At 52.4% G+C, this 142,725-nt stretch overlaps 2 protein-coding genes and 1 long non-coding RNA gene across 22 annotated transcripts in view; 1 reads left to right on the top strand and 2 right to left on the bottom strand.

Annotated features, from left to right (window-relative positions):
* Positions 1 to 14,131: 14,131 nt before the first annotated feature.
* On the bottom strand, positions 14,132 to 97,588 carry MBNL1 (muscleblind like splicing regulator 1). Of its 20 annotated transcripts, none has more exons than XM_035566495.2 (10): positions 87,337 to 87,493; positions 71,383 to 72,230; positions 42,085 to 42,255; positions 31,144 to 31,401; positions 30,204 to 30,257; positions 29,017 to 29,170; positions 23,415 to 23,450; positions 22,624 to 22,718; positions 19,140 to 19,214; positions 14,132 to 17,524 (listed from the first exon to the last, which is right to left on the bottom strand). In XM_035566495.2, the coding sequence occupies exons 2-9, from the start codon at positions 71,554 to 71,556 to the stop codon at positions 19,158 to 19,160; spliced, it is 999 nt and encodes a 332-aa protein (XP_035422388.1). In that variant the 5' UTR covers positions 71,557 to 72,230; positions 87,337 to 87,493; the 3' UTR covers positions 14,132 to 17,524; positions 19,140 to 19,157. The 20 variants fall into 20 exon arrangements, with proteins under 20 accessions (XP_035422388.1, XP_035422393.1, XP_050568529.1 ...); XM_035566500.2 differs by lacking the exon at positions 71,383 to 72,230 and adding an exon at positions 37,378 to 37,578 and having other exon boundaries at positions 87,337 to 87,490; XM_050712572.1 differs by lacking the exon at positions 87,337 to 87,493 and adding an exon at positions 37,378 to 37,578 and having other exon boundaries at positions 71,383 to 71,838.
* On the top strand, positions 86,276 to 96,122 carry LOC118258005 (uncharacterized). The gene is made up of 3 exons (XR_004781760.2): positions 86,276 to 86,377; positions 94,107 to 94,239; positions 94,333 to 96,122. It is a non-coding gene; the product is annotated as an uncharacterized LOC118258005 (long non-coding RNA).
* Positions 97,589 to 138,996: 41,408 nt separating the features above from the next.
* SUCNR1 (succinate receptor 1) overlaps positions 138,997 to 142,725 on the bottom strand; it is a 4,719-nt gene continuing 990 nt past the window's right edge. Inside the window, exon 2 of the mRNA XM_050712556.1 lies at positions 138,997 to 141,689. Coding sequence (XP_050568513.1) covers positions 140,742 to 141,689 — 948 coding nt within the window. The 3' untranslated portion in view covers positions 138,997 to 140,741. The remainder of the gene's footprint in view (positions 141,690 to 142,725) is intronic.

Raw genomic sequence — 142,725 nt, forward strand, 5'->3', positions numbered from 1 at the left:
CGGTGCATTGCTGCTTGCTGTAGCGAGGTGCATTAGGTATCTAATAGTTTTTCTAGATACCAAGGTGCAGAGAAAATGCTAAGCATTACATAAAGGAAGAAACTTGATAGACTTTCGTGCATGCATTACAGTTGCGAGTCAGCTATTGATTGTGGCGAAAAAGCCTGCTAGTCCTCTGCAGCCAGTGTGGTGAGTGCTGCACCGCTCGGCTCTGCACACTCACTCGCTGCGGGACTGTGCGGGGCAGGGGCCAGCACAGCACTGGGGCTGCTCACCCCGGGCCCGGGTGGGTTTTTGTTATTCGTTATTTGTGCAGTTTGCCAGCTGCAGGATGCTGAGAGGATCGAGGTTTCTTTTGCATCAGGGCCTGCGCCTCCTGCAGGGGAGGCTTCTTCTGAAAAATAAGCCTTCCAATCTTGATTCATGAATTTTTTAGAATGGTTCATTTAAAAGGAGAACTATTCCAGTGTGGTTGGCCATGCAGGGCTTTTCTAATAGAAACATGGAGGCAGGGTAGCTGGAGGGAGGGCAGGAGGCAGCTGAAGGGCAGGCCAGCGCTCTCCTCTGGCCATGACCCGCTTTGACATGGCACAAGGAACGTCACTTGCCCCGCTTCGGTAAACGGGGACAATCAGAATTAGCTGTCCTTGCAGAACACAGAGATGTAGAAATGAGAAAGGCTGTAAAAGAGCTAGACCTCTTGTAGAGGGCCACTTCAACATTCAATATTTGTTCTATTACACAAGAATTAAGAGCTGCAAACAAAGAACAAGGTCCGTCAGCGGGGTGCACCGAGGAAAGCCGCAGCACCACGTGCCAGGGGCTCGAGCAGGGCGCAGCGCTCCCAGCTCCCAGCCCCTCAGCGGGGCAGCGACTCGAGGAGGAGGAGGAGGAGAACCTGGGAGGCCACTCTGAGGGCACGCAAGCAGTGTTAGAGCTCATTCAAATCATCCTTGGCTGTCCTTCAAGTTACGTGTAGCCAAATTCTTTGTTATTTTTTTTCTCTGGAAACTGTGCTTGGACATCAGGCGCCTCTGCTGCCAGCTCCGGAGAGGGCCGGAGGGCCCGGCCAGCAGCACAGGCTGCGGTGCGGCTCTCCCACGAGTCGTTCTGGAGAGCAAGAGAACCCCCTTCCTCCCTGCAGCACCCGGAGCACTCGAGCTGCCACGCGGGGCAGGGCCGTAGCAGGCAGGAAGCAGCTTTACACCGCGTGTGGAGGCCTCTGTGACTGCTGTGGCCCGACCACAACTGGCTTACAGCTATTTTCTCCTCACTTACACGGAAGAGCCTGACATCCAGGGCAGCCAGCCTGGTCCGGATGGCAGCACCATGGGGTTTCTGAACCTGATTAATGAGGTCAGTTTCAGAGACAAACACGGTGTTTAACTGGTGAGGCAAATAGGCATTATTTCGTGTGTCTGAGGAGCCTTTTGCATCTCTGCTCTCATCACCCTTCTCAGCACCTCCAGGACCTGCAGCATTCATCTGCTGAGCCTACCAGTCCTGACAATGCATTATTAATGCCGGAAACTGCTTTGTGCTACGCGCCTGAAACCAATCTGACCTGTGATTACAGCCGGTGGAAAAACAGCCAGCTCTCGCTGCAGGAGAGACAACTCCCTCCTGTAACGTGAAGTCACAGGGCGAGCCGAGCAGCAAGGCAAAGCAACCTGGCAGGAAAGAGGGCCTTTGTCCTTTGCTGCTCTTTGATCTCCCTGCAATCCAGGTGAAGGAATTTGCTTACATCCATATAGGGCTTTTTATTTATTTTATAGCAGACCATTTTTGTTATTTAAACAATAACCAAAGGCTTTACTCTCTGCATGGCTGGCAACCACACCTGCATGTGCCCATCCTCGCAGTGATGTAAGAAATGCCGTTTGGGCTGTACGCTTGTGGTTCCAACAGTCCAAAACCACATTTCAGAGTCATTTCCCTCCCTGCCACAACCCCTTGGTTTTTGCTCTGCTGAGGGCTTGGCAGGGCCCCAGGCCCCAGGCTGGGAGCTGCAGGCGCTGCCGCTGTGCACACCTCCTGCGTTGTGCTGGGTGGGAGGCACCAGGAGCAGGGAGCTGAGCTGCGCACGCACGGTGACCCCTGAGGTTTCACGGGCAGACAAAGCTGGTTTTACTCTAGAAAAAAATCTAAGTTGGTTCTCAGAGGCTGAGAAAAGCAGTCCATAAAAGTTCCTGTTTTATCTGAACTTTTGGCCATTCACACCAGAGCCTTTGTTTACATTTAATAACCTTTTTATTTATAAATGCTCTTTCCTCCACAGTTTGCCGCTCTGGAGAAACAGATGCTCTGCACAAATAGCTTTGCAAACAGTGCCATATCTGCTTGGCTAAGTTATCTCCCTGACCCCGGACACGTCTGCTCAATAATTGATGACTCTTTCTCCTCCTGGAATGCTGCTCAGATTCCTCCGGTGCACTGAAGGCAGGAAAGCGGCCGGCGCTCTGAATTTTAGTTGGAGCTGATAGATAAGGAAACCAGAGGGAGCGCGAGGGCGAGGTCCAGCAGGAAGCACTCCTCTGTGCTGCTCACTGGTGCTTTCTCTGCAGCCGCCCAGGGTTGGACGGGGCCCTCGCAGCGCTGCTGCTCCTTGCTCAGGTGCAGTCATGCCAGGGCTGCAGCCCTGCCCTCGCTGCCACTGCTCCCTTCAGCCCTGCCCTCGGTGCCGCTGCTCCCCGGGGACCTGCAGGGAGGCGTGGGGAAAATCCCGACCGCCTGCTGCAGGCCCGTGGCAGCTCCGCCTGAGACCTGTTACATTTGATGATTAAAATCAGAGCTGGTCAAAAACTCGGTATTTCTGTTCCCTGGGAAATTGTGACATATTTTGAAATGAGCTGTGAATTTCCAGCATTCATATTTGCTATTCAGTAGGTTGAGTCAAAATATTAATTTTTTCACATTGAATGGTGTTAAAACAAAAAATGCTAGAACATGGCAGCATTTCAAGATGTTGACAGCATTTCATGCCAAAATGTTCCTGTAAATAGGGAAGACTAGACAAAGTATGCCATATTACTCCATAAAAGTAACCTAGGATCATCAGCAAAACCAACAGGAAATAAAGCCCTCCCATCCACCACTTCATTCTACACTGCAAGTCTTATCTCCGAAATTTTCCTTATTTAACCCTCTTTTAAAGGACTGAAAATGGTTATGACTTCTTCTTTTCCAAAAAAAAGATCTGTACAGTTTCGCAGAGTGATCTTCCAGTATTTTTCCTATCAAATGGTGTTTACTCCCATGCTAGCTGTGGTCCCTGACAAGAGATGGCAAGCCTGGGATTCAGCCTAGCTGGGAAAAAAAAAAAAAAAAACAAAAAAAAAACCAACACAACATAATCGGAGCAGCTCCTTCCCAGGCCAGGTTTAATACTACTGGCCCAGGCGGTTTGGCCATTACCATGCCGAAGTTAAGATGTCCTTCAAGCAGCTAGGAGAGCACCAGCCTCTTGGGCAGAGCGAGTAGGGTGGTCTCTTCTTCCCTGAAAAATGCATCACATTTTTTATTTTTATTTTTATTTTTATTTTGTATTTTATCACATTGATTCTGCATGCATTTAACGTCTAACATGTTACAGGAGTGTAGCTCTGACTGAGATCTGGCATTTACTGTGCAGTTCTGCACAACGAAGAAGAGCAAACCACGTTCTTGCTGCTGCTGCCGGATGGCACTTATGGCACCCCGGGGTCCGGAGGGTGCTGAGAAGAGCTGGGGACCTGGCCGTCACCTCAGGGGGGCTGCCCCGTGCTTGGGCAGCCTGGGGCTGCTCGTGCTGTGTGTTACATTCCTGACACCCACAGTGAACGAAGCTCGTGTGCCCCTGCACCCCGCGCCACCCCAGCTCTGCCCAGGCCCAGCACCCCACAGCCACCCCATCGGCAGGTGCTGCCCGTCCTCCTCCAGCGGGGGAAGCTCACAGGCTAATTAAAACATAAACTCGGCTCCTGCAGCCTCTGTGACCCGGCACACATCTGACAAAGCAACAATTAATTAAAGCAAATCCCCACATGATTTGCAAACAATCTTTTTTTTTTTTTTTTTTTTTTAATTACAGAGTCGCCCACCAGAGTAGTGTGTTTAAAGGATTGTACGACACCGGGGCCGTTCCCCACCGGCCAGGGACCCTCGGGAGCCCACCATAGTTGCCACAAATCCTTTCTAACCTTGCAGACACGTTCCCAGACCAAGCCCGTCAGGACAATTGAGCACCTGCACACAGTGGCGATGCCTGCGGGGGCTCAGGCGCCGCAGGGCCTGCGGTGCCCGCAGGATCCGGCCCTGCACTGCGGGAGCACGGCACCGCCGCAGCCGAGCCGGCTCCATGCCCATGGTGGGGCCACCTCCACGCTCCTCTTGCTGCTGGTTACACGTGGACAGCGAACACCAGCAGCTTCCCGGTGAGAGGTGTTTGAGCAGCGTGGGGGGTCGCAGGGCCACCGGTGGGACGTCCAGCGTGGTTCTAATGCTCATCTTCCCCTCTCCTTCTGGAGAGAGGTGTGAACACAGCCAAACTTTAGCCCTAATTAAACCCATCCCAACATATGCACTGCCACCAAGTGACCTGTGAGACGTTGGGCGCGCTCCTGGTATGCGTCGTTCTCTCGGGAACAATGCGATTAATTACGAAGTGAGAAGCTGTCACGCGTGGAGGCTGCGCAGAGGCCCCGTGCCTCGCGGGGAGACAGCTGGGCCCCGCCTCGGCGCTGGGAGCGGGCGCGTGACCAAGCGCCCGCAGTGCTGACCACGGCGCAGGGGACACACGGCACAGGGACCCCGGCGGTGGCTCCGGGGGCTCTTTTGGTCCTGTGGGCCCGTGGGTGAGGGCAGCGGGCACGGGGTGTGCAGAGCACAGGGCGCGAGATGTTCCTGCGTGCTGCGCGGAGACGTGCTTGGCAGGCGCTGCGCCTCGCAGAAATACATTACCAATTTGGCAAGGTACGTTGCTTTTCAGACATGAAGAGACACGAAATTGTTGACACATTTCTTCCTGTTCCCATTCAAAACTGAACTGCAAGTGGTGCTGCTAGAAAATCATGTGCCTTGTTTAACAGATTTCTTTCCAGAATGAGTACTCATCTCAGAAGGGTAAGACATCAGGGACTAAAAATTAATAAATATTCTGTTTTGCTGGGAGGACTGTCACAGCATGCTTGAAACAAGGTGCCAAATTCTTCACTGATTCCTGCCCTTTAGTGGCCTGAATTGATGCCACTTGAAAAGCAAGAGGCTTAAGTATCACCTCGGTTTGTGCCATTATTGGTATCTAAGCTACGGGGGATGAATTTACAAATGAAAAACAAGAAAGCACAACCATCCACCCTTGGTGGATACCTTCAAACCGCAGCACTACACATCATTGTCGGGGCTGGAAATAAAAAGAGGAGAAAAGAGAAAGGTGGGTGGGGGATGTGTCCGGCGGTGGCAGCTGGGGAGTGGGGTCTGTGGGCAGGGGGCACGGGCAGTGCCGGGGCCGGGGGGGCGGGAGCCGGCACCAGGAGCAGGGCACCCAGAGGGGCAGCTCAGGCAGCTGCTGAAACAGGGCGAAATGCAAAGTGCCAGAAAATAAATCGGGAACTAGCCAGGCCTGCATCCTAGCGCTGAATACGAAATTATGCATAAGAGGCATGTGAAAAGCAGAGTGAGGCTCTGTCGTTCTCTGATGTTCAGTGCTGCCCATGGGACATCGCCCGCGTGTTGGGGCACCTCCAGGCACGGCACCAGCCCTGTCCTGCCCCGGCCCGCCGGGGGAAGAGGCAGCGCTGGCCCCGCGGCAGCGCCCAGCAGCCCCCACTGAGCTCGCTCTGAGCCCTGGGGGCTGGTGGGGGTCACGAGGCCGCCCCGGCTGCCGAAGGGCCGTGGGGAGCAGGTCTCCTGCCGGTCTGTCAATGGCAAGCCATCGGCTGCCGGTGACCAAGTGCTGCCCGCATCTGTTGGGCAGGGAGATGCGTGCGTGTGCGGACTGGCAGCTGGGTTAGGTTTGGCTTCCCTGAAAGCAGAGCAAAGACTGAATTCCTGAGAAGGAAAACAGATTGGGAAATAGGAGATTGCCCAATATACCCACCGGTGAGTCACAGGGCTCGCCAGCAGCAAGTGTTTTGTTCGACTCGTGCATGCGAGGGGGGCTGGTTGCTGCCCGGGTAGTGACCGGGACAAAGCCGAGCCGTGGCTTTGCCGGTGGGCACAGGCACACCAGGCCCCTTGCACACCGAGCTGTGCCTCTGGCCCCGCGCAGTGGCCCTGGGACACGGCAGGAGGCAGGGTGACAGCGAGGGAGGTGAGCGGGTGCATGGGTGCCGTGTTTGCCCAGGCTGCTCCAGCACTTACACTAACCAACCAGAGACTCACGGCGGTCACTTCGTTACTGTCATTAAGGCGTTTATTGCCGAGTGTCAGCGCGCAGAAGGCTCCCTCACACAGCTGGCCAATATCCACGTTTGCCAACAGCCGGTCCTTTCACCTACCCGAGGTCCCTCCAAAGCAAAACAACCCGGGTCAATCTGAGCGTGCTGGGTGTTAAAGTTCAGCCGCCGAGGTAGCTCTGAGCACAAACGCACGGAGCCTGCGCCGTGGCACGAGCCACAAGGGAAGCGCAGGCTGCAGAGCCCCGGGCAGCCGCGGAGCCGAGGCAGCACGTGGGCCAGCACCCGCGCACAGCTCGGGCGTGCTGAAGGGCGCTCAGCAGCCAGCACCCCGCGCAGCCCCTCTGGGCGGCCCTGCGGGAGGTGCCTGGCACTGGCTCTCGGAGGGAAGGGCAGGCAGGTCGGGCGGCAGGGCCCCGTGGCTGCTCCTCGGCAGGAGGATGCGAGGCCCCGTGGCTTCCCCGCCGCACACCGGCAGTGCCAAGCCCCGGGGAAACGAGCAGCGGCTTGGCACGGAGGGCTTGTGCCCCAGTTTCTCCCCATGATAAACAAAGCGGCACTTCTTACACCCACTCTGCAAATACTTTTTTTTTTTTTTTTCTGTTTCTGACTGCCAAGGCATTTGGCAGCTGAGAGCCATTTCCTGGAGCCTGCCGGGTGCCCGGTGGCTGGTGGCAGGGGCTGTTGTGTGTGGAAGGGGAGCAGATGCCGGCCACAGACAACAACGGGAGTGTGCTTGGGTGCTGCTGCAGGTCTGTGCCCACAGGGCATGGGGATGGACCTGCAGCCAAACCGGAGTGCTCAGTGTTAGCCATGGAAAGAGAAAGGGAATGATTTAAGGCTCCAGAAAAATAAAAATAAAAATAATAATAATAATAATAATAATAATAATAAAGGCGAGAATGAGTGGTTTTCATTTACAGCTCAAAATGCTTCATGCTTCTTCTCTGGAAAAAAGGCCAATAAAGTGTGGGAGGCCAGAGAAGAGCGGGAGAAGGCTGAAAGACAGCGGGGAGCCTGAGCAGGGGAAGGCCAAAGGGGAGAGGGAGGCCAGAAAGGTGGTGGGTAATGAAGGGGAGGAGGGGGCTCATTGAGGGGGGAGGCCAAAAGAAGTGAAGACCAAGAAAATGGAAGGATGAAAAAAAAAAAAAAAAAAGCAAGGCCAAAAAAGACTGGGAGGCTGAAAAAGAGTGGGACACTGGAAAAAAGTGGGGGATGAAGAAGACAGCTGGAGGCCGAAAGAAAAAGTGGAGGCCAACAGGCAGTGCTGAAGAGCAGGACGGGGGGAGGCAGTGCCCAGAGGCCTCTCAGCGCCGCCACCAGCGCTGGGGCCAGCCCAAAGCCGGGGTGCTGCGGGCTGCCGGGCGCTGGGGAGGCTGCTGGGCGCCCGCAGATAAGCAGACGGGGGCACATCGCCGGCTGGAGCGCAGGAAGCTGCGCTGGGGAGGGAGGGGATGGCTGAGCTCTGCAAGGCCTGCCGGCCGCGTGAGCAGCCCTGCGGACAGGGACGGGGCCAGGCAGCCAGGCACAGTGCGGGCTTAACCCCAGAGCTGGGGAGGGGAGGGCGCAGAGGTGCCCAGAGCCACCCGAGCCCCTTGCACCGCACCGCACAGCACCGCACCGCACCGCACAGCACCGCACCGCACCGCACCGCACAGCACCGCACCGCACCGCACAGCACCACATCACACGCCGGCAGCCCGGGCCGTGCCCACCTGCAGCTGCAGGCGGATCCGTGCTCCTTGTGCTCCAGCCCCTGCCACCTCTGCCAAGGCCAGGGAAGCCGTGCCCTGTTTCTGGGATACTTCAGAAAAATGATGAAGCTGCTTGATCTGCAAGTCCCCCGCTCAGTTATTTAACTCAAGGACAGAGCTGTAGGTGCAATTAAAAGCTGTTCAGTTTTAGGCTGTATTAGATTTTCTGTGTTCAGAAATCCTAGGAAGCGCGTGCCCTTAGCAAGAATATAATAGGTAAACGACAACAAACATTTTCTCAATTGGTTTTGGCAAATTCCCTAATGTATGCACTTACTCTCGCCTATCTACTTAAGTGATAAATTCCTAATTCTGGCTTTTCTCCAAGCAGTTTAAGCTGGCATGTTTAAGTCGAGCTCCAGAATTTTCTTTATAAATAGTAAAGACCAAAGCAATTCTCTACAACATGCGCCGAGTGTTAGCTGCATCTCCAGGAGGTTTTCCATGCGTTGGCTGAGCGGGAATGCTGAAGAGCCTCCCTGTGGCAGCACGCCTCCCAGTTTCAACTTATGGAAAATGAGAACAGGGTAATGCTGTAAGTTACAGACTTTATGGATAATATGCACTGAAAATCAAAACAAAAAAATACAACAAAACAAAACAAAACAAAAAAAGCAGCGGGATGGCGGCAGGACAGTGGCAGGATGGTGGCAGGATGGTGGCAGCCCCTGCAGAGCCCCTGGTGCCCCAGGCAGGGCAGGCGTGGCTCCAGGAGCACCAGCGTCACCGGGTGCATTGCATCCCCATACAAACTCCTCACCTTGCCTCAGTGGGGTCTTCCAGCCACCAGAGAGGCTTGCTCATTAAGGAATACGTGTAAATATTTCTCTTGTCACTTGCATCTAGACATTTTGTCAGTAAAGTGAGAGTGTCAGGACAGACAGCATCACTGCTGCCGCTGCAGTGTCCCGGTGCGCTGCCCACCTCCAGCTGGTTCATCTCCATCTGCACACCCACCGCGGTGCCATCGGAGAGCCTGCAGTTGGCTCAAGCCCCGGCGCTCGCTAATGACTGACTCATCGGCACCATCGCCGCCTGACTCACCAGCCCATGGCACTCAGCTGCCGGGTCCCTGCGCTCGCGGTGCCGCCTCGAGGTGCTGCTGCCCCTCCGAGTGCTGCTGGGGCAGGGGCACCCCGCAGCCCCGAAGGCCCCCAGGCAGCTATCGCAGCCCACCAGGAGCAAGTTCTGCCTGCAGCAGCACAGAGCTCCCCCGGGCTGTGTGCTCCCAGCCCCGGTGCTGCACGAGTGGCCGCGCGTCCCCAGGAGGGGGTCACCTTCCCCACGCAGCCGCACCGTGCAGCTGCTTCTCTGCCTGTGGGCAATCTGTGGGTTCCTGGGAAGCACGGCTCCTAAAGGAGCCTCTTTGGCACAAGCAGGGTTTGGGGTGGAAGCGCCCGAGGACAGCACTGCCAAAGAGCCAAGAGCTGCCAGCCCCAGCACGTGGCTGCCTGCGGGCTGCGGGCACCCGGCGAGGGCTGCCGAAGTGCCGGCAGCCGCGGTTTGGCAGCTCCTGCCTCCGCTCCCCGAACAGCGCCACTCAGGAGCCCTCCCCCGGGTGCAGGCAGCCTGGTGGCCCCGGGCACCTCGCTGGCACCACCAGGCTGGCACCCACATGAGCTTTGTCACCACTTTGGCACCACACGAGCTTCATACCACCGTTGCACCTGCGTGCAGTGCCTGCCACCCGCTGCTGCAGCACATTTGTGCTTCCTCCTCTGCTCACTGTCCAGTCTCGAGACTAAACCCAAACAGACGGCTTCTGAGTCGGCCCTATAAAATGTCATTAAGGCACAGGCTGCAGGGAAAGCACGGAGCTCTTGAAACAGGCCGCTCCAAGCTGCAACCAAAAGACGAATAGCAATAATTTCATTGAAGACTAAATGGAAATTCCACTGCAGCAGCTACTAGAAAACCAGCACCAACTGAAGAGGAGCGCTATGGCCAGGCACGTTACCGTCCTGGCACGTTACATCCTCTGTAATTTCCTTGTAGCCTGTAGGCCTCTTGGTTTTTAGTGTGCCAGTCCTGCTGGAAAGCAAGGGGCCGTCCTGCCTCAGCAGCGTGCGTGCACGCACCCGCACCGGGCGAGCTGCTGCAGCCCCCGCGGCGGCTGGCGAGGCGCGGGGCTCCTGCCGGCGGGCGTCCCACGCGCACGGCGCTTCGGTTCCACCCGGCCACGGCCCACGCGGTCCTGGCAGCATCCGCAGAGCCGCTGCACAGGGCTTGTCTGAACGGGATCTTGTGAGCGAGCCACGGCTCACCGGTGTGCAGGGCGGTGCCAGTCGGTGTCGCTCCGCTCTCACCGCAGGCAGCCGGTGCCCGTGGTGCTGCTGGCTGCGGAGCTCGCAGCGATCGCTTGGCAAAGCCATTCGGAGTTCAGGACAGCACAGGTAGAAGTGAAACACAGCCCCAGGGCTTGCCCCACGCTTTAATGATGCATGTTCACCAAACAGCACAAGGTTGTTTTATCACATGGATACAGCTAAAGAGATTAACATACCTAAAGAGATTAATATACCTGGTTTTAGGAGAAATTAATGGAGCAATTAATTGTCTAACTGACCTGAGGAGGGATGCTGAGAGGAGCAAAGCAGCTCCCATAGCCAGCTTTATCAGGCAGGGTAGATTCAGATTAGTTCCCCCAAACTCCCCTCCATGCTCCTTTCTGTTCTGTATCTGCAGCTCTATTTTCGGAGGAAAGTTTCAACCCAGCACAGATGTTCAGAACCGGGTTTCATGCAGCAACAATCTTTTCACATCATTCTGCTTTTTGCACTCCAGATTACTAATGCAGGAAGAGCTGCAGCCAGAACTGGCTGTCAGTGGCTGGAATGACACACCGAATACATTTTCCCCATTGGATGAGTGCTGCGGGTGCCGGCAGGCCCACGATACACTCAGAGCCACCTTCACAAGCACCTCCTGCATCCCTCTTCAACCAGACCACCTTTGGAGTGGTGTGACACAAGGAGGCCACCACCAGACACACTGGGCTGGGCTCCGGCAGCGCCCGGTGCCCCCCTGGCCCAGCAGCGAGTCCCTTCTCCATCCACTTCTGCGGCAGTGAGCGGGTGCTGGGCTGGGGGCGCAGGGACACCCAACCCCGCGGTGCTGCCCCATCCTCGCCCAAGTGCTTCAAGGAGCAGCCCGAGGTAGCACTACACACCGATGGCGGGTGCACACACCACACCGGGGTGCCGTGGTACCTGCAGGCACCACTCCGCCCCGACCCGCTCTGCTGCGGCCCCAGGAGCGAGCACTGGGCTCGTGTGTGTGCACGGCGCAGAAAATGCATCGGTGGCAGCTTGCAGAGACCCCTCTGCAGGTTCAAGGAGCTGCCCGAGTGCAGAAGTGAGAATGTATCGCTGTGCTCCCAAGAACACTCCCTTTTTTGCACTACCATCCATTTTGCAGCCTTGCTAAGAAACAAGCGAGGTGTGGGTGGTCAGGATCACACGCGACAGCCTGCGATAGCACTGCAGGATGGGGCCTGGGCCTCGGGGCCGGGAGCAGCCTGCAGCTGGGGAAGTTACCGAGGAGCTGGCTTCAGGGCAACAAACCTGGGAGAGAACCAAGGGAAGCCCTGGGAGAGAGATGCTTTCCTAACCCAGGAGAGACCCTGGCCAGTTCCCAGGTGCTCGGCACCGCTGCCTGCACGGGGCTGGATGGTGCTGCCCGTGCCGGCTCGCGGCATCGTGCCCTGCGCGGCCAGCCCGGCAGGTCGGGAGCGCAGCGGCTCTCAGTGGCTGACTCCGGTTTTTATCCTCCGCTAACGAGAGCGCACTGACTGAGGGAGCTGGGTACTGAGCCAGGCCTCTCCTCACGCTCCCTTTAATGATTTCAACACTTCTCGCACTTGCACTGAGGTGAATTCAGCAGCCACGGAAGGCGGGAGCAAGCTGGAAGCCTGCAGGCCCAGGAGCCCGGCACAGCTCCGGCCCGCCCGGGCTCAGCGCGCTCTTTGCACGCTGCCAGCGCCTCTCGGCGCTGCTGCATGGCACTGGGGCGCTGGTGGCCCTCGGCGCACCCTGTGCAGAAGAAAATCTCCTCCTGGCGCTTGTCTTTCTTCTGCACAGGGATGGCACCAAGCTGGCAGGACACAGAGGCCTATCTGTGACCTTACCAAGCCGACCAGCTCGGCTGGGACCCACCCCTCAGCACAGGTCAGCTGGTTGCAGCATGAGTTCCCCCTGGCTCTGCACGCTATTAGTACTAACAATAAGGTACACAGCTCATTTAGTATAAAGCTTTTAAAAGCCAGCAGTACCTGAGAGGAAGGTAGAAAATGCTAACTTCCTTTTCCTGGACTAGAGGTATGCATTTAGAAGAGAAAAATGAGAAGTGGGCGGACAGGGCAATTAGCAACGCTGCTCTACAGAAGGGTTGGCTTGGTTTTGTTTTGTTTTTCTTAAGCTGAGTTTTGCAATCCCCCCGTGCAGAGTGCCAAGGCCACGAGGCAGGCCGGGCTGCTCGCGGGGCTACGCGCCTGCAGGAGGAGCAGCCCCACAGCCCTGCGGCCAGGACGCGCCCGGGCTGGGCAGCCAGCGCCGCCGGGGCACTGCGGCCTAGGGCCGATAGCTGCACCGAGGGGGGAGCAAAGGGAAAGTCGTTCTGTTCTAACGAGGTGCTTTTTCTCGTGCAGATGCTGCCCTCCAGCACCAGCATCCCACCTCCCTCCTGGCCCAGCACCCCTGGCCATCTCCCAAACGCCCCGCATCCGGCCCTTGCGCTTCCCTGCCCCCAGCCCCAGGGGCGCCCTCCTGAGCACTCAGCTCCTTTGGGAAGTGCCACAGGTGCCTCCCAGCGCTGCCCCAACTTGTACTTGAATGCATGTGGAAGCAGTCAAAGTGGTTTTGATCTCTCCGTCCCCGAACCTGACGGACAGTCTGCTCCTTGCCCACGGCACCCCCATCCAAGCCCTCGCAGGGCCCTGCAAGGGAGAGCCCCCCCCCCCCCCCCCCGTCACCCCAAGGGGCATCGAACATGCAGCGCTCTGCCACGAGCCGTGTGCTCCCAGAAGAGCTTCACCTGTCTTTTCCCACCCCATAATTGTCACGCTTCCCCTTATCTATCTGAAGGCGGCCGTTCCCTGTCAGCGGCAGACAATTTCCCATTCGTGCCACAAGCAGCCTGCTAAGCCCCCGCGACGGGTGAACGCCTCCCAGGAGGGGGCTGCTCCGTGGGACTGAGAGCACAGCGAGGAATGCTTCCCCGTGCCCCGGGGCTCTTAGGGATGGCTGTACCTTTTTCTTCGGTGCGTTCCCGAAACGTCACTGTGCTTGGTTTCCTCCTCTGGCTTTAGCAGACCTCACACCTGGCCCCCCGCAGCCCCGGGCTGAGCGGGGTGCTCGGCCCTAAGACCGAGGGGTCTGGGCGTTGAGCCGAGGAGCGAACGAGGTCGGCAGCAGATCTCCGAATGCCTTTTCCGCGAGCTGCTCCCTGGCTCTGCAAACACCGAACACCGGAGACGGGGCAGCCTTTGTGAGAAACAGCTCTTCTGGTGTGCCAGAGGTCAAGACACGCACCCAAGGTTAGCTTTTTGAATTAAGCCTGTGATTTTTTCAGTCGCAACTCCGATGAGAGGAGTTATTTATCAGAACGAGCGCAAGGAAGCGGAGTAATGGGGCTCCCTCTAACGTCGGGCCCGGCTGCGCGGCTCCGATGCCGCCCGCTGCGCCAGGGCCGGGCGCGTGGCGAGGGCACCGTGTGCTGCTCCCCGCCTGGGACGTGCAGCCCGGAGGTTGGTCTGATCTACGCCATCCCCTTTCTCTACATTTATCCTCTATATTTAACATGATAACGCCCTCTATACTTACCATTCTCAACATGCACTCTGTGTATTTAACACAGTATGTGTTGCAAAAGAAAAAAACCCAATACCAGCACGTAGGCTTTTTTCCCCACAAATAATGTCCCTGCAGTCACACAAATACACAGATAAAGTTAAAAGGTGTACAAAAGGAGGTGATGGGGTTTTTAACTTGATATAGAAAAACGTAATTAAGAAAGAGAACTTTTATTAGGGCAATTTCACTTTATTTTTCCATACAGCAAGGTCAACTATAGCAGTAATAATAAAATAAGCATAAAAACAAATTGCAGCCCAGGACAGAGTACATAATTTGGAGCAACTACAAGCAAAAAGTAAGTCTGTGATTACATAATAGTAAAACCAAGCACATCTGTCCTTTCAGCAGATGAAAGTTGCGGGGTTGCAAATAAGTGCAACTTATTCATTATTCAGTATGAGTACTGGAGAGATCAGATAAAGGAATGGCCCGATCACTTTTTCTTTCCAGCTTTGGCATAAATAATGACAAGGCTTCTTGAATGCTTTCCATTAAAACTGTAAAATTTCATAGTTGTTTTTTTTTCACCTGCTAAAAGAACAGGACCACTACAGCAATAAAAAATAATCACATAACAACTACAGCTACGGTGTGCTGTTTGGTTTGCCTGTTCATGATTTAACTTTTTTGTGAAAGTCAGTATTTGTTTTGAAGAATCTTTTTTGTGAACAATAAACCACTGAAATTGTCAGAAACTGGTTTGAATAGTATATACCTTTAATATATTTTTGATACTTTAAACATGCAGTAGTTTTTGAATAATGTACGGAATATTTGATCCATGATTTCACCTTGATGGTTTGAAGTACCTGCTTTTTTTTGCCTTTTTTTTCTTTTTTTTTTCTTTTTTTTTTTTTATTAATGATTTTCAGGCAGATTTGAACCAGTGGAGCTTTTGTCAGTCATGAGATCTTGGAAGGATGGCATATCTTTCCAGCTGAAAAAATCCTGGCAAACTACAAGCTGTCCACATAAAGCAAAGCAACTTTTTTGAAGGGGTATGGAGTGCTAACTCTGTGCCACTTTTGCAAGCAATTTTGTTCAGCCTGTCATTTTATTAGCCTTAACAAAACTCCTTGTAATTATAGACATTTTTATTCAAAATAAGATCTTACTATTATACAGGTTTCTCTCTTTTTTGACTATATACAGAAGTGCAAAAAGTCAACCTTCTCTCTATACGTTCCCACATGCTAAACTGCAGCATAATCAACCCTCAAGAGTTTGCACACACACACTATAATTCTTGTTACGTAAACTTTGAATATTTGGATTATCCACAAAACGTCCCTTGATCTATTGATTATGCAGCTTATTTATAACAAGGCCTGATATTCAGGGATTTCAAAAAATATTTAAACAATATTTTAACATTTGAAATGGATACAGTAGAAAATAAATTTTATTCTAATATCTAGGAACTAGATTTTCTCATAATAACTAATTACAAACAAAATAAATCATCAAAATATTACTCAATTGTCTGCCAGGATTGTTGCGATAGCAACAACTTAACTTCTTACTTAGCAATGATTATATAATTATAAGATATCCATATAAAAGATCTTTGTTCTTTTAATGAAAACTAGACAAGAACTAACAATGACTGACATTCTTACATTGTAATATTAAATCAGTAAAATATAAATCATTTAGTCAACAATAATACGAATATTCATATGACACTACATGTAAATTCAAAACTGAGTATGTTATGAAGAAAACTACTTTTTTTTTGTATTTTGAAAAATTCATCAGTAAACTCTAATAAAACAAAATTCTATAAACTGAAATGGTATTCAACTGGTAATAGAAAATGAAAACAATCTAATAAATGTAAGAAATAAAAACTACACTTTTAACAAGAAAAAAATAAGTAATATTCTATAATGTTAAGTAACTACAATAACATGTGAAGTCACCTATACTTTCTTAACACGATTGAAATTACATTGGTATGGGTTTTAACCCGTAATGTAATAATCTAAGGCTTTAATAGATGTACAGTACAATCAGTAAAATCAACACATCATTCTTATACTATAAAGCATCTCTCTCAAGCATAAAAACTTGCAGTAAACTTGGAAGTATGGAGAGTTCTACAACCGAACTCGCGCTTCTTCCACTCCACGCTATGCTACCAGTGACCTGGCCCCCACTTCAGCACTTTGCTGAACAGAGCAAAAATATCCTTTACTAGCTGCAACATCCAAACCACAAAAAGGAATTCCTTTGGATGAATCCATTCTTAGAACTTGAATGCACATCTATTTTTTGTTTTTATTTTGTAAAGGCTTTCTAAGGCTATAAGCAGTTAATCTGAACAAAAAAAGTCACATATAAAACTCACCCGAGTATTTAACCCACCCAATTTCTATGCTAATTAACATCTCCATTTTTTCATGTTTTGGTTTGTCATGCATCTGATGTCAGTGCTTCTTTCGTCTTTGTTTAGAGTCACTATTTAATGCGTGACTTTGATGAAGTAAAAGTGAAACCCATCTCTGCAAAGCATTTATAGTCCTTTTGACTTTCGACAGAGGCTATAAATAGAAGCAAAATAAGTTCCTCAAACATGTGTTACTGTGTCTCAGAAATGGCTTTTCCCTTTCATATATCATGTTATACAGTAAAATACGCATAAATATTACACTATAATGCCTTAAAATAGTTTATATATATGTCCAGTATGGGTTAATTTGTACGGCTAGAATATCTCTCTTGTGCTGTCTAACGTTACTGTAAGGAGTAATTGGCCATTTCTGAGACAGCTTTGGTTTTGAAACAGAATGGTGCCCTTTGACTGATTAGTAGTAGTAAAGTAAGTGAAAATGTGGTTCTGAAAATAACACTGCAGAAATAATACTCTAATCTGATGTACAGTCTATGGCACTTCATGAGAATCCTTAACAACATGGTACTTAAAGCCATTGATGTGCTTTAAAATATACACAGTTGTGGTTTTGCTTGGCACATTCATCTCTGTCAGATACCTCTCTTACCACTTCTTACAATCTATTACATTAAAAATATTACTCTTAAACAAAAATTACTGTGCATGCACGCTCTCATCTATAATGGCAATTTTAAATACAAGGTGCACCTTTGTTATTTGTAAACCTTGAAAGAAATAAACTTACTTTAAAAAATTATATCTTGGTCTACAGACGTACCAATACATAATAGATTTATGGTTACACCATAGTCTGTCTTTTCAAGGTGACATACATGATTATGTAGGAAATAGACTACATATGCATATTCAAATACATATGCATACTTCTGTGCTAGAAAAGATAGACGATGTTGTAGTTTTTAGACAATAAGATCACCTCAGCACAAATATCAATTAAATGTACAAAGTATATAGGCAACAGTGTGCAGTGGATTTCCAAGTTCTTGTTTCATCTCGTTAACATGCAATGTGTGGATGTCTTACTGCTGAGGGAGTTTCCGAGTGTTGCTTGACGGTATATACATTATGGCTAATGAACTTGTCCTTTTCTCAACCCAAACACACTGTCCTTTTCTCCTTAGTTATGATCTGGAAAGGAAAAAAGATAAATCATTTTCAACACTTTCAGAATTTTTTTTAGCACCACATGAGCCCAAACTTTGTATTTGCAATGAAAGGGAAATCTGCCACTCGATACTGGGGAAGTTTGCATCCAAAAACCTTCAGGATTTGCCTTCAATATGCTCTTGTTGCAAAAGTTCACTTTACACACAAAATATGCATTGATAAAAGCACACAATAAACTGGCCTCCTGGTGTTCCCGAGCCTACAGCCACTGGATCAGAATTTGGGGGGAGTTTCATAGACTCCAAAGCCCAGATCCTGGAAAGCAGAGATCCCCACAAAAAATGCTGCGTGAGCACTGCCCATGCAGCCAGGTGCTCCTCTCTCTCCCCAGGTCCTGTTGCCTCTGCCCCTATAAAATATGGGAGCCCAACCTCTACTTGAGAGGCACCTAAACTTCTTCGGAAATCTGGGCCCTCCTTACTTAACTGCCCATCTGGGGTAGCTATTTCTCTGGTCTCTGTTGACTACTGCATGGGAGACACCTCTAGAGAGGAATTCCTCCTGCACTGCAGGATGGGCTCTAAAGTAGGAGCTCTTTTATTCCCAGCTGTCTGCAGAGGGAAGTTTGATAACAAGCATACACTGCAGAGGAGAGGCATCCCACCTGATCACTTAAGCAGTTAAAAAATGTTTATGCTTGGCTGAAAGGAATAATGATCATCATAAACCCACTGTGGCAAATCGGTTAATATTCACCTTAAGTAACAATTCCATTACGGTCAAGCCATTCAATGAAAAACACAGCAGAAATGGAGTACAGGAGAGAGAAGGATAATACAAATCACAGGGTATCCTAGAGGAGGAGATGTGTTGCTGATGGTCTTAATTACAACATGCAAATTAGTGAGAGTTTGGGAACTACAATTTACTCACAAGAAGATACAGGGGAAAAAAATCTCTCAAGCTTAGGCACACTGACCTTCAAGCTTTGCAGGAAGAAAGGCTACAGTACCAACGCTGACGTGCCCTGCCTGCAGTCACAGCTCAGCCCACGTCAATGCAAGCACAACCTGAGCGTTCTGTGACCTTCCTTTGCCATGTAACCTACGCCAGAAACATACTATACATAACGCATCATTTTCTGACAATCTGTGTTCAAAAGAAATCAGGCTTCAGCTTGCTGACTAACCCTGTAGTTTCACAGATGCTGGCTTCCCAAATTTGGAGATTTAAAATTAGTTCTTTCTAGAGTGAGCTTAGCATAACCACCTCTCACCTAGACCTGCCAGCCCTTGGCTCACTTTAGTGGCTGGAGCCATCACCCTTTGTAAACAAGAAGTAAGGCTCTAATTAGAGAGCCTCGGTATTCAGAAGTAGATCCGTACGTGTAACATGTTCTTTCTGCACATACAAACAAATACCGACACCTGGTCCAAAAGGCTAGCTAACGTGGTCGCTGCTAACTACGGGATCTCCTTTCAGAGAAATTTGTGCCAGTGGGAGCTCAGCCTCTTTCCCCACCCATATCTCATCAGCCTTCTTTAAAGAAAATAAAAACATGCTCTCCCTGAAAAAGACAAATTATGCACACAAAGTAAGTATGAAAACTGCAAGCAACGACATGTCGGAAACTTACTGTTTGATGACAAAATGTCTACATCTGTGTAACATACTTGTGGCTAGTCAGATGTTCGGCAGATATTATGGGTATCTATAGGCAAAAAATTTAAACAATGAATAACGTGCAATGAGCCAACCCAGACACAGCAGTTTGCTACAGAACATAACAGTTTGGAGAAGTGAGGTTCAGCTGTGAGTTGGTGGATTTTATATTGTAACTATAAGTTAAAAGTCAACTGAAGTGCTACAATAGCAACTTAAAACTGGAAGACATTGTGTTAAATACTACTGACAAATACAAATATTATTGGTTGTTCAGGAAATAAGAGAAGTTAAAATCTATAAAAGTCATGCAGTGCAGTAATTGAAAATAGCCCTTTTTGTTGGCCTACACAAAATTCTGTGCTTTCAGCGTATCATTTAAAATGACAAATTCTACAACAGCCTGGTTTCAGTCTGATTTTGTGAAGTGTTCACTGCTTTCCTTGTCTTGTTTTTTGAGTGCCAACCCTAAGATGCCCTGAGCTGGATGTTCACGGCTGGTGAAAATCCACCGCAGGGAAGGGCTGTGTGCTCACTGCACAGCCGCCTGGGGCATCGCGGCTCATCAGCTGAGAAGCTAGGACTGCCCGAAGCAGTGGAACACTTCTCAAAATCTTAGTCTGCATAAACAGAATTCACTACATGGCTCTCTGGAAGTGTCTCATCAACTCATTTTCCTTTTTTTTTTCTTTTAATGTAAATCACAGTAGATTACAAGCAGTACAAATAACAGAACATATATTCTGCACCTCATTTCTGGGTCCCAGTCTTGCACCCCTCTGGCGTGTGGTACACAGACTAATGTCAGTGCGAGGGAGCCTAAGCAGACCTTGCAGGTCAGGCCCTTAACAAGGGAAAACAACAATGCACACAAATACCAGGAGAGCTGTGTATGATCTTGCAATGCAAACAGGACAAGGAAGTCCAGCTGGAGGGAGCAAGTAGATGCGTTCATGTACAGGAAGACATGCTCGGGCATATGACACAGAACTGCTTTGTATGATCACAAACAGCTGCTGCACTTGAACAGCCTTTTTTTCCTAATGGGTACTAGCTGATCTCTTAATCCACACAGGAAGAGGCGTGAAGCGGCTTACTCTCAACTACACCACCTGCAGGTCTTGGTCTTGTTTCCTCCACCCTTTGTGCCCTCTCCTCCCCTGCCAACTTCACACAACCCTGCCACATTGCCAACTTGTACAGAAACGTGCTTCAAGTGGAATGAAGCTTCTCATACCATTTTTGTCTACTGCTGCAGGACAGGCTGTTGCACCCAACTGTGTAGAAGCATCAGGGGTAGTGCTGTCGAGACATACCAAGGACCTTCAACACCAGTCAATGAAGATGAAGGGCCAGATCTTAAGACTTTCGGCATGCATGCACATTGCGTCGTGTGGCATTAAGTAACTTCAGCATTGCTCACATGGTATATACATATATTAGCTATATATGTATATATTGAGGTTTGGCTGCAGTACTTTACTACGTGTGTTATGAGGCTCCAGGAAGGATATGCGTGAAATGATCTGATTCCACAACAGAAAGTTTCCCTGTGATCTATTTGGGAAAGTGCATGGTAATTTGGACAAAGAAGATTTGAAAAAAAATAATGATGGTTTTCTGTGGCTTGGCTCGTTCTTGCTACTCTGTGGATTTATGGAGAATGTAACGATAAATACTTAAATTAACTGTGCAGTGCAGCAAATTACAGTACTACGATACTTTGGGCATACAAGTGCTTGTTTGCTAAGGTGACGCGTATGCAGAGGTAGTCATACCTATAAGCTACCTTTCCAAAACACGAAGTAATTCTTACACTGGTTTACATCCAGGAGTGATGGGGCCAGTCGGCAAACATTTTCCACAAGCAGAAAGCGCTACGTGGTAAGCAGATTGAACTGAGGTGTGTTTGGAACTGTAAAACATCCAGGCCACTTCTGAGACTTGGGATGTGCACACCCATGTATCACTGCAGTAACGGAATTTTTGGAGTAATATTTTTGAGAGATCAGTAAGCAGACAGGTTAACGGAGAACGTACAGCTGGGCGTAGCACAAAATGGTCGTGCCCAACAGGCGAGGGTGGAAAGGCTCGAACTCAACGGCTCTGGAGTCAGCCCAGCGGGAGCCTGCGGCACGAGGAACCCCAGCGGCACGCCGCAGGAGCAGCCTCGGCCGCTCTCGGGGCTGCGAGCACCCCCAGGCACAGAGGCACGGTGCAGCAGGACACAGGCACGCACTCACTGCTTAACCTCGGGTGCAGCCCTGACGGCTGCACCATGGGAGCTCAAAACTGCTCGAGGGGGCAGCCCTCACGGCTTCAGTCGGAGCTGTGTCTATCTCAGGCGAGCCTACCTTGAAATCGGACCTTTATCGCCAGGATTAATTACAAATACAGAGCCACACTTGCAAAATGCTAAAGGTAGTGTTTAGTTCCCTCTTCTAAAAGGCACGTGTGGTTCCCACTGAGCTGGGAGTAAAACCTGCATCTCAGACCAGAACTGATGCATTAATGATAGAAGGCACTTCTCAATTTCTAGTAAAACTCACAAAATCATTTGTTTTTCTAAAAGAAACAAGATGGTCTTTTACAAGTTTTTGTTGTTGCCCTTTTAGCCAGATGTACTACAGGAATCTGCACATTTGACAACCTAGCTAGATAAAAACACGAGGCTGCTTCCCGTTCTCAGGAGCAGCTTCAGCTGGCAGGTGTGGGAACTGCGGCTGCTCTGGCCCCGGTGCTTATCTTTAGAGCAGAGTTTGTGGCTTCTCTTGGAGGACTTCTGAATACTTATTTAGTAAAGCACTATTTTTTTCCCCCCTAAAATACGTCCAAACATGGAAATAATCGGGGTAGCTAGTTAGAAATAAAACCAGATTTTAACGGGCATTTTGTTAACTGTGGTTTGTCTACTGCAAAAAGCACCGAGCTCTCTCCTAGTAGAATCACAAGTGGAAACAAAGGCTTAAAACATGCTTCTGTGTGGCCCACGCTCAAATGTTTTTGTTTTGCTTTTGGAAGAGCTGAGGAGAGTCAGAACATGTTCAGACTGCTAAATTCAGACTGTTAAAATTCTGATCCTGCCATCCCTCCGCACAAAAGTTTTACTGGTTTTGATTGGACTTCTGCATGAAAAGGAACCATAGGCTTATGGACAGAAATAGAAATAAATAATGGGTTCCGCATATTATCCCTTTTCTCTTTACATCTCTGAGAGCAGAAATAAGCAGCACAGCCCATAAATGTTAAGACTGAGTCAGAAACTCTATTATCAATTATTTTTAGCATCAGAAATGGAACTGCAGCACCTTTTGAGCATGGATAGAGGCTTATTAAGCTGTGCTGCAGATCTTAGAGAGAATGTGTAGGCCAACAAGAGGTAAAATCAAAACCCCCATGCTCATTAAAAGCACCAATTTCAAGTTGTCTGTAAGGAACAAAGCTGTAAATTAGCAAACCTGGTTGGCTGTGGCTGTTGCAGCGAAGGGAACACTTGTGGCAGATGTTGTTGCTGCAGACACAGTGGCTGGCGTAGCACCGTGCACCATGGGAACTTTCGGAAGGAAAATCATATAAGCAAACATACAGAAGAGTGTAGCAGTATGGGAACCAGAGCGACAAGTGGTAGGATAATTGAGCATGGTATTTATCACAGCAAAAAGCCCGAGACATCATTGCCAGCGCGTGACATGCAATCACAGTGCAAAGCAGGACAACATTCCAGGGAGAAAGAGGGGAGGGATATGAAAGAGAAAAAAAAAGGGGAAAATGCTTGTTACCATCAAATCAAGAAAATCGACACAAACAAGCTTAATCATTTCAATACCAAAATCAACAGAAGAATTTTAAAATGCCCTTATATTTACAGTTCTTTGACTTTAAAAAATTCAAACCAGATATTTACTGCAAACAAAAATTAATCTTGTTGAAGGACAGTATACTTCTACGTCGCTATAGCAAGATACAGTCTTTACTTAACACGAGATAGTTTCTAAACACTGGAACTCATAGTCCAATCAAAATCCACCAAGGAACAATGTGCAATTCAAACAACTGCCGTACAAAATTAACATCTATGTACCCATGTCAATTAAATAAAACAATTGCATTTAATTGACAGGTGTTAGTGCAGGAGGCTAAGGGAGATGGATTGGCACGAGAGCTGTAAGTTAAATCTAGCAGTGGATTTTGAGGGTCCGTGAGCTGCACCACAGGTTTAAGATAATCAAGAAACAAAGCTGGCACCTACCAACACTTGTAGCGGGTGTCATGCACAATATTGAGCCTGCCCATCATGCATTGCAACAGGAAGGTGGATTTGGAAAGGGAAAAGAATTAAAACAACCCATCACACGTGTCATTAGAAAATTTCATTTGAACAAAGAAGAAAAATTGTTATTATGGGAACAGTGGCACGTAACCGTCAGCACAATCAAACCATACAATAGCACAGTGATCCGTCAGAACTAGTCTCCAGTGAAGGGAAAGCGGGCCGAGCTGGGTGCTGGTGCATTGTTTGCCTCTGGGACTGAAATCTGAGCGTGGCCAGGAGAGCTCCTGTGGCTTTACTTCACAACGCTTTGTGTCTTGTATGTCTTTGCCTTTTGGCACAAGCTTTGTAACGGTTGTTAGAAGGGGTCCCTCGGACATGGCAGACTCAGAAGTGCAGCCGCCTGCAGGGCCCCGACGCCGAGCAGCCGGAGCGGGGCCCGAGCGCCGCTTTGGCCATCGCTGCCCAAAGGTGCCCCGAGAGGCAGCACGAGGCTGCTGGCGGCCGCAGAGCGACGAGGGGCCGGGATACGCCCCCTGCGCTGCCGAGGACAGCGACAGCTCTGCCCAGGGAGCCGCTCTGCCCCGCGCACCGCCCCGGCTGCGGCCGCCGCACCGCACGGCACGGGAAGGCCGCGCCGAGCTGGTCTGCCCCCGAGCAGTGACACGATTGTACTGATCCGTTACCTGCCATCTGGCGGCCCAACGTTCAGGTAATAGATAGGGGAAAAAAAGGAAAGGAAAAGGAAAAGAAGTGACTTCGGCATACAGTATTTTTGTCTTATCTGGGTGACCCCTGTGAGCTGTCAGTGGAGTAGGAATGATTCTGCCTGTCTCCCTGTCTGTTAGCTTAACATGCACGTCAGAGGAGTGACTGGAAAGCTAAATCGCCCCTGCAGCGCATGGCAATGCCCAGGAGTACTCGTTCGGCTTTTTTTCTACATTATGGGACAGATTTCAAGCTGCCAGAGTTTGTGCTCTTAACCTGCAACCCTCCTTACGCTATACAAAAGTACTGAAGGGACAGCATCTTGGGAATCCTTCCCTTCAACTACAGAGCCAACAGAAGTACGGTGTTTTATAGACATCAAGGTATCCGTTTTAAAATGTCAATAAGCTGGTGTTTGTTCACCTTACATAGCAAAATGCCTTCCGCCAGGCCAAACTCAGATTTTTCTATTTTTGATTCTATTTCGGTTTGAATAGTGATGTTTCAGAACAACCCTTTTTAATAAAAGATATACTTTCTATTTAATAAATATCATTTATTAACAATGCTGTGCCCGATGCAGCAGAAACTAAAATAAGCCCTGAAATCTGGAGCGAAGAGTGAACTGGACGTGGGAACGGAGCCTAGCAGACTGCCCGCGCGAGCTGCTGCGGCGCCGCTTCCCTGCCGTTCCGTGACGGCACCAAGGGGGCCGGGGAGCTGGTTTCGCTGGAGCCAAGTACTGTAGTGGCATGAGCAACAACCTCAGGAGCATGTAACTAAGGAGGGAAAGAGTCAGTCAATAGAACTATCGCTGGGGACAAGGTTATTCTCTGCCATCACTGTGTCTGTAAGGCTACAAAGAAAAGGGAATAATTCTATTTCTAATTACTGTTCTATTTCTGTGTCATAGGGAAGACTGGGGATATTCACAAAGAAAGGTTAAAAGACGGGTAGCTCTCCTGACTTCCCACTATGTGAATCATTGCTGAAGTCAACTGACCACTTAGAAGATTAAAGACTGGAGCAAAATTTGGCTATGAATTACAGTGAGTAAAATTCAGTCCTGCTTATGACACTTAGGGTGCTAATGAGGTCATACAGAAGAACCTTTGAGTTCTGCCTCTCCACAGAAGTGCCCTATTTACCAGGTAGCACAAACTTCATTGTATCTGGAATATTGTGTCATTCCACGCATAATTAGGTCTACACAGTAAAAACAAGTTAGATTTTTGTAATGATTCTTTGAAATACCCCTGTAAAGCTTTTCAGCTCAAACCTGTAGCCTGAGTTATCATCATTAGCATTATAACCAGTGCCCAAAGTCATTAACAGGAACTGCAGCAAATGAACATAAGCCAGAAATGAAGATCCTAGCTAGGGTGCAATAACTTGCAAATACGAAGACATCCTGCGGTATGGCCCTCTTACCAGCCATAACAAGCTTTTTGCTATGACCTTAATATTCATCTTGACTTCAAAAGCTTTGACTGACTAATAGGAAAGCATGAATAATAAATGCCCAGTTTCAAACATTCCCTAGTTTTTCAGCACAGGGCAGAATTTTAATTCAGGGATGCGCTCAGTTAACTCACGATAGCCTCACTTACAGATTATTTCAGCAGTGGAATAAAGCTGGTTTGATAAATACTCTAAGTTTACTGGTGTTTTAAGCAGTTTCTCCTCTTCTCCCTCTCATACCGTTTCGTTCAGTCTGTTCTGCTCAGTCCACAATACCCTAGTGAAAAGTATCACAGCAGAGCACAAGCACTCCTGGCTGGGAGAACAATCGGAGACGGTGCCCGCTCCTTCCCTCCCTAGCATTCTGGGGTCTCTGCCTCTGCCACCCACCCAAAGCCCCGAGGAGGGAAGTGCCTGAGCAGACAGCTCTCTGGGGAAGTACCTGGTGCACCTGGAGCCCAGGGCTCCTGGGAGCATCCCGTAAAGCAGGTGCCTCTCTGCGGGAGGGCTGCTCTTCTCCACGGCCCTTCAGGCACCCGGTGGCTCGCAGAAGCCAGGACCGGCTGTATCGGCACAACTGAGGAGACAGCCGCCTGCGGCACTGGCTGGGAACGAGCACCGGGGCGGGATTTCATCCAGCTGCGCATACGAGGTCTATGCCTCGGCCAGCTCACCGTGACCGCGGGACAGAGCACGTACAGAAGCAGGGAACACAAAGCAACCGGTGCTCACGGCCGCAGGGCCAAACGTCCACCTGCGTGGCTGCCGGGGCACCAGGAGTCGGCAGCCAGGAGCGAAGTACGAAGCAAGCCGTGAACAGCTGTTAAGCTGTGCGGGGCCTGCACTTCCAGCAGGCTAACTCGGCCTGTTTCCATTAGCCAGCGCTCTCGGCACTCCCAGGTCTTTCTCGCAATGCCTCTCAGACATTGCTGGGCCTGGGGAAGCTTCCAGCAGCCAGGGCTCCTGGGAGACCTCAGCGGGGCGAAGAGGGAGCGTGCTTGAGAGCAGCGGGACGAGCGTCTGAGCGCATTGCATCACTGGAGTTTGTAGCACTAGAGGGATGTTGGTCAGGTTAATTCAGAGTTTCAAATGCACTTGGTAACTACAGTCTAAACACTACTTGGCTCAGCACTGTGGCATACACGCAGTTTCTTGGAGCATTTGAAAGTGTAATGCGGTACATTCTAAAAGTGCACCAGTAGCAGAACACACACAACCAATTATTACTATTTTTTTTAATTTACTGGTAGTTCCAGGAAAAAAAAAAAAAGCAAATGATTTTTAGGGAAAATCTTCAGAGTTATTTAGGGCAAAATTCTGTCATGTTTGGTCAGTCAAAAGGCCAAAAAAGTGTTTATTCAATTCTATTTTTAAATTAACAATATTGGATGCTCATCTTCATGTATATCAACATAAAACTTTGCGTTATTTGTTCTAGCTACTTAAGACTGATGTAAATTGACCATGTTTTGGCCAACCTGAAACTACTTTTTTCATCAAAGCATTCAAATTAAACCTTCCTCAAGAGCCCTGCTGGGTTCAGAAATGGGAATAGAATCTCAGCTCCATTTTTCAAATTTCTCCTTAACTAAGAACGCGAGCGAAGCAGCACCCCGTAGCATCGTTTCCTACACAGCTGCAGCTAGCCTTTCCCACACAGGTCCACATGCCCCAGGGAAAACACCTCCTGGCACCTAGAGAACAGGTCCCCTCAAGGGGTGCAATGGCACGGACAATTCCTTACTGCTCTGACCCTCACCCTTCTTGTTGTACATACACTAAACTTCAGTGGTCAAGAAAGTTCAAGTCAGGCATCAAGAACTACGAAGCAAGTTCCTGTAGGTTTCAGAACAGATTTGCTAGAGTCGGAACTGAGGCAGGTTGTACAGGTGAGGTCTGATGTACACGAACTACCACCCGAGCTTCTAAGTTTGAAGGACATGATTCAAAGCAGTTCGACTACTTCCAGAAATGATCCAACCCTCACTGATTTAATGGAAGCTGGAAAACTCTGCCGCTTACTAACTACATCAGTTAAGCATTGCCAACAAACCTGTGAAACTGCTTAATACCAACAGAATGATCGCATATGCATTTCAGTACGTATTCTGGTATACGGGCTAGTATACGGACCTGACCTAAACCTCCTCAGTCCTTCTATCGACTCCAACAAGCTTTGCAAACAGCTTTTACTAATATACTTCAGTGGCTGCAATGAATTTTTGGAACCTAAAAAGTTATTACCACCTACTACATCAAGCAAAGCAACTGATTTTTGTGCCATTTAAATTATTCTATGCTGGACTGTACTGTTAAGAAAGAATCACAGACTCACCGAATGGTTTGGGTTGGAAGGGGCCTTAAAGCCCCTCTAATTCCAACCCCTCTGCCATGGGCAGGCAGACCTTCCACTAGACCAGGTTGGTAAAAAGCATTACACCAATTTCCTGCAAATGCACATGCTAAAAATGTTTAGGATACAACATTTACATTTTATTGGTAAAGTTTTCTATCCTCCCCTCAGCTAGTCTGCATTACAAAGGGCTGTCCTCATAGATTCCTTCAAATTCTTTGGGTACAGATCTGCGTATGTTCTCTGCTTTTCATCATTTACCTCCTAGAATGATAGCGCTGTTTTAACGTGGGGTTCATATGTAAGAAACTAACTCACCTGTGTTAATACAGGCATAAATTCATCTCACATTTAAACTATCCTTTCGCATGAAGTGCTCTTTGCAGAACCAAAGCACATATTTAAACTTTAAGTCCCACTTACTCCAAAGGGAATTCTGCTTATGTGCGTAGCGCAGGCATCAGTTCTTCAGCAACTACATTAGGACAAGTGTAAATTTGGTCATTCTGGAACAACATTAAGCACACCTCAGTTCCTCTTAGTCTGAAATCAGCTCTGGGGCTTTAGTGGTAGAAGCCTGAATCTTGATTTCTTGTGTAGGTTCATGGTTAGTTACCTGTGAGACTGCCTGTCTGTGCCTTTTATGATCACTGCACCATAACTAAAATCAAAGCCTTCAAGTACCTGGCTCACAACTGCCTCTAAGCACACGAAGGCAGAGGGGTCTTACCGCAAACAGAAACAGATACGAGAGCTTAAGAGATGTGTAACGGAGAAAAGTTAATCGAGGGAAAGAGGAAGGAGAGAAGAGATTTCCAGTCCTGATTTGGGATGACAGAGCACGATGCTGATTTTTATGTTAGAGTGGAAAACACCCGCCCAGCCTCCGAGACAAGCACAGAGAAGCCAGCCTCCCTGCACCAGCGCCTCCTCCGCCCGGCACCGCCTGCCTCCGCCCGGCATGGAGCTGCGGCCGGGACGGACACGCGGCTGCTGTCCTGTGTGCTGGTTCCAGGACACCCCTCCTCCCGCCCCGAGAGGCGAACAAGCAGCACTTACCTGGTGGGAGAAAGGCTGTATGCTGCTGCAACTGCATGTTGGCAAGAGCTTGCTGGTATTGGAAAATACCAGTATTAAACACTGCGGTGGCACCATTGGTTTTTTCAAGCGCAGGCCTCTTTGGTAATGGGGGAAGTACAGCTTGAGGAATTCCCTGAATGGTGGATGGGCAAAAAAATAAAGTCCAGTAAAAAAAAAAAAAAAAAAAGGGTGGGGGTGTGGGGTATGGAGAAGGATGGGAGGGAGACAAAAAGGAAAGAGAGAAAAGAGAAAAGAAAAATCAGTAGAAGGTTAAAAAAATACAGGCAGCACCATGTTTAACCATGAGCAAGCAAGCAGCATAGCAGACTTAACTACCAAATAAAAGGCGAGGTAAAAGCTTTACGAGGGAGCACTACTTTAGCCTACCATTACAGCGATACAGGTAGACGTGCCGGAGCCGCACGTTATAGGAACTGGCGTAACTATTACGCTACGGTAAAGCTTTGGGGTTTGGGTAAGGAGCAAGGCTATCGGGGAGGGGAAGCAGCACTGCTAGCTCCATGAGGATCAACACGTAGAAGCGATGTTAATAGTCATCGTCCGGCGCGGGCGAGGCGCCGCCCCGCTCCCCCAGCCCCAGCGCCTGCCTGGCATGCAGAGCGCGCCGCATGCCGGCTCCCCCGGCCGCCTCCGCGCCGCAGCGCCGCCAAGCCATGCCAACGCGCCCTGCGCCCGCCGTGCGCAACGGGGCCCTCGCGGCTCCCGGGGACGGGGATGGGAAGGGAGGGAAGGGACGGGAGGAGAGGGGTTGGGAGGGGAGGGGAGGGAGGGGAAAGGAGTGGATGGGACGGAACAGGACGGGACGGGACGGGACGGGATGGGGATGGGACGGGATGGGAGAGGAGTGGACGGGACAGGATGGGATGGGACGGGATGGGATGGGGATGGGGATGGGACGGGATGGGAGAGGAGAGGAGTGGATGGGATGGGACGGGACGGGATGGGAGGGCAGGGCAGGGCAGGGGGCGGCAGGGCCTGTGCCAGCCAGGGGCTGCTCTGGGGCCCGGCCCTGCCACCCCCGCGCCCGCCGGGCAGGGAGGGAGGGAGGGAGGGACACCGGGAGTGTTCCAGTTCTGCACATTAACCCCCAACTCGACTCTACGATACAGCTACATGCCAAGCTAAAAGGTGAAAGGTCATAGTACCAGGTCAAAGGTTGCCTCGAGGGGTCGCTTCAGTGATTTGACAGCCGACTGAGTCTTAATTAGCAGGCAGCGAGCACATGATGGCAATGGCCAGTGGGGTCAAGCGCATTAACATAAACAGCAAGCAGAGGTGCATCATGGGGGCAGCAGTGCATTTGGGTAGGTGAGAAAAAACAAATAAAAACAAATCACCGGATGCCGTGTACAACGGTAACAAGACTAGGCATGCACAGTACGGCCCGCGGCGCGGGGCCGCGGCGGGACGCAGGCGGGACGGGGCGGCCCCCCGGGCCAGCCTCCCCGCGCCTCCCCGCGGCCTCGGGGCGGCCCGCGCCCCCCGCGCCGCGCCCCAGCTCCCAGCCGCGCTCACCGCACCCTCGCGGCCTCGCCGCACGCGGGACGGAGCGCGGCTGGCACCTCCTGAACGGCTCGCCAGAACCGGCCCCGCCGCCCCGCGGGTGTGCGGGCGCTGCCCCGAGCACCGCCGGCGCCACAGGCAGCGGGCACGTGGAAGGCGGGCGGCCGTCGGCTGCGGCTGCCGCGCGCGCGCCGAGGTCGGTCGCAAACTACGGCTCTACGCACACGGGCTCGCGGTGGCCCGTACGTACGGGCTCATCTCTCTGTGCAACTAGATAGAGCCGCGTCTACCCACACACGAACACACGACACACTGTACGTACATATGTGCACGCACACACACGCACACGTATGCACACATATATGTACATATAGGTACTCCGTACACCAACAGGCAAGATTAGTGAAACACCGTCACGGCCTGAAACTACTTCAGCGCGGACCTGGCACCACATGCTGGGAAAGCTCGCTGCGCCGCGTACCGACCGGGCCCCCGCACACACGCTGTCAGCGACACCAGCTAACACATCGCTTACTCTCTCGCCGACGTACTCGTACCCTCGGATGCGATTCCCAAACTCACCATGGCAGCTGCCGTCGCTGCTGCCTGGGCAGCTGCAGCCTGGTTAACCTGGTACTGGGCGGCCTTGATCTTGGCTTGCAGATGTGCCGGAGGGTGGAAATATTTGCACTTTTCCCGTGAGCATCTCCCTTTGATGTAATCCATGCAGACCGTAACGGTGTTATCGTTGGTATCGATCATGGCGCTGTCGGCGGGGTGGGCGAACCGGCAGTCGTTCTCCCCCCGGTTGCAGTTCCCACGCTGGTACTCCCGACACACCTGCAACACCGGGAGAAGACAGCCGCTCAGTGCGGGCCCTGCGCCGCGGGGCCTCCTCACGGAGCGCGGCCGTGGGGGCGGCGGGCTCGCTGCCCGCCCGCGAGGGTGCTTTGATGCCGAGGGACGCCAGCAGCGCCGGCACAAAGAACCGCGCACACGGGAGGCTTCGTTGTGGCCGCAGCTCGGCCGCCCGCAGGGCTGCTGGCTGCTTCCTGAAGAAACGTGCTCGTGACTGATTCCCAGAGACCGCCCAAGGCAGGGCAGGCAGTGCTCGGCAGCGCTCGCCCGCCGCCGTGGCCCGGCCGTCCCCGAGCCCTGGAGCCCGAGGTCCCGTCGCGCTGCCCAGCCGCGCGGTGCCCTGAGGCCCGCGATCCAGGCGGCTGCCGCGAGAGGGCAACCCGAAACGCGGCGGGAGAAGGGCGGAGGGCGCAGGCAGGCCTGCCACCCCTGGCACGGCCACGCTGCGGGACACGGACGCTGCGCGGGAGGAACCTGCGTGGCCTCGGGGCGCTACCTGCGGCATCGCCGCTGCCACCGCGCGGGCTCCAGCCCGGCGGCACAGCGCCAGGTCCCTCTGCACGCCTTGAAAAAGCGCCGTTCGAGAAAATGACGCACGTTCTTTTCTCGGGCACAAACCACGAACAAAACGCGTTTGTCACTTTAGATTTCAGAAGGCTATAGGAAACAGAAAGGGCCAAAACCAAGCAAGTCTGTACAAAAATAAAGCCGCTTCAGCGGATGGAATTTCCTTTTAAAGGTGGGTGCCCATGAGCCTGGCTCATCAGCACTTCCTCAAGAACCTTGGCTCTGATCCCTACAACAAACCAAACTCGGTTGTTATTTGGTTTCCATCTGTGCTAGCGCTTTAGCTGCTTTTTAACCCCTGTGCCACTCTAAGTGCCAGCTGCCCGTTGTCCACAGCTTGTGAAAGACACCCCCGAAGGACAAGAGCAATGCCGTTTGTGAACCTGCCTGCAGGAAGCACTCCTTTCTTCGTGGCCTTTCCAGCACGGCCCTATTTATAGTCTTTTTCCATGCGGTGACAAAGACTGGATGTATATTTGGCAGCAAACGTACTGGCCAAATAAGCCGGTTGAGGCACCTCCCTTCCTCTTTTTATCCCCACGGCCCTGCTGCTCACGGCTTGGTGCTTGTGGAGCTGTTCTCACGGCACACACGAAGCAGACTGCTCAAAGAACCATCTTCTTGCTGGGAACTTTTCAGGCAGACCAGTTCCTGGCCCAGTCCCTGCGCAGTGACACGCGCCGCTCTGCCACGACGCAGGCAGGGGCTGGGCCAGGACGTGGCCTCTGTTTGAGCCACCACAAAACACAAGTTTGCTCCTTGTAGCAGCCGCGTGCTAGCATCATCCCTGCTCACTCCTGGCCCCTGGTCTCCCTGCCTCCTTACTCCCAGGCATACGCCAAACGGAGCTGGCATGTCACTGCTTCTCCAAACGTGAGCGGGGATGGCCTGGTCACCCCTACACTACAACTTGTTCTCTTTTATTGCTACAGGTACTCTCTGGGCAATAGATCATTGTCTCCTACCCAAACACAGACCTCCTGAATAGCTAAGAATGGATAATTTCATTTGACCATTTGTTCTCAGCAAACTGAAGCCTTTTGCTCTGAAGACAAAGAAAAGGATGCAACTAGCACGAGCTGACTGTCTTTGCTCGTTACCTCTCACTGGTGATCCGCAAAACTGAGGCCTCAGAACAACTCTACATGTAAGCAAGAACTCCTCAATTAACAAACCAAAGATGATATAAATAAATTAGTATCTGCAGATATACACACACACAAAGAGAGACGGAGAAAGAAAATGCATGCGGAGGTAAGGTAATTTTATCCCCGTTAAAAGCCAAGGAAACTGACCAGAGAACCGAAATAGTTCGGCAGATAAACTCTGGCACACATTGAGCACATTTTCACAGAGCTGTCATGCGGCGCTGAGTAAGGCAATGAATGGCTCTCTCATAGAGGTCCCGAGCAGATCTCTGAGTGATGGTTCGCAGCAGTCAGACACAAACCATAAAACCGCTAGTCCTTTTAATCAGCATGACCTGCGACGGCTTTTGAAGCACTGTGATGCTAGCCAAGAGTGTTTCCAATTCTTGTTTACTTACAAGCAAGCGCTGAAAATGGTGTTACTTCTTGCCACAGGCACGCAGCAATATATCATTCATCTGCTTGAGCAAAGAGAGGCACAGAAGCACGATATGTGGTCTAGCCTTTCAGATCTGGAGTGTGTTTGTTTGTTTGTTTATTAGTAGCCCTGTAATTAGCATCACAATTTTCCACTTGGTAAGCGAAGAAGCATAACAGAAGCTAAGAAGCATACGCTGAACTTAAGAAGCTGGAACGACCCGCATGATTCCAGGCTGTCGGCAAAACTGCTGAGGTAGGGAATGGAACCAGTACTGCAATATCAGCCAGTCATCACCGTGAACTTCACTTGTTCTAATTTGGGGCCGAGTTTATTTCGATCGCCCTGCTGGGATTCCAGCTGCCCACCCTGGCGGAGAGACAACTGCCCCGAAACCTCAGCCGTGGCTGAGCTGCTCGCCCAGAGCTGGACGAGGCTCGGCCGCGGGACATCCCTGGCCCTTCCCGAGCGAGTTACACCTTTTGCCTCCTTCTTTGCATTGAATTTATCAAAACGAGTATATTGTTATCCAGTACATTTTGCCTTCTGGCAAAAACATGGCACATACGAAACACGCAGGAAACAGCAGCTTGATTGCAGCAGTCTTGATTCTCGAACACTTGTAACAGAAACCGATGGCATTCAAAGGGAAACACGTGCTTTTAAAAAAACTGAACAGGCAACTCCTTTCTCTCTCACTTCCTCGTCCTTTGCGGGTTCTCCTCTAGTTCACTAGAAGAGCCGTATTTTTGTTCACGGTATTTCTGGCAGGAGAGGAACGTGAAGAAAGCTGCAGGAAAAGTCTGAACCCTCAACATCTCCACCCTGAGACCCAGATTCCGTAGGGGAGCGTCTGAACGCACCGAACACCCACGCACCGGCGCGCTATCTGCACAGGCGGCACGGTCCAAGTACTTCTGAAATCCATCCTGCTGCTCGTAACAGCGACCAGCCGTCCTGCGAATATTCGGAGTTGTTCAGGAGACCAGGTTCAGCGCCTGGCGGGTCTGTGCTGCCCGCCTGCCTTCCTTAAAGCCCTGGTACATGCATGGCGAGACGTTAGCTGTGTGTCGGTCTGCCTCAGGAGCCCAGAACACGCGTGCTAATTTAATTAACGACCGGGTACATTATTCTTGAAAATAAGCATTTAAAATTCTAAACAGAACAAATCATATTCCAAGATTAGATACTAACATCACAGCAGTTATTTTTTTTCAGGGGACAGTTCATTCCAAGGGAGGGAGAGCTAAGCCATATAAAGCTCTGCAATCATGTAATAACAAACAGCAACAGCAACAGCAGCGAGCGCTCTTAAAGAGCAGGTAGATAGGTGGCAGTCAGAACATGGCACCTTCTCTGAGAGGTACGGAACAGTCCACGTAAAATCCTTCAAATCAGTTTTGCATTTTTGTAATCAAAAAAATACACAAAGGATTTGTTGTTCGTAAGAATGATGTCCTCATTAGATATTTGTATGCTAAATCTAGGTATCTCTGATTAAATGACCACACACTGGGGAGCACTGGCCAGGTATCTTCTCACCTACATATTGAACTACTTAAACTGCATTTGCTGAGGGGAAAACAGGAGGCGGAGGAGACACCCCCTGCCCGCAACAGGCACTATTTTCGTACGAGCGGTTCAGTGTGGAATCGCAGAGCTGCTGGGTAAACTGCAATATGCTCCCGATCCCAGCCAAAATAAACAGCAAAACTGAACAGCCGAAAGGGGGGAAGAAGCTGGATGTTTTAAAGTGACCTGCGTAGCTCGGGCAGAGTCAAGGGAAGGCCCTGTCAGAACGGCAGGGCTGAAGACGGAGCGGGCTGGGACGGCCCTCCTTCAGGGACACGGCCATCTCCGAAGAGCAGGGCCCACGGAGATAAATGCGAGTGCAGCGGGGAGGGCCGCAACCCACGGGGCCTTCCTCCAAGCCTCCGAGCTCGTTTGCGGGGCTGCACCTCGGCCACCATCCCTCCTTCCGTTCGAGTTCAAAGGAAAAGCACTTGGCCTTTCTTTTCGATCACACCGATTTCAGATGGTTTTGCGGGCTTGTTCCAATCGTTAGAAACGCTTTTCACTGCAGACTTCGCCTCAGTGTTCTGTGAGAGAAACACTCACAGCTCCCGCGCGCAGAGGAGCCTGGCTCAGCAGTTGAGCATTTCTCCGAGCAGCTACACAGGGACAGCACAAAGCCTCCGGAGGACCAAATCCTGCGCGTGAAGGTTCCCCTGCTGCAGTCCAACTTTCGTTAGCTCCCTGCGCGCCGCGGTCGCGGCCTGCCGGCCAGCACAGCCTCGGCTCCGCAGGCGGCACGCTGCCGCCACGCTTCCCCGCCCTGGGCAGAGCCGGTGCTGGGGGCCTTGGGGCCTGCCCCGCGCCTGGCGAGGAACAGAAGGGTTCGAGCCCACACAGCCCGAGCACCGCCGACCCACGCCGTGCCTCTGCGGCTGGAAGCGCAGCCGAACACTGCGGCCGACCTCGGTGCGTCCACCCGACGGGCTCCCACCGCCAGCATCCTCCTCTCCAGGCCTCGTTTCTGAACGCAGCGTGATTTATTTATAAATTTATCTAATTGTGTTTTGGTTTCAATCCCTCTCTGCCAAGTCTCCACTGTGAAATAAAAAGCCACAGGAGGTAAAGCACCCCTCGGTGAGCCCAGCGAGGCCGCCTGCTCGGGGAGGCTGTGCCTCCTGTAACCTGAACATGCTTCGGGGAACTCTTTCCTCGGAGAAAACAACTCTAAAAGGGGAAGTGATGTGATCCCGCGGAAGGGGAACCTGCGCTGATGTAAGCTCCGAGAATAGTGGCAGCGGTGCTGGCCCTGCCCCACGCTCCTCCTTGCCTGCAGCCTGTTGCCGCAGCTTGTCAGCCAGGGATGAAACCACTGAGAAAAAGGAATTAATTTTCCTTGTAAGCAGACACATACCCTATTACTGCAGATGCCTAGGCAAGCAGAAGAGCACTGCAATTACGACTGGCTGCATTTTAAAGCAGATCCCTGTCGCTCCTCCCACCGTGCTCCCTGCGTGCTCGGGGACCATCTCCAAAAGCCCGACCTCACGCCGCACCCCCAGGCTCCGGTGCTGTCCCAGCACGGACGAGAGCTCGCGGGGCCGAGGTCCATGAGAGCGGCCGGGCCCTGACCCCACGCCGGGACCGACGGCACAGCGCGCACAGAGCAGGGACGGCGTCGCCCGGGCTGCCCGGCGCCCGGCTCGCGGCGCTCCCAAGCGCGTGGCACCGCGCTGGCTCCGAGCCCACGCTGCCGCAGCGCTGATACGGTGCCGAAAACACGGTCAGGCCTTCAGATAAGAAAGATTCAGGGCAAGGGAGAGTAACAGCTAGCAAGGACTAGCGTTTGTCAGGGCTGTAGCGAAGGATGATAAACAAGGCGCGGGAGGCCGCGGGGGGAGTGCCAGCAGCATGTGTCCAGAGCAAAAACATGCCAGAGGCTGGAAGCGAGCTCCCCCCCGGGCGGCTGCAGCACGGCCCTTGCACCAGCTCCCGGCGCTCGTTACCCACGCCCGCTCGCCCCGCTCGTTAGCAGCTGCTGGACACGCAGTAATGCGGTCTCGGGGCGCTCTCGCTGCTACCACAGCCATCCCTCAGTATTCCCGCTCCCTTCTGAGATGCAGGGCCAGGAGCAGAGCTGCAAGCATGAGCCGTGATGGCACACCCCCTCCTCGGCCTTAGCCACTACCAAGGTAGGACGTTATCGGCTCCAGTGAAACTCGCAGTTTTCTTTCACACGAAAAATATCGTCTGTCCAGGAGACACAATAAAGGAGATAACTTGTGAGGGTAAGTTGTGCCTGTCGGCTCCTACCTCCAGCCTGTCTGTCCTCATTAGCTTCTGGGCGGCAGCGGCAGCAGCGGCAGGAACCGGGACGCCGGGGTTGCCCGCCACCAGCATGGGGGCGGTGGGCAGGATCTCCGCTGGGACCAGCCCCGGGGACACGGGCCCCAGGTAGGGGTTAAAGGCGGCCGAGGCGTTGGTGGCTAAGCTGGGCGCGACTGAGAACATCGGCTGCAATCAGAGAAAAGGAGAAAGACACTTAAACATCGATACCCGCCGTGCCGTCAGCATCATAGCCTTTTGGCTATCATCCTAAGCACAACGGCCACTATGTGCGTTAGTAAAGGAAAAGAAGCACCTGCGGTGCTTGTGGGCCGTGAGGAGCCCCCGCGGGAACCCCCCACCCGAGCCAGCCCACGAGGAGAGACCACCGCCAGGTGCTGCTCACGCCTCGTCCCGCGCAACTACAGCTCTTGGAGCACACCCGTCTGGCCCGCGCCTTAGCAGTGCCGGGAGCCAGCGCGGCACCGGGGCACAGGAGGGAGCCTGAGGGTCTCGGAGGAGCACGTCCGAAACGCGCAGGCGGCCACTCAGTGCACAAGCGACCTGCACGAGAGCTCCAACGCACACCGCCGAGCCACGCTCGCCTCCGCGGACACAGGTAAGGGCACTTCCCACCCTGACGCCAAGCTGCACTGGTTCGCAGACTGCAGAGGTTCCACACAGGACCAAGACCAGAAGGTTGTAACCACTTGTTTTTATAAAATTAGGCAGACGCTCAGAAAGAAACGTCGGGGTATGCTTTACTTAGACTAAATCGCTGAGCCAAAGAGAGGCCATGCAAATACCGTGGGGTTTTTTTGTTTGTTTGTTTGTTTGTTTTAAAAAAAGAAACAGCCAGATGCCCTTGCAGGCTGTCACATGTTGTGAAGATAATTAGATGGAGAAGACCAAATAATGCTGCAAGCCCAAGTGCAGTGCTGCTTCCACCGCGGTAACGATTAAATAACGCTTCTGCCCCACTGAATCCAGAGGCGCTGTGCTAGCAGTATAATCGCCAAACAAAACTTCGTCTGGAGTGTTTATCTTTAGTATCTAAATAAAGTAGTTACTCAAGGCATTTAGATTTTTCTTCCAAAGTAATTTTTAGAGTGAAAAACAACAACGAAGTTAATGCAGATCTCTTGCTCTGTTTCCTATCTCTTTCAGCCAGACAGCACACAGCACCGCATGTTTTTGTGTTTCTGAGGAAATGACCGAATTGTTTGGAAGCAGGGAGCAAGTCCATTTGAAACACTGGACAAAAACACATGCAAAGGTTACTGGAGAAAAAAAAGCCTGAAATGTGTGTAAATGGGAGTAGTTTCTTTAACGCGTCTGCCTCTTCATCCATGCGAACAACAAAAAAGGGAAATTTTACAGGAAATAAAATAGTATTATTAGCTACACTGTCAGTTAACCATACTTTTCGTTATTGTGTTATCATCTGTGCAATAACGAACATTCAAAATAAAACTATGAGACTGTTAGTGTGTAACCTGAGATTTGATTTCCATTTGACTTCAGCCCAATGAACCCAGCCAATACAGCACCCAAAAGGCCATCCTGGTTATTTGCTACCAAGATCACTTTACGTTTATATAAATACCCTACAGCCTTTAGACCACTACAACGCAACACCGGTTTTCTCACAGCGATTCGTACTGTGCCGAAGCTCGCAGGTGTCTTGCAGCCAGCTGTACGCTCGTAAGGCAGGAGATAAAAAAAAGGTCCTAGGGCCGCACGCCCCGCCTTCGAGGCTGGCTGCTGGCAGCACCAGGACGCGAGGACACCAACCTCGGGCAGCGCGGAGCGCTTCGAGCAGCGGAGCACCCTCCGAGGCTCAGGGCCACGCGGGCACCGCTGCCCCGGGAACGTTTCTGGAGAGCCGGGGGCAGCGAGCGGCCGCCCCACGCCCCCCGGTGCCGCGCGGGGCAGGGGGAGCGCAGCAGAGGAGCGGCAGAGGCCGGGCCCCTGCTGCCTCGCGGGTGGCCGGCAGCGCTCCTGCCGCCCCAGTGCCTGCCCAGGGGACAGGCGGGGCCCCCGGAGCCGGGTGAGGACAGCCAGGAGCACCCCGCAGACACCGCTTGCGGCTAAGCTCGTGAAAGCATTCGTCGGGCAGAAACAGGAGAGGATCCTCCCGCCCCTCTCACGGAGTTGGAGCCCCTCATTGCGGCAGGTCACTTTACAGTCACGAGAGCACAACCGGCTTCGGTTTTCGTAACACGAAGCACAAAGTGACCGGCGCAGCACCAGGTGGGACGGTGTAAGCCACCTCCTGTTACACCCCGACACAACATCCGCTCCAACGATGCTAAAACGTAAAGCTGAGTTATCAGGATGACATCCACCTGGAAGCAAGCTTGTTGGGACAGCCGAAGGGCCTCACCATCCGTCCTCGTGCTGAAGGAGGCTGAATTCGGAACCCACAGGTTCTGCAGCGCTTGAGCCCAGGTGACTGTTTGGAGATTTGTGCTGTGCTTCAAACCGCGCTGACTCAGGTTGCTCCTTGTACAGTCAGGGTGAGTGCAACACGAAGCAGAACTTCGATTTAACCATTATCCTCACGCCAGCCTCTCTTTATAGTAAAAAGGAATGCTGCTCCGAAGCACTGCACTAAGTATTTTTCCATGTTTACCTAAATATTGGTGTCTATCTACACACTGCTTTGTATAGAACCAAGGGAGATGTACCAGGTTATCATTTATGAAACCGGCAGACCAAAAAGTTAATAGAAAAGAACAGGTTAATGGGGAAGAATACTTGAAGTAGTGACTTTTACTGTCTGCAGCATCTTGACTGTTAAGCTTTTTCATGGCCCCAGATGTGAGTTTGCTGGCACCAGCGCTGTGTCGCTGTACTCAAACCAGGAAATAAAATAAAATCACAGCGTGTGTACACGTCTGTTTAGAAATTGAAAAATTCTGAGGTTGCTCTGAAGTTAAGGCACGTAAAGCATAGCCTGCGTTGAGCTGCCTGGCTGCACACACACTGCACTTGGTTTCTGATCAGAAAGCAGCGAGCAGCGGGCACCAGCCCCGGCAGCCCCAGGGAGCCCCGGCAGCCCCAGGGAGCCCCAGCCCCGGCAGCCCCAGCCCTCCGGCGATGGGAGGACGGCCGAGGCTGCGCCCCAGCGTTTCGGGCCCCTGCAGCGGCGCGGTGCCACCGCACTCGGTGCTCACGCGCTGACGCCGCCTTAGCTCACTTCCTTCCTTCGGTGATGCATGCAATTTTGTTTAACAAAAAGATGGCCAAAATGAGAAAATAACACGCCCTGTCTTCTCACGCTGTGGTATCTGATGCCAGCAATTCACTGTGAAGATCCCTCCAAAACATTTCTGCTTTTCTCCCCCACGTACACTTTTTCTTGAAACAGACGAGGCATAAAGCCCTGCGGAAGAGTAACAGCTTGCATTAACCAAATCAGATAGGCTACAGGGTGTTCACTGGAATTTTGTAGACCCCCAAAACATGGGGCCAAAATCACTACTTAGCACAAGTACGAGAGCCCTTTCTGCTCTGCTGATTTTTCCTAAGCATTTATTCCGAGGAGTACAACCTGTCACAAATGAAAGCAGTGCTGAAGACCTCACCTAACAGCATGTTTCCTCCTGGAAGGTATCTGCAGGTAGATGCAACTCGCTGAGTTCTAACTTCTCCAGTAAGAAAGGAGCCAAAGAACTGTCAGGGAAGTGCTAACGCAGATATATATACAGAACACCTATTTCCCAACTCACTTTTCCCGTGCTGCCATTTTACCCGTCAGAAGCCAGAGCTTCAGCCGGGGAAGCACTGTTTGCCCTTTACGTAGAACACGCCAGCCTCCCTCGTGCGTTATTCGGTACCCCGTAATGTCTGAGCTACAGGTTTGTATCCAAAGCTTCCTGGGCCGCCTTTATCCATAGGTTAGCTCCATCGACCTCTCTGGACTGCGTTAGAGAGAACTAGCACAGGGCGTTCCGCTCCGCAGCGCGTGTCTGGCTGGCGGGTGCCCACCACGTTCCTGCGTGCTGACACCACGGGTCACCGCAGAACGAAACCCATCCCTGGGCTGGCGTGAAACCCTGCACTGCGCACACGTACTGAAGAGAAGCACACGTCGTGCGGTATGTGATTACATTTCACTGTGGCCAGACGAGAGATTTCTGGTAGTCCCCTCTTCCCCTCCTTCGTCTCTTCTAGGCAGCGTGGCTATCGGCACGCGCTGCTCCTCCTGCCCAGCCTGACCTGCCGGTGGCACACAGCAGCCCGGCACACGCCCCGCAGCTCTCGGGGCAAGCTTTGCACGCTGCTTACAATGGGCGGTGAAAACCCAAGTCCAGTCCAGCAAGTAACACTGAGAAGGTTCCCCTGAATGAATGGAAAGCATCCAGTGGGAATCTCCTCAAACCCAGGAATTTCCTCGAGCACACGAAATTGCAAAGGAAACGTCTATTTACTAAAAGCCCACACAGATCACTCACTTTCTCAAAATTTAGGAAGATGTTACAAAGATGAATTAATTCAGCAAAACATGAAGCGATGTTGATTCGGGCAAGGAAGAACGAAGCAGTACAAAGACAGACCAGCCATTTGCTGTTCGATTTCTCCTCCACCAGTTACCAACTTTTGTGGGCTCTTACAGCTGTCCACACCCGCTAACTCCCCTCAGCCTACAACAGATCGTCGGCACCGATCCAAGCCCAAAAGCGCACGTACCACAGGCTGCAAGGGGGCACCAGGCATCATGGCGTTGGCAAGCTGCATCTGCTGGGCCAGCATGGCCATGTTCTTCTGCTGAATCAGGTTATTGCGTCCATTTATCTCCAGCTGCGTTTTTAAGTGTGGTGGTGGGTGAAGGTATTTGCAGTTTTCCCTTGAACATCGACCCTGAGGAAGAGAATGAACATAATTGGCTTAGGCAGTTAAAGGCAAATCTTTTTCGTTACGTCTCTGGCTCAACCGAACCCAGCAAACACTGCAGGGCCAGGGAGAGGCGCCAGCCGCCTCCTGAAATGATCACGTACCGACGGGAGCAACTTCACAACTCTGGTATCAGCTCCTTGCTTTACATTTCCAACCTACACATTTCTGCAATACAACCCTAAAAAACCAAGGAGGCCACGGAGCCAGAAGCGCCCCCACCAGCAGCACCGGCGGGGCAGGGGCACGACCCAACGAGTCGTGGGCTGGGAGCACCCCGCTCCTTCCTGGGGAAGCTTTGTGCACTAACTGGTCTTCAGAAGTGTAGCACTGGAGCCCCAACTCTCGCCAAAGGGACGGTAACCATAAAAATATAAAAATAAAAAGGAGAATAGAATCCTTTTCTGGAAAAAAGAGGTCCCTTAAATTACAATCCTTTCCCTTTATTCATTCATCTCTGAAATAAATCCGACCAGGAGCAATGACAACGCAAAAGACTGCTTTACTTTCAGAAAGAAACCATCTTTATCGGGAAACAAACTAATTCAATACAGTTTGACCTTATACTGCAGCTCTGCTCAGGAAGTTGAAATGTATTCTCGTTGCAAGGTCCCCAGCAATCTGATTTGTACGCCCGTCTCTGTCTCCCCTGGTGGGCAGGACAGACGGCTCCGCGCTGCCCGCCTCCCCACTCGTCTCTTCGTTGGCAGCCCAAGTTTCTGAGAGCTCACCTCCACAGTCAGCCAGCTGACACCGGAGCGATCCTTGCACAGGGAGACAAACCCGGTTAAAGACAAACACGCACAGCTCTGCCGGTATTTTCAGGCCAGGCAGCCAGGCGACAAAGCCCCGGCGTACGGAGAGCGCCGCCGTACAGGCAGAGCAGAGCGCTGCTTTGTTCATGTCAATTCTTCCTCTGATACTAAAACCTGTGCTAATTGTTGGTACCGCTAACGAACGTGGGGCCAAACTATAATTTACTGGCTGCCTGGAAGATGATTATCTTACATTAGCATAGCGTAGAAATCAGCTTTAATTACCGCTAAGTGAGCCACAAGGAGCTACAACATGTGCTCCTCGAACCAGAGGAGCAGTTCCCCGGCCTGACTCAGACATGCAATTGCATTCAGTTTTCTTACTTTAGCGGTGGGCTTTAGGCTGCTCCGTGCCGCCCCAGACTCATCCTGGAGCCTGGCATCGTGTTTTGTACACCAGGGCCTTCTAATGGGCTTCGTAAGCTCCAACGCTGTCAGGCCAGAAGGGACCACTGCCAGGATCTAATGCGATGTCCGCTGGCTCCCGGCAGACCAGGAGCCTCCCTCTGCCGTTTCCTGGTCAAACCCACCGCTATTTGCTCAGCAGCTGGTCTTAAGGAGGACCATTTACTTTAAGGCAAAAGCTACGAGCGTACGCCGCGGCCCTGGGTAAGCCGTGCTCACGCCCAGCTCTCATGAGCTGCTGCCGCAAAGCCTGCATCCTTTTCCCGGCTGCTTTGGAACCTGCTGCAGCTGTCTGCCTCCAACCATTCTGCATTTTCAGGTCCGAACAAGCTTTCCAGAAGAAGTGCAGGCCTCTCTGCTTGGGAACAGGCTTTCTTTTCTAGTTTGCATTCCACGGACCTTCAGAAACGGTCCGCAGAGTGCCCAGGAGTCAGGAACCGCAGGCTGAAAGCCACTGTCAAAAACCCTGCCCCAGAACAAGGACTGCATTAATCTCTTCTGTACCGCGAGCAAGTCATTTCTTAATTACCGTCTCATTAAGCCCAGTTAACTTCAGACAACAAAGTTTAAAGCAGATTTTCACCCTCTCACCCCTTGAATCTTTTTTGCGGACCTTTTCTGAACCCTTTTCTGCTCTTTCAAGCGTAAAAGCATCAATACGGCAAGCAAACAAATTCTGAGGCGCAGAAGCTGGGCACAGTGGCACAGCATTTGTAACACCGTGCCAGCACTCTGGTAGCGTTTTACCTGAACCCTACAGGATTACAACAGATTCTATTAGAAACACGTACGCTCCCGATACGTGCAACGCTCTTTATCGGAGACCCCACCTGGTAAACCAGCAGCCACGGGAGACGAACGCGCCTGCGCCCGCCTCCCTCGTATAAAGCGGCAGTAGGAAAGCGCTGGGCGCACAGCACGACGGCAAGGGTGGAAGGAACACCAGAACCCGGTTTTGACACCCGGGGCAAAACTTTGTTGTCATAATTTTGCTTTTACGTCTGCCCTGGAGACTTCCTCACAAGTGCAGCGGGTGGGTGCCCGTAGCTCCGGCGGCGCGCGGGCGGCAGCCGGGCAGGCAGGCGGGCGGTGCCGCGGGCAGGCGGAGGTGTGCCCGGCAGGACCAGGCCGCTGCCGCCCGCTCCCGGCACGCTGCTCTTACTGGGCCCCCACGCTATCGCACTGCAGCTGCGGTAGCGATTCTGCGGGGCACGGGAAAGGTCTGGATGCTCCGGGCAACAGGCGGGCGACAGAAGCAGCGAGTGCGCGTGGCGCGGCGCGGAGCGGAGGGCGGCGTCCCTCACGGCACAGCCTCAACAGCAGCCAGGGCCAGCAGCGAGCGGCCGGGCTGCTCCCCACGCTGCTGCCCTCTGACACCGCGTTAAGGGCAGGGGCACGCAGGGCGGGGGCACGTAGGGCAGGGGCACGCAGGGCAGGGGGCGGCAGGGCGGGGGGCGGCAGGGCGGGGGCACGCAGGGCAGGGGCACGCAGGGCGGGGGCACGCAGGGCGGGGGCACGCAGGGCAGGGGCACGCAGGGCAGGGGGCGGCAGGGCAGGGGCACGCAGGGCAGGGGCACGTAGGGCAGGGGCACGCAGGGCAGGGGCACGCAGGGCAGGGGGCGGCAGGGCAGGGGCACGCAGGGCAGGGGCACGCAGGGCAGGGGCACGCAGGGCAGGGGCACGCAGGGCAGGGGGCGGCAGGGCAGGGGCACGCAGGGCAGGGGGCGGCAGGGCAGGGGCACGCAGGGCAGGGGGCGGCAGGGCAGGGGCACGCAGGGCAGGGGCACGCAGGGCGGGGGGCGGCAGGGCAGGGGCACGCAGGGCAGGGGGCGGCAGGGCAGGGGCACGCAGGGCAGGGGCACGCAGGGCAGGGGGCGGCAGGGCAGGGGCACGCAGGGCGGGGGGCGGCAGGGCAGGGGCACGCAGGGCAGGGGCACGCAGGGCAGGGGCACGCAGGGCAGGGGCACGCAGGGCAGGGGCACGCAGGGCGGGGGCACGCAGGGCGGGGGCACGCAGGGCAGGGGCACGCAGGGCAGGGGGGCGGCAGGGCAGGGGCACGCAGGGCGGGGGCACGCAGGGCAGGGGCACGCAGGGCAGGGGCACGCAGGGCAGGGGGCGGCAGGGCAGGGGCACGCAGGGCGGGGGGCGGCAGGGCGGGGGGCGGCAGGGCAGGGGCACGCAGGGCAGGGGCACGTAGGGCAGGGGGCGGCAGGGCGGGGGGCGGCAGGGCAGGGGCACGCAGGGCAGGGGCACGTAGGGCAGGGGGCGGCAGGGCAGGGGCACGCAGGGCGGGGGGTGGCAGGGCAGGGGGCGGCAGGGCAGGGGGCACGCAGGGCAGGGGCACGCAGGGCAGGGGCACGCAGGGCGGGGGGTGGCAGGGCAGGGGGCGGCAGGGCAGGGGCACGCAGGGCAGGGGCACGCAGGGCAGGGGGTGGCAGGGCAGGGGCACGCAGGGCAGGGGGCGGCAGGGCAGGGGGCGGCAGGGCAGGGGGCACGCAGGGCAGGGGCACGCAGGGCAGGGGGCGGCAGGGCAGGGGCACGCAGGGCAGGGGCACACAGGGCAGGGGCACGCAGGGCAGGGGCACGCAGGGCAGGGGGCGGCAGGGCAGGGGCACGCAGGGCAGGGGGCGGCAGGGCAGGGGGCGGCAGGGCAGCACCAGCCCTGGGGCTGCAGGAAGGCGAGCGCGGGGCGGGGAGTGCAGGCTGCCATCACATGCTGTTTGTCTCTGGCTATCGTATCAACAAGCCTCGGGCAGGAAGCCCAGGAAGAAGGGAACAAGCAGCCCGGCCGTCATTAAATCAGGGCAGCGTGATGCCTGCGGTACTTCAAGCCGCCCAGCCTTGGCTGTGGTGGGGACAGCGGGGGGCGGTGGCAGGGGCCACAGGTGGGTCCCAGCACGACCTCCCGGGCCCTGACTTGCCCCCGACACTTGCAGCTCCCCCCTGCGAGCGTGCGGGTGGGCCCGGCCCCTGCACAGCTCCCTGAACAATACAGCCCAAGAGATGCAAGAGCAGAACGCCTCACAAACTGCTTACCGCTAGTTTCAAGTTTTTGCTGCGAACCGTGCTCCAAACCCTGAGGCCTAGCTAGTTTCATACAGACCTCTGCCCTTCCTCAAAAACCACTAGTCGAATTACTGTGCGGAGGAGTTCTTAGTTGGAAACAGGAATTAATAACGTGTATTAATAAAAACGTATCTACGGGAAAATAACGTATTTGCTTTGCTTATTCATTTGTTGAAAGAGAACACCCGTCCCCACTGAGCTCCCTCCTGCCCCGGGGGCAGGAACGCAGCCCCCAGCCGCACGCCGCCCCGCGGGCAGCCGGGGGCAGAGGAGCCTTTGTGCCCCGCGCTGCTGCCGCCCGCCGGAGGGACGACGGGCGTCTCCCTCCCGCAGCGCAGGGCAGAAAGGATTTCGGCCAGGCAGCGTGCGCTCTCGGCCCCGCGCACCCCGTGTGGCACCAACCGCTTGCTTGGGCCGCGCCGAGCGCTGCGATGCCACGGGACTTTCCCTCTGGTCTGCCAGAACCGGGTAACGCCGGTGGCCCTCCGCATACCCGAGGTACCCACATCTGCACGGACAAGCTCCAGAAACGCAGCTGCTCCGAGAAGGTCGTGAAGCGACGCCGCGGCAGCCCGCTGGGTCTGTTTGTTTATGCTATTTTTACAGCGCTGCAGCAGCACGGCCCGGGTTACAGAGCACTTGCCATGCCGCTCTGCCGCTGTTTATACAAGGACTACCGCTCACGGAAAGCAGACTGGAAGGCTGCTTGTTTGTCAGGAGTCCGCTGGCCCCGTACCGTGAAAGCCCCCCTGCAGGCTCCTGCTCCGGCCCTGCCACTGCCGGCGGCGCCGACACCACGGCGGGGCTGCGGGCACGGGGACGCCCGCACCGGGAGCTCCACGGGGCCTCCACGTGCTCTCGCCGTGGGGATTTGTACCACGCGCTGCTGCTCAGCCGGGGCCCGGAGCCAAATTAATTCTCCGATTAAGGACTGTCGCTTAGCAGCACCGCGCAGGATGCCGCGACGGCCGGCGGGCAGCGCCGGTGCAAGGAGCCCCCGTGCCCCGGGGGAGCCCCGGCCCCGCTCCCTCCCCACGCCGAAGCAGCGCCAGCAGCCCTGGAGCCCAGCCGCACCCAAGAGGCCGGCCACCTCCCAAAACGCTGGGAGGGCTTCCTGCGGCCGCCAGACCCTGCTGGGAGCGCTGCGCCGCTCGGCTGCGCCACGCCAGCCCTCGCTGGCACCGAGCAGTGGTGAACGGGGGCTGTCATTACACCGGTCACCTCGGCACACCCAGCCACGCCGCGATACTGAACGGCAACGAATGCGGGTGTTCCGCCGAGATTTTCCTGGACTTTGGTGGTAACGACACCTGAATTCCCGCAGGACCACCCCGGCTGCAGCCAGCACCTGCACTGCTCCCCGCGGCCCTGCACCGAAGCGCTCGGCGTTTGCAGGAGCAGCGTGGGGACACGTGTGAGGGCACAACTACGTGACGCGTGGGCCAGCACGGGCGAGCAAAGCCCGTGCCATGCTGTAGCCCCCTCCCCGCAGCGGCGGGTCCCCGTCCCCTGTCCCCGTCCCCATGCTGGCGGTGCCCGGCCGAGCCGGGACGGCTCCGCGCTGCCCCGGAGCCCCGGCAGGAGCCGAGCGCGGGCTCCGCACCCCAACAGCCCCCGCACCCAGCCAGGGCTGCGGCGCTGCTCAGGCTTTTAACGCCCGAACCCAGCGAGCAGCAGCAATCCTGCCGCAGAGCTGTCGCAGGTTAAGGGTTTGTGACTCGAAACAAGCACGTCTCTCTCTGAGGGAGCATCAGTTCCTCCTGCCAGCAGAGCTCACCCACCAAACCCCAAGCAGAAGGGCGGTCGTTACGAAAAGCCCAGCCCCTGCCTGTAAGTGATGAAACTGCTTGCACTGATGCACACGAGTCGCGCAGGAAAACGCTCGGACATAGGCTAGGGTTTGCCTTTTAAACTACACTGCCTCACGCTTGCTTTGTGGCAGCAGCTGTGCCCTGGCCCACCGAGCACACATTCAGAGAAGTCTCTGAAGTACTAAACAAGGAGTTACTGGGAGGGCTTTACCGACTTGACCCGACGGATACAAACTCCAGCCCCGGTGAGCCAACAGGCTGTGCCTACCCTGAACCGGGCAGCTACCCGACGGCCACACCACTCTAGCCGAAGCCTTCCAAACCATTTACACCCCTGCCCGGCGCAGCCCGCGCTCTCCCCACAGCGTCCCCGTGCTGTGGCCAAACGCCGGGTCACTGCCAGAGCCACCAGCGACGTGCCGAGGGACGTCAGCCCTCGCAGCTCCGTCCCGTCCCACGCCGCAGCCAGACCCAGGCTCGCAGCTGACGAGGAGGCGGCACGGCCTCGGGTGTTCCCACACAACTCCCGGGCACAACCGGGACGTGCTGGTGACGGACGCTTCTGATTCCACACGGCACAAACCGTCCCGAGGATCCCTCCGTAAAAGCACGAGCACGCTCTGAAACGGCAGCTCCCCAGCCGGGCAGCCCAGCCACCGCCCGGGGACCTCGACGCAAGCCGGCAGACTCGCCAGCAGCACGGGGCCTGCGCTGCTCTGCCAGCCCGAGGTGGACGGGGGACGTGTGGGGCCTGCAGCCCGCAGCCTGACTCAGCACCCCAGACCAGGCCCGCGCCCAGCCCCGCTGCTCCACCCCTGTGCACAGCGGTGCTTTCACTGCGCGCGGATCACCGGCGACGTTACTGCCCTCGGCCGGCCCTGCAGTCACTCGAACAGGGCGTTTGTTACCCTGCCTGCTCCTCGGGGGCGCGGGCACACGCCAGGGACGCCGAGCAGCTCCAGGGCCTCAGCAGACGGCAAACGCCAAGATGGGGCGGTCAGTGCCTCGTGCCCTGCTAACAAAGATGAAACTCGTCTGCACAGCTCTGTTTCTGCAAGCGATTTCGATGTCCAAACTGCCAAAAACCAGGACGACACAGCAGCCGCTCCTGCGTGCGACCATCCTGCTCCCGAGCCCATCCGCGCGCAGGCGGCCCGGCCAGGACGGACCGGGGGAGGAAGCCGCACGGCCGCCTTCTGCGCCCCTCCGTCCATCCCAGGACACCGCGGCTGCTCTCTCAGCCCCTCCCGTGGGACGCCCCGGCCCAGCAGAGCCGCGGGACCGGCAGGAGCCGGCGGTTCTGGGGGCAGCGGGCGCAGGGCGGGCGCCTTCCTCCCCGCGGCACAGCCGGCAGCGGTGCGCGTGCCGTGCTGCGGGGAGAGGAACCGCGGCGAGCTCGGCTGAGGCACTCGGCTGAGTCCAGTCGCCGGTGGCCAGCAGGGCTATTGCCGAGCACCTCTCGCCGACCGATTTCTGTGCCGCGTATTTCTTTCTGCAGCTTTACGGCTGCTATTGCAGAAAGGAAAAGGAGGAGGAAGAGGCCTTTTTGTGTTGCTCCTGGTCCCTCTGGGAGGTCTGTGCCAAAATCAGCGCTACAGGACCAGGAACGACACGAGTCTCTCCAAACCCGGCGCCACAGGGCACCGAGTGCGCTGCGACTCCGTCACGGAACCGCGCTCTGCAGTGCCCCCGCTGAGCACCCGCGGCAGCAAACCAAAACCCGCGGGTCCCCCTGCGGCGTGCTTCACGGCGATGCCACCCGACCCCATAAACGCCGTCTCTGCTCTCGGGTGCTGCAGGAAGAGCCCCAGCCGACGGCACTACCCGTTTGGTGACTCGTTCGGTACGACGTTCTGTCTCGCCTTGTTTTGGCAGGATGTGATCTCGGTTACAATAATTAAGTGGATTCAGCTGACAAGTTTTATATTTTTCAATTGACCTCTGCGCATCTTCTCATACCCGGCACAGCCATAAAACACACTGAGGCGGCCACGTAATGACAGCCTCAGTGTGCGCACCTCATGGGTAAAAATCTGAAATCCTCCTAACTTATCAACCGTGCTTATCGCCTTTGTACGGGAAGACAGGCCAAGGATCGGTCTTATTGCCCTGAAACTCAGCAGCTTTAAAAAAGCCGAGGAGTGAGCTCGCCCCAGCCCCGGGAGAGGGCCGCCTGCAGTGTCCCTGCGCAGCGCGGGGCGGCCCCGGCCCCCACGTCCCCCGGCCTCGCCGCACCCCGGGCGCCCGGCCCCGCAGCAGCGAGCGCGTTAGGGCAGGGGGGCACCGAACGCTGCTGGGCAGGATTCGGAAACCCTCTCTCTAAACTCCTAAAGCCATCAAATCCTTTTACAGCAGTCTCTGGTAATCCGCATGATCCTTACTCAAGCATGTAATGACCGACGCTTCAGGAGTAAAAGGAGTGACTTTATGCCAGGAGCAAGCGAAACAGACAGGAGGTGTAATCTGCCCAGCGCCGCAGCCGCACGCAGCGCCAAGCGGCCGCGCACAACACGGAGCTGCAGCCTCGGCAGCTGCAGGTACGCAGGAGTACGTCCGCCAGCATCTCTGTTCACAGCTTCTCGTTGCCCTGCCAATGCCTCAGCCCAAAAAGCAGCCTCGCGGCCACCCAGCCGCTCTCCGCAAGAGCCGGGTAGTTCCCAGGTAAGCGACTAAAATCAGCAGTAAGCTGGAGGCCTGGCAGGTCCCACTGACACGGCTCAGGGATGTACTGCAGCACAATCAGTATTTAGCAATATTCCAATCTGTTCTGGTGTTACACGACAGGAAGCAGGCGAGCTGCCAGGCCCCACATCCCAACGGAGAGGACGCAGCCCTTGCTCAGCACAGCTTCGGAAACGGCTCAGGTTATCTCAGCTGGCCTTGAGAAGGGAATGCCACAAGAGGGACGACACAACGAACGTTATCACACACTCTTTGAAGAGGTGGTATACTTAAAAATTGCCTTCTGCCTTGGGAGAGGAGGGCGTGAAGCCCTCAGCAGGTGATGAGCAACTACGTCCCAGCTCACTGCGTGGTCTGTGCAGGGCAGGTCCTGCCCCGACAGCTCCAGCGGGATCGGCGCTGCTGCAGCGGGATCGGTGCTGCTGCCCGTGCGCCTCGCGTTCCCTCGGACTTGTGGGTATGTTCCACATCAGAAAGCAACCCAAGCTTTTAAGGTAATTAATTAAAGTAACAAATGAATATGTAGGACTAAAAAAAAACCAGATGCAACTGTTTCCATTTGTTTTTGCAGTACTCTGATATTTTAAAAGGCTCCTCTACCTGGTGAAAGCCAGGAGGTGGCTGGATGGTGATCTAAACGGGATAATTAGCGTCCTCTCCCCCGAGGAAACACGCAGGAGCAATCTCCATTACAGATGCTATATTTAAAGCCGAGTTGCTGGTGTTTAAAAATAAAGCCTTGCTTTCGTGATTTTAAGAGCGCGCAGCGGCAGCCAGGGGAGGTCTCCTGTGCAGAGAGCAGCCCGCGGCCCCGCGGCAGGAGCCCGCCCCGCTGCTCACGGTGCTCGCCCCTGGGGCCAAGCTGCACCACCACAATGCGGACCTGGAACACGTGTGGCGGCACGGCGCCCTCGCTGGTGCCGGTCCAGCTGCACGGCGCGGTCCTCAAGCCAAACCGCTCACATTGCCAGCTCGCCCTCCTTCGAGCTCTGCCGAGGCTGCGTGGCAGCGACACGCCAGTCACGTGGCATCACGCCTGAGGCGCCACTAACACCAACGGGCTGCAGCTGCAAACCGCCAGGCTTCTTCCTAAACGGGAGCGACTTGGTGACCAGCTCACAATACATCCACTGCAAAACCAAAAACATGCTTTACAGACATCTAAAATATTTTCGGAACGCTTCACTTTAATTACGCAAGCGCTCGATCTCCCCCTTCGAGCTCTGCATCTCATTCGCAGCACGTCGCTCCGGCGGCTCTCCGCCACGCGGTAGCTGCGCTCGCAGCTGTGCCGCCTGCACTCCCACTTCTGCAAAGCGCCTGGCTTTTAATCATAGCAATTCGAAGGCGGTTCTTCAGATAATTCTGTGCGATTGTCCAAATCCTAACTTCCTGGCGCTGGAAGACGTCGAGAGCGGCCCCGTGCCGCGGCGCAGCTTCGCCAGCCGGCCCCAGGAGCTGCGGTCTCAGAGCAAACGCCGCGAGCCCTGACCGACACCTGCCCGCGCCCTCAGCAACACCCGGCTGCCGCGAGGCTGCTGGCCTGACCGTGGGGCTCCCCCCGGCTGCGTGGTACTGAGGCACCCGCAGGGACCAGCACCTCCTCTCCTCCCACCTCGCCGCCCGAGTCGTCCCTGCTGCGACTCCGGTGCTCTGCTGCTGTCCGCGGCGGGGAAGAGGAGTGGAAAGCAGCTGTTACAGGTCGGGATGCAAACACCTGAAGCAGTGGAAGAGTTAAGTTTCGTAAAAGCATTTTTCAACGGGCAAAATTAATGCGGGAAACTGAGCAGAAGCCGTCGAATTGTCAGTAACAGAACAGTATCCGGAGCTACGCTGCGTTATGCCTTGCCACGACTGCTGAAACACGTACTCATTTTTCAAGGCACAAACCTGCAGAGCACTGTGGAGCTGAGAGACCGATTTACAAAGCAAAGACAGACCCCACGAGCTGGGAGCAGGCTGTTACAACACCCAAACGAGACGCGGCGCGGAGCTGCGTCTGGGAAGGGACGCGTGAACGCGGGTGCCTGGGGACCAGGCAGGAAGATGCTGAAAGGGGAGCTGGAAGGAGCAGGCTCTCGTTTGGCCTCCACACGGCGTGGTTGGCGTTTGTGACGTACATCTGAGCAACACGGCAGTGAGAGCAGAAGGGCTTTCCCTGCTCTCCCCCCCGCAGGTATTCCCCGCAGCATTGTGCTGTGTGTGCCTGAGATCCGCCAGGGCTCGTCCCCTCCATCGCCTGTGAGGCTCGTTCTGCATCTGCTCCCCCTGGGAAAAGCGACCCCTGGGAACCCTGACGCAGCGCTACCGCTACAACGCGCGGCGCGTTAGGCGTTGGCAGCGGCAGCGTTTCATCTCTCCCGCACACGCTGGGCCCTGGCGGGGCGAGCCTGGAGCATGCCGGGGGCAGCCGGCAGCCCCCGAGCCCCCAGCCGCCGGCTGCCGAAGGCCCGGAGACAGGAGGCCGCGGACTGCAGTGCTCCGCTCTGCCTGGCGGGCAGTCAGGGCAGAGCAGCCTGCCGGCACCGCACGGCATCCTCTGTCATTTACGGGTAAGGTCACTGCTGAGTAACGACAGAATTAACGTCACGTCAAAAAACCGGGCTCCGTGCTCGAACAGCGCTCCGGCAGCCCCGCGTTACACCCGGAGGTCAGGGACCGGCAGGAGTTCTGCCCGGTTTGTACTGCAGAGGCTGATGTCAGCGCAGGGTGAGACCCGCGGCCGCGTGCCCCACGTCGCGGCAGCGCTGGAAATCACTGCTGGAAGCACGGCCTGAGGACGCCACCGCACCCACAGGGCCTCACGGACGTGGTCTGCGCAACAATCGTACGATCCTCTTCTTTTGCCCCGCAGATTGAGTATTTTAAGCCTCGCTATCCCGTTTGTAGTGTTTTTCCTTTCTCTTATCAGCACAGTATCCAGACAGATTGTTTTAAATACAAATGGAATAAGTTCGTCAAGCAAGCAGTTTACTGATTGAAAAATAATGAATTTGGGTTGACCTGAAACCATTCCTAAGTTATATTCAAAATTACCTACCAGTATCGGTGAGGGAAACAGCTGTCAATAGAGCGTTTCACTGAACTAAAATTGAATGGCAAATGCCACCTGAAATATGGAAAATGACTAATTTCCAGATATCAGTTAGCTTTGCAATTCAGCTCTGCACAAGTGAGACGAAAATTCCCAGGTTCGCATTTTGGGCACGAAGTGAAGAGCCCAGTCACGGCTTTCCCCTGCGACCTGCCCCATGCCCCAGCCACGGGCGGTGGCGGTGCCGCTGCGGTGCCACCCCACCACTCCGTCCCCGGCACCACCTGTGTCGCAGCCCCGCTCCTGCGCCTCTGGACCTTCAGTTGCTGCTCCCAGCAAAATCTCTTTCAAGCAAATTCAGGTGTAGGAAGGTGCCGGGCCGGCTCCACGTCCGCATCGGCGCCGGCCGCCCTGTCGCTGCGCGCCCCTGCTCCGAGCTGGCCAAGTTGGAGGCGGGCGGCTGGAGGCTGGACGTGCCCGACCCGTGCCTCCTGAGCTCTCGCTGCATTTGGGCACAGGACCTGCTCTAACACCACTTTCAGACAAGGGAGGCCACTGACCTTGGACCGATCAAAGGAGAGCTGGGTTCTGTGGGTGCAACCAGCCCCAGATCTGGCCAGGGACTGGCGAAGATGCAGGCCTTCAGAGCCTTGTAGGCGATACTCAATGCTTGGCGAGACTTATCTGCATCAGTCCTGCTGGACTCCCTCATCTGGAAAGGATCCCACTGGGTACAGGCTGCTTCCAGCTGATTTTGGCACCTGGCAGCTCCGCTGAAAAACTGTCTGATGTTCCAGTCAAATATTGAAAACCTGTACTCAGGATCTGAAGACCTCTCCCACTCAAACGGCCATTTCCACCGCTAAAAAGGCAGATGACGTCCCTGCTGGGAGGACCAACCGCTCTCCTTGTGCGCAGGAGATGATTTAGCACGCACCGCCAGAGGAGCCGGCGGGCACGTTAACCTGCGCGTTACAGCAGGGCTCTGGCTGCAGCACTGCGGTGCCGGCGCTGCGAGGCGGACCGGCCTTACGTTAGCTCTCGCTGTACGGCAGCGCCACGGCTTGCTCTTCCTAACCCTGCTCGCCACGTCCTCGTCCCTCTGAGGTCAGAGGCAGCTCCGTCACCACCTTCACTGCGGGCGGGACACAACCCCAATTTCCGTGAGGGCCTGGGACGCGCCTGGCCGCCGCAGCCCGTTTGGTGATGGCCGAGCTCCTTTGGCGCTATCTCTTCTCAACATCACTGAAATCCCTTGTTAGGAAAAAATGTGACTTATCTGAATTCATCGCTGACGAAAAATGCAGAACCACCAGACCTCCCCGAAGCCCTGTCCCGGTCGGGTCTTCCCAGGCAGCCACCAGCACGCTGCCTCGCCTCTGCCCTGGTCGATGCGGGGCGAGAGGACGGGTTTCTGGGGAAGGACACAATGTGAAACCTGCCGGGGCCTGAGCTACTCGGCATCAATACGAAAATTATTTTCAGGTACATAAAACATTTCCCTGAACTCAAGGTCAGTCACTCAAATGTGAGCTGTTCTGTGACTCGATACCAAAGCCCAGGGAAGTTATTTTAAATGTCTCCCACTGAGCCGTGCTTTGAGATGCTGCTTTCGCTCGGATGTGAAAAGCAGAACGGGAACCTGCACCCAGCAAAGGCAAGGCAGGGGCTCTGCTGGACCTCGTACAAGCAACCGAGAGCGGGCTGGTGGCACCGCAGGAAGCAACTGGGAAAGTGAGCAGTTACGTTCTGTCAGACTGCTTTGGCCACAAAATCACTCACACGCTAAAATCCTCATAAAACGCCCGAAACGAAAAAAATCGCCGCCGGTGCAATCCAAGCCACCTTCCTCTGTCCCTCACAGCGCGGGTAGCCAGGCACGGGGTGGGGTCCCTGGTCTGCAGAAATCCCGCCTGCATCTCCCAGGCAAGACAGGCACTGGGACTCGCGGAGGCAGGCTCACCGCTGCGAGCCCTCCGATAGCTTTGGATTACGGCACCAACAGCCGCCTCCTGTCCCCTTCAGCCGCCCGGCACCGCGGTCGCTGCTCGCTGCAGCGTCCCGGAGCTGGCCAGCGCCCGCAGCCCCTCGCCTCCGCCTAACAGTGAAACCGTCCTCCCAGAGCTCCACTGCTCACTAGAGACCGCACACACGAAGGAGTTCTAGGCAAAGCAGCAGTGAGCGCACTTCAAGAAAAAGCAAGGAAGGGCTGGCTGTGAGGGCTGTGAGACACACACCTCTCACAGAAGCTTCTCAGACTAAAAATAAATGAAGTTACCGCCTACCGCAGTGTAAGGCAGGTGGTGTAAGGCACCCTTCCGCTGCTCTTCACGGAATAGACATTTAAATACACCTGTGCAAGCCTCTCCGCCTGCTGCATCGCTGGAGTGCCACGAGCTCCTGTGCCGCCAGCAGCACGTACCTGGGGAAGGCGCTCCGGGCCCGGCTCTGGCGCACAGGGCGAGCGCAGGCGACGCCGCAGACCGCACGCAGGGGCCAACGTCCTTCATCGTGCTCGGGGAGCTAAGGCGCAGCGCAGGGCCACCAGCCAGCCGCAGCACAAAGCCAGCCGGAGTTTCTCGCCCGCTCTCCTTGCTGGGCTATTGTGCATGAAAGGGAGGGAGGTGTTTGGACACCGGAGGGCTTGCTGGAAAAAAGAGATTCCACGTGAAATTTGAAACACAAGGGACGTGCGTTAAGTCGTGCTGTTGGGAGACCTGGAGCCCAGCCCTACGAAACGCCCCGGGAACGCGCCCGGAGAAAGAGGCGCCCTCGCGACAGGAACGGGGAGAGCGACCGCGAACCGACGGCAGAGCTCTGGTCAAACCCCCCGGCATTACGGAAAGGGGGCAAGGAATGAAAAAGGAAACAGAAACGGCTGATTTAGATAGCTAGGACAAGACAGCAAGGAGAAAAAGCACCGCGGGGAGCACACCACTGAGGAACGCAAATGAGAAGGAAGGGAGAGGGACTCATGAGGAAGACAGAAGGCTTTGAAGACGAAGGCGAGGACAGGAGGGCGCGTGGGGCTCAGGCTCTGCCCCCGCAGTGGCAGGGCCACCAACTCCGCTCCTGCAGCCCTCCAACGTGGGCAGGAACCCAGACGGCAGCGGTGGTTAACGGGGATCACTCCGCGTGCCTCTGCCACGGCCACAGCCACGGCCCCGCCGGACTCCCTGGGCCAGCCCCGTCCTGCCCCGGCGCCACATCCCGGAGAGGCGCCAGGGAACCTCTGCCAGGGCTTCTCCCTCCTCCCTCCCCCCGCCCAGCACCTACACAGAAGGGAGCCGGGCCCCGTCTTCCCCCCGCACGGCTCACCGCCACCGAAAGGCGCCCGAAGCCCTGACCGCCCCCGCAGGCGGCGAGGCACACACAGCCAAGCACGGCCCCGGCAGCCCCCCGCCTCTCTCGTTCCCTGCAACCCGCACCGCGATGCCCCGCGGATGCGGATCGTAAGTGGTGGGACTGGGACGTGGAAACGCGGCGTTTACGCGCGGAAGGCGATGCCGGGATGCTCTGGAGGGCAGCGGGACAAGAGCTGCTGGGAAGGGACGCAGGAGAGGTGCAGCAGCAGCTCCCGTGCCAGCCCCGAGAGCACACCGCAAGCGGGACGGAGAACAGGGCACGGCTGGCGGGAACCAGGAGCTTTACAGCAGGCGCCCTGCAACGCCCGCGGCCTGCCCAGCCCCGCTCTCAGGGCCGGCCGCCCCCAGGGAGCTGCGCAGGGCTCACGCTGCCCCACCGCCCCCGCAACCGGCCCCGAGCAGCGCTCGTCAAATCCTCGCCTCCAGCACCCGTTCGCACCCCGGTCCTTACCTCCGGCAGAGAGCAGACGCCTTCCTCTTGCTCTGGCACAGACGCAGGAGACAGGCACGGTTCGGGTCCGCCCGTTTGCCACGCGGGGAGCTGCGAAGGGGGCCGCAGCGCCCGCACGAGCCGGGCCAGGCGGGCGGCAGCCCCTCCAGCGCCAGCCAAAGCAGCGCTGCCAGCTGCCCGGGGCAGCTCCCGGCGTGGCCGCGGGCGACAAGGGGGCTCGCACGGACACCCCCCGGCACGAAGCAGCGCTTCCCTCCGGACCCGCAGCTGCTCAGCCCCCCGCTCGGCCCCACCAGCCGCGGTAGCTGCGTGCACCCGCAGGAACCCGAGCGCTCGGCAACGGACGTGGCGCGGAGGGGCCCTTCTCCAGCCACGGCAACCTCACGTGCAGCGCAAATGGTTTATCTGTGCACGTGAAACGGGGTGAAGTTAAGCTAAAATACGGGCCTGGTACAGGCAGCTGTGGCTCCCTGGAAGCCTTGCCATCTCTTGTAAACGAGAATCTCTGGAACGGGACAGGGAGAAAGTCTACAGGAAGCGAGGAGTGCCTTGGTTTGTGGCATTGCTCATTGCCACAAACACTCTGGAACTTACAAGGGAAGGAACGCATCCCGAGTTAACGTGTTACTAACATGCAGAATTCAGCACACCCAAATAAAACCTTGCCCCTGCTCGGTCAGGCCTCCTGGACTCTGCAGGCCACATTTTTTAATCCTGGGTGAGAGGAACTATTTTACGTTCTGCTACTTCCGCGCCCGGTTCCTGCTGGGCACTGCTCGCTACCGGCTCTGCCCCCGCTCACTTTCGGGAGAGGTCTCCCCGCAGAGAGGCGCAGCGCTGCCCTGCCCCAGCAGCTCGCACCCCGCAGCGCGCTGCCCGCCGGGGCAGGCTCCTGCCCTGCCGTGTGACGGGGCCGGCGGCACCGCGAGCAGTACCCAAATTCACGTTTGCTAACCAGGCCGTGCGGCAGGAGGCAGCCGGCCCCGCACCTCGGCACCCGACGGCCTGTGGCCCCGCCGGGCCCCCATCGTTGTGCACACCGGGGGCACGGGGCGAGCCCCAAGTGGCCGAGCACAGCGAGGCCCTGAGTCACCGACGTGTGGTCACCCCCCCAGACAAAAATAGCTTGTTTACGGCTCCTCCGTGTTATTTTTACGCGCGGGCAGCGCCGGGTGCCCGCGGTGGCTCGGTGCCGCCGCCCTGCTCGCGGTGGCTCCCTGCAGAGCCCCCGGCCCCGCTCCCCACACCCGCCCCGACCCGCCTTGCTCTGAACGCGCGCGCAGCGCCCGAGCCGCCCCGTGGATCTCCGGGGAGGCACCTGCGAGTCAGAGCTGCTTCTGGACTTTGTAACGACCGTAAAGGGGCTCCCTAAAGAGCAGAGCTGGCGTCGTGTGAAAAGCGCCGACCATCAGTACCACAGGGACGGGCGAGAAGGCACCGGCACACCACCTCCTGACCAGCAGGGACACTGCCGGAGTCCCACATGCAGGGCAAAGCCCCTCGCTCCCCCAGGACGGGGCTACGTGAGCAATACCCAGCAGAGAACGGCCCGCCCGGCCAGCCCTGCAGCAGCACCGGGACAATGGCACCGGCTGCAGGCGCGCCCAACGCTGCCGCCTCAGACGGGGAGCTACAGCCCGACGCCCCCTCCCGCAGGCCGAAAGGTGATTTCTTCCTAGGCACTCCCGCAGTTCACAGATGCGCTCATGAAGTAACTGGTAACGCTCTCCTGAGCTTGACTGGTCTCTGTAAGCGCGGGTTTTGGCGGGTCTGAGCTCAGCAGAGCGCACAGGAACGCCCGCACAGCCTGCTAGCGGCGAGGGCAGGAGGGAGGCGGTGGGGCAACGGCCGAGGAAGCTGCTGGCCAGGGAATGTTGCTCAACAAGAGACGGGTATTGGGGAAACCCTGACAGCGTGGAATAACAGGAAGCTTAGTCACTTCTGGGCGCCCAGAGCCAGCCCGCGCCGGGGCCCGCGGGAGCCGGCCGAGCCCCGCGGGGCAGCGCAGCGCCGGCCTTGGCGGCCGAGGCAGAGCCGCGAGCGGGCAGAGCCCTGAGCGCCTCCCGCTGTGCCACGGGTACCCCGCGGTGCTCCGGGACAGAGCGAACCGCAGGCAAGGAGCGGCTCGGGGCAGGCAGGCGGCGGGCCCGAGCGCCCGAGCGTAACCGTGGGACTTCACCCAGGCCGCAGACCGTCCTGCTGCTGTACTAGTAACACATTTCCGAGGGCTCCGAGCAGCACGCGGGTCACGCTGGAAGGGTATCTTGCAGAAGCTTCGGAAGAGGGGGAAAAGACCGAAGAGAGGAGTAGGTTACCCTGCCGGTGATCTCCCACACCAAAAGTACTCGTTACGACACTGAAAGTACGGTCTGCAGGGCTCTGCGACGAGGGGACAACAGCACCAGGCGTTAGCGAGGGACAACGCCAGAGAAGTGCACGTTCGGTATTCTGCTACAGAACGTAGAGGGGCCTGCACGCACAGCGGAAAGGAAGGTTTAAAATAATTAGACAACAGATAAAGAAGGCAGCCAGACCAAGCCAGAAGGAAGACAAGCTATATGAATAGTTTTTTATGGCATAGGCAAATAAGGGAAGAAAAAGACATAACGAGCACATGGTTAAAAGCAGAGAGAAGACCTAACCAAGCTCACAGTTTAAAAGTTACCGCACCGATCTGCCTGCCTGTGATTCAGATTTCAGTGGCAGGCCAAGAGAAGCAGTGACAGTGCTATACTGATAACGCGAGGAACGGGGGAGTTACAAGTCCTTAAGAAAAGAAACCCTTTGCGCAAGCAAGGGTAGCAAACGAGCAGTGTGGTGGGCAAATACAGGCTGACACGTCGGGATTATTTTAACCAGCAAACGTGTCCGAAAGCTTCTACGCAACCGGGGACCTTCCGGCCCCTGCAGCGAACCAGGCTGTGGCAAAGCCAAGCAGCGGGTGCAGCGCCGGGCTCCGGGCAGGTACGAAAAGTCTTACCACACGGCTGGCAGGAAAGTCTTTAAAACGGAACTCTTCCAAGGGACGTACCGGGGGGAAAAAGGCACTGAGAGCTCAAAAAAGCTTATGAAATACACGACAATTATGTAAGAGGAGCAGAAGAGAGACGTAAACAGCAAAAGGTGCTTTTCGGTATGGGTAAGGTCTTACAGCCTATCTGGGCTTTGAAAGAACACAGACGTGAGGCTGAACGTGTCCTCGCTGCTCTGCGCGGGCTGTTAACAGCCACCGTCAATGGCTACGCATCGGTGGAAAATGCAGACGGCAAGATTTATTTTTCTGAAGTTAGAGTCACAAAATCTGCCAAAATAGTGCTGTGCGGTCAGAAGTCCCTCTAACCGCTTACTTTAACAGGGGCACTGCCAGTGGAACCGTCCCGGTCCCGCAGCGGCACAGCCGAGGTTCCAGCCCGGGCGCCCCCAGCGTGCCGCGGCTGGCAGGGCGCCGAGCCTGGCCGGCAGGGCGAGGGGCAGCGGCCGGACAGGAGGGACACGGCCTTCAGGAGCACAGCCAGCCCAGGTGCCCTTCGAAATAACTGCTGCAGACCGAAGGGGGGTTCCAGACACCTGCAAGGAAACACAACCTGGCTCTGCGCTCTGCAACGAAGCAGCTGACGACGCTCACCAGGCACTCGGAGATCCCCAACACGAGCAGGCAACTCCGAAAGGCAGAGCCGGCGGCAGAGGAGCCAGCCTGCCCCACGGGCACGGCGCGAGGAGGCGTCCGGGTGCCGCTGCGGCGGCTCCGTGCAGCCCCGAGCCCCCGGCCCCCGGCAGGGCGGTGTGAAGGACCGGGCGCTGCCAGCAGCTCCGCTCCCAGCACCCCGCTGCTCCGGCTCGGCTGCGCGCGTTTCACGCTGGCAATCTCTCCGGAGGAAGTGGCATTTGCTAATGGCAGTTTAAGTTCGTTATTAAGACATTTCAGCAGTTCCATTACCTCTCCCTTATGCACGAGAGAGCAAACAAGCTGAGCAGATAACATCTGCAGAGCACAAACACACGTCTCCGACCTGGAGGCTCGAGCTGCTCTCACTTGAAGCGAGAGCCACATAGCTGGTGGGGAAATTAAAATTTTTCCATGTGTGGGAGCCTTCTGAAGTAAAGAAACAAACAGAACATTCAGAAGGACGGCCAGCGCATCGTCTCCTGTGAGGAGCCGATTTTCCCCAAGTTCAGCACGAGCGAGGCCATAGCACAGTCACGGAGGTGAAAGCATCGGCCTCCTCCTCCTCCTCCTCCTCCCCCCCGTCCCTCCAGGGACGCGAGTGAGACCAGGGAGCGAGGCGGTGACCGCAGGCGCCCTGCCGTGCTCCTGCCGTGCTCCTGGGCGCTGTCAGCAGCCCTGGCCCTGCGGCAGGCCCCAGAGACCTGCCGGCCCTGCCCGGGGCTCAGCACCCTGCGCCGCTGCCTGCCCCGATTTCTGCCGGGCACTTCCCGGCTCCTGGGGGCTAAGAACGCTTTTCAGCGAAGTTAAGGGAAAGGTGAACGGAATAATTCCTCAGATGATCCAAACAAAACGTCGGTAGTCACTTGGTAACATTTAATTAACGGTCACTTAAATGGGGCAGAGAGAAGAGTCTGAACAACCAGCAGCTCAGCAGCAGCAGGACGGCGCTGGACGGCTGCCCTTTAGCTGTGCTCCAGGCACCAGGGACATCCAGCAGCGCTTACCAAGGCTCACAGATTAAACGCGGGGGTATTTTTAGCAACTGATACTTTCTCAATTTGGATAAGCACAAAGCAGAGTTTCTCAATTCACAAAAGGCCCTTCCAGCCGCTGGAATGACCCTGCAGGCTCCTTTTTACACGCAGGCCCAAAGGCACGGCAAGGAACACAGCGGTCTGACCAGACCTGCAGAAGCCACCGGCAGCAGTGGCTGCAGTTGCTGGAATCATCCACAGCGAGGCAAGGACTCAAAAGGCAGGGGACAAAATCCTCGGTTTGATGGGTGATACTGGCGGCAGGGGTACGGCTGGGCCGGATGATCCTGGAGGTCTCCTCCAACCTCAGTGACTCTACGAGCGCTGCTGCTGCCCGGCGGGAGACGCTCCCGGCGCCTGGGGGCTGCAGGCAGGCTCACCGCGCACCCTGCCGGCCGGGGGGACCTCACGGGAGGCAGTGGCAGCACCAAAATGATGAAAACATTCTTTTTGTTTTTGAATCTTAAAAACAAACCATCGACACCCTGCCAAACACGTGCAGCAGCAGTACCTGCCCGTACGTACAATCCAAGGAAAGCCGCCGCAAACAACGGCTTCGCTGGAACACATCCGCACGCAGGCAGCAAAAAAAGCCAGGAAAGGAACGTTTCGGTTCTAGAAAGTTTCTGGAATCAGCGGTGGATAAAGTAGGAAATTGAGAAAGTCATTTTGACAGCATAATTTACATTATAAAGATTAATTTTTAAAAACTGTCATGTGAAATAAATTAGATTAATGGCAAGTTAGCTATTTTTCAAACCGCTGCACTTCATAAGGGAGAGGAACACAAAAAAAATCAAAACTAAATTACTTGCAGGGGTGTTTTCCCCCCCGCGCTCCCCTTGGACACCAGCACGTACACGAACGCACCTCAGAACAGCCTGATAACCGCTCTGCTCACATGGCGTCATCCTTTCAAGTCAGTGGCAACCAACGCCACCGGCTCTGCGTCGCTTCCACACGCATGTATAAAATACTCAGCGTGTATGCCGTGCACCTGTACGGCCATAGCGTGCGGATAACAGGAACAGGATACAGTGCGTATCACACGTTTACACGTCTAGTGCAGGGTAAAACACTTAGGCTAGAGCTTTATAGCAAACAACTTCAGCATACACTGCAGTCGTTTTTTCATTGCCTCATCACTGAGGCAACACCACCTAACACCATCAGAAACACGTAAGGGATACGTGTGTGATAACTGTAAAAGGCATTACGAGAATCTTCAGGCAATGGCCTGAAATATGGAAAGGCAGTCCCTGCTTCCCCTTGGATTTTCAGTGCCGTACTTAGCTAAGCCAAATGGGAAGCGTCCAGCAAGGCGAAACCAGTTGCGCTTTCCTGCACGCCAGTACCCAACAATCCATCAGTGTGTGTTAGCTCTCTCCTCACACAGGTGAGGCCACAGCAGTAACCCTGCTTGCCCCCAGCTACAAACGCGGTCTTGCAAAGAGCTGGCAGGAGCCGAGAACAAACGCACGTCCTCACGCCGTTTAAGAGCCCTTCTGTGCTGCATCGGACAGCGAACTCCCTGAACGTTCCCTTCTCGGTCTCGGTTTACTCTTCCTTTCCCTCCCCGTCTGCCTGCTCACCCCGTTCAGCCGCTTCTCCTCCAGCGTCTGCCAGGCTGTGCAGCAGCATCGGGTTTCCTCTGAGCTCGTGCCTTTACTCTTTATGTCTCCCTCGCCCTCCCTTTAATTCCCTTTTTTGCTTTGCCCTTTTTTCCAGCTGGAGATTTAAGCACCTTTTAACCCACTTTCCTCCTGCCGGTGCAAGCACCGCCACGGCCACCACGTTGCACGGTGCAGCTGCTCCGACGCCCCTTTCCCCCCTGCTCAGCGCAGCCAGCACAGCGGATGCAGGCACGCAGCCCTGCTGCCACCACGCTCGCCCTTTGCCTCGGCTCCGCGCGCTCCCGCTGCACAAGGAGCTCCCAGCAAAGCCAGAGGTCCCCCGAGCCCCCCTGGGCTGCCCTGCCCTGTCCTGCAGCCACTTCACCGACGCAAGGAGGGAACTCAGGGGTGTTGTACGGCCACACAGGCAGCCGGCTGTGCGAGATGAGGGTGCTCCAGCTCCCCACCCGAGGCACCGTATACTACACGCGGCTGGAAACCTGCCAGGCTCCTGCGACGCGGAAACCTCCCCGTTTAACCTTCAAAAATTTCCTCCGGGAAACCTTCAAAATTTCCTCTGGGAAGGCGGGCACCGGGGCCTCCCGCCAGCCCCTGCCCCGCGGAGGTGCCGCCCCGCGCCCCGTCCCGCAGCGCCCTCGGCACGTCGCCGCAGCCGCCTTACGGGTACGCGCAGGTCAGTCCGGGCACGGTCCCCTCCGCCTCGGTGGAGTCACGCCGACAAGAGGCAAATGGCTCTGCTCCCCCGAGAACTGCCCCGTTCCACGCGGCGCCCTCTTCCCTCAGCCTCTTCACGGCACCCCACGGGCCGGAGGCACTCCCGAGGCGCGGACGGGGCGCCAGCCCCGCTGCTACGGCAGCCGCGCTCCTCAGCAGCCCTCGGGCAGGCTTCCTTCCCATCGCCGGGGCTTCCCCAGCGGAGCAGCACGGGTGCGCCCAGCATCCCCGCTCTGAACGGTGAGACAACTTCTCAGATCTCCAGTGCCGAGAGCAGTCGAGCGTATGAGCGTACAGCAGGCTGCTTACCTCGGCCCCGCTATCAGTCCGGAAGTTTGTGCAGTGACTGTGACACGAAAAATGCCAGCTGAGAGACTCCGTTCATCGCACCGCTATGCCCGGTACATCCAGGTGTGCCCCTACCTGCCTTGCACGTGGCTTGCGCGGCTGCGAGAGCTGGCACCGGCTGCCGCCGTGCCCCCCCCGGGCAGATTCACCTGCACAAGTCTGGCCTCTCGCTCCCACGGCTGCCAGCACGCACGCCAGGTAGCCCCGCTGGCACCGCGGAGACGCGGCCTGGTGCTCCACGCCCTCTGGCAGCTCGGAAGGCCTCCCTCTGCTTTGCTCCAAGCAGCGCGGCACGACGCCCGGCACGGCACGGCGCACGAGAAAACCAGGCGAGGATTACAGAGGTGTCTCACTAACCGTCCCCAGAACAACGCCGTCTTTTTCTCTGAACGGGGTTTTTGGCACTGGCAAGACCGGGCAGCAGGGCAGCGGGTGAGCCGCCTTGCTTCTGGCCCGTCCTGCAGAGCAGAAGCCTCAGGCTGCAGACGCTGCTCCTCGCCCTGAAGCGGCGCACAGATTTCTAAGAAACACGCGGGTACTATTTCCTAAACGGCATCCAGTTGGGCTAATAACACCACGCAGTCCCAGCGAACAAACATCAGCTTCTCCAAAGTCAAAACCCAGATGTGATCATTCAGTCCTGAATGTAATTTGTTGCTTCCAACAAATTTAAGAGCGAGCCTTGGCAACAAGGCATCTGTATTTAGAAAAACCGAGAAACAGAGACTTGGGGTCATCCCAAAAAGGACAGAGGCCTCGCAGACGGCTTCTGATTGCTCAGCTGAAGACTTAGGACAAATGACCGAATATTTTCTGACATGAGGTTTCTTATTTTATGCCACTGTTTTCCCTGTTTTCTTATTTTATGCCTAAGTTTTCCCTGCAACTTAGTTCAGAAATTTACTCCTCATTTTGAGTGCACATAGCAGAATTCCCGGCCATACACAACAGAGACCCGCTCTGGTGCCCGGTACGCAGCCTCTAACAGTTGCAAGTGTTGCAATGCGATGTTTTAATTTTTTTTTAATTTTTTTTTAATTTCTTCCTGCAGGCGTAGAGCTTAAGCTGTAATTTGAGCTCTGAACACCTTAGCGAGGCGTAACTCTTTTGTTTGAGTACCTGATAAGATTTCGAAATGCCATTTCTGTGCCCACAGAGGAACACGCGTGGTTTCGACTGTTTGTTTTCTAATGGGCTATTTGCCACTCAGCCTCACAACCGCACCACTTCCCCAACCCGTTTGCCACTTTGCTTCCTCTGCTGGAGCCCAGCCTACCGGCAGGCGTGCACAGGCTGGAGAGGAGAAAAGCCCATCCAGCTACAGCCGACATGGCACACCAGATACGAGTGAGGAACCCGAAGATTGCTTACATCGCGTTCCCTTTTCTTTTCCACGGGTTACTTTAGGAGCTCCCTCGGAACCGCGCGCGTTCCCCCCGCCTCCCACCCGAGCCCAGTCTCACCCCCGCAGGCTGGGTGCTGTTGCTGCCTCGTACTCGAGTGATGCAGCACGCCACAAAGCCCGATAACGTTACTACAGTCCCCTGCTAGAACGTTCTCTTACTAATTTTCCGGGTTTTTTTGCTTGCTTAATTAAAGGTGAAGTAGAGCCAACGATCTGACGTTACCAACGATTCTAATATTATTAGAGAAATACGTTCGGTGATTTTCTTTTCTTTGCATTGAAATAAATAAGTAGGGTCCTTTATCCTTGTGCAACTATAACAAAACAGTCAGTGACAGGTGAAAAAATCATTCTTGTTTTCTGAAGCAGTGACAAAGGAGAGAGATTTAAACGATTAATAACAACATCCCTGAGGCAGCAGTAAGGCACTCACCAGGTTCAGCTGTAGTAATAACACGTTTATATATGTTTAAGGCTTCTCGATAAGAAGTGAAGTGGCGCTACTAAAGAGTTGAAGAGTTTCATTTTTGAAAAATAACTCCTCCTACAACAGACGATAAAACACCAACGCACTAACACGTACCAGCGGAATAGGTACGAGGCACCAGAGCTTCGCGCTGCCCTGCTCAGTAAGCGGACCCGAACTTGGTTGGGGCTTTTTCTCAGTTTCAAACGCTCAGAGAAACGCGGGTGTTCAGGACTTCTCCTCTGCCGAAGGAAGAGGAGGAACAGGCTTTTGCACTCCAATGGCACATCCAACCTAACACGAAGCAGCAGCCCTAGCGGCAGCGCGAGCCCGAGGGAACGACAAGGTACCCAGGCGTCAGCGCGCAGAGCACACGCCAGCTCCGAGGCGGGGAGGGGTGGCTCGGGCCAGGCCCGGCGGAGCTCTCCGGGGCCACTGGAACCGCGCGGAGGTCCGTCAGCACGACCCGCCGTGCTCCGCGTCCTGGCAGCGCGCGCCCCGCAGGAAGCCCGCTGCGTGCACGGGGGAAGCGCCTGCCAGCAGCGACAAAACAGTCTGAACCCAGACCCCTCCTTCTCCCTCCTCTTTCCCCAGTGCTTTTGTGATTTCAAAGACGTACGGCTAGAGAAGGCAGCGTGGCAACCAAAGGACGTGGCATGCAGAGCAACTGCATTCTGCTCGCCTGGGCGTCCTCGGCGCACCCGCAGCCTCCCACAAGCTCTGCCTTTGCCGTCCAGCTCCCCTTTGTCGAGGCATCTGCCCCTCGGTGCTCAGGAAGCGACAGGTGACTCCGCTGTCGGAACATCTGACGAAGTTAACGCAGTTTCAGAAATGAATCCTACTTAGGCATTTTTTTCCAAGAAAAAAAAAAAAAGACCAACGTTTCAGTATTATGCTTAAAAGATAACTTCTGTTGCAAACCGGTTTCCTGACTTAGGAACTCAACAGCCTGCTTTTGCTGTAGACAGTTTGACAGACCTCTAGGCATCCAAATTTAGGAAGAAAATCTGATGGAATTTAAACAATGCAGAGCCAGAGCTACGGCTGACCCAGCTTTAGCTGACAATTTGAACATACTGCATAATCATTTTGGTCTTCAAATCCCCCTAAAATTATCCGCAGGTGAGGTTATCGCGCACACGCTGACGCTGGTTAGCGCAGCGCCCCGAGGAGCCCCGCGGTGTCCCCAGGCCTGACCCGAGGCGAGGACTCACCGCAGGAGGGACGGAGGCTGCTCGGACCGAGGCGGCCCCGACCTCCGCCCTGTACCCGCCCGCCGGTGCCGCGGCCAGGCCTGTGCCCTCCCGTCAGCGTTTAGCTGCCCGTCCGTCACAGCGAGCCCGCAGCGCACGCAGGCGCCGTGGGTGCTAACAAGCGGCGCGCTGCAGAGACCAGCGGCCCTCCCGCGCGGGCACCGCAGCCCTAGCGGCTGCGGACGAGGTGCCCCCCTCGTTCACGGCCTAGGCTGGCATTTGCAACCCTGGCTTATTTTTCTCTTTTCTTTCTTCCCCGCGAAATGGAAACAGAACGTCCCCAGGCTGAGCGCTCCGCGGGTGCACCAGGCCGTTCCCCGGGGTGCCGCGGGCCGGGCCCCGCTGTGCCTGCTGCCACCTAAAAATAGCGGGGCACCACCTCCAGCTCACGAGCAGGGGCTCGCGCTCGGGCGCAGCTCCCGGGCGGCAGCGACGTGACAGCAGCTGCGGGCACTGCGCTCCCCGGGCGCTGCTGCGGGGGCCCGGCGGGCCAAGGGCTTGTAAGGAAAATCGCGGCGACTGAATTACCTGTCCTGTGCCCAGGCACCAGGCAGGAGCAGCCACTCAGTGCCAACACTGGTATCGGGCACATCCACAAGAAATCAGTTCGGTGTAATGTCAGCTTGTGGGTGCACGGCTGCCTTAGCAAAGGTTTGCCTCTACGCGGAAGCACGAACAGAACAAACTGCCTTCACGCGTCCTCATCAGAAACCTTCTAGCTTTTGGTAAACGACTCATTGACCTTTCAGAGTGGAGATAAATCTGGTACAACGCTTCCCTAAGTTGTTTTTGCATAACATCTAATGTTTGTGATAGCGCTAGTTACTTTGTTATGCTTTCCCCGCTCGTTTAGCTTAGCGCACACAAAAACCTGCAACATAAACAAAACAAGGACCGCCTGGCCAGGACAGGCAGCCTGCGCTGAGACACGTTCCGTTTTGTCCTTATCAAAGGCACTCTCACACAGCAGCCGAGCTCCTTAACTAAAAGGGTAGCAGCAGGCAGGAAGGAAGGAGGGCGGCAGGCGCTCAGCACCCTGCCCCGGCCGCGCTCCTCCCGGCTCCCGCCCGCTCCCCCGCAGGGACCCGCGGCACAGGGCACGGGAGGAAGCCCCCGAGCCCAGCGCACGCCCCGGCGTTACCACAAGCACACGTACCTGCTGAGCGCTGTACTTGTTCAGTGTGGACCTGGCCGGGACTCGCTCCCGGCTCAGTTAGCTGCGCTGGCTTCTCGTGGTGACAGAGCCCTCTTCCACAGGGCGTTCTGAAGCCGTGCAACAACGCTGACTATTTCCTACAGCTGTTAGCCACAGGCCTCGCAGCTCCTTACAGAGGTGATAATTACCTCCTTCCTTAATAGGATGGAAACGGAAGAACCACGCTGATGGGAAGGGCTCCTCCACACCCTAGGCGCTGGTTTCTGACTGCCTCGGTAACTCCGGGACGCTGCCTTTCGGTGAAGCCAGGCGGTGTCCTGCTGCCGGCGGGATGCCCACGGCCATAACGCCGGTGCCTCGGTGTCGGCTGAATCTCCCTTGTGCAGAGCAGCAGCACGGCAGGGCCGGGCTGCACCCCGTGCCCGCAGCTGCCGGCTGCTCTCGTGCCCCCCACGCTGCGCCCGCGCCCAGCACCACCAGCGGCCGGCGCGATGCCGCCAGCTCTGCCACAGGCAGCGCCCGCGCCGTGCCCTCCGCTAACTCCTAGCGCACACCAACACCGCATCTCCAGGCTTTCAAATGCTTTTTTTTCCTCCTGTGCATTACAATGGCTGTCATTTTAAAAATAATAATAAAAAAAAGTACATTAACGAAAGCATTTCACCTGCCACGCGCTGACACAGGCCGGGCGGTGGGGCTGGGTACCTGAGGACGCTCTGAGGGTTCGCCTTCCATCCAGATCTGAGTAGCACGCATTTCCGAAGGCAGAGCGCTGCAGGATCTCTACAAAACCCCTACAGCCCACTTCCTGCCTGCACCAGCAACCTGCAGAGCTCGCTACAGCGCGCAGCTCCCCCTCAGCGCGCTCAGCAATCCCCCGCTCTGTGGCTGGCTCCGCTTCCCAGGACTCGGTCCCAAGAAGAGAAAATCGTGCTGCAGGACGACACAGACACGTTCTTGTTTCCCAACTTTTCATTTCAGTGATCCTACTGAATTAAGGTACTGTGTGGGATGGGTATTTTAAACGCTAGCGTAACTTAAGTTGTAAAAGCCAAAGAGAAGGAGCTGGAAACCCACACGTTCAGCACCTATCACTGAAACCGCAGCTACAGCGAAACAACAGCCCCACACGGAGAGGGCCCAGCTCAGACGCAGCTCCAAAAAGCACAGCGAGGCTGCCAGCTCCCCGTGCCCATCCTGCTCGCCTGTCCAGAGGCACCTTGCCTCCTGCGGGGCGCTCTCCCTCCCTGAAACCCGCGCGTTTGCAAAAAGGAAAGGATAACCACAGAGTCCTCAGCACAGAAACAGAACCACAGCGTTCAGGGGCACCCAAATAACGCGAGATGGAAAACACTTCTCTAAGGTTCACTCCCCCTGTGCGGGGACACCACCAACCCACTTGCAGTTACAGGGTGGAAACTAATCATCATATTGCTTACGTGGTCTGTGCTATTAAAAACAAAGAATCCTCAGAGTGACTTAGCTGTTTCTACGTGAAATGCCCTTTATTCTATCTACACACCGGGAATAATTTGGAGCCAAAGGACCAGTAGCTGTAGCCACGCCAGACGATTCCAACCCTGCAAGGCTTATTTTCTCGTTATTCCCCCCCCTTCCCCTGAGGAAAAGAGCAAAACAAACCAGCAAGCATCAATAAAAATAACAGCAGCAGCAGACCTGGCTGCCGGCAGACAGCAGCGTCTCCCTTTCGGGCTCCAGGGTTTCTCTGGCTGCAACTGCCTCTTTCGTTAACCGTACGTCCTCGGAAATAAAGTAATAGTTACTCACTTTCAATGAATCAAAGCAGGCGATTACGCGTCCGTTCTCAACTTGGCAGCTTTTCGATGGGTGTGCAAATTTACATTCCGTGTCTGGCCGTGAGCAAGTCCCTCTTTGGAACTCCCTACACACTTCCAGCGTTAGCCATTTTGTGTCCCGAATCGGCGTGACGCTCACAGCCATCTTTAGGTTTTACAGGTAGTTAAACTTTCCGACACACCGAACAGACAAGCGGCTGAACCGAGGGCCCGGGAGCGATGACAGCGCCACCTCCGGAGCGCCGCTTCCCCGCTCCCTATTTGAAAGTACGTGCGGGAGCTGCGCGGTCCGACGGGCTCCGGGACGCGCTCCGGGACGCGCTCCGCCAGCGGTTCGCAGCACGGAGCCGGTCGCGGACAGCGGCCCCCGCTCGGCGGGGCGCTGGGTGCCGGCGGGGCGCTGGGTGCCGGCGGGGCGCGGGCCGAGCTGCGTGCCTGGGGCCGGCCCGGGGCTCTCAGTCACCCATGGGCGCGGGCGGGCGGCAGGCCCGGGGCACCCGCGTGCCGAGGCGCTGTGTGCGGGGCGGACGTGTGCGGGGCAGCCTCCAGGCCGGTGCCGGCGGCCGGGCGCGGGCGGACGCAGCGGCTCGGGGCTCTCTCTCTGTCCGCCGCCGGGGCCGGGCGGCAGCGGGGGGCTCTCGGCAGCGCGCCCGCGGCCCGGCTACGAGGAGGCCGGGGGTGCCGGGGCTAGAGGCGGCGGGCGGCCGTGCTGTCGTCGCGGTGCAGCTGGCAGCAAGCAAGGCAAAAAGCGGCAGCGGCGGCTGCTCTAGCGGCGGTCCCAAGCAGCGGCAGAGCCGTCGGGGGCAGCCCGGTACCGACCTGCGGAGAGAAGAGACACGTTACACAGCGCCCCGCCGAGCGCGCCGCCCCGCCCGGCCAATCGCCGGCGGCGTTGCAGCGGGACGCCGGGCGGCGAGCCAATGGCGCGGGCCGTCTTATGCAAGGTCGCGCCTGTCAGACGCTCGCCGCCGCACGGCGCTGCCTGAGGCGGCCCGGCCCGGGGGGGGGGCCCGGCCCGGGGCAGGCCGGGGGGCACCGCCCCGCCCGCAGCCGCCCCCGGAGCGGCCCCGGGCCGCCAGCAGGCCCCGCCCGGCCCCGGGCCGTGCCCCCCCAGCCTCCCGGTGCGGCCGGGGCCCGGCCGTGCCCGCAGCCCCCCCGCCCCGCGCCGCCACCTGGGGCTGCCCGTCACGGCCCCGGCACCGCGCCCGCCCCCTGTGTCCCGCCCCGCCCCGCCCCGCCCGGGGCTCCCGTCCCGGGGCTCCGCCGAGGAGCTGCCCCCGGCCGGGCTGTGCTGCCCGAGGCGGCTGCGAACCGGCTGGGAGCGCCCCCCCCCCCCTCAGCCCCCGGCACGGCGGCAGGCGGCCCGCACCGCACCGCGCCGCACCGCGCCGACAGAGCCAGAGCAGCCCCGGGACGTGCCGAGAGCCGCCCCCGAGGGGCCGCCGGGCACGTGAGGTAACTTCAGCCTCGGCAACAGGAGCAGTCAGCCCTGAGGAAGGAGAAAGATACGCACGAGGAGAAGGAACAGCTTAGGGAAAGCGGAAATAGGTGAAAGCTACGTCTTGCGAACAGAGCCCACCCTGCTAGAGCTCAGGGAACAGCACTCCTTATTCCCAGGCTTGGGCGAGCTTTCTGTCCGGAGCTGGACTAGGCACTAGTGCAGGTGCAGAAATCCCGATCCCGTCGAGGTCAGTGACACCTCTGTACCCGCACGGACACGGCTGAATCTCACCCTCCCTTCCTCAGGCTGCCGGCTACGCACTGAAAAGCATTACTCCACGGAGCTGCGATGCCTCAGAGGCAACTCTTCCCAACGCGAAGGAATGCCAGGTGCACAGTTTGTCAGTAAAGCTTCTTGAAGAAAAGTTGTTTTGTTGAAATTTATCTGCCTGAAAACATACCCAGGAATGTCAGCTTTAAACATAGTCTTCTAGCAGAAACAAAGACCCACGTTAGGCCAGAGGTGATCGATGTCTCCACTGAACAAACTAGAGGACAACATTAGTACAGGATCATAACTTCTGATCCGCATAAACTTTTTTCCAAGCCAATAAAGGAGTCCCCAGTGAGCCTCAAATGCTATCAGGATACCACGGTCTGCATAAAACCAGCAGGTACAGCTGATGTCTTTCCTGGGGTATCTCCGAGCAGCTAGGAGACACCGCAACAAATCCAGAGGGAGGAACTGTCTGTGAAAGGGGCTGAATAGTTTTTGGTTTGTTTTTTAATTTATTTGCAGTTTATTTGGGGGCTGGCAGTTTCCAGAGTCTACCTACCAAGCCATTCCATTCCATACTAAAGGTTGCAACTAAATGCTGCAACGTATATTTGGCCACAGCGTAACTTTGTATTCACTGATTGTTGGGAATCCAAAAGGACGCAGAAATAAATACAAGTGAGGAAAACAAGGTTAGAAATGCTGAAAGTGAATTAAAGAATGATTCTCAGAAAAGACAAAGCAGATGTAGAAAGAAATAGCACTGAGCAGTCATTCCTTAAGAGGGTAACAGAGGTGACCTAGCTGTCTGCTGAGCAGGGTCACTGAAAATGATTAAGAAACAGCTTCACAAATTAATGAAAATGTTACTTGAAAACACCTGAGAAAGTGAAACTAACAGGACAAGGACCACATGATTGTGGTGCCCGAGTTCTGATTAAATATGCTCAGTTTTTATTACTTCCCGCTATCGCCACAAAGAAATGTTGTGCAGCTAGGTTAATGGTGTGTTCTTCCTCCTCGTTACAGTCCTTGACACAGAAACAAGGCATCTGAGCGCTGCACTGGAAATTGCTCCAGAAGAGCCATTGTTTCTACTCTTCCTGCAACTGGGTTTGCTGGACGTTCCTGTCTTCTCTATCTCAATTCACACACGTCTCCTACAGCAAGATGTATAAAGCTGGACAATCAGAGAGCACAACAATAAAGAAGAACACGGCAGTGAAGAACGCTATTTTTATGCTCACAGAAAGTGGAAGCTGCAAACGCCAGTCTCAATGACATGGGAACTGTCAGCAAGAACAGATAATTACACAACATGAATCCACCCTCATGACAATGACTCTAATGAGATAGGAAATGGAATAAAATCAATATTCTATTTACACTGACAGTACAATCTCAAAGCTTGAAATTGCCAAATAGCTGTCTTTTAAATAAAGAAATACAGAAATTACCGACTGCCTTAGAGTATTTTCAAAACACCTCTGCCAAATGTAAAGTTTACCAATAACACATCTCAACATAAAATTTGGAAAAGATACAGCAATTACTCCACGGCAGAACTGAGAGACGTAATTATAGCGCTGTCACAAAATTAAGCTGAAACAATGAAGCTAATTAACATCTTGGCCCGTAACAGTGAAGGAAAGGTTAAAGAGAAATAGTCTCTCGTAAACTCTGCTGCTGAGCAAACCAGATCTGCCTGGCGCTCTCATCTGTAGGAGCTGCGCTGGCTGTTCCGTGTGAGGGAAGCAGAAAGACCCTCCCTCGGTCCGGGGCTGTACGCCCCCGGGCAAAGCGGCGTGCGAGGGCGGCGGCACGGAGCGGGCGCGGAGCGGCCACTGAGCGCGGTGCCCTGGTCCGGGGCTACCCCGAGGTACTTCCCAGCTCCCTCCCTGCCCAGCACTTTGTGACAGAGCTTCGTAAGCCTACAAGCACGCGTTAGCACTAAACTACAAAGCAAGCCCCACACCAGATTTGTGAAAAATCTGCCAACATTACTTCTATGACCCAGATATTTTGCATAATACACATAGTTTTAGTAGTAGTAGTACCAGCAGCGTTTAAAGGCTATTTCTGTACTGTTTCGGCTCTGACGGAGTAGCTGGGGAAGGCAGTGCCACCTCCCACTGACTTCAGTGGGCTTCTCAGGCAGCTCCTCGTCAGGCGCGCGTCTGTCTCAAGCACACCGCACAGTTTCTGAACCCATTTTGGCAGAAACACCTAAGTGTGACGTTACATTTGAACTGAAGGCATCCAAGCACACTCGGTCCATACAGTTTAGATAAATAATAAGGAAATGGCAACATCATGAAGTGTGCGCCCTAAGTGCACGTGCACTACCACCTTGGGCAGAAACAAGACACTTCCTTGAAATCAGTTCTCCAAGCTTTACGTCCCTACCCAAACCGAAGCGACTCCCAGCAACAGTCAGGTCATTCCAGCACGGACGTACAAATCCCATAGCCCCATCCTTTGTTGCTTTAGATCAGAGTAATGCTATTTTCGAGTCAGAAAGTTATACTGCAAATTCCGTAAACTCCCTTTTCCTTAAAGAAAATATGGTTACGAATTAGCCGCTATTACTACAACTAAAAGACTTCAAAATAAAGAAACTTGCCTATTGAATTTTTTCTTTTTTTCCTGCTGTTTTTGTGATCTATTGTATGTATCAATCTCCTCCTCAAAACTGGCAGTACTTCACATCATCTGAGAGCATTAAGTGGATGGGTATTAATACCTGAGAATAGGCGAAGGTCAGTGTCTGCCTCTAGACCAGCAAGATGTGCACATTAGCTACTGCCCTGCTCTCTCAGCTTGTCAGCCACAGACACAAAATGGCAGGAAGGACTACTCCGCATTAATCCATTTTGCTATTGATTTATGTACTACGGCGCATTCACGCACCCGTCCACAGCATTAAAATTGCAACTATTGTTCCTGGTAGTAAAACCATACCCATATTATAATTCTTTTACCATAACATTTACATAATATATGGTACAAATAGGCAGTCACGTATTTTCCTGGGAATTACAGGGGAGATTAAACCACGGAATAAGGGCCATTTCCCAAGCCAGTCTAAAAGGAAGCTTGTATCTTTGAAAGCAAAAGTAATCCAGTGATTCACCTTAAAGCTCTGAGAAGTATTTTTCAATTGAAATAACTAAAAGCTCTTTTATTAACCAGAAACGGAACAACCAAAAGTTGTAAGAACCGAAAGCTCTTTCTGTTGCCACAACAACAAAAAACCCGATGCACTTTCCAGAAGTAAAAAAGTTACTTATTAATCAGCCTCTTGCACACTGAAGACGTTCTGTTTGATTAGCTGCAAACGGCCACACGCCAAGGGCTGTGGGGACCAGCGGGATGCCCTACGCGGACGGAGCGGGGGCTCCTGCACGCCTGGGGGCTGCCCTGGGGCAGAAGGGTGACGGGCACGGCTGCCCCGTTTTAAGTGAAAAAAGGTTTCTTCTCTCTCCCCTAGCTCACGCAAGTGCTTGACTTTTTAAACACTTGTTATTCCTCCTGCTTGCTTCAGTGGGACGGGGACGGAGGTGCCTGCCGGTTACACAACCGGTGTTGACAAGAAGGTGCAGCAAGCAGCATTTTGGGGCGTTCTCCTCAAGAGCATGGCCGCGTCACAAGCCTCGGGACAGAACTCCCGCAGCTGAGGCTCAGAACCGGGAGGTATTTGTAACAGTGGTGAAAAGCGTGATCACACACCGCTGAGAAACCCTTCCACACCGGCAGGGACCTGCAACAACACAGGGGTACACACACGCGTTTCGTACGAGACACACGTAAATACGGGACGTGCTTACTAACGTCACCCCCAGTAACTCCTGCAGAAATAAAGCCGTGTCCGTGACTCAGCAGGGGAAGCGGCCGCTGCCTCTAACACCCGACTCAGCCGGTGCCGGTGCTCTCAGGGAGGACAAGCGACCTGGAGGCGTTCTCGCTGCGAGATGCGGCAGGCACCCGGCCTCGAGGCCTCTCTAGCTACTTCAGTGCAAAGGAGAACGTGTTGGCACCTCACTGCGGCCACGGTTCTAACCCAAAGCTGCACGTTACCCCGGGAAGGCTCCCAGTCCCAGCACCAAACACGCACCGTTCGTCACCGCCCTTCCCACGGCTGCGCAGGGCAGCTTCCTCCCGCCGCAGGACGGCCGCCTGCCAGCACCGGGCACGGCGGGGCCGCCGGCCCGGTGAGCGCCCGGGGGACACGGCGCACAGGCTGAGTGCTGCCGTGGCCGTTTTACCGCTAGGAGCCTTGCCTTCAGCCGGCGAGCCTCCCTGCTCAGCCCTGCTCCCCTGCCCACCCTTCCCTCGCGGTGCCTGCCGGTCACCGACGCCAGGTGTCACACGCCCTGCCCCTGTGCACCGTCATCGCTTTGTCACGGGACTAGCGACGAATTCGGAGCCTGGATGCAACCTTCAAACCCTTGCACACGCCAGATTAATTAGCGAGATCAAATCTGAACTCAATTACCAGGCATGGAGAATGCCGCTCGTGCCACCTCCCCGCAGCGCCGTGCCGCTGCTCCCCGCTCCAGGTCGCACCGCGGCTCCGCCTGCGCCCCGCGGAGAACGGGGCACGGCCGAGAGCTCCGCACGCCCGTCCCACCAGCCGAGTGCCTGCCGCGTGCCCGTCCGTGCGCCCCCCCAGGGCGTCCAAGGGCCCCAGCGCCATGCCCGGCCTCGCCGCGCGTCCGGCTCGAGGGCAAACAGAGCGGGACGTGCGTACAGATAACGAGGAACGCGCCACAGGCGGTTCTGCTTTCGGCAGCGACCTACGCTCCGATCCCGACAGCCTGGGCACTTTTACCGAGCAGCGGGGAGCGGCCGCGGGGCTGTGACAGCCGCGTGCCTCCGCCACAACACGGGATGACGACAGGGGGGCCGCGACGGCCCGGCCGCTGCTCTGGCGCAGGCCGAACGCGGGCAGCGCTGGCCAGGGCGGCGCGCAGCCTGTGCGGGGGCGCCCTCCGGGAGGCCCCAGCACCCCAAGGGACGCGGCCCCAGCCCCGGCCCCGGCCCAGCCCCTCCACGCGCCCGGAGGCAGGGCAGCCTGCAGCAGCCCGCGCGGTGCGAGCGCGGCTCGCAGGGTGGCGGCGGTGCTGGGGCTGCTCCCGCGCCCGCTGCGAGGTCAGAGGGGGCGCCGGCAGCGCTCCAGCTCACAGCTGTCCCTGTCCCGAAGAAACCCCGACCAAAAAGCAGAAAGTACTCTATTTTGAGTACGGTCTGGCCTTACATTTAATTCGTAGCGGGCATACTCTTCTAGCATAGCAAAAACTTACACAACTTACCAGAAAATACAGTGAAACTCAAATAACGTGTGTGTGTTACCTACCTAAACATCTAAATGCTACGCTTCGCCACCACCCGGGGTACCTGTGATAATTCTCGTGTGTTAATGCGAGAGCAAAATGGATTTGTGTACACAGCAAAACCAAGTTTGGCAGAAACTTTCCTTGACTGAGCAAAAGATCCCTACGAACACCGTGCCCAGGAGCACAGAACGCTCGTTGATGAGATCCATTGCAACACGTGAGCAATCTCAGGCAAGCTAAATAAACGTGCGCCTTCAGATACCAAGTTAAAGCTCCGAATTAGTCAACGGCAGCCAAAAGGAATAATAAGAACTGTGTGACTACGCTTCGTTCTGGGAAAGAAGTGCAATGTCTCTAAGGCCACCTGCTTGAAGACGGCCAAGTCCTGCGCCAAGCGCTCACCGCCCCCGGAGCTCGGCCCGTCCCCTCCCCGCAGGGGTCGCTGCGGCCAGGGGCACGCGGCGTGGCGCAGGGCCCGCTGCCCCCGCGGCTGGCACGGCGCTGAGCGAGCCCTCGGCCTGCGGGGGAGAAAACACCCGGTGATCCCTCACTGAAGCCCGCGAGCCCTCCGGCCACGTTCCAACTGATGTTCTTCGCGCTGCGTGGCGATTTTAGAGGCTTGCATAATACCCCGAACATCCATCGTAACTGTCTGCCTCCACTATTTTTATCAGCTTTCCCCTCGTATTTCCCACGTGGAAGATTCCTCTCTGCCCTCTGCTCAACGTCTCAGTTTACCTCCTCTTTCAGTAACACCTGTGCAAGCTACCGAAATCGAACAACGCGGTGAGGCGCCTTTAAAAAAGCTCAAAAAGATTACTGTTTTCCTCCGATTCTCACTCTTACCTCTAAAAACTCATTTAAAAATAGTGAGTACGAAAGTTAAAAATCCTAGTCGTAAAAAAGACAGAATATTTGAAGAGAGCTTCTGAAAAGATTTAAGGAAAACAAAGTAATTTCTACACTTACTGTGACAAAAGACAGAATGCTTACAAGCTGTAGAAAACAAAACAAAAAAACCCAAAGCAATAATTCTGTCAGTCATGCAGAAAAATGAGTGAAAAAAGTGCAAATTATGGCACTGGAGATGCCACCATTAGCTGCATTTAATTAGAAGAAAGGAGCAGAGCTGTGCCTACTTTCCACAAAAAAACACATCATAAAAATTAATTTATGGAATATATTGGCACAAATAAATACAGGGGCTCAATAAAATGCTGATAAGCAGCAAGATATTTTTCCAGGGTCGTTCTTCTAAGCAGTTGGCACAGCTAAGCCATAAAAGCAGGTGTCTGCACCCCCAGAAGAACATTTTTAACTGCTACACATCACAAGCTGAGGAGCACATAATTGCATTATTAATGTCACTGATTCACTACCTTTTCTTTTTCACTGCTTGGGAACAAGTCTCAAAGTCATTTTAAGTTCTGCCTACGTACCGAGTACTGAAGGGTTCCCACATAAAACCGCATATAGAAAGGATTGCACTTAAAAACAAAGGCAAATACCCAAGACAAAAACGCCGTTCAGGCACTAACGAAGCTTCCAAACACGGGAAGAAGCATTTTTTTGTTTGGATTTTTTTTGTCCAGTTTCTGAGAGTCACAGAAAAAAGCCTACCGGTTTATTTCTCCTAAGCGAGCCAGGCCGTGTTTATCGGCCCGTGGGGCTGGCAGGACCTCCCCTCCACAGAACGCAGACGGCACAGCAGCGCCGCAGCAGCGAGCGCGTCTCGTCGGGGCGCAGCACGGAAGGAAGGGCACGCGCTGCTGGGGGCCGCCTCTGTGCGGGCGAAACCGGGCAAACGCCTGAATCCCAGCTCTCGGGCACGTGCGCTCACACGCACAGACGCGTGGTGCATTTGGGGGGTACGATGCTTGTTTGGTCGGGTTTCTTTGGTTTTGGTTTGTTTTCTTTTTCTCCAGTGAATCCAGGCCTAACCACGGCTGCCTTCAGCTTGGCAACCTGCTTGGAAAACCTGACAAATGCGCCCGGTCCGTCGAGCTTCCACAGCCTGACAGACTCCTCGGTACGCACGGGTAAAGAGGGACTTACGGGCTCGAGACCTCGGATATACCTACACCCCATTACCGCAGCAAGCGCTGTTTTCCCCGCCAGCAACTGCCCCCGGCGGCGGAAGCCCACCTCGGGCGAGGAGCCCTGCTCCCAGGCACTGCCCCGGGCCCACCGCGGGTCTGGGCTGCGGGCTTCCAGGGTGCGAGGGCGAGCTGCGGCCGCCCTGCCTTTTTTAGAAGGAACGATTCCCATTAACTTCTCTGGAAGGAGGACTGGGCCCGGAGCCCAAAGCTGGACTGGGTTCCCAAGCCCTTACTCAGCCTCCCGAGCCAGGCCGGCTCTGGCGGCAGGCAGCAGCAGCACAGCGCGGCGCGGAGACACAGCGCAGCCCCAGCCACCAGACGTGCAGACGGGGCTGCAGCGGCCCCGGCCCCGCTCCTGCCGCTGCCGCTGGCCCTGCCGGCACGGCACAGCACGGCACGGCACGGCACGGCATGGCACGGCACAGCATGGCACGGCACAGCACGGCACGCTGACGGGGGCTGCGCAGGGAGCGGCGCCGTGCTTCACGCGTGCGGTGCCCAACAGCGGGCACGCGCTGCTCGAGCGCTGCTGTGCCTCAGCGTGCGGTGGATGCAGAGCGAACGCACGTGCCATCGCGCTCCTCAGGCAAGCGTGAGCTTCCACCCCAGTCAGGAAGTGTTATTTACAGTGTCTGCAACATTTTATTTCTCCTTCCAAAAAATACCTGCTCTAAGTTCAACCTCAAGGCCTGTTTTGCTTTGCCAGATGATCCGTGACTGTCTCATGACTTATTACATTGTTATCATCACTAAGCTTAATAAACAGCGCTGCTAAGTCTGTTAATCTTCTAAAACACCAAGTCTGAAACCGTAGAAACAAAACATCTTACTACGAGATACATAAAATGTGGTACAGTGAGATAAGGGAAAATTCAGTGTGCGCTCTTCTTTTTTTTACGCAACTGCAAGCAGGACGGAGGCACTTTCTGTAAGAACCAGCCCCGAATGTAATATTAATGACAACTGTTTAAGTGGAAAAAAAAATTCCTTTTATGACAAGTACGTAACTGAAAAAAAACTTCCTTTTACAACAAAAGCCTCTCCCGGAGGCAGGCAGTAAGGTGTGCTTCCAGCAGAAAAACCCAGACTATATTCTGAAATTTCATCTGCCACCTGTAAATTCAAAGAACCGATAAAGCGAGGCAAACCCAGCTGGGCTGGCTGCGGGAAATCTCACTCCTCAAAACGCCAAGTGACACGCAATTCAGACTTTAAGCTGTCCAGTGCTTATTTCTTTTTGCTGTCCTCAAGTTCGCTCTGACGCAGCCACCAATGCGTACAGCGCGCACGTTTACGCCCCGAAGTGACAACAGCGCTTGGCGTACACGCCACGGCGCCATGCTGGGTGCAGCGGCGCGCTTGCCGCGGTGCCCGCGGGCTGCCCGGGGCCAGCTGGCGCCCGTCCGCCTCCGGCTCCTCCCCGCGGCAGCAGCGGCTCCGGCTGGCCCCGCACCGCGCCGTGCCACGCCTGGCGCTGGCGTACACCTGGCTCACTGAAAGGAGAGCACGGCTGCGGAAAGCTCACGTGGGTCTGGTTTACTCTGTCCTGGCTTCCTCGGATTTTCTGTGCAATCTGTAGATTCCAACGCAAGTTAACTCGGAGCGCACTCCTTCGCGTCCTAGTGACGTAAGTATGTCTTTAGCTCATAGGCTGCTGCCGTTGCTTCTGGTGAATAGCAGATAGCAATCGTCCATCGAAAACCCAAGCTGCATGTAGTGAATACACGGTTAGGCCTTAGCAAGAGCTAAGGGGTCAGATCTACCGCAGCCTTTTTCTCCTTTAGGCTACGTTAAGAAGAGAGCTCTCCCAGATACCTAGAAACAGGCATTTCAGAAGGTAATAGGCTTCTGTAACATACACGCTTCATTTGAAACATGGGCAGTTTCACTGGGTAGAGCTGACAGCATGCAGACCTTTTCAAAAATAATTGATACCAGAGGAAAAGCGATTCTCCTGATCCAGAGCTGGACTTCACTCTGAGGTCAGCACACACCAAGCCCCACGCAGCCATCAAACAGCCCGACGGGCACGGCCAACCTCACGTCCGCTGACCTGTACCGGCTCGGGTGGTGGCCACCGGGGGCTGAGGAAGAAGTTTCAGGTCAGCCTCCGAGGCAGAGGAGTTACTGCTGCCTCCGAGCGGAGCACGGCAACGTGCGACAGGAGTTACTCCTGGGTAACGGGAGCTGCCGCTGGCTTTGCTCTCCAGGGGAAGCCGGGACAGAGGCGAGCACACGGCACCAACCGCCGCAGGTGGGATGGGATGGGATGGGATGGGATGGGATGGGATGGGATGGGGCGACGCTGCTCACTCACTTCAACGCCCGGCCAGGAACTAAGCCCCATCACGAACCACCGTATGCACACCCCTCTCCTTCCAACTTTTTGTATTGAAGGTGCATTTCGTTGTCTGGGGATGTACTCAAGTTTCACCACAACTGTGGTACAGTTTTAATGGTCCTTTTCTCTTTCCTTGCAAATCGCTCCAAACTTCCGCTGACAGGATGGGAATTGCAATCGCACACACTCGCGGCAGAGCAGGCTCCAAATGTCACCGAGGACAGCAACGAAAAAGCACTCACATGTTTATCCTTTTGGTAAATAATTATGGGCTCATAGGAAGGAAATGTTGTTTACTTTGCTGCGTTACTTGGGAAACTGAGTTTACAATATGTAATTGTTAATAAAAAATCTGGGGCAACTGCTCTGAGCCCCAAGAAGCACAAGCAGTGGAGGCTGCCGTGTCCGCCGGCAGGGAACAGCCACGGAGCCGCGCGGAGCCGACGGGGGACGCTGCGCAGCGAGGAGCCACCAAACCTGGGGCAGGCGTCCCTGCCAGACCTCTCCCCTGCGGCCGCTAGCGTACAAACCCACTCATCGAAGCCCCGGACCCACACGCTGCAGGGATCCGGGCCCTCGTGTGCGGCCTGTGCGCGGCGTGGCTGTGCCGCGAGGTGCTCCAGACCCACACCATCGCCAACAGCTGGCCACCGACATGAGCGTCCTTCCACGCTCGCACTGGAAAACCCTCATAAAAATATACAAAACACAGCCACAGTAAAACTTCTTCTTGACAGCAGTGGCAAGGTTTTGTTGATAAATGCTCATAATTACAGAAGTCATCCTCAGCGTGGGTAAAAAAAAATAAACAAAACTGACAACAAAAGGGAACAACTTTGTATGCAGCTTTATCTTAATGAGCTGATCTTTGTTAACAGCAAAATTACCTTTTCATGGCATTTGCATTTAAAATGTGCATAACGCAAAGGAAAACACCTATTATGCCTTTGAAGGTAATGAACTGTTACTGGAAGGTGTCTGACATAACCCAATGTGTGCCACTTCCTTGGTGTGGGCTCTGGTAGAAAAACGACGGCCACAGTTCATACGCACAGTTCCCAAGCAGCAATCACCCACCGTTCCGGGCATCAGGAGGTGCTAAGGCTCATCCTCCTAATTACAGGCATCCCTGTGCTGCTGCCACCTCCGCACTCACTCTGAGGAAGCAGAATGAAACAAGTCCTTGAAGGAAACAAAAATAGAGAGGATGCAGTGAGGTAGCGCGGCGCAGCTTGGCCGCTATACAAAGGCCACAGGGCGGTACGGCTGTCGGCCCTCTAACAGTCCTCGCAGGACGGGCTGCAGTGCACTGCGTTACCGACTCTTCAACAGCAGCCCCCTGCTTGTGAAATCAGGCAGGCAGCACTTGCAGCGCTCCTCTCACACGCAAACGGGCCAGGCCCCAGAACCCTCCGTACAAGACGGGTTTTATAAGAAAGCAACAAGGGTACAGGCTGCTTTCAAACGTGCGTCAACGTGGGATATTTGTCACGGAGGGGCTAAAAAACGTTGGCTTATTCAGTCCTTGGCTCACCACAGGAAGCAGAATAAAGTTAAACTCAGGAATTATTACTAAGTATTACTAGTAAATGATAAACAGCATCTCCGACTTCAGGAAGTGACCGAGGACTAGAATCCACGAGGCGGAACAACGCGAGGGAAGCTAACCTTTCTCCAAAACTGAAAACGAAAGCCTACACCTCAGGCTGAAGCGGCTCCTTTCAGGCTTACTCTTGACTATTTGTTTAAACTTTCCAAAGCGGGATGAATCAACATCAGCTCCAGTGTAAAGAAAGTCAGCAAATCCCCCTGAGATTTTTCCATGGAGTCCCAAGCCCGCAGGCATGGACACGCCACCCCCGCGCAGCCCCAAAGAGGCGGCGTGACCCGGCGCTGCTCCTCGCCCCGGGCCAGCCCGTAGAGGTGCCCTGGCACGACCGCCCGGCCACGGCGCCCTGCTGCCTTCCCGTTCAAGCACCGTGCTCAGAACTAGGTTTTTGGGACCTCCTGCGTCCGACCGCCAGGCGCTGGGCTGAAGGCCCCCATCCCAGCACCGCACACCGCGACTCAGGAGGAGGGCGCCCCTTGGCCACGTCTGCCCGCAGGAGAAGCGGAGCACGCAGCCTGTCCCGCAGCCAGGCAATCGCATGCCAGGGAAACGTAAAGGTAAAACTCCCTGCTTCCACCAACCGAGCTGATTTGCTGATACTCCTTAAGGGAGATACTACCTGTTAGTACCTCCGTCAATTTACCAGACTGAACAACCAGACTCTTTCTGCCACGAGGGTGAAGCAGGGCGGTCGATCTGCCTAGCAGGCTACGAAGCGCAGCGTGTCACCAGGCGCACCTGAACTCCCCTTTTCTCATGTTCGCAATAGAGATTTCAAACCGGAAAAAAGAAACACAAAGCTTGTGCCTATCCAGCACGCGGCTCAGCTGCACTTCACAACTCTTCTAAGAAAATGAACTTAAAGGAGGATTTGCTGGGTAAATGAAAAGAAATTACTAAGCGCCGCTGTTCCCACCGCAGGGAAACGCCAGCGTTGTGAAGTGGATGTATGGAAGCGGTATCCTCGGTGGCAGCTGATGGGAGCTTTTACAGGACGGCTTCTGCACTGTTTTGCGACTCGAGTGAATTACAAATTACTCAGTTTTACCCATTCATTCATCTGCCTCATAGTACAACTAAGCATCCTTGGACTCAGATCCTCTGCTGCCAATCAAAACAAAGCGAATGAGACAACAAATAAGCCCTGTGACTTTCTCTCTCACGTATCGGACTAAGAAATCTGTTGCCTGTGCATCTTCTCTCAGTACCCAAGTAAACAACAATTGCACGATCCTGTGCTTTCGGTTGTCATGTAAGCTAGGCAGACTCCACAACTACCATAAACTCATACATACAACATAACAGGATAGTATGTTTTCAACATCGAGTCTAGAGACTAACTGCCTATAAAGCTTGACTGTTCAATCGCCATCGCGTTTTTTATTTAAACACCTTTTATTCACACTCAGCCTAACGAGGCAGTTCTGCAGCTCCAAAGCCTGCCCTTCAAACCCAGGAAAGCCCCACTTCGTTTTACAGCGTCTAGCCGACACCTGACCTGACACGAGCTGAGGAAAGCTGCGACAGAGGCCTCAGGAAGCGCAAGCTGCAGGAGCACGCGCTCCAGGCGGGGCGCTCAGCTCGGCGCTCAGCACCCCCCGGACCAGCGGTCCCAGCCTGCGGCAGGCTGGCGGCAGCGCCCGCAGCCGGACCCGCGCCTCCCTGCCAGGAGGGCAGCCCGGTGCCGCCGGGTTCAGCACCGCGTTCCAACCTCCAAGCGCCGGGGGTTCGACGCCGATTTTGGCGACGCCAGGAGCGCAGCTCCTCTCCTATCTGCCGGGCGCTGCCCGCATGGCCGCGGGGCCGGGCTGGGGAGGCCCAGCGCTCCTGCCTCTGCCTGCTCCTCTCGTTAACCCCTCCGCGGGTAATTACGCGTTATGCAACTCAGCTCCTTGTCACTCTGGAAGGCACTGTAATTTCACTGGGCTCCTCTTCCCCGTAGCACTAGAGAAGACGGAGCCCGGTTCCTCACCGTGTCGCTGCTCCTCGTTTCCGTGCCTCTCCCCTGTCACCTCTCCTCTCTCCACCTGCTCCCGCAGCTTCGCTTTCTGCACTGCTCTGTTTGCCACCCGCGCCCTTCTGCCGCTGCCCTGCGTCCTGTGGCACACTAAAAACACCCCCCCGACGGAAGGCGGGCAGGGCTCGCAGCTTTCCCGACCCAGCGTTTCACACCGACCACGTCCCCGCGCTCCCCTCCCGCACCAGGCGGGCACCGTGACAGGCTGAGCCGCGGGCGGCCACCGGGCGCTGCGTGAAGTTCGGCATTCCTGAACTTTCCGCCCCAAAGGAATACTGGCAATAATAATAACAACAGGCCGACGAGGAGGAGGAGGCCGCCAGGGAAGGGCGGCCGCGGCGCCCCGCTGCCCCGGCCCGCCCAGCCCCAGCCCCAGCCGCAGCCCGCCGCCACCCGCACCCCGGGGCCGCCCTCAGCCCCCCCCGGCCCCCGGGGGCTCCTGCCCCGGCCCCGCGCCCCCGCCGAGCAGCGCGGGCCCGGCCCGGGCCGCCTCCCCTGGCGGGCCGCCGCTGCGGGCCTGGCCGGGCCGAGCCGAGCCGAGCCGTGCCCGCGGCCGTGCCCGTGCCCGCCCCGCGCTCACCTCTGTCATGCCGGCGGCCCGGCGCGGCGCGGCGCGTTGGGCGGCGGCGCGGCCGAGTCACGGCAGCATGGTGGCGGCGGCGGCGGCAGCGGCCCGGGCTCCCCGCGCCGGCCCCGGCCCCGGCCCCAGCGCCCGGCTTCCGCCGCCGCCCCCCCGCCCGCCCGGAAGCGCGGCCCCGGCCCCGCGGGGTCCCCGGGCCCCTCCGCAGCCCGCCCCGGCCCCTCACCTAAGCCGCCCGCGGCCCCCGGGAGCCGGGCGAGGCGACGGCGCGGACGAGGTAACCGGCGGCGGCGGCGCGGGCCCCCCCTGGGCGGGGAGCGGCCTGCCTCATCCTCCCCGCGCCGGAGCGCCCCGGCGGCTCATGAGTCACGGTGCGGAGCCGCCGAGCACACGTGCGCGGCCCCGCGCGGCCGCCCCCGGCTTCGGGAGGGGAGGAAGCGGGGGGGGGGGCCGGGAAACGGCCCCGCCGCGCGGCCTCCGCGCTCCTCCGGGCCGCTCCGGCACCGCCGCCCGGCCTCTCGGGGCTCCCCCCGCGCTCACCCGCCTCCCCTCGGCCCCCTCCGCGCCAGTACCGCGCCCGGGCCCTGCCCCGCCGGCCCGGGGGCTGCGGCCTGCACGGGGCAGCCGCTGCGGGGCCGAGCGCAGCCCCCGGACAGCGCCCTACAGCCAGCGCCCTACAGCCAGCACCCCCCAGCCAGCGCCCCCCAGACAGCACCCCCCAGACAGCGCCCTACAGCCAGCGCCCTACAGCCAGCACCCCCCAGCCAGCGCCCCCCAGACAGCACCCCCCAGACAGCGCCCTACAGCCAGCGCCCTACAGCCAGCGCCCCCCCAGACAGCACCCTACAGCCAGCGCCCTACAGACAGCACCCCCCCAGACAGCGCCCTACAGCCAGCGCCCTACAGACAGCACCCCCCCAGACAGCGCCCTACAGCCAGCGCCCTACAGCCAGCGCCCTACAGACAGCACCCCCCAGCCAGCGCCCCCCAGACAGCACCCCCCAGACAGCGCCCTACAGCCAGCGCCCTACAGACAGCACCCCCCCAGACAGCGCCCTACAGCCAGCGCCCTACAGACAGCACCCCCCCAGACAGCGCCCTACAGCCAGCGCCCTACAGCCAGCGCCCTACAGACAGCACCCCCCCGGACAGCGCCCTACAGCCAGCGCCCTACAGCCAGCGCCCTACAGCCAGCGCCCTACAGACAGCGCCCTACAGACAGCGCCCTACAGACAGCACCCCCCAGACAGCGCCCTACAGCCAGCACCCTACAGCCAGCGCCCTACAGCCAGCACCCCCCCAGACAGCGCCCTACAGCCAGCACCCCCCCAGACAGCGCCCTACAGCCAGCGCCCTACAGCCAGCGCCCTACAGCCAGCACCCCCCCAGACAGCGCCCTACAGCCAGCGCCCTACAGCCAGCACCCCCCCAGACAGCGCCCTACAGCCAGCGCCCTACAGCCAGCGCCCTACAGCCAGCACCCCCCCAGACAGCACCCCCCAGACAGCACCCCCCTGGACAGCACCCTACAGCCAGCACCCCCCAGACAGCGCCCTACAGCCAGCACCCCCCCAGACAGCGCCCTACAGCCAGCGCCCTACAGACAGCACCCCCCTGGACAGCACCCTACAGCCAGCACCCCCCAGACAGTGCCCTACAGCCAGCGCCCTACAGCCAGCACCCTACAGCCAGCGCCCTACAGACAGCACCCCCCAGACAGCGCCCTACAGCCAGCGCCCTACAGCCAGCGCCCTACAGCCAGCACCCCCCAGACAGCGCCCTACAGCCAGCACCCTACATCCAGCACCCTACAGCCAGCGCCCTACAGCCAGCGCCCCCCCAGACAGCGCCCTACAGACAGCACCCCCCCAGACAGCGCCCTACAGCCAGCGCCCTACAGCCAGCGCCCTACAGCCAGCACCCCCCAGACAGCGCCCTACAGCCAGCACCCTACATCCAGCACCCTACAGCCAGCGCCCTACAGCCAGCGCCCTACAGCCAGCGCCCTACAGCCAGCACCCCCCCAGACAGCGCCCTACAGACAGCACCCCCCCAGACAGCGCCCTACAGCCAGCACCCTACAGCCAGCGCCCTACAGACAGCACCCCCCCAGACAGCACCCCCCAGACAGCACCCCCCAGACAGCACCCCCCCAGACAGCACCCTACAGCCAGCACCCCCCAGACAGCGCCCTACAGCCAGCACCCTACAGCCAGCACCCCCCCAGACAGCGCCCTACAGCCAGCACCCTACAGCCAGCGCCCTACAGCCAGCGCCCTACAGACAGCGCCCTACAGACAGCGCCCTACAGACAGCGCCCTACAGACAGCACCCCCCAGACAGCACCCCCCAGACAGCACCCCCCTGGACAGCACCCTACAGCCAGCGCCCTACAGCCAGCACCCCCCCAGACAGCACCCCCCAGACAGCACCCCCCCAGACAGCACCCTACAGCCAGCACCCCCCAGACAGCGCCCTACAGCCAGCACCCTACAGCCAGCACCCCCCCAGACAGCGCCCTACAGCCAGCACCCTACAGACAGCGCCCTACAGCCAGCGCCCTACAGCCAGCACCCCCCAGACAGCACCCCCCTGGACAGCACCCTACAGCCAGCGCCCTACAGCCAGCGCCCCCCCAGACAGCACCCTACAGCCAGCGCCCTACAGCCAGCGCCCTACAGACAGCGCCCTACAGACAGCGCCCCCCAGACAGCACCCCCCTGGACAGCACCCTACAGCCAGCGCCCTACAGCCAGCACCCCCCCAGACAGCACCCCCCCAGACAGCACCCCCCAGACAGCATCCCCCCGGACAGCACCCTATATCCAGCACCCCGCAGCCAGCACCCCGCACAGGGGCTGCAGCTCAGCGAGGGGCAGGCGATCCGGTCGGCTCATTTACAGCTCTAATTAAAACATTGCCTGAAATTGCACGGAGCGTTCACTAGAGGAACCCCGGCACCCACCAGGACGAGCTGGTGGCCCGGCTCGTGCTGTGCCGAGAGCAGGTGGCCAGCACCCGCAGGGTCCTGCGCTGAGCCTCCACACCGAGCAGCCCCCTTCCCTCCAGGAGCTCGGCCAGGAGCCCGTCCTGCCCGGGCACGCGTCGGACGGAGGGGCAGGAGGACGCTGTCAGCAGCGTGGTTGTGCTCTGACAGGAGCCGCTGCAGCAGCACTGTTCAGCTGCCGCGCCCGGCCTGACACCAGGGCCTGCAGGCCACCGGCCCCCCCCGGGGTCCTTCGGCCAGAGCCACAACCCCGCTGGCCTGCGCCCTGGTGCCCGCCCGCAGAGGACGCAGCAGCTGCGCCTCATCTCTAAAAGCTCATCGTGTTTCTGCAGCAGAGGCCCGGCAGCGCTATTTACCAGAAAGGTGAGCTGCAATAACGTAGATTAGATTAGTCAGGCATAAATGGGCCCCTTCCCGGGGTGCAGATGCCCGTGCACAGAGGGAGCTCAACGGCAGCAGGTCGCACTGAGCTGGGGGGACGCGCGGGGCCGGCCCCTCCAACTACAGCCTGTGGGCACGCAGAGAGCAGGACGGTAGGAAGAACTGGGAATGTTCTGGCAGAGCCAGGACTGAAAGGAAACATGGCAACAATCTTCCAAGATTTAAAGAGGGTATAAAGAGCAGGGCGTAATCGTCTCTGCATTTATGGCGGGGAGGACAAGAAGATGGGCTTAAACTGCAGTGAGAGAGATTCAGGCCGGACCTGGATAAAAAAGACGATTGCCAAGGATACTAAATCAAGGCTAGACACTCAGCTGGATGAGTGACTTGGGTACCTGCATCCTGCCTTGGGGCAGGGGAGTGGATTAAGTGACCTTTTGTGGTCCCTCTCCCAGCCCTTTCTGCCTGTAACCTCACTGAGGCTTCCTCCTTTGGATCCCCACTTCTCCTACAATGTGCAGTCTGTTCCATCCCCAAGGCTTACTGTTTACCTTTTATGTTTTTATTTCACTTTTTTTTTTGACAGTTCCCATTAAATATTCCCATGCCTTTGAGAAACATGTTTTTTTAAGTTCTCTACCGTATAGTTTGCTATATTAATAAAATCAATGGCAGAATTCTCTTTGTCTTTTGATATCAAAGCACCAATCACGCCTGAGCCGAACTCATGCCAAAACCCTATGAATGTTTGCACTGATTCCAGCAGACGGTTTGCTTAGCTTCGTGTTTTAAAATACTGTACTCTGTGAAACACTGGAACATTGATAAGACCGAGTATATTTGAATGGATACAAACATGCATTCTCAAAAACCTCGCTTTCAGTTATTGTTTCCTCCCTCAGACTTTCTGGTTTCTTCCACGGCGAAGAATTCAGACCGTGTCACCTTACGGCTAGTGCTGCAGCAGTTCCTGTACCTCCCAGGCCCCTGGCGATGTAGCCGCAGGCCGCTTCGAGCACAGCCCCGGCCGCCCGGCAGAAACCAGGGTTACAGCAGGAAGTTTCCACAGAGGCTGCGACTGCCTTTAGATTTAGAAAGCGTCGCAGATAGTCACCGCTCCGCTTCCATGGAGCTTTCTCTTCTGAAAATTAATTCATCAAAGAAACGGACACTTGTGGTAAAGAAGTCCCGTTCTGCTGCCAGCGTGATTCAGACCACGCCAAGAACCACGGCGATGTCCACGGGGAGGCACGCCTTTCTCACGGCCCTAACTGCTACGCACCGGTCCCTCGCCCACGGGGAGTGCGGCGCCGCAGGTGCTCAGCGATGGAGTTGGCCACGTCCACGGGCCACGCGAGGAGCTCGGTTCCACGTGCTACAGGAACTAAAACACAAAAGCTATAGAAGGGCCTCGTGTCATGAAGTTTTCGGGTTTGGTCTGAAACTGCTGCTACCTCCCCGCCACCTCCGGTCGCTGCTCCATCCCAGTGCGGGCGCTTCCCGGCGGGGCTGTGCTGACACCGCCGTGCACGTGCGGGTTGGGATTGCATGTTCGCACATCTCTTCCTGCCTGCCTTCTTTTGGCGTGGAAAAAACAGAGTGAATGCCAGGTGCTCCTAGGTGACTTTATTCTGAATTCTGATCCCTTCTACTACTGTTTCAAATGTTACTACACCATGCCGGATGCTTTTGACTTGAAGCAAACGGTTGCCAGAGCAACACGCTGCGGCTGGGTGCTGCCACAAGTAGCGACGCTGCAGCGGTGCCTGCTGCTAAAAAATAAGCACAAGTGCTCGCTCCCCCCCCCGACAGCCTCCCATTTTCAGACCTGGTTGAATTTCAGCCTGTCCTCGTTTCCCCAGACCGGGATTCCCGGCCAACTTATTTTCTTTAAGCCGTGAGACTGGTGTTCATTCGCAGTCAAAATGAATAGCAAACTACACGGAAACTACAAGGGAAATCAACATTAGAGAAAACAGTGAAAGAGACAAAGGGTTTATCTCAGGTGTCAGGCATGGAGGTTTCTCCTGTCAAATATCTCCATCAGCAGACACCTTGTTTCAACTTTTTTTTCCTACCAAACACACCGGGGTTTGTAGGTCTGCTAGAGCTTCCTCTTCCTATGTTCTCCCTCTCATCCTTGTCTTTTTCCCCCTAAATTGTGCACTTTGTGTTTATAATTCTGAGCGTCACTTGCTATCCATACTCAGTTGTTCCAGTATATGTTTATTTTTACCTTATGAATGAAAAAAAAAGTACTAAAGTAACATATCTATTGCAACTGAATGCTATTTTTGGTCATTTATTGATACTGAGTTTCTGTTGGCTTCTGAAATTTCAAGTGATTGCTCAGAATTACATCTTTCATATCCTTTAATCTTAAACAGAATAAACCAAATCACTTTGCTCTTTGCTTCGAAATTTATCAGGCTTGGGGACTACAGGAACCTGAATTTGCCTTTTCCCCCCCTTGGTACTCAGGGCTGAACTAAGCAAAGTTATGTTTTGTGAAATGAGCTGATAGCGTGCTTTTCAGCTTTAATGAATAATTCCTTCGCTTTGGGAGAGAAACGGTAACTTCTCCAGAGATCTGAACTCAGCTGTTTCCTTAAAGCTTTTTCTTCTATTGTATACTCTGGTATTAATATAATTAACTTTTCATTTTGTGTGCTCTAATCACACCCCACAACAGACCATGCAGCACTACTAAACCCTCTGTGAAAAATGGGATGACTCCAACGTCCCTCCTTCGAAGCTGCCCGGACAGAGCAGCTTTGGGGAAGCATCCCGGAGTACTGAATGTACAGGGAAGCAAAGGCACTTTGTTGGAAGGGAGAGTTTTTTGCTATTTCTGTTATTTACCTTTTACTTTTACTTATAAAAACTGAAAACACGTAAAGAAATATCTTTCTCCTTTTAGGAAAGTATGCCATGAACTTACATTTGTGTTTCAAAGAACCTTAATCTAGATCGGTAAAAATGTTGTGATAATTGGTATCCCATCTTATTTTCACATTTGCCTGACTTAGATCGCTTTGCCTGTCATTACATAAAGCAAGGGCACAGATGCACCGCTCAGATAACTGCAGCATTGACTGCACACGCCTTGGCAGTGTCTGGGAATGAATATTATAATGGATCATTTGTTGCTCTTCCTGTTTCTGTTCTATCACAAAGGAATACGTGAGTCTGTTTCCTCTTCACATGCTTACATCAGTACACTGGGCATTTACAAAGCAGTTGTTCCGGTCACAAAGTTTTCTGCACAAACTCTTTGTTGCCCAGATGTCCCCCAAATAACTGCAGTAGACCAGCATCTGTACGAATGATCTTTTTCGCACACAGAGCTAGCTTTAAAAATCGACCAGTGACTACAACGTGCCTCCTCGCGCAGGACCAGTAGCAGTAGCAAAGTGGGTGCGTGGCCACCGAGATGCTCGCAGCCCCGGCAGCTGGCACGGCTGCTGCAGAGCCCCCACTTTCCCTACCCAGTGCCCCCTCCTCCCCGCAGCTTTAAAGGTCCTTGCTCCAGAGCTGTTATTTGGTTGCATTGGCACTTCAGATTTACTTAATTTCATTTTCCTGTCATTTTCCCATTTTCCCGTAAGCACGCGCTGACCTGGCTGCCCGTGACCTGCAGCCGCCCGAGCCAGTCCTGCCCCGCTGGGGACCTGCCACTGCTGGATGTGTCCCTGTGCTGGCTTGTGCTGGGCCTCAAAACACTCCTTCAACAAGATAGAGGTCTAGTTTGCTTTATCATTGGTTTGGTGCCTAATTCATATGTGATGTGGTTTCTTGCTATATCCTACAACTCGTGTATTCTATTTTATATAGGTTTCATAGGTTTCAGCAGATTAAACTGTGGAGTACTACCTTGAGATATCAAGCACAAGCTCTGCAGTAACAAGATGTCCAGGCAGGACACGGTAAAGAGGAAATCATAAGGAAATCTCAGATTCAGCGGTCTCCCAGATTATCATCTGGGATACCACACAGAACAATGGACTAATTATCTTCCCAGCAGAGATAAAGAAATATTTCATTGTATGCTCCAGCTTCATGTGTCATTCAAAGAAAAAACTATAAATTAGGAGATGAGGGAAAAAAAGAAGTATATTGTGTACACAGAAAGTATTCTGAAAAACATTTTATGCTGTAGAGTCACTATGTGTTATTACAACTGGAGCAAAAAAGAGGAACCCCTTACTGGCTGAGCTGACACAGACCTCTCAGCAGCGAAGTAAAATTCTGACCTCTGAAAGTTGTGAAACGGTTGCCTGCCCTTCCCTCTGGAAACCGCGCTGCTGCTGTCCAAGCCAGAAAGGCTGCAGTGCTAAGAATTAAGTTCAGACTGGCAGAAGCACTACAAGTCCAGCATTGCAACACCCACATTTCCTGGGTGTTATAAATGAGGATGGTTACTGGCATCTTCACAGCTATGCCTACAGCAGAATATAAGCACTTCCCACTTCCAGGACCTATTTCAGAATGACCCAAAGGGAAAAGTTTAAAGGGAAAACTTTTGAGCGATAGTTTACCTTGCAACAGCCATGCCACTAGGGACATAGGATGAAAATATATTTAAACTTTCTCTTTGTAATTGCAAATTTCTTATTCTGAGGGATTATTTAAGCCCGTAGAATACAGTAACTCAGATGAAGGAAGCCTTACAGACCATTTCTAGCCATCCCGCAGAGAGCAGTTTCTCAAGACATCCTGTACGGGCAGGAAGACGCAGCCAGCGATGCACGACGCGCGCCTGTTGAAGCGCCCGCGCAGCAGCAGCTTTTTGGTCCCTGCACCGCCGGAGCAGCCATCTTAGCCCGTGGCTCCCTGCAGGGCCCTGGGGGCGCCCGGACCTGGGTCCGAGCCCGCTCCAGCTGCAGCTCACGGCCACCAGGCGCCGGAGCCGGCCAGCAGGCTCACAGCACACTGAGCCCTACCTCCTGTCGGAGAAGGACTGGGAAACAACAGGAATCTTTTGCCAAAGAAGTTACAGAAAAGAAAACAGCAGTTAAGAGCATGATTTGATTCAGAACTAGCTGAACAGCTCCCAGGATTTCAGGCAGGTGTGCAATGATACGTCCATCTCCTCGCCCATTTACCAAGGCCAGCAACACCAATGGGTGAGCAATGAGCACAGAAAGTTTTGTTCAACCTCACAGACGCTTCCCGCTGTACAGCTGAAAGCAAGGCTTTTCTCCTTAATATTTATCATAACGCATCACTGAAAGGACAAATAAATTAAAACACCCTGAGCGCCCTTAGGAGCCTTCCTCAGGGTCCAGGCAGTACCCAGGCAGCACCAGGTTGCTGCTCGCTGCAGAGCTACTGCCAGGCTCGCACCTGGGGGACTGCAGCGTGCTCTCACTTCTCTCTGTTACAAAAACAAAAATCGCAGTGCCAATCAATCAAGCTTGAAATACGCCTTGTGGTTTCAGTTTATCGCACCAAATGGCTGGAGTACAATAGTTACAAAATAAACATCGGGCTCTAATTTTCCAGTTCTTTGCTGGCCATTATAAAAGGTAGATATACAAGTTACTTCAAATGTAGATTGAACATGATTGTGGCTCTCGAGAAGCTATTCAGGTCCTTATGTTGTTTGTTCAGCACTCATGAAACTTACATTCTCCAAAAGGGTCTGACATTAAATTTCAGTATTGCCAGTAAAGAAAGTAATTCTTACATCTCTTTTAACAGAGTGCAAATTCTTTAGTAAAGAACTTCCACTTCTGCTTTACAGCAACATGGAGGCAATCGATCTCACACTACAGTATTAAGAGAGGGTTGTGTTTTTTCTTGTTTTAGTGATATTATCTGCATGTACATTTTAGTAAAGACAATATACATATTTCACACTCGGCACTTCCACTGCACGGTACTTTTTTTTTCAAGCTTTGTGCCAATATTAAGTGATAATATTTTATTAAAAGTAATAAAATATTTCATTAAAAATAATAAAATATTTAGACAAATCTCTACAAGTCTACAAGTGTATAAATGAGCAAACTCCACCCTGCTAATTTCACAGCAAATAATTATGATATATGCTCTGCCCTCCGCATTCTCTGTGAAGATAATTTCTTCAACGCCTTTTAACCAGTGACAGGGGCCCCCTCCCATTTACTGCGACCTCTGAGATGAGAAGCGCAGGCACTTGGCCCAGGTGGGCTCTGGCCTGGATCCAACAATGTTTTATCACAGAGAACTGGCGGGACATGCACCGGCAGCAACGCATTTCATACCACGAGGGGGGTTAGCGCCATTTTAGTTTATAACAGGTTCCACAAGCCACCCGCTGCAACCAAGGCCACGGCAGCTGCAGGTCCTCGGTTCTGGCCGCCCGGGGAGGATGGGTGCCGGGGGCCAGCACCTTGCTTGGACCAGCCGGGTGCTGCTGCTACGTGGCTGAGGCAGCGCTGTTACAGGCACAAGCCCCTGACCACGTCCCGGCTCTGCTAACCGTGCGGAATGAGCCGCTGTGAAGAAACTGACCGGGCTCTCTACAGCACACGAAAATCTGTCTCAACTTTTCCAGAGAAGCAAACCTCAGATGAGACGAACTGACAAAACATCAACAAACAGAACACGAGAAAAGATGGCGAGGCTCCCCCTGCACCGTGGCCGTGTGCGTGGGGCCAGGCGTGCCACTCGTGTGCCCGCCACACGTCCCGCCTCGTGCAGAGCCCGCAAGGAAGGGTCTGCTTGGTAAACAGCTTGGGAGTCCAACCCTAGGGGACTGCCACTGCTTCAGTGATCCTAGTAACTGCAGAGTTTTTTAGGTAAACTTTGAGGAGCAAAATTTTTAAGTTTAGAGGTTTTTTTAGCACACTGTTTATATCTTCCCCAACTTATTTCGTAAAGTATGTGCAATAAGATGTAGGCACAATAAAATTCTTTAGCTTTCTAAATGACTTACCATAACCTCCTAAACCATCGTGTATCATTCTGCCGTGAGTTTGCAAGGGCTACAGAGCGGGACAAAAAGCGCAGCTCTTACCTGCCTCGCCTCCTGCGTGGCTTTCGTCTGAGCACGGCTCCAGCGCTGCGGCGGCGCAGCCACCGCCTCCTCCGCGCCGGGCCCGGCGGCGCTGGGCTAATTACAACATGCTCTCTTTGCAACAGCGGGACAGTGGCCTAGCTAGAGGGGAAACGGTGAAAGGCCAAAATAATCGTGCCTTCCGAACCCTATGGGTCTGAGAACGTGAAATAGGCTATTCTCGGTAGCATTCAGCAGTAACCATGGTGACGGGCTGCGGTTTGCATATATATTTTCTTAAAGAAGCAAAAATTACTGTCAGCTAATAAAAAAAAAATGTTAGGGGAAGTGCTTTTGCATTGCAGTCACGTCCCTGATGACAGAGGCCGCTGCAGCGTGCGTGGCTCGCGCCACGGGCAAGGCTCTTGCCTGCTGGGCATGGCCGCGTGTTTTAAAACCCCCAATGGCAAGTGCCGCAGCCCGGCCTGCTAATCTGGCGCTGGCACCTGGTGCTGGGGACAGGCGCTGGCCGACCGACAAGGCAGCACCCGGGGGTGGGCAAGGGCTGCGGGCGGTGGCCCCGCCACACCAGCCGCGCTCCCTTCCTGCGCCGGGCCCTGCGAGCCACAGATAACGGCTGCCACGCCGGCACCGGCCTGCTCTGCTGCTGCACAGCCCTCAGCACAGCCGGCGAACCCCGGTTGTTTCTGCGGCAGGCACCTCAGCCCCAGACTGCTGTGCCGGCAGCCGGTGCGGAAGGAGAACGTGCCGAGGGCCACAGAACCTACTGGAAGCACCTGCTCGTTGCTCAGCCCCAAGGCAGACATTACCCGCGGCTCGCAGCTGCACCTGCCCCTGTCACACCGCCGGGCAGGGCCGCGGGGCCAGGAATGGCCGCCCACACCAGGGTGGCACCGGGCCGGGGCACAGGGTGCCAGGGGCAGCGTCTGAGAGGAAGCAGCGCGGGCACGGCTGTGGCAGAAACGCTGTGTGGCTTCCGCTGTGCTTTTTTAAGCCATTTTCCGCATGCAGGCCAAGAGGGCTGCGTGCTCGTGGGGTATGGCGAGCAGGGCCTCGGCTCGCCGCACTGCCTGCCCTGGCGGCTGCGTCCCTGCCGTGGCCGTGCTCGCGGCCTGCCTGGCTGAGGGCAGCGGGGAAGGCTCTGCCAAAGAGTGCATCACGGACAGCATCTCTCAGGCATCCATTGTCAGGAAATAAGGTGCAGCTTTCAGAGCAGATATAAATAGTCTGCTTAGCACAACACATTTACTGGACCGTGGCTACATCCGTTTCACAGGTGGAGGGACCTAACCACTATTCCTACAGGATGAAGCACAAAACAAAACAAACAAAAACAAACAAACAAAACATTTTTTAGGGAGCAGGATGTTCCAAGTTCAATACTTCAGCACTGTATACAACAAACATGTTCCACCTTCATACCTGGAAGTTAGGGGATGATTTACAAAATACTGTCATTTCATTACATTTAAAAACATCTAATTTCCACATTAGAAACACAAGCAAAACCTATTAATTAAATATACCTTCATGTGGACAATCTTAGGAATTGTTTTCCTAGTGATTTGCAAGGAGGTATTTTGTGGGGCAGCTTTAGTTTAATGGCACGTTTCAGGAAACATACCCTCTTGTGCTACACTGAGTGTTATCAGGCACTCCCCTCGGCCAACAAGCTCTACTTCTGTTAAAAAGTGATTTAATGAAGTTGCCAAAACCTTTGCGTGGATGCTATTAAATTGTGCTAAGATTACTTAAGCTGAGGTACACAACTGAGTGAGATGCAGATGCTGTTAGCTGCAGCAGTTCACTAACTGTTCATGGGCAAGTTCTTAGTCCACAGCAACTGCTGTGTAGGACACATTTAATCTTTAAGTGTTAATTGCTCTTAAATATATTAAATTAAAATACTTACACTATTTAAGAAAATCCCTACCACAGACATAGAATCATAGTATCATAGACTCATAGGTTTGGAAAAGACCTCTAAGATCATCTAGTCCAACCTTTAACCTAGTACAGACAAGTTCACCACTAAACCGTGCTACTGAGTTCTACATCCACACGTTTCTTGAAGACTTCCAGGGATGGTGACTCAACCACTTCCCTGGGCAGCCTATTCCAATGCTGCACAATCCTTTCAGTAAAGAAATTTCTCCTAACATCCAACATTGCGTAAAATAAGCTGTGAATTGTTAGGTGATGTATTAATACAGCTCACTTGTTTGGGAGGACAGCGCAGGCCCACAAAATTCACATGTTCCTAGGTTTTCAGATTGAAAATGTTATGGAAATGTACACTGCATAGGTTATAACTTACCTTTAAAAATTACTGGTGTAAAAATGCAAGACATTAAACACAACTGCAGGAACAGGGCTGAGGGGAAGAGGCACCACTAGAGGAGGCAGGTGAGAGAAATGCTGTCTGTACCACAACCTGTAGCTGATGGAGGTAAATAGCTCTTGTATTCTGACCCACTAATCTCATCTAATCATGCAGCTCAGCATTAAAAAGATGTGGCTGAGTGCTCCGTCTCTTGCCCTTCAGAGTGCTGCCAGCTGTCACACCGCTTTTAGCGAGACAATGTTATCTACTTCACATTACCACTCCACAGGGCAAGGGTTTTTAATTCATGCAACACCTTCCGACCTGGTGCTCACAGGTGCCATGCAGAGCACACCTCCCTCCACACCTTTGTGCAAGGGTGCACGAGGAGGGGGACATGCTGTGTGCCTGGGTACAGACACACTTGGGACACGCACCTACGAATGCTATGATGCTTGATGTTAACACAAGACAGCAGCATGTGCCATCTCTGCACATGCATTTAGCAGCAAAGTCCTCCTCACAAGATAAAAGTCTAATAAATATTATTACTAAGTAACTTCGCTTGAGCCACCAGACTAGTTAAGCAATCAAGAAATTTGAAAATGGCCTGGGGTGCCTGAATGATTTTATGCATTTTTTCACCAACATGAGGCTTTTTAATAAAAGACCGATCCCATCAAAAATCTTGTTTCTCTTCTCTGTTTGCAAGTGTTGCAGTTACCCCAAGTCTACCGGGTTCATGTAATATAAAGGTATATTCTTTGTTATTAGATGTTCTGGGAGGTATACAGTAAAATTTATTTGTCATTTTTAAAAAGTAAACTCTTCCAGTTCCAGTGTTTGCATTATTATTTTAATCTGCGTATGCCATTAGCATAGTAAAAGTATCAGGAAAAAACGTAGTTACCTTCTCCAGCAAAAAGTATTACTCTTCTTTGGTACCAAGCAATCCTTCCTAGATGGGGAGTTCAAATGCAAAGAAAGGTCTAGAACATTGCAAACATTCCAAATCTTGTGTCTCAAATTTGATTGCTGATAAATAATAAAGTCAGCATAAATCACAGAATTTAAATAAGGTGATTTGATTTACTATTATTTGGGTTTATGACAGAGTTAATTTCATTTTATATTCCCTTTATTCTCTCTTTCAGTTTGTTCTTATTCAAAAACCATACCTCTGCAGGATTACACTGCAAGCATTGAACAGCTTCACTATAATCCAATTTCTAAGCAAAAGCATCCATGTAAAAGTTCATCAGTCATCAGTATCTTAGAATTTCAGTTCTGTGAGATCTGTAATATAAAATTAAGATCTATTTCATGAAAGCTTAATTCAATTATTTCATGACTGATTTTTAAAAGACTGCAAAACCATCCTCCACAAGGCAGATACGCTGGCTAAGGATGCTTCAATTAAAGCATTATTCTCTTTTGCAAGAGGACTGGGAGAAAATTATTGCCACAGGTAGCCACATAACAAAGCCAGAGCTGCGGTGCGACCAGTGCTCGGCACCCAGACTGATAACTTTCATGGCCATGGGGGAGCACCCAGCCAGGCCAGGACCGGGAAGCCTTTTACTGGATACACTCAAGCAGCCCCCAAAGCTGTTGAAGGGTCATTCCTCACGACTGGAGGAGTGAGTGGAAATACCTGCAGCCAGAAGTGACTGACTCTCTTAGATCTCCCAGCCCAGGAGGACCTGGGAGCTCGAAGGGCTATGGGGAGACAGAAGAACCACAAGGACACCAGATTTTAAATGTTGAGAAACACCGTTTAAATGGTAAAGGCTTACTGTAAGCCAGCAATATGGCACAGCTTGAGAAAAGCAATTGTGGTCTTACATTCACTAGCCAAAGGACTGGTAGCTGAGGCTGAACATGCAAATAGCACTTCAGAGAACGTGCCTTTCTTAATTTAGCAGATGGAGTACGGAAGAGAATAATTTTAATGGAGAAGTTTGAATATTGCAAAATATCACAATACTAAGGTTTTTGAAACAGTCTTCTAAGAAATACCTATTCCTAATGTGGAAACTGGGGCATTTTGGCAAAGACGTGGATACCGCGTGTGACAGATCTCCATTTTCCCATTGGAAAGCTTTTCTCGGACACAACGCAGGCACTCTGCCCATCTGTCTGGGTTTTGCAGGTGTTCACCAGCCTGGACAGAGCGCAACCTCTGATGAGGGTGCAAGATACCCAGAAATTTCAAACACAGGAGTACACCACATTCAGAGTTTTCCATGTGTGCCAGCCGTCTGTGCAGGAGGCCCAGCACATCCTTGAGACCTCGATCAGAATTAAGGCAACCCAGGAAAGCAGACGTGTTCTAGTCAGAAAAAAAATCAAGACAAAAATGACAGAGATGGCTCTTATTGATCACACAGTTCTTGCATAGCTTGGCATAACATGCTAGTAAATATCGCCCATTCTTATCTCTTCAGGTAATTCATTTTGGTGTGATATTAATGTATGGGTTTATAAAATATTGAGAATAGGGCCAGTCTGCTTTTCCTGCAGTGCCAGATATACAGCTATGGAAGTGTTCATGCTCTGATGAACGAGTGAAACAATTCATTAACTACTAACTAAAGACGAACTTGTTGGCACATTTTTACTCAGATTGTTGTTTGCTTTGCTGTGTTGCTTTTGTATCGAGCTGAAGTGTCACCAGCGCCACACTGCTTAAAGAGATTTATGGTAATAGGTCAGATGACAATACTTTCTGTCTAGCTTCTTTCCTTTTCTATTATTATTACTTCCAAAGAGTTGTCCAAAGCTTGAAGACCTCCTTAGGCCTTATTCAGCTGTTACTAAAATAATGAGTTCCTGTGGAAGGGCTTTCTTCTCTCTTAAGCCTAAATTATCTTCAGAGGGAATTCACCGGAAGGAGGACAGACTAAAACCAAGCAAAAATGTCACTATCTGGCTTTTGCATCCACACTGAAACCAAATCTTTGTTGCTTGGCAGCTCATCAATGCTTTCTACATGTTCCTCAGCTGAAGTCATAGTCCTCTGTTTGTGACTTGTTGCTGTGGAGATAACTGTACCACAACACAGGAATATGATTCCAGAGAGCAAAACAATATGCAAAAGCAGAAGCTGAACAAAATGCCTTTTTTTTTTTTCCATACAAATGTCATTAAGAATTAATAACCCTAGGGAGAAAAGATCTTTAGAGAGAACCGTGAATCTTTCTCTTGCTAGCGCCGCGTGCTGAGGGCCGTGCATGTGCATGTGACCGTGACCGCAGCTGCGTGGCAGGCAGACACTGTGCACACACGTGGCCAGCGCAGTGCTGCAGACGCAGAGCGAGCTCTGTGCCGCGGGCACGGCCGTCGGTGCCACAAATGCGAGGAATTTGCTGTGACTTGGTTTTTCCACTTTGAAAATGTAAACACGTTGAGATGTTCGATTCATAATTCATTTGATGAAGCCTTAAAGAGCAACTCAGATGGCATGACAGTCATTTGAAAGCCTCAGAGTTAGAGGAGCACGTGGTGATGCAGGTTTTGCTCGACCAGCACAGGGAGGGGGAGGCCAACGAATGCACGAGCTGCAGCTCTGACAGTCCAGTGGGAGTATTTCTGTGGTGGGGATTGCTTCACTCAGGAGGGCTGTGGAGATGAATAAACTTGACATTGCTAATACAGGCCTGAACATGTGTCACGTAGAGGGGGTCTGGTATTGTTTACTGTAATAGATCAGCATTGTATTTTCAATTATTCTGCTTGGGATGCCACTTCATAAATGAATCAGGGTGTTTGAAAATTAGATAACTATGACTTGAAGATTTACATTTTGAATACTGAGAATATATTTGATTAGCAAGGTATACAAAAGCAAGGTATACAATTGCACTTAGTTTGTATACAGTCCTACATTACTTAATTTTTTGAATCAATAAGATTTCATAATTATGCCATTTATAGTGGCTTCAGGATAGATAAAAAATTCACAAAGAGTTCTTCTGAAACCAAGTATCTTCCACAAACCTGAAAGACTTCAAGTTTATTGTCAGTATTTTTTTTAGATAGAATTTCTGCTTTTTGGGGGTAAAAACTCTCAATACCTTTTTGCGCTTAAAAGACATTTGAGCAAGAAACAGAAGTGTTAGGAAGTACATCTATATACTTCATAGCATACATGGTTCAGTGGAAGGTGTCCCTGCCCATGACAAGGGGGTGATGATCTCATAACTAGATGATCTTTATGGTTTGCGTTGGAAGGGACCTTTCTGTGAGTCTATGTTACAAACAATGTAACTGGCTATCACTGGCATATGTGCCTCTCTAAACCAGGAAAAAAAAAATGTATTTCCCAATTAGGACGTTCAATATTCAACAGAACAGGACCAGAAATAGAATGGAATATCCAAGAAGTAGAAGAGCTTAAACTAAATAATTGTCTAGGGAAACTGTGTGCTAAAGTCAATAGGGATTCAGCCAGTTCACTGGAATACCAAGCATGTTTGCACAGAAGGCCAACTGAAACAGCAAACGTCTTTCTAAAATGCATCAAAAATAATTAGAAGTGCCAAAAGTGGAAAGCTGCATATACACAGCAAACCTGGATAGGCACCTTATACGATGATATTTCTCTACACCCAGTTTGTTCCTACGATCTCACAAAGTAGCACTAGCCACTTCTGTCACAAAGCTCATTTATAAAGCTTCCAAATTCAGTATAAGATCTGAAAACTGCTTGGCTAAAAAGAGCTAGAAAGGAATGCAGACCTTTATGCTATATATAACCCCCCTAAAAATATCAGTGCTGTCTTACACTGGAATTTTATAAAACTGGCCAACATCTTCAAAAACTGCGTTGCTCTTTGATAAACAAGCTAGACACAAACTGCGCTTGTACGTCAATAATGGCACGTATGGGTCTGATTAGAAACAAAAAATACAGTGCTCTCTGAACTAAATTCCAGTACGCAGCTCCACCAGCGTGCAGCTTACCAAATGGTATTTCCATCACATTTCCATCATTTTCCATCCATAGTTAAAAGAATTAAGACAGCACAGTACAAAAATGCTTATATACTACATGATCCTAACCGCCTGATATTAACTATATTCTTGCTAGTGACCTTTGAAGACAAGCCTCTTTCCCATTTTATACGATTGCTGCAGCAGAACGATTTACATTTTCATTTCTCCCGTTCCCACGTCCCAGAGGGCGCTGCCGGCGGGCGGGGGGCGAGCTGCGCGGTGCTGTGCTGCGGGCGATGCGCAGCCCCCTGCCCGCAGCCACGCACAGCCCTGGCGCCTGGGGCAGCCCCACGCAGGGCACAAGGGGCTATGGTGGACATCCCACGCGGCCAGCCGACACCTCGGCCTGCAGATGCTGGTGAAAGACAAGACTTGCTCAAGTAAGGAAAACAAATTGCTAGCCCCCACTGCAGATCAGAGAGACACCAGTGCCGTATCTGATTAGATAAGAAGCCATCTGGAAAGCACACAGAATCACAGGGCACACCAGCTACTGTGCACAAGGAGAAGAGGGTACACGGCCCTGTGCTGCAGGCAAAAGCCTCACAATTCAATCTGATTTTTTTGTCTGTAGGATAAGAATGATGATGAATGGCAAGGGGGGGGGGGGGGAAGGAAGTTAATATGTTAAGCTGATGCTACAAGTTCATATGCTGATCTAGTAAAATATAAAACCAAGAAAACAGTTGGAACTTCCTGAATTTGACTTTTTTCCCAGTGAAAAAGCAGAAACTCAACCCACTTCCATCAGAGCAAAACTGATTCTACCATGCGATTTTCTCTTTCTGTGTTGAAGGTTTTGTGTTCTGAACATATCAATAGCTTTAATACTTTCTTATCAAAGCTGACATTTATTTCTTTTCATTATTTTTCTGAGTTTTATTTAGGTCTTTGGTTCTATTCAGAAAAAATAGTGATTCTAAAAGTTTTCAGGGGCAAGGAGCGTTTTGTTTTGTCTGAAAATAATAAGGACACTTTGATTAATTTGGAAATGGTTATCTGAATCGGAGGAAATGTGGGAAACATATGGACAATCTCTTTTCTCCCTAGTTAGGAGATAAAGTATCCTCTCTGTTCATTTTCATCTCAGTGTTTGGAGATAACAGCTTTGTCTTCCTGCTGTATATCATGCCTAACAGATCCAGACTTGGAAGCAAAGTTCTCTTTCCTGATACGGGAACTAACTAGTATAAAACATATTTATATTTAAAAAAAAAGTAATTTGCAATAATAAATGCAGGCTGCAAAAGACTCTCTCGTACCTCCTTTTGTCGTTTAGGAAATTTTTCTGTTTTCCATTAGAAATTGCGTAGCTTAAATGCACGTCTTCATACACGTATACCTGTGCTTGCTGTGAGTTTTGCTATGGACACACTGCCGATGTTTTGGTATAGGCTGGCAACAACTGCAGCAACTGAATAGACATGAACTCCATGTGCTGAAGGAGGAGGTTTGCTCAAATAAGTAAAATATCTAATTCCTGAATATGTAAGATGGGAACTATATAGATGAAAAATACACGAGGTAAAATGACTAATACTTACTTGGCTTCTGTGGTTTCCCATTGTGCCTTTCACAAGTTAAATCTTAAACCATGCTGATAGCTATTAAAACACTTCGGGGAGGATTTTTTTCCCCTTAATCAATGTACGTAGTCATACCATAATATTTTACAGAGGTGGCTAGAATATCTTTTGAGCACATGAATTTTGAGCCAGGGAGTGCTTTGGAGAGCAGGCTGAAAGTCCTGCAAGCACTAATTCCTCCAGCCCGTTCATACTCAGAACTGGTTCACTTTCACTTCACTCCTTGAACAGCTGACAGCGTAAGCATGGCACTTCAAATAGGCAGGCCAGCCAGGCTCCCGTGCATTTCACTCCGTAACACAGGAGAATACCTTTATTTCACCTTCTGACTGACTTGATTTGTGAATCTGAAACCAGGAATATTTTCGGTTTGTATCAGGAGCAGTTATAAGGTGCTCCATTAACGCTGAGGTACCTGCTCATCCCCCCACCCTGACCTTCTGTTTCCTGAAAAACCTTTTCTGGTACAAGACCTATGACACAATTAATTGTCACTATGATGCTCTTCGACATTACTTTCACCATTTCATTCCATGCCACTGGAAAAATGAAGATCTCAAGTCTGAATATACCCTTCAAAATGCCAACTTTTTCCAAAGATTCACAGCTAATTTCATTTCTCCTAAATCCCAAGGACTTTACTCAAGTGGATCACCAGCCATAAGAGTTTGTTATTCCCTGAAGAGTATGGTTTTGTTATTGCAACAATTGTCTTATTGCTGAACTTTTGAAGGACAGACTTCTTGACAATTTAGCGGTTTAAGCCCCACTCACACGGCACAGAAATGCAGATGCCTAATACAGCACAGAGCTGCAGCCTTTTAGAAATGAAAAAAGTTCGTCTCTGTTTGCTAAAGGGAAGCTATAGCTTTCTGGTACATTTTCTAGAGCTTCGTTTAGTTGTACATTAGCATGCCTCTGACAATGGTTTCATTATCATCTCTCCAGGCAATCCTTCTGCAGCACAATACACTCCAAGGAAGCTTTCTGCAGATTTTAAAGTCTAGTACTTTTGTGTTGTTTTATTTTTATTTCTTCCCAATTCTACCTGTTATCAGTCCCACTCTCTGGCAAACAGCCTACAGAACTCCTTGCCTTCCTTGCTTTTCACAGCCTCCATATTCTTCCAGAGCAATACCACATTCCTGTCTGTGCCAACCCAGCCAAATTAAATATTAACTCCTGGAAGTGTTCCTCATTTCTCTCTCCCATTTATCTTTTGGACAAGGCTCTTCCAAAGCTCTGCAATTTGCCAGTATCGCGGTGTTTATGATGCCGACAACACGTTCCCGGTGCCACACAGTAGCTTTGCAGAGGAAGGCTCTTGCCCCCGGATGTATGAGTTATGTACACGCGTGTACGCAGCCAGAGATACCTTAGCTGCCTTGGCTGCTGTGCGGCATTACAAATTAATATCTAACCTGCTGTTTACCCTTACGTTACTTTTTCCAGGTTTCTCTTTTCCATGGACTGCTTGTGTTAACAGTTAATTGCCAATGGGCACAAATGATTTTTTTAAGAAGATTTTTAGCTTGCTTCCTGGCCTGCACCTATCAGTTCTTCCCCGACACACAAGGATGGCCTTGTGTTCTGTGATCCCTGCCCAGCTGGTGTCATCTGACAATGCAGTTATCTTTCCCTTCCACATCCTTAATTATACGAAAATAGATTTAACTTAACTTCACTACTTGGATATCATAATGATGAGATATCTATTACTGACCTCCTTTAACAGTCCTTCATCCTTCCTATAAACCCACATGCAACTGTGTCTTCAATTCCGTTTGCAAGGCACACTGTCAAATGTTGTATCAGTGTATAAAACTAAATTCGTCATAGACCCTCACCGGCTAGAACTTGTCAAAAGTTTCATTTTTTCTTTCTCCTATTATTTGTTCCATGATTTTAGCAGGAGAACTAGAACTGAATTTACTATAAAGGGAGATTATTCTTCTAATCCAAGGTGGTAGTATACAAATTCCTCAGTAAGGCTTTTGAAAACAACCAAAAACACTGCTATAGCATTTACAAAAGTCACTAATCCTTAACAAACTGAGATACATGTCATCCAGCCTTTCTGGCATTTTTCTGACGGGTTTCAGTTTCACAGGCGTCCTGCCCTCATGCTTTTTCAGTATTGGTAGCTTATTTTGGGAGGGTTGTGTGTGTGCTGGATGGATTTTCCAACTAAATACAAGACTAAAGCAGAGGGTCAGCAATGTGCTGTATGTACAAGAGCTTTCCTTATTCTCTTAATTCCTTACAGACCTGTTTGTCAACACCTGCTACGTCAGCCTCACACCAGCAGCACCGCCCAGCAGTCCCTACGACTGAAGCAAGCGGAGAGCCCTCGCTCCGCTAACCGCCCTACCGTGCCGTGGATACAGTGACCGGGATTTTAGCAGCTCTCCTCCTCTGGAGCCATCCGGGAGCTCTGGATTTCACGAAACCACAGCGCAGACCATCCTGAGACTTCATTTAATTACCATGAGGCCACAAAGCAGACCATCGACAGAAGCCAATTCATGGTCAGCCCCCTCAGGAAAGCCAAGCCAGGCACCGCGCCCCTGCCTGCTCCCCTGCTCCCGCCGTGCACAACCGGAGGCACCGCGCACCTCCTCGGATGCTCCAGGCCAGGGAGGCCCCGTCAGCCCCAGGCGTCCCAACCCCGGTGCACACCAGCATTTCACAGCAGACGAAACTGTGGCAGCGAGGAGCTGCTGTGCTGCTCTGGCGTGTGGGACCTCTGCATCCTGCTGAAACCACTCAGAAGGGAGCAGGGCCTGGGGGAACTCTGGGGTGATGGCCCCCAAGTCAGTGCTGATGCAGCTCTTCTACCAAGGTATGCCAGACCTTTAAACGTGCCCACACAGGCCACATCACGGATCAGAGCTTGAATAGCCATAACTTCAGACACTAGATCTACTACTTCAAATTTTAGCTCCCTAGTTACAGTGTTTATGAGAGGCACTCACAGAATCATAAAATCAGAGTATCACAATATCACAGAATAACAGAACGGTTTGGGTTGGAGGGGACCTTAAAGACCATACAGTTCAAACACATAACAGTTTTAAATGATTACTGGAGTTAGGAATATCTGATATTGGAAGCTAACCAGAAGTAGAGACAACTCTGATACCTTTATCTTAGAAAGAAATATCTTCAAAAAGAAAGAAAAAATCTTATTCTCGATTTTTTTAATGGGGTTGCCCGTTAATCTGACTCTTTACATTTTATGACCATCTTTTGTCAGACAAGATGTAGATTCCCAAGTCTTAATATAAACAACATATTCAACAGCCACTGAGCAGCTTTTGTGTGTCTACTAAAAAAGGAAAAAGCCCAGCAAACTACCACAAACGTCTATTTACCCACAACCAGTCTTCGTTACTTTGTGCCAGACATCACTCTACCACTGTAAATTGGCCCTCCTGGGCCAAGTCCTGGTGCTCTTTTTCATTTTTAACTAAATGCAAAGTACTAAACATGCATGCTATTTTGCATTTGAAGGCCTACATGATTTGCACAAGTTAGGCCTTTCACCTAAACCTAAACTAAAACCATGGTATTTTATCACAGAAATATTCCTTTCAGCCTTCTTTCTCTCCCTCCAAAGACCTCAAGTGCTCAGTCCATATATTAGGAACAGCATTTATTGTAACAACAAAGCATGTCCTATAGCCACTTTATTAAAAAAAAAAAAAAAAGATTCAGGAACTAGTACTGGTAACAAAACTCCAAAACTCTTCTGTCAGTAAGTGGCAGAGCAGACATGGTGAAGGGAGATTTGCCGTCCTCACGCAGCACTAACTGCGCTCCAGAGCCTGCACCAGACCCCTCCTCATGAGCGTGACAGTCACACGAGACAATCTGGGGTTGTCTTCGTGCTCTGCTAACTTCTCTTTGCTCAGGGGATCCCGTTGGAACAGGGCGAAGGTGCTTTGCTGCCCCTGCTGCAACAGTTATTTTCCTGTCTTCCCCCCCCCCCCCCCCCCCAGGAAAAATACCATTTACGCCAAAATATTATAACAATGCGACAGCTTCAATTTCTTATATCTTAAGTATTACACTTTAAATGACTCCAGCTTGTTTGCTTGAAACGAAGGAGGCTGAATTAAGCAGGGACCTTGCAGAAATTCAAATACTGGCCACGGAGAGTTCTGAGAGCCTGCAGCGGGCGCTCAGTGCCGCGCCGCGTCGGGGGGGCTGCGCGCTGCCCTCCCGCCTGCACCGAGCCCAGAGCCTGGCCACCAACTGCCAGGAGCAAAGCAAGAATCCTCTGACGGATAACTTTCTGACTTCCTCTGCTAACTCTCATCACTGTTCACGAAATAAACAAGACACTGCTGCATGCCTCAGCAATTAAATGGCATTTTGAATTGCACCTAGAGCAGAGGCATTAAATACTTGAACAGCCACATTTAGAAACTAACAAATACTTCATGGAAAGATGCTGTAGCCAACTACTTACTAGTTGCTTTTAATATTTAACTAGAAGTACGTATGCTGCTGTGCTAACAGAAGCAGTAAGCGCTAATCTGTTTGAAAGCTCTGGCATTTTGGCATTTTATCAAAGTATTTCCTTTGCTCCACACGAGGGTTATGGATATATCTGTGGTGCAAAGCAATCACATTTTAAAAGTATTTTGTTGCAAAATTGTCAAGTTGCACAAGTGGAAGTATGTAGCAACTATTCCTTCACAAAGGATACAGCAGTTCCAGGAGCAGAGATGTTTTTTAAAGGATCACAGCTCTGAATCCAAGGGATAGCCATCATTTTTTCCTAACATTTGTTACAGAAACATCAACCGATTAACAAACAGTACCTTGCTGGAGCGCTGTCAGCTGATTTTTACTGCCTAAGTACAGATACCTATTAATATTTTTGGATTGCTTTTACACTGCGAGTAGCAGAATGGCTACAGAACAATACACAGCATTTCGTGCAGTCAGGCTATCGGTACTTACACGCTCCTATATGATAGGAAGGATGAGATAGGACACACGGCTCCTCTCCTGCCAGTGAGGGAGAGTAAAAATAATGTTTGAAAGTCAGATTGTACTTTGATGTGAACATGGAAAGTTACTGAAGATTAGCCTACACATGCACTTAAATAATTACATTATAATGGGCATAACATACATGAATTTGTGTCCTACATATTTTTAGCCAAATAGAGAGAGTGATGCTTTTTAAATTTTTTAGCAAGAGGGTTCAAAACTCTGGTGACAGTAACGAGCTGGTTCCAGCTAGATGCCTCGTCACAGTGCCTTACACATTTTTGTATACTGGTATTTTGTTTCACACCCCTTCTGTCAGCTCCGGCAAAAACAAATTCTGTTTCACTCCCGTTTTAGAATTTCAGCACTATGAGCCAACAAGGAAATTATATTCCTTTCCTTTTATGGCTGTCTGCTCAGTCCTGGCTTGAACAGGCGGCTTTTGGTAGATTGTGATGAATCTCCAGCAGGCTAATGTGAAATAGCTGAAGCTCCTGTCTGCAACACATGCTTCGCCGGGCTGCATAAACACCCGCGTGCCGCACAGAAGCCTTTGCAGCGAGAGAGCAACACAACAACGGCGCAGCACAAACAAGGGCTCCCCAAAACACTTCAAAGTCTTTGTCTGCTACTGTAGATGTCATTTCATAAATCTTTCAACAAATAGCCGAGTTTGGGCCAGAAAACGCCCTGCCCTCCCTCCATCTGCGCTGCATCTGCTGATCGGGGGGCTCCGCGGGCACGCGCGCAGCTGATCCCAGCCGGGCGCGGGCACAGCCCCGCTGCTCTGCTCGCGCTCACCGAAAGAGCAAAATGCAGTCCGTGCTGTGCCAAAATGAGAGAGTTTGGGGAACTCCGCTGTCCAAGTGTAGCCATACACATTTAAACAGAAGAAATGCATGCTAATTGGTGTTCTGGGTTTGCTTTTTTTTTTTTTTTTAAAAGAGGAAATGGATGGGGGAAGAGTGGTGCGAGGCAGGGCGAGTTCCATAAAAGGCATTTGTCTTTAGATGTGCATTTGACCAATGACACAATTTATTACAGGGAAAGGAAAAATGTGGCAAGTAGATTACTTCCACATTTCAACTTCTGCATATTTCCTTTGTCTTCAGGGGAGGACCGCCGAGCGCCCCGGATGAAACGCGCCGCAAGCTCTGGCAGCCCTCAGGAGGAGAGGGCAGCTGGGGGGCTGCAGGGCAGGGGGCGAGGCGAAGCCCGCAGTGAGACACCTGGAGCAAAGTGGCAGAGCCACGAGACACACGCACAGGCAGGGGTGCTCCCGATGAGCTCCTGGCGGGAAACATCCCCAGGAAGGAGCAGCACGGTGTGAGTTGCTGCGCCCGCCTCGTGGCCAGGGGAGCCGAGGGTCTGTGTGGAACAAACGCGATGTCCGGCGGTCTCTCCTTCAGAATAAACGGGCAGAAACTGAATTTTGCTAATCTTGCATGGTTCTCTACCCTCAGCAGTGCAATCTGTTAATTTTCAGCTGCAACTACTTCATTTTATCTCATATTGCTTCTCTTGATGGCTTGGCACGTATTTTATTTCCCATCGCTTTTTGTTCTTTACTGGTGTTTAAAGTTTTCCTCCTACCCTGCAAATTTAAGTACTCAAATCAATATATCTACTACACACACTCCATCCCATTTTTTTTCTTCCTTTACATGCCATTTTTTAAAATTAAGAACCAGCTCAAGTATCACATGGGTGGGTGTCGGAACAGACCACACAAGGTGCACTACCTGCTTTTTAGCAATTCCGTAATTTGGGGATAGTATCACTGGGGACAGGTGAACGCACTTCGTTAGCACGGTGATGTCAGTGCTTCCAGTGCTGTGTCCTGCCTGCAGGCCCTGCAGCTGAAGGGGATGCTGTACAAGGTATTAGACTTTCCCACTACTTCCTGCAAAGGCAGAACAAGATTTCATTGTTTCCCAGCCACGCAGAGTTGTTGCGGTTGTGACAGGAGCTGGAACACCACAAAAGCACAACCATGGTCACAAGGACTGATCGGGGCTGCTCAGGCCCTGGCACAGGAGCACAAGGCGCTCGGGGCTCCTGGTGCAGAACCCCTGTGGGGTGCGCTCACCCTGCTCCCCGCTGCCAGCCCTGCGCCGCCCCGAGCCACCCGCCCATCCCGCTCCAAGTAGCGGTTTCACTTCATTTGTTGCTTAAATAGCCAAAGAAAGGTCAGTTTTATGGCGTCAGACACTGTTTCCTGCTTTTATTTCTGTACGTGACAGTTATTTAATGGTGGTTTGTCTATTTTAGTTATTAGTCACTTGGCCTACTTCTTAAAACCCTCGGTTTTCAGCGTTGCAGTAAGAGAAGGAAGAGGCTCGCTGAATGGATGGGCATTCAGATACAGTGAGACTGTAAGCTTCAAAAAACACAAAGGTTTTATATATAAATGAGACCAATCTATATCCAGTGCAGAAAAAAAAGATTATTTTGCATGTTTAGGGGAAATGCAATAGCACGTTTGCTCATCCCTAAATGACTAAGATGAAGAGCTGACAAAATCTGGGGGAAGTCCTATCTTTCTGTTAACATAAGTGCAGTAAAACTGAGGAACATGGCCTCGAAGATACACATCAGCACCTCCTCGGGGCCCTGGAACTTTTAAATTTTCCAATCATGTTACTAACAGGAAATAATCTGAACAAGGCTGACACCCATCCCACCAGACTGTGCACACCGAGCGGGCCCCACGCGTCAGGACACCAGGCACCATGGGGCTCACACGCCCACGCAGGGGAGACGGGGACCGTGGAAGGATGAGCCTGATGGTTCTCCCTGATGTGGAATGAATCACAAATGCACAGTCTACCTACAGCAACCACCAGAGCAGTGCAAAAACTGAGACCAACTCCCGGCAGGGACATTCTGCCCGCAGCAGCGGAGGAGCTTTGCTCCCCGTGCGTGTACTTCACGTGGCGGGGACCTCCTGCGCTGCACTTCCCCCTCCAGCCTGAGAACCAGGCAGAGGAAGCCGCAGATGATATCAGGTTGAGCAGCAGCATCTCTGAACCCCTGGGATCCAAACGCTTCTATACATTCAATATTATAGCAGCTTTCATGAAAAATGAAACAGAACTGCAATCCATCAAGGACACATCGCCTCTGCAGATTGGTTCAGCTATCTTCGCAGAACTACGTACTTCATTTCAGCCTCGTTTGGTTTCAGAATACCTGTCTGCCTTCGTTGTGGCCTCCTACTCGGGTGCAGGGAATCAGTGTAAGAAATGGAAGGCATTAAATGGGACTTGCCACCCCGGCAGACAGGGGAGGCAGCATCTCCCTGAGGCACGCCGTGAACACACAACAAACTGCAAGGTCACAGTAGCTGATCAACAAGTAGAAGAATTCTGCCATTCCCAGTTTTCAGGCCTGATACTTGCTTGCATTTTGAAAATTACTTCAGTAACAAGAGTTCTTGAAAACAGACATTTCTGTCATCATTTAATCATTTTTTCTTGTTTGTTAATATTGACTAGGAGTACTGGGAGTATTGATGCTCACCTGAACATGAGCCAGCAGTGTGCCCAGGAGGCCGAGAAGGCCAGCAGCATCCTGGCTTGTGTCAGGAATAGTGCAGCCAGCAGGGCCGGGGAGGTGATTGTCCCCTTGTATTCTGCTCTGGTGAGGCTGCACCTCGAGTACTGTGTTCAGTTTTGGGCCCCTCAGCACAAGAAGGGCATCGAGGCCCTGGACCACGTCCAGAGAAGGGCTACGAAGCTGGTGCAGGGCCTGAACACAAGTCCTGTGAGGAGCGGCTGAGGGCACTGGGGGTGTTTGGTCTGGAGAAGAGGCGGCTCAGGGGAGACCTTATTGCTCTCTACAACTACCTGAAAGGAAGCTGTGGGGAGCCTCTTCTCATAGAGAACCAGGGATAGGAGTAGAGGGAATGGCCTCAAGTTGCACCAGGGAAGGTTCAGGTTGGAAATGAGGAGATATTTCTTCTCAGAAAGAGCAGTCAGGCACTGGGACGGGTTGTCCAGGGAGGTGGTGGAGTCACCGTCCCCGGGGGTGTTCAAGGAAAGGCTGGGCGTGGTGCCTGGGGACATGGTTTAGTGGGTGACATTGGTGGTAGGGGGACTGTTGGACCAGATGATCTTGGAGATCTTTTCCAACCTTAATGATTCTGCCATTTTGTGATTTTAAGACAAAAAGAATGGTCTCAAATACCAAAATGAAGTGACAAAAATGACCATCTTATCTTAAATGCTAAGGACCTTTCATAGCTAAGGTTTTAAGGGTAGTGCTCTAGACCACAGAACATTTTGCTCAAGCTATTTTTTCTTCTAGCAGCTGACAAAACAATCAATACAAAGTTGACCTCACCGTACATAGGGCGCTTCAACCCACAAATCTGTATTAAAACTCCTAGAACACGAGGTATTGAGGAGGAGGGCTTTGCCCTGCCGTGGCACTGGGTGCGGCTGGTGGGACGTCTGCTGCCAGCCCGCAGCTCCACCGCACGCTCTGCGGCCGCGGGCCCTGGGCAGCACCGAGCCGGCACCGCGAGCTCGGCCTGCAGGGGCTGCGCTCTGCAGGTGTATTCACCGTGGCAAATAAGACCCTCCGACCAAATATTCTTACTAACGCGATGAAAAATCTGCCTGTTGAAAAACATTTTCTGCATAGGCCACAGAAGGCTGCACAAGAATACGGGGGAATTTGCTGACTGCATTACTTCAGACAGTAACGGAATTACTCTCATATTATTTGTAATTAGAAATTACACAACATTACCATAACGATTAAGTCCCTAAATGACAAGCAGTCAAACCTCTATACATTCTGGACACCAGTTTCTGAGTTTCAGAACAGTGCAGTTGCTGTTCCCACAGGTCAGAGGTTCCCTTCTGCACTGACAAAGCACATACTCAGGGTAGGCGCTGCTCTTGGCGGCTTGTCCACAGAGCCTGCCCCCCCAAAAGGTGCTAAGAGTGGCAAGAACTAGCAGCCTGCCTTTGGGACCTTTCAAATTAAAATACATACATACATACATAAATCTACGCTAAAGCCAAGGTTTTGTTATAGCAGTAGTAGATAGCAACAGCCCTCATCTGAATGTGCTATGGCACATTAAAAAGATGAGAACAAGGCAGAAAAAAGGAAAAAAGGATAATTCTGTACCTAAGGAGTGCAGCAATGGATTACACATGCTCTGGAGCAGGCTGTGTACATATTTTCGTTTTGGGGTGGTGAGCTCTAAGGCCACCTGACTTAGAACTGGATATTTTTCACAAGTGCATTTCTCAGCTCACAAAAGAATCCTTCGTGGCCCGGGTCCAAACCAGCCATTTACATGTAAGGTAGAAGCTCTGCAGATGGACATAAAAGAATACTTTTCTGGCCCATAGCAAAAGAATGTTCTTATAAACAAAATTAATGCAAACAGTACATTCTCCACTCCATCGTTTTCACTTACAGTCATCTAAAGAAAAAAAATCACACTTCAGAGTCCACAGAAACACACCTTAAGGGCCCCAAGGGCGGACGGGGAAGCCGAAGGGCGAGGAGGTGCCGGGGAAGGAGACCTTTCTGCCAGGGGGACCGGGGAGCCTGGAGCTGGGTGAAAGCAGGCTCTCGCTGGCAGCTTTAGTAGGGCAACTCATGGCAAAGCCCCTGTACGTGAAATGCAGGAGCATACCCTCAGCAACACAGGGACGTCTCCCAGGGGAGATTCAAGCAGGTGCTCTGGTCCACATAAAGGAGCAGGCAGAGCACCTGCCAATGATGGGGCCGCCGGGAGACAGCACTCTGCCCCGGGCACACAGCGGGAGCTCGTTTGCTGCTAATGTGATTCAAAGGTAGATCTAAATAAAGGAGGTATCAAGGTAACGTGACAGCCCTCTAGACTGTGAGTGGCTTTTTGAAACGCACAGCTGCCATAAAACAATGCAACTGTCTATGAGAAAAACCGGCACTGGGGGTAGGACCCAGCTGACCCACGCCTGGCCGCCGCTCGCCCCGCGCCATCGCCCCATGGCCCAGTGCTGCAGCACTCTGGTGCGTGGCGCGCAGCACAGAATGGGATATTGTGGCTTAAACCAAATATTTAGATGTTACTTAAGCATACTATTATGGGTTTGAAGAAAAGCTCCGCAGTGTTATGACTGGAGCTACGCTCCTCTTCCTAGGGATGCCAGGAGTCAGCTGTGGCTCCCAGTGGAAAAGTGACATCAGAATCTGCTGCGTGTAGGAAACTTCTCGGTCATTTCTGAATGCAAATTCCAATCCCAATGTATTCCAGCTCACACTCCCCTTCCCGCAGAGATCGCTACTGCCTCGTCCCTCAATAACCGTCTCTTAAATAAACCATAGTCCTTGGTATCTTTGGAGGATGCTGTTAATTCTCCTGGGTCTGGCTCAGACCTACTTTCCAACACATCATCTGCTATGAAATGCCCTCCAAACAAGCATTTTTATAGTGCATGTTTTCCCAGTCTGAGGAATTAAGCAACACAGATCAAGTATTTCTGGGTTGGAGCTGGGTGTGCAAAACCTCATGAGGCTGCACGGCTGTGCTACGATCAGTTCAGCACTGTTTGAGGAAGAAGCAATGGGCAGAAGCAGAGGCAGGGGAAGGCAGGTCGCTAACCTGCACGATGCCAGCAGCTGCACCGGCCCTGTGCACCTCCTGCCACCAGCCCGTGCTCAGCGCTGCTCCCCCGGCCTGTTGGCATTCCCAGTCGGTCCTCCCAAAGCACGGCTTGCAGACCTCTACCCGTGGAATAGTCGCCTTCCTTGATTTCAATACCAACGCCTGAGGCAGACAAGGAGCCCCACAAAACCCGCCGTGCCCCGCCGCAGGGGGTGCCGCTCTCAGCTGCCGCGGCCACGCAGCTCCGGCGGGACGAGCCCCCGGGAGCCGAGCGGCTGCCGTGCCCCCACGCATCACCCCCGGCCAGGGGAACCTGAGGCAAACTCCTGCCCCGCAGCCCGAGCTCACACATACAGATGCATCCCTTCATGCCCAAATTAAAAGCTATCAAAGTAAAAGAATGGGAGGTGACACGAGTGTCATTTCTGCCTTCCTCTTGCTTGGGGTCTGATTCCGACCACATCAAAAAAAACAATTTCCAGGCTTTTTTTTTGCAGCTGCACATTGCACGAGATCTTCAAATGGGCTCACGTACCTGCCGCTTGGTCAAAATGCAGTGACAAACAGAGACCGCAGCAGACAGAAAATACACCGTTCTTTTTACACAAACCAAAAATTCCATTATCCTTTCCTATGACACAACTGTTTGCAGAGAGTCAGCCTGTTCGTAAATTGTGCAGGCTAATGACCCTACTCTGGAAACGCTCGCTTCACAGCGCAAGCTTTTCCACCACATGCCATCCCATTTAAATAAAAAAGAGCAGCACTCACCTCAGTAAAGTTCAGTTGATGCAATCATTACAAAGTAAGGACATAATAGGGCATAGGGCAATATCTCCATAGCCTCGGGTTAATGATTATCTTATTCCTTAAACATAAGCTAGAATTTCTAACTCAGTATTTAAAGATGTACTCTTTATACTTGCGTAGTAAGCACAGAAGCATGTCATAAAAATCAGACTTCAGGTAATTTAATACGACTTTTTGTATTTTTTCCTAGTGAAAAAGGAGCTGGCTGCTGGGGGATGCCCACACAGACCCCCACGACCTGTAAGGCCCCACGCAGCACCACTGGGGACTGGGCTGAGGCCGAGCTCCGGCTGCTCCCAGCTGGGCGATTACTCAGTGTGCCCCACAGCACCAGAGGAGGTAACTTCAGACGTTGATAAAGAAAGAAGAAGTAAAAAAAAAAAGGAAAGTCAAACTCAACAGCACTTTTAAAGATCGCTTTAACTGAAAAGTCGGACTTGGTAAATGCCACATCTGGGTTCAGCTGAGTGACAGAAGGTTTGGGAAACAGGATATTGATATGAAACTGAGATGATCAACAGTGGAAGCAGAACCTCAGGATGACAAAAGGATGCTTAATGTGGCTTCTGCAGCTCCAGAGGAGCTGCAAAGAGCAGAACCCCACTCCAGGGTTTCGTGGTGCAGCTGCCATGCTCCTGGAGAGAGCTCAGAGCTCAGGAGCAGGAGCAGCACCACTTCCAGAGCAGCAGTCAGAGCTTCCCAGCAGGGCTGGTTCCCCTCTGCATCTCCTGCGGCACAGCACCGCAGCCGTCTCCAGCAGAGTCCTTTCACCATCTCCCTAGCTGCCCCCCAGGTGTGTTATAGTTACCCACAGCTTGTAACTCACTCCAGAATGAACTGAACTTACAACTACAGAAATGGCGATAAAATCCAGAACCTCTTCAGCAATCCTTGCAGAAGACTGGCTGACACAGTAGCTTGGTTGTACCAGCAAAGCACCGAGGGCAGTAAATAGAGAGGTAACATCCAACAAGCTTACTCCAAAGCAGTGCAGGATGTGTTGGAGTCCAGCAGTCCACCTGAAGGGGAAAGACTTTCATTTGAAGACTGATTTGCTGATACTGAAGACAGTGAATAATTCAATTTATAAGTGCATAAGCACACAGTCTGCTTTCAGCAAACAAAACGGCCTTTGCTTCAAAAAGAATCTACTGCCTGCTGCTTGCTTATTTCTGTGCAATGACCACAGGAAGCCTTTGCCCATGGAAAGCTGAGTTTTAAATGTGACAACAGAGCAAGGGACATTGGAAGAAATGCTACCGTGTAAAATGCTTCTCATGCGTTGGTTTCTGACAGCACACAATTTTTACACAGGGTGAAATCCTAGCCGGTGGCAAAATTCCCACTGATTGCAAGAAGCAGGTCAGGATTTCATCCATGAAGGACAAGCACTTGCAAATATCTGAACCAATAAAAAATCTGTCCATAAGATGGTCCCAAGAAGTAAAAGAAATAAGCATGAAATAAGCAGCTGTTCAAGATCTGAGTGAATGGGCTTTAGATAGATTTCTGTCAATATTCACTAGGCACACAATGCTACACTAATCACGCAGACTCTGAAATAAAGCAGTGCAGAAAAGAGGAACCAATCATTTGGAATCACTTTTAGGACCAGAAAAGGAAAAACAGCATTTCACCATGAATTAGTTAATGAATTAGAGAATGATTCAATTTTTAATCCCATGTCTGATTTGCAAAGGCACTTGCTATGAACAGCTTAATTTGTAGGAAACTATAAACACAGACTATTCGATTCTTTAAAAGACACCGCCTGGCTGACTGATGGCTGGCAGGCACGAGCGTCTTCAGCAATGTGAGCACCTGTCCAAAGGCACTGCCCGACCCCAGCTCTGGCCCCGCTCCGGGCGGGCAGTGCTGCAGTCTCCAGCCCGCGTCACGATGGCGTGCTCGACCTCTGGGCTCGGCACAGGTTTTATTCCACCTAACTGTAAGCTACTACTCGGTTGTTTCCCATGGCAGCAGCCGCAATGGATGTGAAGTGCATTTACCTATCTGCTTCCAAGGTCAGAAATGACAGCAAGGTAGAAACACCGACTTAATGAAGAAAAACAAAAATAAATTCCTTTTAGATTTCCTTCACAAAAACCTCACATTATTAGGTAATATTAAAAGCAGAGCTATTGTTGCCAACTGTGAATTTTCATTTCAGGAACGTTGAGCTACTTCATTCCATTGAGAGTGAAATTGCTAACGATTTGTCAGGCTCATTCTGCCCTGGAAAGGCATGTCCAGAAACCAGTATAAGCTGGAAAATGAACTGACCAGTAGATTGGTCAGCATTTTTTGCTGGGCTCAAAAACTCTTCTCCAAACTGAAAATAAATTCACATCTGGAATATAAGTCTGGAGCACGTTCTCATCTTGGTCTGACCCTGACCCAGAGGCTGCAGAGATGCTGGCTATCACCGAGAACAGTACCAGTGCCATCAACAGGGTGCGAAGGAGGACAGCAGAGCTGGGCTTCTATTTTTTCTCTGAATACTCTGTCTTGAAAGATTTTGATATTTTGGGAAAAACAAAGGTACATCTTGTAAGGCAATGTCCAGCCTTTGAGGTGTGTGGTCAGCAGCAGCACAAAGCGAGGCCTGCTAAATCCCTCGGAAGTTGGTTGCATGAGCACAAAATCCTCATGCTAAAGGATCACCGTCACGCGCTCCTGTTGCAATGGAACAGAGAGTGGTGCAGGAGCACAGCTTCTCAACCACCCGCACACAGCCGATGGATGATGGAGGAGTATACAAAAAGTATGGCTGTCACAGACGCGTTACATTTCTTGCCCACGAGATAAGTCAAGCTACCAAATTCTGCATTTTCAGCCAGTTTCCTTTTGCTGTTCTAGGCTGTTTTGTCTTGTCCATGGCGAACTCTGTTTCTCTATAGATAAAAACCACATGCAAAATACACTATGTGATACACCAAAGCACGTAGGCATTTTTAAAATTTGTGCCGTATGTTTTAGAAGCAGATAAAAGATATGAAAAATGAAATGACAGAAAGATAAAGATAAAGTACACATCCAGACAGCAAGTCCATTAAAACAGATATACAGATTGCTTGTATAAACCAGAAACCTCCTTTAAAATAAGATGTAAGTCCAGCACAAGGAATCAAATCAAAGTACCACATGCTAAGAAATTCTGCTTCAGAAAAAGATTACTTTAAGTTTTAAGTGTATTATATAACTAGTTGAATCATGATAATGATATACAGCAGCTCTCAGCAAAAAAAAAAATATAAATAAATAAATAGAAATCTGATTTCTCTTTGATGTTATTCTAACTAAGAATAAAGTGGCTAATAGGAAGCATTTAAGACTGTTTATTTTGATCCTTGTCTTGTGTACAGCAATACCGAGGTGTACACGGCAGTCTGAAAACCATCTGAAGAAGCATGCAAGCTTGTTCTTTCTTGCTTGCACAGGCTGTAGGTCTTGAAAAGCCATTTTCATAAATATAACAAGAGTCACACAAAACTCCTTGGAACCTCATATATTTTACAGTAATCAGAGGAACTGTTAATGAGAACAGGATAATTATACCTAAACATTAATTCCCCTCTATTTATTTTGGTACCAAGGTCAATTCTGATATTATTTCTTCCCTTGCCAAGTTGTATCAAGTACTATGCCCAAAGGTATTGTAGCTCAGTTAGGAAGAAAACAAAGGATGTATTAACCTCTGATGGTAACTGGAAAATTAATTTCTGGCTTCTTTGAGTACACCACTGAAATCACACTGGGAAATAACAGAAATTAAAACAAAGGAGAGGGCCTCATAGAACTGCTCCACACACAACACCAGGACTAACAATGAAAGATGCGTGGCTGGATCTGGGTGAGGGAGCTTATCCTAAAACACAGCCCTTGTCCTACAGTGCACAAACAAAAGCTGTGACTTAAAAGTGTTTTTACGGAACTTAAACCACCTAAAATGACTCACAATTCTCAGGTAGGTGAAGCAAAACGTAAGGTGAGAAGCAGGGTGCTGACGATCCTGCAGCCAGAGCCGGGTCGCCCCGTGGCCTCCTGTCCCTGTCAGGGCAGCACCAGCGGTGCTGGCGAGACGCGTCCACTGCTGCCCGAGCTCGGCCCAGCTGGTGGCCGGGCATGATGACCGCCATCTCCGCAGCCCAGGCTGGAAGTACAGCCAGGACGGGATCTGCAGGCTCATTCGGGCACCTGCTACCGTGGGACCTGCAGAGAGCCATGTTCCCTTTATGCACACTGCTCGTTGTACGCCATGCAGCTCACTGAAGACCAAAAATTTTCATCAAGCAAGGCTTCTTGTGCACCCCTAAGAGCTGTTACACATCCGTATTGTCCAACATGCAGAGTCTCGGGGAACACAATGCAACAGCACGCTCATTCCCCCACGTTAGAGGGCCTGCTCTGAGAAAGGAAGGCCTTTTCCACAGCGCTGCAGCAGATGGGACAGATAAACCACATTGCTCTGGCCAGCCCAGAAACATTCATTTTTAGCCTTAGTGCACCACTACACTGCGCAGGCATTTCCCCCATGGAAGCCCTCGTTTTCCTCCCCCTCTGCTCCAGGCACACAGACCCCGTGCGGCACAAGGCCGTGCCCAGACCATGGCTCTCTGCTTCCTGGTGCAGAGCAGTGCTCCTGCTGCCCCTGGCCAAGTGACACCCACACGCCTCATTTTCCTTATTTTCCAAGGTATTTAACCCCATCTGACACCTGTAAGAGGTACAGATTCTCTGCAAGGTAATGAATGCACTGCTCCCTGAGGGACAGCTGAGCAGCTCAGGCAAAAAACAGAAGCCTGGAATTCTGAATAACTTTTTTTTTTTTTTCCCCAAAAAACATGTATTACTAGTTACTGAAGTCTAACATGACTATTTTGGTTCCTTTATTGCCAGATTTACTTGTAAAAATCACAAACTTCTGCCTAAGTGAGAAATGAAAGAAAAGGCTTCCTTATCAACACGCAGACAGGCTCAGGAATAAGCAAGTGACGTGTGCTGAGCAGAGTAAACCCAGGCCCATCCGCAGACACAGGCCGCCACAGCCGGCGCCCCCACCAGCAGCAGCCGGGCTCCCCGCGACCCACAGCTGCCTGTCCTCACTCCGCAGAGCTGCTGGTGGCAGGCGAGAAAGCGAACAAACGAAGTGTCTGCTGGGACACTCAGGCAGAGAAGGCTTTTGGGGGAAGCTGCAAACACCAGATGGCTCCCTGGGAAAACACAAACAAACACAAAACCACGGCGCACAGCGAAGCCATGGGCTTCAGATCGTGGCAGCTACGTCAGGGGTGCCGGCAGCTTCGTGCCGCCTCCCAGTAACTACAGCACGGCTGCAGACAGATAAATACAAATGTAGCTTCCGTGCTGCCACTGTGGTCAGAATGACACTTTGTAAAAGCATGAATGACTCCAGTGATCCGCTACCCGGGGATATGAATGGAGAGCGGCCAGGCGGAGTCCCCCCAGTGCCAGCCCCACTGGGGCAGGGGAACTGTGCCCACTGCCAGGGCTGTGCCGTGACGGGGGTACCTGCGGAGCAGCCCCCATTACCCATCGCTGGGGATCGGTCATGCAGACTGCGGCTTGGGCTTGAAACAGCCCATATTTTAAGCTAACAGCACCAGCAAGCAGCTCAGCTGAAAAAACTTCCCAGGTAGTCTGAGGAAAGAAAAAAAATCGCCTTCAGTACCCCATTACAACGCTCAGGTTGGTGACCACCACATCACCCTGCTCAGCATGTGTGCGACCAGTTATGGCGGGGACACTCACACCACAGGACCCATCAAGCAGACACAGCCTCTACCAGAGGAGGAGGTAGCCCATTTTTCAAACACCTTAGGAAAAAGGTATTTGGCACTCAAAGGCAGCATCAGGTTTCAGCACTGCCTGCCAGTATTTTTGCAAGGAATCGTCCTTCAGGCTTTCCATGCACCTCTGTTTTCCATGCACAGAAGACGCTGAAGTTTTCCAGGAGAACTCCCTAAAGAAGTGCTCTTCTTGTTTCCCCTCTCAGCTGATCCATGCCAAGAACAAACAGCATTTGCCAAGGCCAAAATTCCTTTGCAGGGAGGCTCCCCTGTGACTCGCCAGTGCCGTGCTGGTGCCATGGGCTGGTGCAGCACCTGCCCTTGGGCAAGTTGTGCCGTGGCCTCACGCTGCCTGCACAACCCTGCAAACCTGAGCAGGGAAGCAAAAGCACCTCCCAAAACCTCTGTGTGAGTATGCAATGTGATGCTAAGCTGATGTCCGAGCTTTGTAAGATCAAGAGTTGTTGTCTTCATGCCGTTCAATCCCAATTTGGCAGTGAATTATTTCCTACCCTGTTTACATTCCTGTTGCAAAGCCACCTGTAGCTGTGGGTACCATTGCTTGCTTCATGCAAATTTCAGAAAAGCCACCCAAAATACCTTTGGCAATGACAAGGAAATCATATGCAGCAGTGAGCTGATGTATGAACAAAGCATCCCTGCGAGATCTGCATTTTGACCTCACAACATCACTCCTTAAACACTTAAGCACCCAATGGCGCCACACACGCTATTGCAGCTTCTCAGGTGCACCCTCAGGTCATCACAGGCACAAAGTCACACTTCCAGCCACACAAAGCACGAACTGCGGGCGCTGTGACAGGAACGGGCATTTGAGGAGCTGACCCTCGTTCCCCCCGCAGGACCTAGGGGTCCACGCATGGCCGGGGGGCAGCAGGCGCCCCGGACATGTTGCTCGGGCAGGGACCGCTGGGCCGGGAGCACTGGGCCGGGAGTGCTGCCTGCCTGCCCCAGGCTTTCCCCGCGGCCGGGCCCCATGCCGGGACCCACAGGCAGCAGGGCAGCTGTGGGGTGCCACGGCCCCAGCGCCACCAGGGAGGCACAGCCAAGCTCTCAAGGAGGGACTGAAACTTACCACAGGGTGATCGAATGCATTGGGTGGTAGTGTCATGAAGACCTCCCTAAAACGCACAAAAATTAATTGAAAATGAGATAAGAAAAAATGACCTGAGAATCCAATAGGCACTGAAAATAAATTGCTTTCCCATATCAGGAAAAAGTTATTTCCCCACAACAGAACCACATACATGAAACCTCAGACAAAACAACCTTTCTTAGGGTAGCAGATTCATGAATTATTCCCAGCAAACACTCTAATACATTTTGAAATACACAACACAAACCAGAATTTCTCCCTGTACCATAAAGAAGGAAAAAATTTTAGAAAGATAAAATATTTTTGAGCGGAGAAAAAATACATTATTAGATTTAAAGTTATGGTAATCTGAACTACATACATAATCTTTTTAATTCAGGCCTTTGTAGCAATGTACTATAACAGGATAATGTTTGTTTTTACTGGCTGCTACTTGCCCTGCAGAAATCAGGAGCCATTGTGCTCGTTCAGGAGGAGGATTTCCTCTAGTAAACTTGCCAGTACAAAAACAATCACACATTCCGATAGCTTTATTTGGTTATAAGAATGGTAAACTCGTAAGGCAGTATGAGCTATTCCATAGAAAAAGATTAGATGTAGGCAGCCCAAGGTTCACCCATTTAAAGTAACATCAGTTTGAAAGTTTCCATTAGCTGATTATAGCAAATAAGACGTATTTATTTTCTTGGCTTTTTTTTTTTTTTTCCTTAAAGGAAAAAAGAGAGTCAATTTTTTTCTAAAGCTAGCTTGCATCAGCTACCACAACGCACATGGAAATGGCACATTTTAATGATTCACACATTTGAGTCATTTGCCTTATAAGCAGAGGACTGAGGTGCAACACAGCACAAGCTCCCACGCGTGCATTCCCCTCTTGTAGCCTACTGCAGACTTGCTCCTGGCTGGTAGTCTGGGTTACATTTGATTCCATACTTTCATTTACACAGGACATTTCTGAGTACTTTTGCTTGTAAACCAACTTTATAGTATCGTATTTTTGGACATTATATCACATTTGCTGCATCTGCAAGTATTTATATGACTAGAAAAGGGAGACCTTGTAAAAGCTTATTGATTTGAACAAATATCTGAAGTATACTTCAGGGACCTGTTGCTGAAAAAGCAGAAGGAAGTAATATAGCATATCAAAGCACTCCTATTTCTAATTTTATGTTAAATTTAATATTGAGATGCTTATTAAAGCAGTATTTTCCACTGCAAGATACACAGTATATAATTTTCTATCAAGAAGTTCTAAACTTCTCTAAAAACCCTCTAATAGCTTGCTAATACTTAGCATGCAGCTACATGCTCTGTAACACACACTCCTGCAGAATCCCTCTGAATGTATCAGCAAATCGCTATTAATCATACATAGCATGAATATGTAGCAATCTTGTAAGCTGGATACAGTCCAATTACATTTTAATATTCATTCTATTGAGGAAAAAAAAATCAGACGGAGAAGAAACCAGAGGAAATCCCTAACAAATCAGTGATGCTGCTCAGACGTACCTTCCAGCATGGAGTTCGAGTGTTTCCCGGTTACGATCGACAACATGATAGTGTTACACCACTATGGGGCCTCAAAGCAACCAAAACCCAGGGGAACAATGGCCTGAGCTCCCAGGCAGTCTGCATGGTGCCCATCACAGCATCGCCCCAGTTCCTAGGACACCCCGCTGCTGCTTCTCACCTTGCAAACAGAAACCCCTTAGGGAGAGCGGCTCTCTGCTATGCTGACAAAGCCCAAGCCGTGCCTGTGGCTGCAGCAGGAGACATGCAGGCAGTCCTGTCCACACAGCCAGGAGCTGAGCCAAACGCACACACCCCCCTTCGCCCCTTCCACCCCACCAAGCCCACCAGTGTCGCTCCCCAGCCTGCCCCTCACCCTCAGCCGCCTGCCCCAGCTGCACCGGGACACCACTGGCATTTCCTGGCCATCATCCACCCAGGGTTCCCCAGTTCTCCGTGACACAATCATAGCTCTTCTCTTGCTTCCTGAATTAGGGATTCTGAAGCTGAATTTTAACCTTATACTGCATATTGTCACCTCAAAGGTATTATAGCCCACCATAGTCAATCCTGGCACTCTGTAAAGCCTGGGTTATGGGCCAGTTAGAGTTTAACACATTATGCTGTGGGAATGAATGCTGCACATGTGTACCACATGTCTTTAAAATTCATGTGTCATTTACAAAAAATAATTCTCCACAGCTGAATTAGACAATGATTTAAAATAAATAATTTCAATCTGCTGCTGCTAACACACATGTAAAGCTCTGCAGTCTACAGAAATAAAATGAAAGCTAAATGTGAATGCTAAGCTTGAGCCTGGGGCAATATTTTCTCCCAGCTAATTTAGAAAACTATAAAGGTAAGATTTTATTATGGAAATAGTCATGTGCTTTCACCACTAGCTTTACTGCTGTTGTTTTTGTGCTTAATGCAGCTCTTTTCTAAACTTTCTATCATGCAGTCTCATAGGCTGGACGTAACACCATCTCAGGCTTCGGGTTCAACAACCGCCACGTACCGCATTTCAACACCTTTCTTTCCCACATGGAGAAAGAGAAGAGGTTCCTCATAGCAGGCTCCTGGATCACGACCCTGCCTGGAGGGCAGCCCTGCCAGAGCACTCGCTGCAGACACTGCGGTGGGTGCGAGGGGATGCTGAGCAGCTCCAGGGAACTTCGTGGGAGCCTCGTGACAGAAAGCAGCTATGGGCCTGGAAAAGAGCACAGCGTGGCAGGTGCAGAAGAACAAAGGAGGACAGCTAGAAGCGATTAGGAAAGTGAAACAACTGCAAGGCCCGGGAGATTGTTTAAAAGCTGCATGTATGTAAGGAGGCGGTAGAGAACAGTGTTCCCTTGCAGGGGCGAGGGACTCGCGTTCTGCTGGGTCCGCTCAGCCCCGCTCAGCACGCACCACGGGGTGTTCAGAGCCTCCACATTCCCCAGCTCACAAACGCAGGTGGCATTTCTGAGCTTGGGAGGCACACACACAGCACACACACCTCCAGGGACAAGTATGCACTATATGTCACCAAACTAATGGTAAGAAAAGTCTACAGATGCGCACACATAAAAAGCCTTAAGGGAAGAAAAGAATTAATCAAATTATGACTACCAGGTATTTAAATAACAGAATGGAAGGGATAACAACAGTAAGTAGCCGTTAAACGACCTGGTTAACAAAAGCTTGGTGGGTTCATTTTTCTGTCTCCTAAGCATCCCTTCTATAATGCTACTGGTTGTAACAGATGATATTAAAGGTCACATTGGCAGCAATGGGTTTTTAAATCATGCTTTATTACAGTCCTCCACTTACGATAATGCATTGTGGCCTGCCCTCCGCTGGGGCATGGTGGCATACCAGCTCTGACTTCATTTAGAGTACAGTGAAGAATCGCAGTTTAATTCCAATGCAAAAAAAAAGACTTCACAGGGCTGATCTAAAAACACAGTAGCATGTTTCCAAATTTCATGTATGAATGTTGGTAAATTCCTTCAACAATACTGAAATAAAAGATACTTTGCATTTATATATGTCACTGACCCCTCATCTGCATTTTTAGTATATGACATGCAATTTCCTTATCTCATTCTAATCACTTGCCATCTGCTCAGGGATCTCCTTTGCTTCATCGCTGTCATGCTTTCAGAGTCACAAGGCAGTCTTGACAAAACAGGAGGAGAACATATACAGACCTTCGGAGTCTGTGGACAGAAATACATGCCTTTAAAAACGTCTGATTTGCTCAACATCAACTACTCATACAAACAAGAGTATTGCTCACACTCATATGCTCATCAAGTGAATTTTTAGTCAATAGTTTCTAGCCTAATACTATTACTCAATTTTGTTTTTACATTTCATCATCTGCAAATTCAGCTTATTGAAGATCATGAAAATTTTTCCCACTTCCTGACCTCAGTGTTAGACAAGTCCAATAAAACTAATTTGTATGCCACAATGACTTTTTCCATTTGAAACAAGTTCAAAAGACAATTGTGTGGGTTTGTAAACACAGCAAACAAATTAAATTGGTACAGAAACCACACTTTCCTGCGAGCTTACACATCTGACATGCTGCAAGCATCACTGATTGCAAATAAGTAAAACCACGTTCCAGAGATGAGCTTCATCCTTTCTCAGGAAAACCACATGGCCCTCGCTGCTGCCAGGCTGCCCAGGAAACGCTTCGCTCAGCCCGAAGGGCAGCTCTTGCTGCAGCCCCAGGGGAGAGGGCTGACTGATGGAAGCAAAGAGGCAAGTGTTAGACTTGGGACAGGCTGAGTGTCATTCACCCTCTGCTCAAATGAATCATGCTAAGTATTTAAATGTTTCATAGGATAGACTCTTTTTTAGAAGAGATTACTCAAAGTCGAAGTAAATCCATGGAAATAAATACTCCTTTCTACTCTCTCTTTATCCATGATAGTATCTTCCTAAGAAGCTATAATCTTACAGCCACTCATAGTTCAGGTGACAGTTTCTTATTACAGACATTATTTTCCAGTAGCTTTCACTGTAACCTCCCCTCCCAGGCACAAGCATGACATTTAGCTTTGTCATCACTCGTCTGTGGAAGAGTTCCATGGGGATTTGGAGGAAGACAGCCAGTGACTTACAAAGCAGTGCAGCACGGACATTTCTTATTTTACATCAACTACAAGGGAGGAGGCATGGAAGCAATTGTAAAGCAGACAGCGGGGAAACTGAGGCTGCCATTAAGAGACCAGTGCGCAAGCTAAATAATTGTTGCATTGTTGTTGCAGTGGTGAGCATTTTCCTTAAACCTGTGCAGTTATACAGCATGTATGTAATAAAATTACTCTTATTTCTTCATCTTCTAAGATACTTACTGTGATATGCTGCAATAAGCAGAAGCCAATGTTTTAAAATAAACTGATGACACATCACTAAAAAAAGGTCAATAGCCAAGGATGTTCTTAATCAAGTTCACATGATAAATCATGAAATAACCAATACATTAATAGCTCAATGCTTAATTTACTGTTTTGGGCATTTATAATGCATTTTAAGCATTGAGAAATGAAATCCATTTGAGCTCAGATTTCTTTTTTTTTCCAGATCCTGGACGCATTTGCTTTCACTAAAATCAATATTGTTATGAGGCTGCTGTTTGTATATATAAACTTATTCCAGCTCCAAGAAGATGTGAAACTGAACATACCTTTTGTCCCATAAACACTCACACAGATTGCTGGGAGCCTTGCAGCCCGCTCTCACCAGAGGCTGAAGCACAAGCACATCGTGCAAAAAGCCTTGGTGTTAGAGTGCGAACGCAGGCACTTGGGCTGCACCCAGCCGGCAGTGGAGCCTGCCTGGCCCTGCGAGGCCACTGCCTGGCACGGACAGGTGGACAGACGGATGGATGGATGGATATATGGATGGATGGACGAACAGACAGCTGCTCCTGGGCACATAAATATATAAATATAAATATAAAATTTATATTAAATATTACAAAAAAATGCTACATAAAGAAATGGCAGATTTCAGCACCTTATTCTGCATGTGGAAAAAAGCCCCAACTCTCCAAGAAGCATTCACCTTAAGCACTCTTTTCTTCCTAAATTGAGTGGAACATTCCATACAGCACAAATATTTTTAAGTTTGTCACCTTATCCCTATTGTAAAGGTTTACTTTTCAAAGAAAAAGTATTTTAAGTGACCTTTTGACATAACTCAATATTGCATCTTTTAAATCACCAAAAGCTGCACTTGTGCAGCTGCTCCAGCTTCTCCATTTCCCAGAAGCAAAGTAACCAGGCTGTAATCATCTCTGCTGATCCTTGGTAGTTCTTTATTGTCAGTCCCTATAGCCCAAATCTAGATACTTAAGAATTATAACTGTTTTTAAACTTAGTGTTTTCATTTCTCAGCTTCACAAACAGGAAGCATTATTCAGGTTAGTAAGTTAGCAATTTAAGTATGTCATTAGGCAACATCAAAGAGTAGGTTTTAATCTGTTAATATGAAATCGTAACAAAGGGGATTAGCAAGATTTAGATTATCTTGCTGTTAAATCAAGTTTTTTCAGAGAGCAGTGTAGATAGAGGCTGAGTGCTCTTTTCAGAGCTGTCCCCTCTATGCTCTCCTGTTTGCAGCACAGATATTTTAGCGAGTCTGTGAGCTTCCCCTGCTGCTAAGCAGAAACATGGAACCGCTGCCATTTCTACACCACTTGCTCTAATCTTTTCTGAGTCTAAAGCACTTATATTTGCACAAGGCAAGCATCTGTAGATAACATCAAGAGAAAAGCCTGAAAGCAAACACCATTGAGCAGCCAATGTACCGAGAAGTGTTTGTATCGCGTATTTCTCCATCAACAGAGAAGTTAAGGGTGACCAGCGGCTTTGAGAGCTGGCAGAGCTGCATCTAAGCACGCCACCTGACTACTTGGGTGCCTTGTGGAAATCGAGCCCATTCACAGCTTTCTGAGACTCCATATAGTGACAGAAAAGGCGGTGTCCAAGGTGCTTCCGTGGCTCGGACCAGCAGAATTCCTTCCTGGCCACCCGGGTGCCCGCGCCGCCAGCCTCGCACCCAGTGCTGCCCCCGCCCCGCTCGCCCCACGCCACAGCATGGGGAGGTGGCACCGGGCGGCGAGGACAGGCCGCGCTGGGACATGGTGAGCCCTGGGGCCTTGCTGTGGGGCTCGGCCTGCAGCCTCTGCCGTGGTGCCGCTTCTGGTGTTCCTCGATGGATTTTGGCTTCAGCCACTTAGCAGTGAGCATTAATCTCCAGTCCTTTTGATTCACTACAAGCCTGTTTTATTTAAAGTTGCTTAATGTTGTGATGTAGCGTTGGAAGACTAATGGCTTTACAGTTTCCACCACATTTGCCTCAGGAAGGCGTTAAGGAGAGGATGCTGTGAAAGGAGCCATCTGAGCTTTCATGCATCAAAATCTTGATTCAGCCAGCACCAAGCATTTGCGGGAAGCCATGGATTGCCTGTACTCCCATCCTTCTTCTGCTTCCACAGCGCCACGCCTCAGAATCCACCCGCTTGTGGTACAAGCAGCATCCTGCTGAAGGCCGTTTCTTTTACACTGCTGCATGAGCACTGAGTATGTTTGCCCGTAGCTAGACACACCCAACCGAGTCACACCGTTTCTCTATAGTAACTCCTATTTTAATGTGGTGCTTCACACTGCTGCTAAACAACACACTGAAATGCTCATCTATGGGCTTTGTCTCTCCAGAAGACCACCTGAGAAGACTTTCCCAAGAAATCCCGCAGCAAAAATTCCTGCTGCAGTTTGTTACTTTCTTAGAAAAAGACGTTTCAGAAATGTTACTACACTCTTCCTTTTTCATTGCATTGCACTTTTTAATATCCCCTCTGAGTGAGGGCAGCAGGGCCACCCCTGCGCATCCTCGAGCCGAGGGGCTGCAGTGGGGCCCCCACTCCTGCTGCTGCAGTGCAGCCACCCCACAGCTGGCCCCACAGCAGCGGGCTCCCCATGGCACAGCCTGGGGTGGAAAAGCTGGGTTTGGTTTTTGTAGTTTCAGGTTCTAAGCTTTTTGAAAAGCAGAGCTACATGTGGCACAGCCTTTTCCCTTCCTTGCTAGGTTAACGGTTGAACTTTATGATCTTAGAGGTCTTTCCCAACCTAAATGGTTCTGTAATTCTTCCCACCAGCAAGAATAAATCCAGCTGGCAGCAGGTGGGACACTTCCTTTGCTTCTCAACAACACTCGCCAAAACAAAGCAAGTGCCAAGGAAGGACAAAGATATAATAAAATCACATCTTACGGTAGCTGAGAGGGCACAATTTATTTAAAAAGTCAGCCTGCAAGTTGCTGAACTGCTTTTCTTTATCAAAAGACTTAATTATTTCAACTGGAAGCATATTTGTGAGACTTTCTATCCTGCAATTCTTGCATGAACACATCAGGAAGTGAAGTAACAGTGCAGAAATGTATAATCTGAGGACAATTTGAAACAAAAACAGCAGTTAAAAGTTCAGCTTTACTTATATGGACTAGAATCAAGAGAAGACATGGAAAAGTAAAAAAATTAAGCCTAGCCTCACAGCTACCTTGCCTGTGACGTCCCCCATGTGCAACATCTTATCCTCAGGGTGAAAGTGTGTAAGTAGTTAGGTCAGACCCTGGTGTTGCTGATTACTTGCCGTAAAGCTGTTTTGAACAAATAAATAAAAATGTAAGTATTTAAGTGTGTGATTTACTGCACACTTCATATGCCGTTCATGGACCTTGGGGTATTGTTGAGGTGATAAACAAATAAAAGAGTGCATTTGGCTGGCTTACAGGCTCTTAAAGAATCAAGTTCCTCATGGGCTTCACAAGGAGTATTTAGCTTAAATACTTTTAGAAAGCGTGAATCAAACTGAAAGTAATCAAAAGTCAAGTGAATGAATATCTCTGTCAACGTCAGCAGTTAAAAAATGGGCTGGCTGCACCAGCTGTGCCATGAGGGGCGCGGTGCTGACCCTCGCCAGCAGCGCCAGCGTGCAGGAACAGCCTCGCAGCACAGGTGGGAGCACAAGATGCGCGGCTCAGCTGCAGTGGGGGGAGCTTGTTTGGAGGTCGGCTTCCAGGCCTGTCTCCAGCTCCACAGGCAGCCAGCCTTCACGTGGCCCTGCACTAAATCCACAACCACTTCAGGCATCCCATCCTTCTGCAAAGCCAGCCTCATGAGGGACCGCTGGAACTGCGCAGCGGTGCTCTGCTCTTTTTGTCCCACCACAGGTGCCAGTGGCAATGGGCACAGCTCGACCTCCAGCTGAATGGGGGCACGGCCCTGCTGGTGCTGGCCCCTGGGGACGGGCAGCGCCCTAGCACCTCCACTGCGCACCATCTGAAAGTGGGGCACAAGCCCACTGAAATTCCCCTTCCAAAGTGCCTGCCCCAGTCTGCACAAGAAGCACATTTGGCTGTTACAACAAAACTGGTTTCATTCACTTCTGCTACTCAGAACAAGTTGGACGTCCTGGTCTTCTCGGAGTCCGTTCCTCTGTGCAGCCACGACTCCACTTGTCACTTCTCAGCCCTGGTGGCCGCCTTGCCAGTGCTGTCCCTCCACTGCTGTGCTTTTACTTTTAGCACTATGAGCTGCACGGGGGCTGAGGTTTGCTAGGTTTTTCAATGAAAAAAAAAAAAAAAGTACACTTGTACATTTTTCAGGCAGCTGCTCTGGTGGCAGCTTTGGAGTCGTGCTACCATTTCCCCCAAAGGATGTTTCCCTTGCCCTGCAGCCCCCGTGGCTGGGACCAGACATCTCCCACAAAGCAGACCCCGCTCGTTCCCTCCACACTGCCACAGAGCCAGCGCGGTGCAGCGAGCCGGGCTGCGACTCCCAAGGCAGGGCCCAGCCCAGGCCGCTCCCTTCCCGTTTTGGAGAGCCGAGTGTCCCCGGCTCGCGGAGCCGACTCCTTGCTGGCACTGGCCTCGCTCACTGCACGGAACATTTATTTTTAGGTCGCTGACCACCATTAAAACATACTTGGACTATTTTCAGTCTGACTCACCACTGAATCGCTGTTCTTCTGGAGGCCAAGTTCTCTGTCCCCACCCAAAGCGAAGGAAGGCAAAACAAAACGAAACGAAAAGAACTGGACCAGGACCAAGGCCCTGCAAGCGAGCCTCCAGCCGCCCCAGCGCTGTGCCCAGAGCGGGGTCAGGGGCACCCAAGGAGGGCCCCCAGCCCCCAGCACGGCCACCGTGGCAGCAGGGGCAATTTGCACTGCTCGGCCCCATGTTCACAGCACCCTCATCACTGTCCCCGCCTGAGCTGCCACAGGCTGCCCACGGCCCCTTCACCACGTACCCACAGCAGAAGGCATGGCAGCTGTCCCACCTGGTGGCCAGGTCACTGGATGGCTGGAGGCCGGTGTCACCGTTTGTCCCCGCACGCAGCCACAGCAGCGGTGGGTGCTGCCGCCCGCGGCTCCCTCCCGCACATCGCTCCTCCAGCGATGGTTCGGTTTTTAACTCAAATGGGTTCATTTTTTAATTCAAATTTGTCTGTTAACTGCTCAGGAGAATTAAACGGAGACCAAGCACGCGCACACTGCTTTAGGATGGAGACGTTAGTCTTAGCACCATGCGGAGCAGGGGGGACGAAGCCCTTAGCACCAGGGGACAGCTGACGCGTGGCCCCGAGGCAGGGCAGCACATGCAGAGCTCTGCATCTGGCCTGTACGGTGAGACATGGTCATTCACGTAAGGGCATTGAGCTCTGCCCTTCGAAAAACAGAAATGTGCATCTGCAGAGAACAACTGTATAGGGAGGGAAAAATTCTCCTTGAATATTAGCCTTTTTGGAAAGACACTTCCACGTTTTCTAGTCAAATGCTATGGATCATTTATTCCTTTTCAAGAGAATTTCTGTAAGGAGTCCTTTATTGTTTCATTTGTGCTATTTTTAATTGAAAGACCAGAAGCACCATAGTAAGACATCCAATGATCAGAATTTTCACTAATCGGCTGGGGGAGATGGAAGTAGATGGGGATTTTTGACGTGCTGCTTAACCCGCAGTAGGAAGCGGGATTATCTCAGCAAGTGAAAGGGACTTGAGCCCAACAGGTCAAAAAATTACCTGAGGTGCCTGGGCTTTGTCTAGGAGCACCTAAGCAAAAAAGAAAATACTTTTGCCAGGTCTGAGAAAATGGTCAGTGTCTGCAGCAGCGTTAGAAATCAAAACAGGCTAAGCGGAGCTGGCTGCGGCCACTGGTGCAATGTTCAGCTTAGGCTAGGCAGGACAAAAGCTGCAAATGGGCACAACCTCGAAATATCAGGGTTAGAATTCATATGCTTTGTTAATCAGTATCATCTAATCTGGTAATCATCTAATCTGGTCTGGTAAGAACAGACTCAGAAATAGATCTCCACTGGAATAGTATTTAAATATTCACTTGAAATACCTAAAAGCTAAAGCAACTCACCCGTCCCAGTCTCAGTCCCAGTCCCAGGGGAGCAGTACCCCACTGCTGCCAAAGAGGTTGTTTGGCTCTTGGTTGGCTCCAAGAAAGCTCGGGACCTGTTTGGTTTTGCTTACCTGAACTGCTTCCACCCCGATGGGAAGCGCAGAGCCACCTGTCCTGAAGCACGGCTGGCTAACAAATGTCATCCAAATTCCTCTCCAGGTTTCTTCAGCCCTGTCACTCACAGAGGCCCCTTGTCCCACGTTGTCCCAAAGCCAGCTCTTACTGACCTCCACAGCCCGCGGGGGCCACAAGCCCCGCTCTCGTGCAGGGGGCAGCGGCGCTCTCCTGGGGAGACCTGTGGGACCTGCTCCCGGAGCTGCAGGCAGAAAAGATCCACAGGTAAGGTGCATCCTTAAAACGTTATTGGTGTCTTAATGGAGAAATACAATTTTCCTAATTTAACAAATGTTTATAATTGGAAGAGCAAATCTGGAAGTGGGGAACTACAGCAGTATCAAATAAGTGCATTAACCATATAAGTGGCTGCATTCAATCATAAAAATTATTTTTCTTCATTTGTGTTCAGTCGCACAGACTTTAGCAACATATTTGTGAGAATATTGAACTTTTTTCCCTCTTTGCTTTTGCTCTAAGTCCTGTCAAGCCTGCTGCAATGCTGTTTCCAGCCACAGGAGAGCACAAAGATCTCGCTCGCTGGGAAGGAGCTGTGCGGACCAGGCAGTGGGTGCTGGAGCCCAGCCTGCGTCCCGCAGCCTGCTCTGGTCCCAGCCAGCACGGTGCTCTGAGCCGGGGCGAGCCTGCAAGAGGTTCGTTAGCTCACTGCGCTACGTGAGCTCTCCTTTAGTTCCGCAGTTTAACACAGTTATTGCCATCTCTTCTCACCCCTGTGTTGTCTAACATTAGCGATGTGCATAGCACAGATGTTCTCTGCTAAATTTTCCTTCTAGAAAGAACAGTCCGTTCTGCTCAAGATTTATAATTCATTGTTCACTTTCACTCTAAAAAAAAAAAAAAAAACATTTCTAAAACTTAGTTATATAAATAACATTTTGTTTGTTTGGCTATATGTTTTTATGCCTAATTCTTCACATGCAGTGAAGTGAGACTTGCCATTCATCGTTACTGTCGATATGCTAGTCTGACCTCACCAGTCTGCCTTGAGCAGGAGGCTGGTTTAGGCTATCTCCTGATGTCCTATTATAGCATACTTTCACATTATTAGGTGGAAAATATTTCCTGGGATTAAACAAAAGCTAGTTGTTTTTGTCAAAAAAAAAAAAGCGCAATAGCAAATACCTGTCCTGAGAAATCTCAGAAGATGCCAGTTTTACGTACGGCCTGGATCTGTGAACGCTACAAACCTGTATCATAAGTAGTGCTGGGAAAGGCAGTTTTCAAAAGCATTGAAATTTATAACCCTGATTTTCAGAAGTTTTGGGGTGCCCGTCACAACACACAGGCCGCCTGGGGAGCTGCATCGCCGCCAGCTGGGCTGCTCGGAGCCAGCACCCAGCCCTCAAGTCACCCGCCTCCCACAGCTACACAAGTCAAAGGTGATTCTCCGAGAGGTGTTCCAGCCTAACAGGCACTGTTGTGAGTTCTCTTCCCCAGAAGAAAATTCTTCATCAATCCATTTGACCCTAAAAATGGAATACTTAACCCAATCGTGGATGTTCTGGTCATAGCTTCCTTGGTTCCGAGCTGGAGCTTTATAACGGCACCCTCAGCTGAATAATTACTACTTAGTGGTATGTACAATGGTCCTTAAAAAAAAATAAACAGGAAATACTTATAATGGAAATTCAAGTGCAGTCTTATCTATCCCGGGCCATGCTGTCATAACACACGATGAATCTTTTTTCCATCGCTGACAGTGCAATTTAGAGATTTGTGTGTGCAGATTTGTTGCATGGCAAACAAACAAAGAAAAGAACAATTTATGCTCATTTCCTCCTAGTCAAAACCCAGGTTAACAACTTGCCGCACACCTGGGTTCCAGGGCAAACGGTAGGAACAAGGTGGGAGCTGACAGCTAGGCACCCCTTCCCGGGGCAGGCCGTCTCCTGGGCAGGGATGGGGACGCTGCAGGGAACGGGCGCAGGGTGAGGCCAGACCCAGCGCTGCACCCGACGGGGCCTGCAGCACCCCTGGGCTCCTGCAGGCAGCTGGGTGCCCGGCCCCAGATCTACCCCCCCCCCCCCCCCCCATTTAGCTGAACAGGGAAATTGTAGATGTAATAGGCTAATGGACATCAACGGCAATAGCACAATGGAGGCTTATGTTTTTTAACAGGGTGCAGAGTTTATTATCAGGCAGTTATCAATGAAACATTTGCACACAACCGACACACTGGAAGCCAGAAATGAAGTTGTCTCTGATACAAGGATGGCTGGAGGTCCTCCCTTTGCACTCACAGGGGTGGCAGCACCACCAGCACCCCAGGCTGTGCTGGGAGCAGGGGGCTGCCCACGCTCCGTGCCAGGGCCTTCTCACGCCGCCGGTACTGCTGTGATGGGCCCACGCCGTGCCCCTCTTGTGATGGAAGAGTGGAAGTTACCAAAATGGCAAATCCGCGATGCCACCAGCACAGATCCAGCAAAGCAACAGGGTCCACAAGTGCATTTTCACTTCATGTGCAAACACTGCATAAAACACATTCTTCACTTCTCCCTTTTTTTTTTCCAGTTGTCATTCATTTCACATGTTGTTGGTGTTTTTTTTTTTTTTTTTTTATTAACACTTTGATTGCATCAGTCTTTTCAGTATCTGTTTTCTCTCTGGTAGATTTCCTGCAATACTTTTAGCATTTGCTCTGCCTCCCCCCCAGCCCTGCCCAGACAAGAGCAGCTGTATTCACAAAAGCAAATATCCCGTACTCTAACCATTTCATAGGTCTTTTCACCCCTTATATTTGAAATCAGGTCAGTCACTGGAGAGCAAGTTTCTACTGCTTTTATTCTTCCCCGCTGCAATGATTTTGCAGGGATACCAGGCAGAGAACTGGCTCCTCATCAGCTCCAACTTCATTACTGAACAGTTAACGGAGTCCTAAGCGTGAGGTCGAAGCGCTGCCCCGAGCTGTACATTCTGCTCTCACTTAGAGATAATTACATTGAGGTTAAGCAAATTCATACTTTGATTTTAAAGCTAGATTCAACTTGAAGAAGTAAAAATAAGAAAATGTATTGTTTTACATCTTAACTAAGAATCGCCTTTGTGCATCGCTGGGACCTCAACACCAGCCAGCGTTGGCATTTTGGCAGTCACTGCTGGCAGTGCGAAGGAACCTGCCTGCGTGCACACACATCATCACAGCCTCAGTACTTCCGTGAAATGCCTCTAAGTCCAGCAGCCAAATCTTATGGCTCTGCACTCCTTGCCATCATCACAAATGGAAATAGCAACCTGGTCACCACCTCCCTGCTGGCAACACCAACAAAAACTCCACCTAGCTGTTTGCATATCCTCCTTTCTTGCCACATCCTAGATATCAGCCCAAACCAACCAGAAATGTAAAGTGGCTCAGCTTTTTATTCAGAAAAGTAAACCTCCCAGGAGCTGCAGAGTTTGCAGAGGGGGCAAGGAAATCACTTATGCAAAGAAAACTCAACACTGAGCCCCAGACAGCGCTGAGCCAAAATCAATGCTCCCAGGACATTTTATCCAAGTCTAGGTCCAGTTCAGCATCAACTTATGGGTCACAAAGAAGCTGTAATAGAACAATTTTTTACTCTAAGAAATGCCACAATGATATTTTATTTGGAATATTAATAGACCACAGCATACCCTGTCATGAGAGTACGGTGTCCTGCTGTCTGTTGTCATTGACATTACTTTTGTCCTGCTGAAATTAGATTAGTAGCAGGAGGTTTCCTGTACACTAAGGTAACAAGTGCATTTAGAGAAACACAATCAGCTTGTGCATATTCTATAGTCTAAATAAAGCTATCTACAAAAATTGCACTCTACATTGGTGAAAATTCTGCCAGTTTTCCTCCCGTGTCTCCTAGCGTGAGAGTTCTCCTTAGTAGTTCATTTGCTGGGGGTTGTGAACCTGGTCAAGAGTTGCATTATTTTTGCCATCAGCATCTCTCTGAAGTGGTCACCCATTAAGAAATAAAAAACAGGATTAATGGCACTATTTAAAAATGCAATGGGTCTTGTGATGATGTAAATGTCATTGATGATGTCCTGTGTGCACGCAGACATATTCAAGGCTGGTATTCGGGAAGCAAGTCGGACATTGCGCATTATGTGATAGGGAGTGAAAAGCAATGAAAAGGTGGCCAGTGCAAGAATGACTAAAGTAAGGGGTTTTTCAAGTGTCAAGAAAGAACTGATTTGCTCCCTCCAGTTTTTAAGAAAAAGAAACATCTTCACATAGAAAAAGCACATAATAGACAGAGGGATAAGGAACCCAAAGATAGTCAGAAACATACTATAGATAAGGCTTTTTCCAGGGTCTCCAGAACTTGCATAATCTAGACATTTGTAATTATTGGTAGACTTCTCAGTCTCCAGGAAAACCATCAATGGCAACAGTTCCAATATCACCAAGATCCATACGGCGATACACACGATAAAGGCTGTTTTCTTCTTCTGTAGAATATGTTCTCTGAAAGGATATTTTATGAGCAGGTACCTGTCAATACTGACAACAGTAAGGAAAAGGATGCTGGTGTACAGGTTTGCATGCAACAGGAACCTGTTGCTATAGCACAACGTGTTCGACTCTACCCAGTAGCCTCTGGAGTAGCCGTTCACAAGTATTGGTAAAGTACACAGAAACAATAAATCTGATAATGATAAATTAAACAGATAGATGTTGCCACTTTTCCAGTCTTTCAGGCAGAAAATATAGCCAAGCACCACAATACTGTTTCCAGTGAAGCCTAAAATGAACTCAAGGCTATACATGGTGGAAAGATAATACTTTTCTAGGGTTTCACTGATCTCACAGCCATCTGTCTCATTCACAGCCTGGAAATAAAAAAAAAAAAAACACAAACCACCAAAAATCAGTAAAAAATCATTGCATTGCCATTTTTATGTTGCTGCTGCAATAGGTGAATATAGTGCACTGCTTCCTTACAGCTTGGATGGTAACTAGATGTTTGAACTTGAACACGTCTTATGCACACAAGATTTGTACTTTCAGCTACTGACCAGGGCTACCAAACAGTTTGTGTGAGCAAAAAAACTGTGCAAGGATACTGAGGTAAGAACATAACCTGGAGGCATCTGCTGCAGCACAACAGCTCAGCCGGGCTCAAGCAGGAGCAGAGGCTGGTGAGGCTTACCAGCCAGCAGCTCATCACAGCCCTTGCTGGAAGTCATCTGCCTCCCTCTTACTCAACTTCCGACCCGTGGTCTCCTCTCTCATCACTAAGCAGAAGTCCACTTTCCAGAAGAATAAAGAATGCGCTCATTGGCAGCAGCATGGCTAAGCTCTGACAACGTTTCTCAGAATTTCTAAGAATTTAGAAGACTGTTTATTAGCTCGATTGAGCCATCTGTTGCGTACTTTATATGTTTTTGTTGGTAACTCAGCACCAGAATGGCACGGAAGACGTGCAGGTGAAGCACGTGTCTCCTGCATTGCGACAGGCATTGCGGGAGGAGATCTGAGCCACCCCTGTGGAAACAGGGTGTTTCTGCTCCTGGGGCTTTGCAACTCTTTTCTCATATCTTTCTACAAAAAGCTCTTTCAAGAATGGATGGTTAAACTACAACTGGTGAGTAACAGTTGATGTGAAAGCTACTGTGGTTAACAGGACAATACAGTGAAGTCCAGGATAAAACTCTTTCAAAGCAAAATTTTTAAGTTATTTTTGATGGGAAAACTCCATGTATGATTTATTCAATCACAGTCAATAACTTCTGCTAAAACCCTCCGCAAAGAAAACGAAATCCCGGGTAACTCAAGTGCTGCACCCAGCGCGTGGCGAAGCACCCCGCGTCCCTCCCTGCAGCACGCAACGGGGCACAGCTGAGCCCCGAGCCCCCGCTCTGCTGC

This window comes from Cygnus atratus, chromosome 9 (genome assembly GCF_013377495.2).
Source record: "Cygnus atratus isolate AKBS03 ecotype Queensland, Australia chromosome 9, CAtr_DNAZoo_HiC_assembly, whole genome shotgun sequence".
NCBI classification, from domain to species: domain Eukaryota; kingdom Metazoa; phylum Chordata; class Aves; order Anseriformes; family Anatidae; genus Cygnus; species Cygnus atratus.

Excerpts from the sequence above, each read along its gene's own strand:
- MBNL1 (XM_050712572.1), bottom strand. The coding sequence starts at position 71,556 with ATGGCTGTGAGCGTCACGCCGATTCGGGACACAAAATGGCTAACGCTG. Across the intron at positions 42,256-71,382 it reads CCTGCTTTGATTCATTGAAA|GGTCGATGTTCAAGGGAAAA; the intron begins GTGAGTAACTAT and ends TCTCTTCCTCAG. Across the intron at positions 29,171-30,203 it reads TCGAGGCAACCTTTGACCTG|GGAATTCCTCAAGCTGTACT; the intron begins GTACTATGACCT and ends TCCACCATTCAG.